The 144,179-nt window shown below is 37.7% G+C and overlaps 8 protein-coding genes and 2 non-coding genes across 10 annotated transcripts; 7 read left to right on the plus strand and 3 right to left on the minus strand.

The window, feature by feature from the left end:
• Window positions 1-23,590: 23,590 nt before the first annotated feature.
• Window positions 23,591-23,697, plus strand: LOC141589290 (small nucleolar RNA R71). The gene has a single exon (XR_012520236.1). It is a non-coding gene; the product is annotated as a small nucleolar RNA R71 (small nucleolar RNA).
• A 5,919-nt stretch (window positions 23,698-29,616) lies between these two features.
• LOC141588628 (uncharacterized) lies at window positions 29,617-30,162 on the plus strand. Its single transcript, XM_074410060.1, has 2 exons — window positions 29,617-29,725; window positions 29,822-30,162. Exons 1-2 carry the CDS (start codon window positions 29,617-29,619, stop codon window positions 30,160-30,162), a joined length of 450 nt encoding a protein of 149 aa, XP_074266161.1.
• An 860-nt stretch (window positions 30,163-31,022) lies between these two features.
• On the minus strand, window positions 31,023-31,640 carry LOC141588629 (uncharacterized). The gene has a single exon (XM_074410061.1). It carries the CDS (start codon window positions 31,638-31,640, stop codon window positions 31,023-31,025), a length of 618 nt encoding a protein of 205 aa, XP_074266162.1.
• Window positions 31,641-35,210: 3,570 nt separating this feature from the next.
• LOC141658968 (WAT1-related protein At5g47470-like) lies at window positions 35,211-64,249 on the plus strand. The gene is made up of 7 exons (XM_074465679.1): window positions 35,211-35,410; window positions 35,562-35,627; window positions 43,262-43,378; window positions 43,727-43,970; window positions 44,690-44,851; window positions 63,509-63,660; window positions 63,759-64,249. Exons 1-7 carry the CDS (start codon window positions 35,211-35,213, stop codon window positions 63,892-63,894), a joined length of 1,077 nt encoding a protein of 358 aa, XP_074321780.1. The 3' UTR covers window positions 63,895-64,249.
• An 850-nt stretch (window positions 64,250-65,099) lies between these two features.
• On the plus strand, window positions 65,100-69,836 carry LOC141587226 (dolichol-phosphate mannosyltransferase subunit 1). Its single transcript, XM_074408678.1, has 8 exons — window positions 65,100-65,294; window positions 66,078-66,177; window positions 66,269-66,302; window positions 66,389-66,465; window positions 67,705-67,730; window positions 67,826-67,990; window positions 68,471-68,585; window positions 69,447-69,836. Exons 1-8 carry the CDS (start codon window positions 65,185-65,187, stop codon window positions 69,549-69,551), a joined length of 732 nt encoding a protein of 243 aa, XP_074264779.1. The 5' UTR covers window positions 65,100-65,184; the 3' UTR covers window positions 69,552-69,836.
• Window positions 69,837-77,031: 7,195 nt separating this feature from the next.
• LOC141587227 (uncharacterized) lies at window positions 77,032-80,081 on the plus strand. Its single transcript, XM_074408679.1, has one exon. It carries the CDS (start codon window positions 77,066-77,068, stop codon window positions 79,028-79,030), a length of 1,965 nt encoding a protein of 654 aa, XP_074264780.1. The 5' UTR covers window positions 77,032-77,065; the 3' UTR covers window positions 79,031-80,081.
• LOC141587230 (uncharacterized) lies at window positions 79,707-84,389 on the plus strand. The gene is made up of 4 exons (XM_074408681.1): window positions 79,707-79,794; window positions 80,370-80,592; window positions 82,433-82,646; window positions 84,060-84,389. Exons 3-4 carry the CDS (start codon window positions 82,449-82,451, stop codon window positions 84,366-84,368), a joined length of 507 nt encoding a protein of 168 aa, XP_074264782.1. The 5' UTR covers window positions 79,707-79,794; window positions 80,370-80,592; window positions 82,433-82,448; the 3' UTR covers window positions 84,369-84,389.
• A 332-nt stretch (window positions 84,390-84,721) lies between these two features.
• LOC141587229 (putative pectinesterase 68) lies at window positions 84,722-88,810 on the minus strand. The gene is made up of 5 exons (XM_074408680.1): window positions 88,199-88,810; window positions 87,071-87,260; window positions 86,332-86,538; window positions 85,305-85,543; window positions 84,722-85,088 (listed from the first exon to the last, which is right to left on the minus strand). Exons 1-5 carry the CDS (start codon window positions 88,522-88,524, stop codon window positions 84,932-84,934), a joined length of 1,119 nt encoding a protein of 372 aa, XP_074264781.1. The 5' UTR covers window positions 88,525-88,810; the 3' UTR covers window positions 84,722-84,931.
• Window positions 88,811-97,914: 9,104 nt separating this feature from the next.
• On the plus strand, window positions 97,915-97,988 carry TRNAI-AAU (transfer RNA isoleucine (anticodon AAU)). Its single transcript has one exon. It is a non-coding gene; the product is annotated as a tRNA-Ile (tRNA).
• A 611-nt stretch (window positions 97,989-98,599) lies between these two features.
• LOC141587231 (putative glucuronosyltransferase PGSIP8) lies at window positions 98,600-105,693 on the minus strand. The gene is made up of 5 exons (XM_074408682.1): window positions 105,297-105,693; window positions 100,391-100,646; window positions 100,061-100,262; window positions 99,822-99,969; window positions 98,600-99,465 (listed from the first exon to the last, which is right to left on the minus strand). Exons 1-5 carry the CDS (start codon window positions 105,548-105,550, stop codon window positions 98,919-98,921), a joined length of 1,407 nt encoding a protein of 468 aa, XP_074264783.1. The 5' UTR covers window positions 105,551-105,693; the 3' UTR covers window positions 98,600-98,918.
• Between the last annotated feature and the right edge of the window lie 38,486 nt (window positions 105,694-144,179).

Here is a 144,179-nt window from a genome sequence, read left to right on the forward strand (position 1 = left end):
AATCTTTCTTACCATGGATCTTCTCTCATCATGTTATCACTCACAAACCAGAACTCGTTTCATACCGTTAATTGCCCAAGAAAGCAAACACTAGTTTTACCTCTTAATAAACCAAATCTTCCAAACTCACTCACTATCTACAAATCCACGTCGCGTCATGTCTCCATCTAAGTTCACTATATACCACTCTTCTCCATCTTCCTACAACGACCTTTCATTACATATATTCTTAACCAACACAATCTAACCATCTCCCTCCATAATTCCTTACACATCTCAAGTTGCTACTACCCACATCCTTCCTTTCAACCTTTTCATTCTCACGTTCCTTACACTTACATCACTCAAAATCGCAATTATATCACTCACCACGTCTCACAAAACTTGCACCATGCCTCAATTAGCTCATCATAGTTCCTTTTCTTTTTCCACTATCCATCACAGCCACATATTACTCATGTCCTCCCCACCGAACTCATACCCACCATAAGGTGCCACTCACTACACCATAAGATTGGGTAACTTACGCATCAAGACCAACACACATGTAAAACAATTAATAAAGAAGTAAAATAACACCTTTGAATTAAACATAATATGCAACGAAGTCAAAAGATAAGCATATGACCCAAAACAGGGGTCACTAGATCGAGTACAACCTACTCGATCGAGTAGATGAACGTTAGAAGCACGTATAATAAATTACCAGGGCTACTCGATCGAGTAAGGGGTACTCGATCGAGTAACAAGAGGTGCACGCGATCGAGTAAGGGCTATTCGATCGAGTACCGTACGAATTTCTCAGCACTGTCCAATTTTCGTAAAATGGTCATATCTCACTCGTTTCTTGGTCATTTTGGGCGTGTGAACTATCGTTGGAATTGTAACAGAACAAGCTATCACCTTCAATTGGAATCACATAAAAATCATATATACATCTCAAGTTATAATAGTTTAAAAACAACCTCTCTATAATCGAACAACACAACTATTTGATTTTCTCTTTCAAACAACTTAAACATCAACAAAGTGAACAAAAGCGACTCGATAATTATAAAACCACTATAAATAATCACATGTTACTATCTACCAAAATCCAAACGATTACTTTTATTATGCTCCTATAACATTCAACTTATCAATCATGTACTACCCGCATGCTTTAACTTTATAACATTTCGTAAAACAACACATATTCATACATTACAAATCTTATTTCCATGTTACTAATACAACAATACTACAAATCCACTTCGTCACCTAAACATGTTCTTAATCACAAAATTCATATTCTCATGCAATTGTCACTCCATCTTTTCCAATCAATTCATCCATTCCAACCACGTTCTTCATCTAACAAGTGCATATGATACAACAGTAACCAAGTATATGAACTTATTATATAACTTTACGCAAACAAGATTATGTATAATTGTAGATACCCAGTATCTGCACCTTCCAAAAACCACCAGATGATGATCGGACTATAACGTGTTTTTGATATGCGTAAGTGAATTGGCTACATGAGACGGTTTAATGCACTATTAGGATATGGAAAATGATTTCAAAAATGGTTTTCTAACTTCATTTCCATTAAAATGACCCTAATTAGAGTCAAAACCGACATCAGGCCAAAACCCGACTCGAAATTCAAATCCCGACTCATGCGGGTCAAACCCGAGTCAAGGACACAAAATACCTACCCCAAATAACATCCAAGAGTAAGCTTACACGGCTAAGCAACCATCAAAGATCACAAATCACAACCAACAAAACATTGGTTAGAACAAATGCAAAATCCAAATTTTTGAAAGGGACAGTACACCCCTTTCAGTCACTAGGTGGCTCGCGCCTCTTTAGGCATGCCCTTTGAAGCAAAGTTTGTGACCTCCTTCACATTGAGGACAATGTGAAATTTAAGTGTGGGGGAGGAATATGAATTGTAATATATGTAAACTTCTTGTTGTTTAATGCTAAAAAAAAAAAATTGGGGGAAAATTTCTGATTTTTGGGTGGAATTAAAGGTGTTTTGTGTTTGTGAGGGGAATATGGTGGCCTAAATATTGAAGGATTGAAGATTTGATGAAAGTTGGGAAGGATTTTGGGTGATTTGGGTGGAAATAGGATGATTGAAGGGAGATGGGGTGTTTGAGGTGCTCGAAAATTCTGAAATGAGGAACAAAGGGGAGTCTTGTGGGTAAGTTTAGAACAATCCCGTACTGTAGCAAAACCGGCAGACTGCCGTGGTTTTGGCAGACTGACGTGGCAGACTGCCGATGGGTATGGCAGTCTGCCAAAATCCCCTGATGTCGCATTTTTTTTTGTTAGCTAAATTTTGGTATAAAACCAAAATTTAGCTACTTAAGCTTCACCTCTTCCTTGCTCTTTCCCTTAACAAACTTCTATTCAACCTCCCATCCACATTTTCGTCACTTCACCGATGACACGCTTCCCGAGGTGGTGTAAAAATCAACTTCAAACTTCATAGAAGGATTAGTAACTTCATGAATGTTAATGCAAGTATTATTAACAAGAATGTAAATGACGGAATGATAAATGACGCGAATTTAAATTCTACCTATAAAAACGGGAAATTCTATACTAAAAAGAGAATATTTACAAATTTGTGCCGTATTTTTAACGTCGATGGCTCGACTTAGTCAATGTTGGAGAATCAATCTTTGTAAATTGGATCTTCTAAAAGAAGATCCTCTTCGCCTTGTAGCTCGATTCCTTTGTAGTAATGCTTCAACCTTTGCCCATTTACCTTTATAACTTTTCCCGAGGTCGGGTCTTCTACCTCCACCACTCCGTGGGGAAAGACGTTATTCACTTTGTAAGGCCCATACCACTTCGACCTTAGCTTGCCGGGAAAATTCTTAAGACGACTTTGAAAAACCAACACATCTTCTCCCTCTTTGAAAACCCTTCTTGTGACCATCTTGTCATGCCAAGACCGAGCCTTTTCCTTGTAGATGCTAGCATTGTCATAGGCATTGTGCCTAAGCTCTTCCAATTCTTGGATTTGAAGCTTCCGGTGCAATCCCGCCTCATCGACATTTTGATTAAAAGCTTTGATTGCCCAATAGGCTTTGTGCTCCACTTCTACGGGAAGGTGGCATCCCTTCCCATAAATTAGCCTATATGGGGACATGTCGATTGGGGTCTTATAAGCCGTTCTACAAGCCCAAAGAGCATCTTCAAGCCTCTTGCTCCAATCCTTTCGGTCGGGATTGACCGTTCTTTCCAAGATGTGTTTAACCTCCCGGTTAGAGACTTCCGCTTGGCCATTCGTTTGGGGGTGATATGCCGTAGAAACTTTGTGAAGCACACCATATTTTTGAAGCAAGGTTGAGATCACCTTGTTGCAAAAATGAGTGCCCCTATCACTCACAATGGCCTTTGGGAAGCCGAACCTTGAAAATATATTGCTTTTGACAAATGCTTGCACCGTCTTTGCATCATCACATTTCGTGGGAATGGCTTCCACCCACTTAGACACGTAATCGACCGCCAAGAGGATGTAGATGTATCCATAGGAATTAGGGAATGGCCCCATGAAGTCTATTCCCCAAACATCAAAAATTTCTAAGTAAAACATCGGTTGTTGGGGCATTTCGTTCCTACGTGATATGTTGCCAAAACGTTGGCATCTATCACAAGTAGTAACGAAAATATGAGCATCTTTAAACAACTTGGGCCAATAGAACTCGCACTCAAGGATTTTACGTGCCGTTCTATGAGGCCCAAAGTGACCCCCACAAGCGTACTCATGGCAATGCTTTAGGATGTATGGGATTTCTACATCCGGTACACAACGTCGGATGACTTGGTCTTGACACATTTTCCATAAATATGGCTCATCCCATATATAGAATCTAGAATCGGACTTGATCTTGTTCCTTTGACTAGATGAAAGTGAGGTGGGAAACTTCTTGGTGACCATGTAATTGACAAGGTTGTCATACCAAGGCTCAACGGCCTTCATGGAATAAAGAGATTCATGTGGTAAGCTACCGTCAACTACTCCCATAGTCTTCACGAGATCCTCATTGATGTGAAGCCTACTCAAATGGTCGGCCACCACATTAGCACTCCCTTGCTTGTCCTTAATCTCTATGTCAAACTCGCTCAACAAAAGCACCCATCTCATGAGCCTTGCCTTGGTGTCTTTCTTGTCTACAAGTTGCCTTATAGACTTGTGATCGGTATAGATGATGACCTTTGAACCCAAGAGATAAGCCCGGAATTTTTCAATGGCATACACCACCGCTAAAAATTCCTTTTCCGTGACGGTGTAGTTCCGTTGAGCATCATTCAAGAGTGAAGAAGCATATTGGATCACATATGAAGCTTTGTCATCTTTTTGTCCCAATACGGCTCCAATGGCAAAATCGCTTGCATCGGTCATGATCTCAAAAGGCCGATCCCACTTGGGTGCTTGAATGATTGGGGCCGATATAAGTCTCTCCTTCAACAAGTCAAATGCTTCCCTACAATGATCATCAAACACGAACTCCACATCCTTGTACAAAATTTTGCACAAGGGGTTAGCTATTTTGGAGAAATCCTTAATAAACCTTCGATAAAAACCCGCGCGTCCTAAGAACGACCTCACGTCTCGAGTATTAGATGGATACGGTAAGGTTTTAATCACATCCACCTTTGCCATATCCACCTCAATCCCTCTTTTCGACACTATGTGCCCTAACACGATTCCGCTACTCACCAATAAGTGACACTTTTCAGAATTTAAAACGAGGTGAGAGTCTATGCACCGTGATAGGACCATAGCGAGATGGTCTAGACACGAGTCAAATGAGTCCCCATGGATGGTGAAGTCATCCATGAAGACTTCCAAAATGCGCTCCACATAGTCCGAAAAAATGCTCATCATGCATCGTTGGAAAGTGCCAGGGGCATTGCACAATCCAAAGGGCATGCGGCGGTAAGCATAAGTATCAAATGGGCAAGTGAAGGTTGTTTTGGATTGATCCTCCGGGTGAATGGGGATTTGAAAATACCTGGAATACCCATCCAAAAAACAATAGTACTCTTTCCCACCTAACCTCTCTAGCATTTGATCTAGAAAGGGTAGGGGAAATGGTCCTTCCAAGTGACTTGGTTGAGGCGGCGATAATCAATACACACCCTCCTTCCCGTTTGTAAACGGGTGGGGATCAATGTCCCTTGAGTGTTTTTGACTACCGTCACCCCTCCCTTCTTTGGCACAACTTGAGTAGGACTTACCCATTGGGAGTCATTAATTGGAAAGATAATACCCATTTGGAGAAGTTTGATAACTTCTTCCTTGACAACTTCCATCATAGGTGGATTAAGCCTCCGTTGTGGTTGCCGGACGGGTTTTGCATCCTTTTCTAATCGAATTTTGTGCATGCAAGTGCTTGGACTTATCCCCTTGATATCCGCGATGCTCCATCCAAATGCTTCTTTGTACTTATGCAAAACATCCACCAAACTCCTCTCTTGATCACCCTCAAGTTGGTTTGAAATTATGAGGGATAGAGTGTTATTTGCCCCAAGAAAGACGTATTTCAAGTGGTCGGGGAGTGGTTTTAGATTGGGGGTGGGTGGCTTAATGATGGATGGAAGTGGTCTTTCAAGGGAGGCTTCTAGGGGAAGGAAATTGGGGTAGCTAGGATTTGTCTTTAAGCAAAACAAGTACTTGGGGAAAAGGAGATTTGGCAGACTGCCGTGGGGCTGGCAGACTGCCATGGCAGACTGCGGTTTGTCCGGCAGACTGTCGTGGCAGACTGCGGAGGGTATGGCAGACTGCCGAAATTCCCTGATTCCGACCTCTATCTTTTCCATTTGATCGTCTTCAAGGGTTATTTCCTCCTCTAACTTGTTGACATAATCCTGCACATAATTAGACAACAAAAACCGCAACCCTTCTTTCTCGACATTGTTAGTGAGGGCCACTTCAAGTGGATCCCTACGACTCAATTGGTAAACATGATTTGCCAAAGGCTCAATTTTGTCAAGAAAGTAGCAAAAACTCAAGTCATCATTCTTCTTCATTGTTTCATACACATTATACTTCAAAGTTTTTCCTTCAAATTCCATGGTCAAATTTCCATCATACATGTCAAGCTTGGTTTTGGAGGTTCTCATAAAAGGCCTCCCTAGCAAGAGGGGTGTAGCCTTGGAGTCCGGATCCATGTCCAAAACATAAAAGTCGGCCGGGAAAATGAATTTATCAACCTCTACCAACACATCTTCTACAAGACCTTTGGGGTGAATTGTAGAGCGATCCGCTAATTGGATCACAACATTGGTCTTAGACAAGGGAGGCAATTCTAAGGTCTCATAAATGGAATAAGGCATGACATTAATAGAGGACCCCGAGTCTAGCATAGCTCTAGCAAAAGCTTTGCCTCCAATTGAGCACGGTATAGTTAGCATGCCCGAATCATCGCACTTTTTGGGAAGATTTTGTTTGAAAATTGCCGAGACATGCCTACTAACCGTGACTCTTTCAACTCCTTTCCTTGGCTTCCGTTTAGGGGTGCAAAGTTCTTTGAGGAACTTTGCATACCTAGGAACGGTGTTAATGATAGTAAAAAGAGGGATGTTGACCTCACATTTCCTAAAAGTCTCATAAAGATCAGTGTCTTTATCAAACTTCTTGGGACTTGTGAGGGCACTAGGAAATGGTACCTCCGGTTCATACTCTTGTTCAATCTCCTTGAGTTGATCCTTTGTGTTGGTGCTTCCCTCCTTTCCTTTGTCAATGCTCAAAGGACTCCTCTCTTTTTCCTCATTAGCTTTTGAAGATGATCCTTTCTCTTGTTCAACCACAAGCTCTTCTTCAATTTGCTCTTCAATGTCAATAACCCTTTCTTGTGACTTGCCCCTTCTCTTCTTCTTGGGAGGGGATTCTAAAGTTCTCCCCTTCCTCAATGTCATAGCACTAGCATTCTCTCTAGAAGGAAATGTAGTGGAGGGAATAGAAGTTGAGGTTCTTTGATTTTTCTTGGCAAGTTCTTGGGCAATTTGGCCAAGTTGGACTTCAAGGTTGGCAACCTTGGCATCACTAACATTCTTGTCGGCATCAATCTTGTCAAGCCTCTTGTTCGTTTTGACTTGCTCTTGCAAAATGTTTTTAAGCAAGTCTTGAACACTTGGTTCCTTTTGAGAATTGTTGTTACCTTGATTGCCAAATTGGGATGATTGACCTTGGCTTTGGTTTCTACCTTGGTTGTTGAAATTCCCATTCCTATTTCCTTCTTGATTGAAATTCCCATTCCTATTTCCTTGAGAGTTTGAACCTTGACCTTGTCGGGAATTTTGGTCCCACAAGTGGTTGAATTGACCATTCACAAAGCTCTTTGAGGTGTCACCACTCCAACCAAGTCTAGTATTGTCTCTACTCCCAACATTGTAATTGTTGCCACTAGGGTCATAATTGTAGTATCCTCCTCCGGAAGGATTCCTAGCATTGTAATTCCCATACCCCATTGCACTTACATTCTCCACTCCAATTCCTTCTTCAATCATGATGGGACAATTTTCCTCTAAATGAGGACCTTGACAATAGTTGCATTCCACTTTATTCCCCCTTCCCCCATCCTTGTTTGGATTGTTCACTATCATATTCTTCACTAAGTGAGTCAAATCATTCACACTTTGCTCAAGGTTTTGATTGGATGAAGAAGAAGAGGTTCCCATTGAAGAAGTATTCCTTGTTCCCCTTTGAGTTCTTCCATAATTCCTCGTGGTAGAAGCAAGTCTCTCAATGATTTCCTTGGCATCCACTATGGAAAAATTTTCCAACCCTCCTCCGGTAGCGGAATTGACCATTCTTTGATCATCTTAGCTTAGCCCTTCATAGAAGTTCACAAGAAGATCATCATCGCTCAACCCGTGGTAAGGGCATTGAGCTACCAACTTTTTGAACCTCTCCCAATACTCATACATGGTTTCACCATTGAGGTCTTGTTCTATGGTAGTAATGGCCTTCTTGGCACGGTTGTGATGGGCATCGGGGTAGTACTTATCAAGAAAAGCCGCCTTCATTTCCTTCCAAGTTGTTATAGATCCCGCATCAAGATAAAAGAGCCAATCTTTGGCCGAATCCAACAAAGAGAATGGAAAAGCCCGTAATTTGAATTGATCCTCCGTCACCCCATTCGGAATAGCACCTTCACACATCATGTGAAATTCCGAAAGGTGACGGTTTGGGTCATTCCCCGCATGGCCAGGGAACTTAGGCAAGTTATGGATAAAGAAGCCTTTGAGTTCGAAATTTTCATTGGCTCCTAGAGGGGGATAGGTGATACACAAGGGTTGCTCATCATAATTCCTTGCTCGTATCTCCCGGATGGTTCTTGTGGCATTCGCCATAGGGGGATACTCTACTTCAATCGGATTGACTTCAATAGGTTCTTCTAAAGGTGCTTCTTCTACTCTATGTTCTCTTTGTGCTCTTTGGTACCAAGGATTAGTAAATAACCACGAATATGCTCCAAAAGCGTCCTCTTCCACGGGGGTTGATTCACCGTGTTGTGGAGAACTAAACATAAACCTTCGCACTACACACACAAGTTAAAACTTCCACTTACTTATCCAAAACAAAGAGAAGAGAAATAAAAACTAACATGTAATTTAACAATCAAGCCTTTAGCTATGTTGCCCTTCCCCGGCAACGGCGCCAAAATTTGGTAGAGAATAACTAGGTGTCGTAAAAAGCTAGAATTAAGCTACCAAATTAACAATTTATAAACCAAACTATACTCTAGATTACTCCAAATGATAAAGCAATATAGTGCAAGCAAGGGTCGATCCCAAGAGAAGGTCTTTTAAGCTAAAAACTTGAATTGTAAACTATTGAATACTAATGACAAGTGTATAAACAAACAATGGTTATCAACAATGACAAACAATAGATGAACATAGATAAAGGGGGGGTTTTGAGTTGATTGGTAACATGAAAACAAAGTAAAGTTGCAATCTTTTTCTAACAAGCAATATGACAAACACTTGGTGAGCAAGAAAATTCAATATAAAGGGGTAAACTTGATGCAATTCTCTCTTAGTAACCCAACAATGATAAAGTTTGACTCTTTTATTTCTCTCTTACTATTTTCTACCCAATACTATCACCTCAAGATGTTGATACATGTAAATTAAACCATCCACATATACCCTTCAAGCTTAAGCAACAAATCATTAAACCATGAAAAGAGACTAAGCATGAGCATTAAGAAATTGCCAAAAGATGAAGTTAGGATCAATTCCTCATAAGATTAAACCATACAAATGAGTAAAAGACATGGACTTTTCTATTTGTTGTAAGAATCCTTTAAACCAATTCAACAAACAACAAACTTGCTTCAACAATCCCAACTAAATTAAACAATTTCCTTAGGATTTTCACTAGTCAAGTAAATAAGATGCAAGAGTGATCAATTCATACATACATCTACTCAACATAAGAAATAAAGCACAAGAAAAGAGCATTAGAGAAACTAAGAGAGATTTAAGAGTCTTACAATACCAAAGTTGGGTACTTTGATCAAATTACATCAAGCAAAGGGAAGATTAGCCTTCCATCTTCTTAGAAAAACCCAAGAATTGAAGAAAGATTAACATCCAAAGCTAAAAGATTACAACTTTCACCCAAAATAAAGCGTTCTTCCTACTACAAGTTTCTAGAGATTCTTCAATAATTAGATGCTCCCTAGGTCTTCAAACATGAGGGGTATTTATAGGGCTGCACGAAATTCTGGGGTAATACAGAAATTTTGGGCTTCCATTTAAGCCAACGGGCTAAATAAAAGTCACGAGTACAGCACAATGGCAGACTGCTGGATGAGAGGCAGACTGCTGTCTGAATGGCAGACTGCTGTGGATGGTGGCAGTCTGCCAAAAGTGCCTGGGACGAATTATTTCTTCACTTCTTCAACACGAGCTCTTCACTACTTAGCCTTCATGCTTCCTATCAAGGAGTGTCGGCTCCGCAACTGGTTCATGTAAGGTCATCTCCGCGTGATTGCTTGTCTACTAGTGTGGCTAGAGGCTCGATCTTGGGATTCCGGGTTCTATCCTCATACGAAGCTCCACACATGAATCAAAACGCATTAGTTGTGACAATCATCGGGACGGGAAGATTAACTCTTGATTCCGACAAAAGGATCCTTAATTAAAAGCATACTTGGCCTAAGAAGGCCCTAGTGACTCGACACTTCTTGACTCTATCAAATACCTACCCCAAATAACATCCAAGAGTAAGCTTACACGGCTAAGCAACCATCAAAGATCACAAATCACAACCAACAAAACATTGGTTAGAACAAATGCAAAATCCAAATTTTTGAAAGGGACAGTACACCCCTTTCAGTCACAAGGTGGCTCGCGTCTCTTTAGGCATGCCCTTTGCCAGCAAGCAAATTTAACCGACTGGTTACCAACCCCATTTCTCTATAAATACCAACCTTCACACACCACAAAACTGATGCGAGCATCCGCCCCTTCACCTCTCTCTTAAACTTCTAGACTCGACTTCCTAAGTCACAAAATCGACACGTGTTTTCGACCTACCGATCGAAAACACAAGCCTTACACATTTTGTTTGGTACCGTCGCCGTGCATTCGACCGACCCATTCGACCAACTCAATTCATCAATCAACATGTTTTAATTAACATATTTTCAATATATTTTCAAAACAAAATCCTTTTTTAAGGCACTCTTTTAAAACTTCTTTGATCTCGATTAGTCACAACGAGAAAACCGTCTCTAAAGTCGTCTACTTCACAAACATCAATACACGTAAGTTTGAGGGTGTAAATATCTCACTTATTTCATGTCTCTACTGTTTTTATGAGATTATGAGCATGAACAATGCATAACACGATTCAAATATAGGTTAGACGAGCCAAAACCGAGTTTTGGCCTGAGATAGAAGCTCCTTGCTATGCAGGGAGGATCGCGCCTCTTGTGGGTGTCCAGGTCAGACTCAAATGTGTTTGAGTTTGTCTTTCCTTCAACACTTTCTTTTATTTTTTACTTCTTTCCTTTTACGGTTTTTACCATTTTAATTCATTTTTATGACAAATATTTTGACCATTACAAAAATCATCCTTGGTTCCTTATAACATGACGGTTTATTCCGTGACTCGATGATATTATTGGTTAATTACATTTTAATGGGTATTTTAACACCCTTTTCTTTTATTTACCATTTTTCTCATTTATTTACACTTGTAAATATATTTGATGGGGCATATTCTGCACCCGCTGACCAGTCAACATATTGAGCAAGGTCAAAGATATCCACAATTTAACCTAAGAATCACTATTCATCTGGTAATATCTTCCTTATCTCTCTACAATACATACTTCGCCAAGTAACAACAGCCTATCTCTCTAAGTTTACTGACTTGGGCGTCGGAGTGAGTTCGCTCGGTCCAAAGCCGAGCCCTCAGTTTGTTCATCGTTTCAGGAGACCGCAAGGAGGATTCAACTAAAGACGTCATCCTACAAGCACGGGTGGTAACGTATAACTGCTCTGGAATTACACCCGGAACAATATTAGTCATAATTCATAATCATCCTTGGTTCTTTATACCATGTCGGTTTAATCCGAGTACAATGACAAACTTGACTAATTACAAAGAAATAAACTTAACATATTTAGTTCAAATCAAACATTTTACATTTTTATTTGTAAACTATGCTTTTCAAACTTGCAAATCCGACAACGAATATTACTAACACAATAATAATTATTCTGAGTCATGCAAATCATATTTGCAATCATTTATCACAAATACGGTTTTAAATAACCTTTTCAACAATGTTTTAAACAACCTTTTTACAACCAGGAGATGCCCCTTGGGTCGTCGTCTGACTCGCGCCCCAAGAGGCCGTCTGCTTTCTTATTTAAAAACCTGGGCAGAGCCCTTCCCTCGCCAATAGGCTCGCGCCCCAATGGGGCTGCCTGGCACTAGGGCTGAGCAAAAAATCCGATTATCCAAACTGATCCGATATCCGATCCGAATCCGATCCGAATTTTTGGATATCCGATCCGAACGTTAAGTTTGGTTTGGATATCTGATCCGAAATTTTTCGTTTTGGTTTGGATATGGATATTAGAATTAAAACATTTGAATATCCAATCCGATCCGAAACTATATTTTTCTAGTATAATTTCGAGAAAATAAAATTTTATTTGATACAACAACTTAATTAATGTTTAAAATATTAGAGAAATAACTAAGTGGTACTTAAATTTTATGTCGAGAACATTGGAGTAAGAATACTAAAGAAAATCATCATGTAAGACTATGAATATAATCGTGTTTCAAACTTAATTTTAAAGTAAATTAAAAAGTATGGATATCCGCATCCGATCTGATTATTTTGGATACCCAAACATTGGATATCCGAAACATTTGGTTTGGATCTTGGATATCTAATTTCAGGATTTTTAATATGGATATCCGATCCGAACTAGTACTTTGGATCGGATACCCGATCCGTACTCTGCCCTACCTGGCACTATTCTGTCTCATTTTGATATTTGTCTAGGACGATCCCGATTACGGTTAATCCGAATACATGACGGATCAGATTGACAAGCTTAAGTTTTTATACTTTGTCTTTTAAACACACTTTTTCAAATAAATGGATCGTGTTAAGCATCATAATCCGAATTTGGTAAATGGATGTTTAGTTTCCGTTTTCACATGCAAATCAATCTAAATCCAACTTGGACATCAATTTCATGCTATGTGGATAAACAAACCGACTTAGTAAACTTTTACATGTTAGGTTAAACTTTTGGATGCGCATTCATGCATTTAAACCGTTTATCAACTCTTGCACTTAAACAACCACGATCGATCAGTAGAGGCCGCTAACGCGGGCGGGATTGGGTGTCCGATTAAAGGGCTTCCCAATACGTACCCTCACCCCTTACTCAGAACCTTTGGATAGTGGATGGCCTTATCCAGGGCGTACGAGAGTCATTTTAGGCATAGAATGCTAAAAGGGGGACGAGTCCTTATCTTTAGTACCTATGTCAAACACCGCTTTTTGGCTTGATTGACCTAGGTATAAAGTGGATTCGAACGGGTTCATAGCATCCCACAAATGCTTGGTGGCAATTCCGAAAATCTCAATATCGTTTCGAGACCTTTGCTGAGACGAAACCGACCGATCCAAAGCGATCCAGTCGAAAGCATTTTTACGTCATCGAGCATGGCTTTCAGACCGCTGCATGTCCACAATTTGGCTTGGCATGCAGGTGGTCTGTGACTACGGACCGGTAGGCGGCATCGCGCCCGTAGGCCGGCTTGTGGCCCATGTCCACAATAATCATATCACATCCCCTAATCACATGTTACTAGTATAGACACATTATAAATCATCCATCCTGCAACATCATTATTCATCACATATTATCATATATGAACTACTTCTCTTTTCTAGCACATCATTCATCTTCTCATGTACTTTTCCAACAATTCCAAACATCATTGTAAACCAACTATCATGCAACATGTTTATTTACAACACTTTTCCATTCCACCACAATCATTTTCTAATATTTCTATACAACACATCATCTAACATACGCAATAGAACATTAATAAACACATAGCAATCCCATGACATCCCATAGTGACCGGTTTAAAGTTATAGGGCGAGTTCGCGACTTTAGGACGTCTCCTAAATATTTGCATTAGCTCCTAACAACTCCTACCCGGGTTCATTTTATTTTGACTCTCTAGATTCATTGGGTTCATTAGTTACAGGTTCCAAAATCGTCGCTCTGATACCACTTTGTGACACCCCCATACTCCAAGTGCCTTACCAGGACCACTTAAGGCATGGAAGTGCTACCATCTCGGTTACCCGAGGCAATGTATATCAAATTGACCATAAAAGAATATACTTTAGATAATTAAGTTTAGCGATTATATAACCAAAACTGTAAAGTGAAATACAATAGTTCTCAAACTATAAACCAACTAAGTGAAACTGTCTTAACAAACACAGCGGAAGACTAAAGACTCTGATATATGATGACTCCATCCCCAGCTAGATCCCGCACGTATCCAAGATATACCTGTCAAACAACTGCTCACCACCCCCGAATGGATCACCACAGTTTTTAAAACATTTAAACGGGGTCAGAACTGATTACACAAAACAAACAGCTGCAATAAAACAATACCACAACCAATTCAATCAACCCAAACTCCATCTCATCACCACACACTTGACTACACACTAAAGTGTGTAGCCCTGCCAGAATACTTATCGCAACAAGTATTCCACACCGCCAGTGGGGGACCGCAGTCGTTCCCACTTAAGCCCCGCTCATCTCATCCGAGGGATAAACCCATGTTCATTAATGTGCACATCCCTTCTATGGAGGGTTTCACAGAAGGCGAATCAAGGGCGTGACGCCACTCCCGCAAGTGACTTCACTCAACCAGGGACGCACCCCGAAGATCAGAGACAGATATACAACAATCACCTTACACAATCAACAATTATCAAAAACCAATTCCAATAAGATAATCAAACAATAACAATGACAATCACAAACAACACGATGTAACCAATACTGAGTAGGGAAACCCTACCTGGAATAGTAGCCACAAGACCGTCACAGCAGCTAAACAGTAATTTCCCTCTACGAATCCTCCTCCTATAACACATATTCACATAATTATCACCCAATCCATACAATACACCCAAAACCCCCAAATCTACCCAATTAGGGTTTTAACCAAACTCAAAGAAACAACATAAAAACTATACAAGGATCTTACTCTCGACACGACAAACTCAACGGCGTAAAGAACAAGACGATCCGACCACCGTAGCCTTTGGGATTTGTTAATAACGTGACGAATGTGAACTACGTAACTCTTTTCTCTTCTCTTGAAAGGTTTTAAGAAGTAAAAATGATTAAGAACAATGACGGAAGCCTTTTATATTAATCTCGCGTTATTAACAAAACTCGGCTAAAATAACCCGTAAAACACACTTACTCGATCACGTAAGTAACTTACTCGATCGAGTGACCCTTACTCGATCGAGTCCCCAACTTACTCGATCGAGTACTGGTCGGACTATGTCTTTTCAATAACTTGTCGTTAGGAGCACCTAGACCAAAACACAATTTATAACTTCACCAACAACTCTACAATTAGTAAAGAGGCAAGTAAAGGTCGGATTCCAAGGGACGGGAATTGAGATGAGATTTCTATTGTAACTAGTGGTGTCTTAGGGGGTGTCACAATTGGGGTTGATGTAGAAGATCACTAAACTAAATAGCAATGAAAGTAAAAAAGCAAGATGAATTAAAAGGGTTGTAAACAATTGATGAAAAGCACTAGGGTGTCATGGGGTCATAGGGGATTCATGGGAATTGATCATATAAACATGTTCTCAAATTATAAGCAAGCAATTATTGTTGTGATGGTTCGAGTTGGTTTATATCTTACAATCCTAGGAAAGTTTGGGTCCCAGAGCCGAATTGATTAGATTGTACAACACCTACAAGTCGACTTAGTCTTCCCTACTCAACAACATGCATGGTCTAATGAGACTCGAGTTGGTTTATGTCTTACAAGTCTCATTGAAAAGATAGGTGATGGGTAAAAAATGCAAGGATTCATAGGCTCACATTTCATCAAACATAACATGTGCATGAGTTGATATCACAACAAGCAAGCAAATAAACTATGAAAGCATATTAATTTAAGCATGAATCATTCCCCATGTTGGTTTCCCCTAATTACCCATTAACCCTAGCTAAGGAACTACTCACTCATTATCATGTTGAACATGCTAGCAAGGTTGTCAATCATACCAACAAAGTGAAACATGATGAATAAATGAAAGTAATTAACAATAATTAAAAAGGGATTAAGAGAATTATACCTACTAATGATTCCAATAATAAAGCAAAGAATAAAAGAAGTACTTGATGCTTGATTGGAAGGTTGTCAATCTCCCAATAATAACCCAAATAATCTTCAATTACCCAAAATAAAGGATGAACAAGAGAGAGATTAAGGAAATAAAACTTGTATTAAAACTTGATTAATTGTTGATTACAAGATTAAAGAGAGATTTGATTGCTATTAACTACACTAAAGATTGCTAAGAAGAACATGCTCTTCTAATTAGACTAATGGGGTATTTATAGTGGGGATTAGGTGGATGAATTAGGGTTAACTAAGGGCTTAAATGACGATTAAGTCCCTACTTAAGGAAACGCCGGTCTTTTTGGAAAGACTCCATTCTCTAGGGAGACTCCGGTCTCTAGAAAAAGATGTGCATCCTTCCTTGAAGCTTGAAGAAGACGAAATGGGACTGCCTGAGAATCCGGGCGTCTTTAGCACGGAACGGGCGGATTCGGTGGTCTCTGTCTGGGCGTCTTGTGGAGAAGACGGGCGTCTTCTGGGGCTGCTGCCCAGGTGTCTTGGAGTGAAGACGCACGGATTGTGATGGTGGAGGACGGGCGTCTTCAGGACAATCTGCACGGATTGCTGGACAGTCTCGTTTCTTCTTCTTTTCTTCCTTTTTCTTCATAAGATCCTTGGGGATTTCCTCGGGGATGCAAGGATCTTTTCTTATCATTGCCCATCTACTATAGTATGTACAAAGGCCTTCTAATCTTGTCTCTCCTTGATGCCTGGTCATTGAATTCAATCAATTTAGTCTCGTTTTGCCATGAAAATGCAAGGTTTGCACTCCTTTCCTACCAAGGGATCAAAACCTCAAAGAATATGCAAAACAAAGAACTAAAGACAATAAATGACCCAAATATGCACTAAAAAGCATGGGAACAAGGCTAATTCAGGGACTAAGTGTGCTCTAATTATGGTCACATCAAATATCCCCAAACCGAACCTTTGCTCGTCCCGAGTAAAGAGGTGACAAAGACTAGGACCATTATTTAAACTAACCTAATAACATAGCCGATATGAGACAATTAGCGGGTCTCACTCCGCCCCTTCAACTCACAACAAGACAACCATGAGGTAGGATGCCTTCTTGCAAGGCAAGGTGGGTCTTGCCAAAATGGCGACACATCTATACATTAAGCACACAAAATCAAATAATGGATGCATCTACAAAAGAATAGCCACTTTTCTCATCTAAGTGGCGGAAATTATCTACAAGGGAAGCAATTCAAGGGTACATACTCCTTCATAGATGCAATTTCTTCAAACTACTAAGCCTAAAAGGATACCAATAAATCACCTTCAAGTTGTGTCAAGTTAGGGTACCTTTGTCCTCAATCGTTAAATGCTTTTGTCAAGAATAGACTCCCTATGGTGTTAGAAACACTGGAGGATCACGGAATTCCCCCTCTTGCCTAGACAAGTAGAAGGGTCGTCCCCTCTCTACCATGAACAAAAATGGATACGATGGATAAAGGGATCGATAGATATTTGAGTTTCACTTTGGGAGTTTGCTTTTGTTTTTGTTTTTCCCCCCAATTTCTTGTGGCATATAACATTTGAGAACACTTTCTTGCCATTTCTTTTTGATTTTTGGCATTTTAACACTTGACAACTTTCAAATTTTCTTTGCATTTCTCATTGAACATTTTCAAAGTCACCCCATATGTAGTGAGGGTGGCTTATATTTGAAGCTTTAGGAGTTCTATTTTTGCTCCTCTTTTCATTTGATGCATTTTGCAAACTTTCTTTCACTTTTCATTTCATTGAACTCAAATTGATTTCTTTTTGTGCCAATTCCCTTTGATGACAAAAATGTGGTAGAACATGGATGATGGATGGATGCATGGTTTTAAGGGTCACCTTGGAATAAACGGTACCAAGGAGTTATCACACCACAAGGTACTCTTGACTAGGCCTTAATCCATGGGTCAAAGGATACTAGCATGACACATCCTAGGGTGTTTTATGAGTATTTTAACAAGCAAAGTCTTAAGAAAAAAAATCATCTACTAGGGCCTATATACACTTGTCAAACTTCCCAAGTAGACGGTTTCGCAAAAATTTTCTCACATACAAACTACATGCCATGATGTAACTAGCATATAAACATCCTAATGCAAATGATTCTACCAACTAATATGACATATACACTAAATGAAAGTCCTAAGTTCACATTGTTATACCGCATCAATCAAAATAAAGCCACATAGTCATTAACATAAAGAGGAAAAAGGAGATTGGAAAGATCATACCATGTTGTCTTCAATATCCTCATGTCTCGGATGTGGCGTAGTCGATCAATGTGAACAAGGATAAAACAAACACAATATATACAACAATATATACATGACTACACTACAAAGGAAATGAACTTGTTTTTGGTTTTTCAAATTTTTCAAATTTTTATGTTTTTTCGAATTTTTCAATTTTTTTGGATTTTTGAATAAAATTTAAGTTAGAATTCCCCATCCCCACACTAATATGGGCATTGTCCTCAATGGCCAAAATGATGGGAAATCATGCAAACATGATGCATGAATTCTACTCTAAATGCAAGCTACACTAATCTACACTACATGATGCATGGTTTTTTGTTTATGACGGAGAGCGTAATTTAGATTACCTCCCGTTGCGTATGCATGTACTTTCCCAAATCGAGTTAGACATTATTTCTAATGTCCTAAGGTTGGGTGTAGTTCATGCACACAAGATGCAATGCATGAAACTAAATTTGTCTTTTTGGATTTTCAAAAGTGGGAACAATGAAATAAGAACACCTCAATGGGACCGAGATGTTAGTCCTCTATGTTGCTAGGACTACTCCAACCATGATCAAGATAAATAAATAAAACAAAGAAAGAAGTAGACAAACCTCAAGAGGGTAGGAGCCTCCAAAGCTTGCTAGTCTTCCATCATATCATCATTATCATCATCTTCCTCAATAGAAGTGGACTCATCACCACTTCCTTCTTCACTTTCTTGTTCACTTTGTTCATCATCCTCTTCTTCTTCTTCACTAGCCTCTTCATCAATGCTATCAACAACCGCATCACCGACAAACTCATCGTCACCCGGAATCTCACCCCTAGATGCACTCGGAAAGAAGACTTCCCTATCCGCCCAACTAGGCAAAGGACATGAAATATCAAGTAGTCCTTGCCTAGCTAAATGAAGGAGGGGTGGATATTGGGCTAAGTAAGCATCTTCCCGATCCTTAAAAGCTTACTTGTGCATCTCTTGCATAAGAAGAGTCATGTAATCTTTGCTTGCTTCAACACCTTAGGGTTTGAACTCTTGGTACTTGAAAGGATAGGGTGGTGTGACAATGGAAGAGGAGGGCATTTCAACTTCATCCCTTTGTTGTCGGATAATGTATTCGGTTTCTTTTGAGAGGGGAAGGAGGTAGTTGGTCCGATGGACACTCAAACGACAAATATTAGAAGGCAAAGTAAAAGATCTAGCCTCATTGGTGAGCCACCCATACTTGGTGTCAAGAGGGTTATGAGTAACCCACTTGTATTTGTTAATCATAGCATCCATATCAATGAGATGACCCCCCTTTTTCGCCACATACTTGCTATCCTTGTTGAAGTTCGGATCAAAGTATTTAGCTAAAAGAGTGACTAGACCTCCATTCACAATAACGGTGGTGCCTTGCTTCCCATAATCAACATTTAGCCATCTATCCACCAAAAGCCTTAGAGAATTAAAAGGCTTGGTGAATTCCCTTCCAATGTTTAAGGCCGACTCAATAAGAACACAATCGAGCTTGGTAAAGTGGTTGGTGTCTTTTCTTGCAATGATGGTATTCCCTATGACCTTATGCCACACTCTAATGCCCGGATGGTGGACTAATAGAGCGCGACTAGCATGATAGTTCTCAAATTTCCTTTCGGAAATCACCTCCCAAAGAAGAGCGGGGTCATACTTTCCGGGATTCTTGAAATAACTATGTGAATAACTAAGACCCAATGCTTTACCCAATTCCTCAAAGGTGATGCGCCTACTCACATTAGCTAGGCGGAACTCGATGTTTTCCATAGTCTCTACCTTTGTAACTTTCAAAGAACTCAAATATTCTAAGGTAAGGGAGGGGTATGTCAATTCTTTTGTTGCAAACAATTTTCCCAACCCCATGGCTTCAAAGAAGGCTTTAGTTTTCTCAAGGACACCCAACTTATCTAAGGCATCTTCACAAATAAACTTGGTGGATAGAAAGGATTTTCTAGCATACTTGGTAAATATTTCCCTATGGGAGTTAGAGATGAAAATTACCTCCGGATAGTTCGAAAGTTAAGCGATTTCCGGAGTTGTTGAAGTTGTTGCTTCCAAGGGAGGTTGTTGTTGTTGCACTTCCAAGTTTGAGCTAGCTATCACCATAGCCAATGAGGCTTTCTTTGCTTGAAGACTCTTTTGTCTTGTTGAGAGTGTATTTGCCTTAGGTGCCTTTGTTGCTCCTTTTGTCCTTGCCATTGATGATTTAACCAAGAAAAGAGTGAAAATCTTCAATTTCCAAGTGTACCTAAATCGATTTTAAGATGAAAGGCTTTGCCTTTATAATTTTAAAAATCGACTCAAAGGTTGAAAATTTTGGTGCTTGGTTTGATTTTTGTTGAAAGAGGAGTGATTAATTTTTGTTAGAAGGATGTTTTGATTTGATTTTGATGAATGTGGTTGAGGAAATCTTGTTTTGGTGATGGAGAGGATGAGGGTTTTGAGTTTTGGGGTTTATGGGTAGTGTTTTGAATGAAGGAATGAAGAAATGAATGGGGGATGGAGTTTATAAAAGACCCGAAAAAATTTGAATTGCAGGGGGAAGACGGGCGTCTTTCCTTCGGGACGCTCGGATTCTGCCTGTTTTGGCTTCAGAGTTCTCGCCTAAAGACGCGCGTCTTTCAGCAAAGACGCTCGGATTGTTCAAGCAAGGACGGCGTCTTTCATCAAGACGGGCGGATTCCTTTCCAGTGATTTTTCTTGTTTTTCTCAGCCAAAAAGACGGGCGTCTTTCCTTTCAGGACGGGCGTCTTTCTGAGGACGGGCGTCTTCTCTTGCAGGACGCTCGGATTTATCAACAGTCCCAAAATTTCAAATTCTCAGCTCAGAAGGACGGGCGTCTTTTAACAAATACGCCCGGGTTGCCTGAAGACGGGCGGAATCCCTAGAAAACGCTCGGATTCTTCCCTTTTTACCCGGATTCAGTTCCATCCGTGTACTTGCATATCCCGTGTCATTTTTCATTCTTCAAAATCCCGTGTTCTTCATTGTGGGGGCACTACTAAGGCATGAATAGCCTAGGCAATTGTTATCCCCACACTAAGCTAAAGCACTACACATTAATTAAAATCATTAGTCCCTCCCTCACTTCTCTCAAAAATGATAATTATCTTGATCAAAGTATAAAAATCCAAGAATGACAAAAATGCAATGTAAGAATTAAAATGCGAGTTAGGGAGTTAGAAATATTTACAAATGGTGGTTTAGGGAGGACTCCACCAAACTCTCATCCTTAGTGAGATATCATGAGGGCATGTCCAAGGTGTTGTTGATGTTGCTCAACACCTTGAAGAAGTAATCAAAAGCTTGTTCATTATCATGATAAAGATCTTCAATAGATCTTTGCCCTTGTTGTCGGTCTTGATCGATAGCATTACCAATACAAGGATTGAAAATCCCTTCAAACTCATCGTCCCAAAGACCACAAACTTCATCTACTTGATCACTAAAGATCTCTTAAGTTGATAGAGAAACTCTCCCACTTTCTTGTCTTGGCCAATGAGGTCATCCTCTTCATTGCTTGACTTTGGTGAGCTTTTCAAGCTCTCTTTGTCACAATTCACTTGCTCTTTGAATGGAGCATCTTCAATTTTCTTCTTCCATTGAAATTCCGACTTCTTCCTATCATCCTTCCAGCTATAATGATCAACCATGAAACATGGTTCATGCAAACGGGGAGCTCTCATGGTCTTGTCAAGATTGAAAGTTATGCTCTCATCTCCTACTTCTAGAGTGAGCTCTCCATGCTTCACATCAATCACCGCACCCACGGTGTGTAAGAAAGGTCTTCCTAGAATGATTGGAATGTTGGAGTCTTCTTCCATGTCAACAATGACAAAGTCCACCGGGATGAAAAATTTCCCAATTCGTACGGGAACATCTTCCCATATCCCTAATGGTGTCTTCGTCGATCTATCGGCCATTTGGAATGTGATATTGGTGCATTTAAGCTCTCCTATCCCCAACCTTTTACTCACCGAGTACGGCATAACACTCACACTAGCCCCTAGATCACATAAGGCTTTGTTGATCGTGGTGTCGCCAATGGTACACGGTATTGAGAAGCTTCCCGGATCTTTAAGTTTAGGAGGTGAACTCCCTTGAAGTATTGCACTACTCACCTTAGTGAAGGCGATAGTCTCAAGCTTCCAGATCGACTTCTTCTTTCTGAGGATGTCTTTCATGTATTTCGCATAGGCCGGCACGTGATTGATTAATTCCGTGAAAGGAATTGAGACTTCCAAATTCTTCACAATTTCCATAAATTTTCCAAGTTGGTCATCAAATTAGAGCTTGTCTTGGCGACTTGGAAAAGGAAGTCTAATCACAATGGGCTCCTTCTCCTTGACCTTGTCTTCATTTTTCTTTGAAATTTCTTCTTTTGATGGTTCTCCATCCTTGGAGTTTTGCACAATTTCTTCTTTATCACTAGCTTCTACAACTTCATCCTCAACTTGCTTCTTCGGTGCTTCATACCTTGTACCACTCCTCAAGTGAATGACACTAACCGTTTCATGTCTTGGCGGATTACTTTGAGGTGGTAATTGCCCCTTTTGTTTTTGTGAGCTTGAAGATGCTAGTTGAGTCAATTGGGTTTCTAACATTTTGGTGTGAGCTAGGATGTTGTTGATGGTGGTTTCCTTTGCTTGACTATCTTTTTGCATTTGAGTGAAAAACTCTTGTTGATTTTTTTGCATTTGAAGGACCGCTTTTTGAACATCAAAACCTTGGTCATTTTGTTGATTGTATGGAGATTAATTTTGGTAACCTTGGTTTTGGTTGTAAAAGGGTCTTTGATTTTGGTTTCTCATGGGAGGTGGGGTGTATGTTGTTTGAGGGTTTTGAACATTTTGGCTTTTGTATGAGAGATTTGGATGGAATTTGGTGTTTTCATTGTAATAGTTGGAATAAGGGGTACCACTCTTGTATGCTTGGAAAGCATTCACTTGTTCATTTTTTCCCCTACATTCACTTTGGTCATGTCCCAAAGTTCCACAATTCTCACATATCCCACTTGGGATTGATGAAGATGCCGTCATGGCATTAACATGATGCTTTGGTGATTTTGAGGCTTCTTCAAGTCTAGCCATAGCTTTTTCAAACTTCAAATTGATGGTATCAATGTGAGCACTAAGTTGAGCACCCAATTGAGTAATGGAGTCCATTTCATGCTTTCCTCCTCTAGTAGCCTTGCAAGGTCTACTATATTGTGAGTTATGGACCGCCATTTCCTCAATTTTGTTCCAAGTTTGATTGTCATCAACTTCGGTGAACATTCCATTTAATCCCATGTTGAGAATGTTCCTTGAATCTTCATAAAGACCGTTCCAAAATTGTTGTACCAAGAACCACTCTCTAAGTCCATGGTGAGGACATGAGCGACAAATTCCCTTAAACTGCTCCCAAGCTTCATACAAAGATTCTTCATCCCTTTGCTTAAAGCCCGTGATTTGAGCTCTTAGCATGTTAGTCTTTTCCGGTGGATAGAACTTTTTGTAGAAAGCTAGAGCCAACTTTTTCCAAGAATCAATTCTGAGAGTAGCCTTATCAAGGCCTTTCAACCATTGTTTCGCGGTGCCAATTAGAGAAAAAGGAAATAAGACCCATCGAATTTGGTCTTGAGTTACACCGGTTTGAGAAATCGCATCACAATAGTCACAAAAAGTCTTCATATGAGAATGAGGGTCTTCACTAGGCATCCCCCCAAATTGGCTTCTTTCGACTAATTGGATAAATGCGGATTTGGCAATAAAATTTCCGGTTAGATGTTGTGGTGTGGGAGTACCATTGGGTAGGTTCTCCTCGGTGGGTACGGAATGTGATGAAAACTTAGGCATTGTGGGTTGATTTTGTGTTGGATTTTGTGTTGGGTTCTCCTCACCTTCTCTTGCAAAAGGGTTGATGAACTCAATAGTATTTGGTTGAATATCGACAACCTCACCAATACCTCTCAAATTTCTCCTAGCAAGTCTTCTATTGGTTGTCAAAGTTCTTTCAATTTCACGATCAAAGGGTAACAAGTCACCTTGTGACCTTCTAGACATGCAAAATATCAAACAACTCGAAAACAATTAGAACAAACCTTGAGGAGTTTTACTTCCCCAAGGCAAAGAAAGACACAACTAATAACAATGTAAGAAAATCTAAATCAAGTTAACACCGTCCCCGGCAACGGCGCCATTTTTGGTCGGACTATGTCTTTTCGGTAACTTGTCGTTAGGAGCACCTAGACCAAAACACAATTTATAACTTCACCAACAACTCTACAATTAGTAAAGAGGCAAGTAAAGGTCGGATCCCAAGGGACGGGAATTGAGATGAGATTTCTATTGCAACTAGTGGTGTCTTAGGGGGTGTCACAATTGGGGTTGATGTATAAGATCACTAAACTAAATAGGAATGAAAGTAAACAAGCAAGATGAATTAAAAGGGTTGTAAACAATTGATGAAAAGCACTAGGGTGTCATGGGGTCATAGGGGATTCATGGGAATTGATCATACAAACATGTTCTCAAATTATAAGCAAGCAATTATTGTTGTGATGGATCGAGTTGGTTTATATCTTACAATCCTAGGAAAGTTTGGGTCCCGGAGACAAATCAATTAGATTGTACAACACCTACAAGTCGACTTAGTCTTCCATACTCAACAACATGCATGGTCTAATAAGATTCGAGTTGGTTTATGTCTTACAAGTCTCATTGAAAAGATAGGTGATGGGTAAAAAATACAAGGATTCATAGGCTCACATTTCATCAAACATAACATGTGCATGAGTTGAGATCACAACAAGCAAGCAAATAAACTATGAAAGCATATTAATTTAAGCATGAATCATTCCTCATGTTGGTTTCCCCTAATTACCCATTAACCCTAGCTAAGGAACTACTCATTCATTATCATGTTGAACATGCTAGCAAGGTTGTCAATCATACCAACAAAGTGAAACATGATGAATAAATGAAAGTAATTAACAATAATTAAAAAGGGATTAAGAGAATTATACCTACTAATGATTCCAATAATAAAGCAAAGAATAAAAGAAGTACTTGATGCTTGATTGGAAGGTTGTCAATCTCCCAATAATAACCCAAATAATCTTCAATTACCCAAAATAAAGGATGAACAAGAGAGAGATTAAGGAAATAAAACTTGTATTAAAACTTGATTAATTGTTGATTACAAGATTAAAGAGAGATTTGATTGATATTAACTACACTAAAGATTGCTAAGAAGAACATGCTCTTCTAATTAGACTAATGGGGTATTTATAGTGGGGATTAGGTGGATGAATTAGGGTTAACTAAGGGCTTAAATGACGATTAAGTCCCTAGTTAAGGAAACGCCGGTCTTTTTGGAAAGACTCCGGTCTCTAGGGAGACTCCGGTCTCTAGAAAAAAATGTGCATCCTTCCTTGAAGCTTGAAGAAGACGAAATGGGACTGCCTGAGAATCCGGGCGTCTTTAGCACGGAACGGGCGGATTCGGTGGTCTCTGCCCGGGCGTCTTGTGGAGAAGACGGACGTCTTCTGGGGCTGCTGCCCGGGCGTCTTGGAGTGAAGACGCACGGATTGTGGTGGTGGAGGACGGGCGTCTTCGGGACAATCCGCACGGATTGCTGGACATTCTCGTTTCTTCTTCTTTTCTTCGTTTTTCTTCATAAGATCCTTGGGGATTTCCTCGGGGATGCAAGGATCTTTTCTCATCATTGCCCATCTACTATAGTATGTACAAAGGCCTTCTAATCTTGTCTCTCCTTGATGCTTGGTCATTGAATTCAATCAATTTAGTCTCGTTTTGCCATGAAAATGCAAGGTTTGCACTCCTTTCCTACCAAGGGATCAAAACCTCAAAGAATATGCAAAACAAAGAACTAAAGACAATAAATGACCCAAATATGCACTAAAAAGCATGGGAACAAGGCTAATTCGGGGACTAAGTGTGCTCTAATTATGGTCACATCAAGTACCCAACAGGCAGACTACTGTTTTGCGTAAAAAGCTACTTACTCGACAGAGTAAGTCCTACTCGATAAAGTACCCATAGACATAGAAAACCGTAGTATTACAAAATCAATCACAGATTACCCCAAAATTTTGAGAGGAAGAAGTTTTAATAGGGTTTGAGGTTTTGGAAAGATAGTAAATAAAGAAAAGAATGAAGAGAAAGGGGGTATAAGTCCCGAAAAATCCCGTGTACTGTAGCGTACTTACTCGATCGAGTATCTGTGGTACTCGATCGAGTAGCCTCTACTCAATCGAGTTAGGGTTACTCGATCGAGTTTTCGTTGGGCAGAATAGACAACGATTCTGCTTTTCGGCAAATTCGATCAAGTAATCCACCTACTAGATCAATTAAGGCCTACTCGGTCGTGTAGGCACTCGTACTCGGTCGAGTAAGATTAAAACAAGCGACAAAAGATTACAAACTCGATTAATCGTTCCTGCAAAATAACAATTCCTATATGCACTTAGTACACTACACACACATACACACACACAAATCCTGACTCAATATTCCCATTCGGAGTGGCTGGCTTAAGCATATTGGGGCCAAGATTTTGGAATGAGGGCGCCTTCTAACCCAAAATCAAGCAATTCAAAGGGCTCTCAACACACATACACCAGGTTCATTTTATTAGACTCACCACGTTCATTAGATTCATTGGTTACGGGTTCCAAAGTCGCTGCTCTGATACCACTTTATAATACCCCCATCTACTAAGGAGCCTTAACAAGACCTTCCCCAGCAGATAAGGGCGTTACCATCTCGGTTGCCCGAGGAATAGTAAATATCATAACATCAATAAAAGAAAAATTATGTTTATTACAAGTTTAACTCGACAAAAGAAAAGATACAACTAATAACAAACACTATCAGCTACGGTGATACTATCCATGCCATGGCTCAGTGATAGACTCGTCCCTTCAAAGAACCCAGCTAAGCTCCACATATCAACATCTGCTAAGACTGACTGCTCACCATAATGGTTCACGGCAGACACAACACAGAAGAAATACAGACAACACCACACAAGGTCAGTAGCCGAAGAAATACAAAACACAAAGTACGGCATACACAAACCCAAGTCCACCTCCAATCACCCATCAATCATCTGACTACCCTAGGGTAAAGTCCTACCGGAATATCCGTCGCAACAGATATTCCACACCGCCAGTTGGGGACCGCAGCTATTCCCACCTAAGCCTCGCTCATCTCTATTGAGTATATAACCCATGTCCATTAATGTGCACATCCCTCATGTGACGGGAACCACAAGGCGCGAATCAAGGGCGTGGAGCCATTCCCGAGATGACTCCACTCAGCCGAGTATGCACCTCACAAACCACAGACAATCAACAACAACCAATCACAATAGCAATGTAAACATAACCAATACCAACCAGTCAAAACAACCAACATACCAAACAATCAACAACACTGAGTAGGAAAACCTACCTTTAGCAATCAGCAGCAACACTGCATACGACCATATGACGACAAGCAATCACCATTACCACCTATTACAAACAATATGGCAAACCCTATTACTACCAATCACAACCACAACCAAAACTAAGGAAGACGATGATGATGATGATGATGATGATGATGATGATGATGATGATGATGATGATGATGATGATGATGATGATGATGATGATGATGATGATGACGACTTACCTACGCTCAGTGTCCCGGCAATAACACCGCTACCCGACTCATGCCTCCCATCGGCATGGTGTCTCAAAGCACAAAGGGTTCCAAGGGATGAAGGTTGGTGAAGGAGAGATATACCGACGATTAGGTTTAGGAAGAAATGAAAATGAACACTGATTTTGGGTTCACGACTTCACAATTTATATTTTACCGCAGGGCTCGACTTACTCGATCGAGTGTGGAACTTTGTAACATCCCACGTTAATTGAAGAGGTCTAGTTATAGGCTTAAATGACAACTGCTTAAAAGGTTTGGAAGTAATACTCATAACAACAAAGTGCACTTTCTTTTATGGTCATCCATGCAAAAGAACTCCACAGTTAAGCGTGCTTGGCTGGGAATAGTCTTAGGATGGGTGACCTCCTGCGAAGGTTCCCGGGATGCGCATGGGTGAAGACAAAATGCGCTATAAAGCACCCGTGTTGATCTGTGGGCCATGTACACAGCCTGGTGAGCTATCATAAGTAACCGCTCCCGACCCGGTTTGGGCCGGGGTGTTACAACTCGATTGAGTGGCCTCTACTCGATCGAGTCACTGAGCTACTCGATCGAGTAGCCTATGCTAGATTGAGATTCCTAAACCCAAGGGTTATTATAACGTAAGATCGAACCAACAAAGGTCTCAAGAGGTCTAGACATGTGTCTAAGGTCAGTCAACGACGGTCAAGTGGTCCTTAACGGGGCGGGTATTACATCTACGGTGACTCAAAGGTGGTGATCAACCAATTCCTTGGTGAATACGAAGTGAAAAAGGAAGACTTAATCCATTACCATCAACGGGCCTTAGAACCGCTTAATCAACTTGACTCTATCAAAATCGGTCATGTACCAAGGAGTGCCAATAAGTTGGCTTATGCGCTTGCTAACCTTGCAGCCACTTTGGCACTGGGGGCAAAAGAATCTACGCAAGTCCCAATATGCAATCGTTGGGCGGTGTCATTGCTTGAAGGAGAATAAAATGTAGATATGACCAACATGATATGCGTATACACGGCTGATGAAGATGATTGGCGTCAACTTATCATTTACTTCTTGGACCACCAAAAATTACCCGACGATCCCGGACACAAGGTATAAATACGTCGGCGTGCTCCTAAGTTTATTCACTATAAAGGGACGCTCTACAGAATTTATTTCTCAGGGCAATGGTTGAGGTGTCTAAGCAAGGACGAAGCTGCTGAAGCAATGCATGAAGCTCACTCTAGTATTTGTGGCGCTCATCAATCTGGGCCTAAACTTTATGATCGCGTAAAGAGAATGAGGTATTATAGGTCAACCGTTGTGCCAGATTATATGGACTTCGCGAAAAGTGTGAACCTTGTCAGTTCTACGCAAACTTCAAACACCAACCGCCAGAGCCCTTACACCCTACTGTCTCTTTATGGCCCTTTGAAGCTTGGGGACTTGACGTTGTGGGACCTCTTACTCCGAAGGCCTCAAATGGGCATGAGTATATTCTCGCTGGCACAGACTACTTCTCAAAATGGGCAGAAGCTGTCATACTACTGAAAGTGAAAAAAGAAAATGTTGTGGATTTATTCGAACCCAGATCATCTACAGATATGGCGTACTTTGCGTATCACAACTGACAACGGGAAACAGTTCTTCAACCATCTAATGACAAGTCTGGAAGAGAAATTTAAATTCAAACAATACAAGTCATCAATGTACTACGCTTTTGCAAATGGTTTGGCTGAAGCCTTCAATAAAACCCTTTGCAACTTGCTGAAGAAAGTACTAGCAAAGTCAAAGCGAGACTGGCATGAAATAATTGGTGGGACATTGTGGGCGTATCGTACCACATACAAAACACCTACTTAAGCAACCCTGTATGCGTTGGTGTATGGAGTGGAGGTCGTGTTGCCTTTAGAGCTGCAGATCCCTTCTTTATGCATCGCTATCCAAGAGGGACTTACAGAAGATGAAAATGACAAATTGCGTTTAGTAGAGTTAGAGGTTGTCGATGAAAAAAGATTAGAGGCTCAACAAAAGCTCCAGTGCTACCAAGCAAGGTTGTCACGCGCATTCAACGAAAAGTTGCACCCTCGCTCTTTCGAAGCAGGAGACCTGGTACTTGCGGTAAGAACGCCAATCATCACTTCTCACAAACCAGTTGGCAAATTCACCTCTAAGTGGGATGGCCCATATGTGGTGCAGGAGGTCTACACAAATGGTGCTTACAAATTGTGGATAAAGATGGCGTTTGTGTAGGCCCAATCAATGGAAACTTTCTGAAGCGCTACTATTCTTAAACCCAGCGGTGAAAGCTCCTAAGCAAGAGGTTAAATTGCACACACACACACACACAAAAAAAAAATCTCACAAAAAAATATCTTTCCATCTTTTATGAACTACGTTGGCTTGATCTTGTAAAGTACTTCGTGTTTTATAGGTACGTAGGCAGCTTGGGTGAACATGTAGCTCAAGTGCAGCCACACCACCAAACAAACACCAAATTCCCTTTTTATGAACTACGTAAACTTGATCTTGTAGAGTACTTCATGCTTTACAGGTATGTAGGCGGCAGCTTGGGTGAACATGTACCTCAAGTGCAGCCACACCACCAAACAAACCCCATCCATCCTTGAACTACTTTGGCTTGATCTTGCAAGATTGTTGATAACTTTGCGAGTACCTAGGCAGTTTGACCAAACACTTTGTTCAAATGCAGCCACACCAAAAAAAAAAAAAAAAAAAAAAAAAAAAAAAAAAAAAAACTTACAAATTGGCACGCTGGGTGGGACAATTTTCGCACTTCATCTCCGTTCTTTTTTTTTTTTTTGCTAAAATGTAAGATATTATAGAAAAGGGTAAAAACCGTCACCAATTACAAGAAAAAGGCCCAAGCACATACCTTCTCCCTACAAACAAGCCAAGCCCATATCGGGTCAGCACAACAATCATAAAACAGAACAACAAAAGAAGATAAAGCAACCATATCTTCAGACAACAAAAACCCCCAATTCACACGTCCCCGGAATCACAAAATCAAACTAACTCCTGATGATTCTCTCAATCCATCTCTTATCTTCATCTCTCACCTTACTCAAAGAAAACCCCATAAGATGGATTCAGAGCTCAGCTATGATGAAGGAAGCAATTTTAGAAGGTCGGAGAATCTGAAGCTCAAATCTGCTCGTATTCCTCTGTCTCCAGATATTGTACATACATGCATTGATGATGGCACTCAAGATCCCAATCTTGTTCTTTGAGCCACTGCAACTCAGGCGCCATTGAAGCAATTGCTGTGTAGGTAACCGGATGTTGAGTCTAGTTCCCACGGCCTCTATAACCTTCATACTGTACTCGCATCTAAAGAAGAGATGTTCATTGGTCTCTAATGCAAGCCCGCAAATACAACAGGTATCCTCCTCAATAATCCCCAATCTATGCAATTTTTCTTTTAGATTTAAGCAGTTGTGATGATAAATCCATGCTAGGATGCTAAGCTTAGGAGTAGACCATTTGTGCCAGACCAACTCATACCACTGAACGTTATCGCCTCTGTTTCTAAGGTAGTCATAACCCTTCGCTACTGTATGATCAAGGCCTTTCTGATTTTTCCAAACCTGTTGATGATAAGCAATCTCAAAAATGCCCTTGGTTTGACATATTTTCCTCCAATACCAACTGGAGTCAGACGGAGGAGAATATTCAATCCAAGTGTCAAGTTTAGTAGCAAGTTTCATGACAAAGTTGAAGCCAACATCATAGTCTCTACAACCAGTCTCGAGGGGGCATTTGTAGACACTAAAATTTTATATTTAGCATCTACTTAATATATGGTATTTTTACTCTTAGGAGATCATTATCAAAAATGATTGTTATAATATCTTAAGATACAATAGAATATTTATTTCATGTCTTGCCCTCTAAGCTACTAGACTATAAATACAGACTTCATCTTTAGGCTTAGAGGAGATCATGGATTAAGTCTCAAGTAAACGACCTCGTCTTCCTACTGTCGAATTGTAGGTAAGATGGAATAAGTCACACAAAAGACCCCATCATCTCCCTACGAGATTAAGTCGATAAGACCCTGGTAGTACTATCAAAACCCTAAATCCCTTAGAGGTGGAATCAAGAGGTCTACGGAAATTGTAACCTTCGATCTTTCGATAATAAAATAAAACTCTTGTTTCCGTATGATTTTGTTCCTTTTTATTGTTTATCGCAGGCATGAATTTTTATGGTTTACGTGTGGATTTGCAATACTAGTATGCAACCAACATCAATTTCCCAATAAAGCATGTTATAATGCAATTATAACATTTACAAATGTAAATAACTATATTTCTAAGACTGAGTAGGTAAACCATACCTCTTGCAAATCTTCAACAACCAAGCACACACACTAGAAGGGCTCCTCTAAGAAGTCTCCTCCTACATTTAATTAAGGAAATACTATCAGAAATGTATTTTACAACAATAATAATACTAATAAACCCTTAAATAAACTTTTTAATTACCAAATACCCTAATTAAATTCCCATAAGAGAAAACCCCCAAATATCCAGGGTTACTAATAAGAAGAAGAAGAAGAAGAAGAGAAAAAGAGTGAACAATAACTTACAAAGGTAAAGAAATGAAAAAGTGTGAAGCTTGAGTGTAAATCTCACACAATAAGGGGGAAATCTCTAATGGATAATGGTTTGGGAGTGTTTGAGAGGTTTTAGGGTGGTTTAGATAGATTAGTTGGTGTTTATGGTTTCAAAAGTGAAGAAGAAAGCTGAAAAGAGAGTATATATAACAAGGTCTAACACACAGAGCCCCAACACGCGAAAACAGGGTATGTGCCCGTACACTCGATCAAGTGCGCCACACTCGGTTGAGTGCACCAGCCACTCGGCCGAGTGACACACAACCAGAATCTGGGCTTAGGCGTAGAAGGCACTCGGTCAAAGGACTCGGTCGAGTACTCTGCCGTACTCGGCCGAGTGCACAGCTATACAATCTGGGGTATTATAGAAACAGACTTTAAAAAAAATTACTCCTAAAGAATGACTTATAAGTTATAATATTTCACTTAAAATAAGCAGGTATGAATTGATGACCAGCCTTCTTTAAAAAGCATAGTATATCTTAATTGAGCTACCCTAAGTGATTTATTTGTAGACGTAGTCACTCTTGGGTTGGGTGGATACTTCAAAATAATCCAAAAGTATAGGGCGAGTAGGACCATGCCAACTGTCCGGTTCTACTTAAAAAGTTTAATGACCGTAAGATAGAAGATTGAAATATAAAAAATGTTATTAAGATGGAAGATCTAGATAATTTCATGAAAAAAAATGTGTGCCCTCTCCATCTCAAACGCCATCCACAACTTAAGTAAGGGTAGTTTAGTCAAACTTAGTTAGGAATAATAACAAATTAAATAAGGTAGGAGTAGTTTTTTGGTCAATTTGTCACATTCCACTATTTTTCTTACCAATTTGTCATAATTCGTAGATTGTTTTACCAATGTGGCAAACATCTTCCACTTTTTTTACAAAGGTTGTTTGGTCGTATCCTACATGTTGGAGATGTCGTATGACAGTAGAAATGAGTTTACACATTCTAATTCATTGCCCACATGCGCAGATGAATTGGAAATTGTAAGGGTTGACGTGGAGGAGTATGACATCGCGTTAAGTGTATTGAGGACTAGGTAAAGCTATGGTTGAAGGTGCAAAAAACAATGAGGGGCTAGAGTAACTATAATGGCATAGACACTGTGAAATGATCAAAACTCGGTTTTACATGGGGCTTAAATTAGCAATCCAAGATTGATGATGAAGATTGTGAATTGGTACATAAAAGCTTTCATAGAGACTTCACAAAAGACAAATGATGATAAATTAAATAATCAGATTTTGACTTCATTTAGTCTTTATGTAGAGGAACAATGAAAGTTTTATACTGATGAAACAATATTTAACGAAAAAGGGTGCGGACTGGGTGTCGTTATTTGAGACCATAAGAGTAATGTATGTAGGTCGAGCTTCGAAACGTCTAAGTGTGTTGGCAGTGGAATGTGGACATAGCAGAGGCAAATGCGGTAATTGGAATAGAAATGACATGGCAAATGGGGCTCAAATGTATCACTCTTGAGTCTCACTCCTTGTCTTTAATAAAGTCTATGCAAATAAAGAATGGTTCGTGCACTTATTACATGGAAAATGTTATAGAGGAAAAATGGGATTTAGACCGTAAGTTTGATTGTGTTGATTTTAGTTATGTAAAACGAAATGGAAATGACGCTTCACATTCTATGGCGCACAATGCGCCTCCGGACTTTTCTACCCCCAATATGGGTGGACTCTTTCCCATAAGCTATAGTGGACGTCGTGCCTACCGATCTTGTCACGGCTGTTAATTGATTATTGAAAGATTTTCCCTCAAAAAAGATTTTTTTTGCTTTTAATTCGGTGAACTATTAAGAAAATGAATAGGTGATCGAGTAGTTGGAATGGTAAATATACAATTTTATAGATCAACTAAGAAACAAAGTTAGCACAGACCCTCAATAAAGTCATGGTATAGACTAATGTATAGAGTTCAAGAGTACATCAAAGAATTTAAAAATATAGGGTCATAATATAGAAAACCAAAAACTTCGGAGATACAATGTAAAATTTCCGAAAAAAAAAATTATAATATAATGCATAATATTGATGTAATCGTTTCCAAGTTCAAGGAGTTGCGATTTAGGTCTATATAATGCAAGCATTTATGTTTCAACATTTCTCACTTAATTTAGTTATTTGGATTTTTTTTAACTGAAGTTATTTGAATTGGATTTTAACTTGTGGTTATGATTCTTTATTAATCATTATCACTATCTTTGAGAAACTTCCCTAAAAATTAACACCCATATGTATACCTCCACGGCTTACTTTATCATCATTTTTCCCTGAAATTTTTTTATTCTATTGCTATTATGATCTAAAGGAATTAAAATTTAGCACAGAAAAATTGAAGAATATCTCAAAAATAATTTTCTAAAAAATCAAATTCAAAGGCATAAAAAGATAAAATTTTACAAGAGAAAGTACATTACAAAATCACATATTTTCATTTCCGTACGAATCGGTTTAGATGTATACAAGTTTTGCACTTGAATAAAAGAGTGCAGCGGGAGATAAAAAGAGAAGAAAACTACAATCAGGGAAATTCCTTGAGATTTAATTTAACATAAGTAAAATTAGAAGAAAAATATAATATAGCATGCATGGTGAATGTATAAAAAAAAAGTGGAGGAAGAACATAAATAAGCAAAAATGTCAGAGCATTCAAAAAAGGACGTAGTGGAAGATGTAATAATAATAGGAGGGTTGATTGGTGTGCAATTTGTATTTGCAGGGAATTCTGTGTTATCAAGTTATTTGTTATCTTTGGGTATTAATCCCCTTTCTCTTGTCACATTTTCAGCCTTTGCCACCTTCATTGTTCTTTCTCCCGTTTCCTTTGTCTTTGAAAGGTAACAATTCTAACTTATAATTAATGTGTTATTATTTCCTTTTGATTGGGGCATGCTTCGACAAGAATTTAGGCAAATGTTGTGTGTGACTTCTTTTTTCTTTTTTTTTTTACCTTTGTTTCTTTTGATTGTTTGAAATGATGATTTGCAGAAAGCAATGGCCAAAAGAATTCAGCTTGAAGCTTTTAATTCAGCTTGTTCTTATTTCTTTTAGCGGGTAAACATTTCATTCACGCACTCGAGTTACTTACAAGGAAAAAAATAAATTTTTTTTTTATCAAAACTGGTTTATTTTCAATCCTAAATTTTGAAACAGTCTTACATAACAATATTTGTTTTTTTTCGTAATTTGTTATATAAATGTTACTAAAGTAGGATATAAAATTAACTTATTTTTACCATAAAATAAACTATTTCCTTTCAAATAGTGAAAAGCTAAAAATTACGCAACAGGAAATATGAGGGAGCATCTATTATTTAACTATTCAACAAGTATTATTCTACGAATATACCGTGTTTATGTTTTAATACATGAACTTATGGTCGGCAGTAAAATTATCATGCAACTGATTTTATTAAGAATTGGTGTATTTTTCTCCAATGGTTAAGCGAGACCTATGCTTGGTTGTAAATGTTTTTGAAAGTTTTTCCTTTTTTTTCAAAGCGATTGAAAAAGTGTTAATTGGACTCAAATGTTTATAGATAATTAATGGATTGCCGTCAAATTATCTCTCGTGATATAATATGATAACACTATTAAATTCATGAAAAGAGTTTACACCACACTTCTAAGGAAGAGAAGACAGTTAACTGTATAAGTTAAGAATATAGAGCAATGAACTATCTTCTCATTATGTCAATGTGAAGAACATTTACTTATGGATAGCTCGAATAATAAGGATTCATTTTTGTGGTCTATAGGGAGCCACAAGGGCAATTTGATGTTAACGGGGTTTGAACGCATGTTATGAGCACCACCTCTTATAACTTTACCAAGTAAAATAGTTGACATCTGCACATTATAGGAATTTGACAGTACTCTCTTCTCACATGTGAGTCTCTTAGAAAGCAAAAATTGGACCAAATAAAGAGAAGCCAACAAATTTAGCCTCATTTAGTTACCAAATATAGGGCCAGATTCAATCACCATACGTAGGTCATAGCCATAAGCTCTCATACCATGTTAAATACTACTCCCTCCACACATCTATCTTCACCTCATTTCATTAAAATACTCCTCACATATATTAGATAAATGAGGTGAACACTTAAATGCGGAGGGAGTATAATTCATGAAAAAAGTCTTGGTAACAACTATAATTTAACAAAGAGTTCACTTCATAAGTTTAATAAGGTTTCATCCTAAAACTAATTGGTTATAAAAGATTTCATACGCCTAAGAAGGTTCCTTCTTAACTACCATATAAAACACTCATGAGTGAGCAAACTATATAATAGAAGCTCTTAATAGAGACTAATCAGGTTAAGTAAAATCACTTCACACCTTAACATAGTAGAATTTTGAGTTTTTCTATGTGAAACCCTCCCGTTTCTTTGAATTTTACGTGGTATCCTTTATTTTATTTTTTAAACATTAATTGTACTTCTAAACTTCATGAAAACTTCTTAAAATACACTAAATGCTCTAATCTACCCTTTTAAATGTTTAGTTATGCACTTTCTATTGATTTTTGACGGTAATTTGTCAAGCCATTATCACAAATACCATTACTCAATCTTAAACATATTTTTCTTATTAAAATTAGCTAATAAAAAATTGACATTTACTATTTTTGGGTATTTTAGGAACAATTAACAAAATTTAGGAGCACCATACTACCAGTAAAATTTGTAAAAAAACAAGGGGTATCACGTAAAAATCGAAAAAAATGAGGATACACTAATAAAAATTATAGTCAGCTATTTTATGGGTAATCTCATGATAACTTAAGACCGCCCATCTCATAAGACAACTAATGTAACAAATTTTTTTTTTTTTATATTACATAATAAAGAGAGTGTTTTGATATTAATGTACAAAAGACGTTAATAATGCTAAAATTTCAATAAAGACATGAAGGAGTATTTATACGAACTCCACTAAATATTTTGGGGAAGTACAACTAAAAAAGATACATTAGAATAATAATTAGTAAAGGTAAATTCATGACATTTCTTTAAAGGTAAAATAATATCTTGCAATTTACTCGTTTTCTTTTATTAATTAACCATACTCATTCTTCCTTTCCAAGCCTAAAATTCATTCACTAGTCGCAGTCACCCACTTTACTATCACCTCACCACCATTACTAGCTAACCATCACCACCACCACCATGAGCCGACTGCCACAACCATGTATTAATCATAATCACTACCACCACCACCACCTAACTACCCCACCACCAACTCGATGTCGATACAAAACCTTCATATTTGACCACAAAACCCCTTCAAAATCACCTACCACCATATGGTTGGCGACCACCCACTCCTTCCGTGTGAAGTTATCTCATCTCTACTATAAGGATCTCCTCATTCGGACTCCAGGACACCACGCCATCCTCCACTTCGATAACCCTACTCCACCAATGGGTTTGTTGGAGAGCAAAGGTTTTTGATAGAGAAGGACTTAACAAGCTAAGATGGTTGAAGTGGGTAAGAATCACTGGTGGTGGTGGTGGTGGTGGTGGTGATGGGCGGCTCAAATTTACTTATCAATGTCTTAGTATATTTTCTTCCTCAATTAATGTACTTAAGATACATGAACCGCACTACTATACCACTTATAAATAGATAAAGCTCTGGAAGATTTTTCATTTACAGCAATCACAAAAACTCCGGAGAGACGGTCTCTCAATAGCGTTATTGAGATACCTCTCACATGATGGGTTGAGGGACCCACTGAATTTCTTTTTTCTCTATTATATCTCCCACTAAATTAGTCGGAGACGGTCTCTCATGAGACCTACTGGACAACAATTCATTTATTTCACAACTACAAATTAACGAAAGGTCTTATGAGAGAGAAATGGAGGAATACCAAATTAGTGAGGGATAACCATGTTACTAGGGTGGCATAACTTTGTAATACTACTATCATATTAGAGTATAAGAATTGAACACCTACTTCCACGATTTACCTCGCTTATTTAGGTTTTGTCCAATTTATGTTAATCCGTGAAGCAAGAGAAGCGATAATAAAAGTTCTCCTGTGTTCTTTTCATCTTTCGTTGTAATACTTTTTATCTCCCTTCTGACTACAGAAAGAGAGAAATTCTAAACTTCTCTGACAGTGGTGTCAGAGTCATGGTTAGTAGTCTCGTTATATTCTTATGCATATTATAATAGACTATATTTACTCATAAAAGTGACATGCTCAAACTCTGCGCATACACTTTTTCATATTAGAAACTTATGATAGAGGATAACTTGTACTATAAGGATTTTATGAGCACATTAGTTTAGATAAATTTGAAAGCAAGTTAGACAAAGTTTGAGAATTAATAAATTAAAAATTTATCTCTATCATTTGAAAGTATATCGATCAAAAGTTCATTATAGCAGGCTACTACTTTCAATTTTTCTTTGACAAAAATTGAACATATGATTCAAAGAAAACTCTTCGATATGAAGCTTTCTTAGTAAGACGATTGATGGAATTTGAGTGAAAAGATGGTTAATATATGATTGCACTTGAACAATTTCAAGGCCTTTTATATCACTAAACCAAGGTGGATATGGAGATTGAAGATGAGCTGCATGAACATTATTGCTGATAAGATATCTCCCTCAGAGTGGGACATTTTACTTGTTTCTCCATTAACTCATATCTTGGAATAAATAGCGCCATGCATATCATCTCTGATAACCTACTAAACAAAGAAAACAGGGGACAAAAGTATGGTGCCTCATCACAATTCGACGTTAGGAAATGTGGCTGAGAATTAAGGGAGAAGTGAAAGTCGTGATTGGCACAAAAATAGAGGACATTATAAATCAAAAGGATGATCCAAGTCTTGTTTTAGAGGTAAAGACACTAGTCACTAGCGTGGAAATAAGATCTTAAGAAACTTGAATGTCAAAACCTTAAGAGAAATAAAAAAAAGAATCGTCAAGCAAGATAAAATTGACCTAAACAAAAAGAAGAGTTGAGCACTCGAGCACCAATGTCGATACTGAGGCAAAAGTCGATATATTTATAATGGGAGAAGGTAATTACCTCCGGTTAGCTTCTAATGAAATTTTATGGACTGTCATAAGAAAGTTGATTATATCATAATGAGGAATTAAGTCACTCATCACAAGCAAGATTGTTAGTTTTAGAGATATTTGATTGATAACTAGTGTTGGTTGTAAGATCATGTTAAAAGACATGAGGATGTTAATAGACATGAGGCATGTACCCATGCTATAACTAATCATCGCTCGAGACAAGAAATAAAGAAGATACCATGTATAAGGATGTCTTTCACCCACATCCAATCAAATTCAATCCACCCAATCCTAAAAGATGGATGAAAACCCGATTTAAATATATGATAGATGGATGACAGATGAAATGGATGACGGATGGATGGTGGGTTAGATGAATAAATCTCACCCGTCATCCATCCACCACCCGAGATTAATATTTTTTTTTAAAGAAAAACATATATTTAGTACTCCCTCTCAGTCACTATATTGTTCCCATTTGATATGGGCACAATACTTAAGGAAAAGTATTAAAATAGGAGTAAAAGAGTTGTGTGGGGTTGGTAATAAGAGAGATGATGAATTATATTGTGGGGCCAAAACATAAAGGAAAGTAATAAAATAGGAGTAAAAGAGTTGTGTGAGGTTTGGTGATAGGAGAGAGGAATGAATAAAATAAGAGTAAGAGTTACCAAAAAAGGAAATGGGAACATTAGTTGAATAATCCGTTTCGGGAAAATGGGAACATTATAATGACTGGGAGGGAGTATATTATTAAGATATAAAATATTCACTTTTGTCTAGTTTTTCTGTCTCAGACTATTATTTAGTGAGCATACACACTAAAACCTGAAAACAAACTACTTATCGAACTTTTTTTTGTAAATTAAAACTCGTCGATTTTTTTAGCTATAACGTATTTATATTTAATCGTCGATATTCACCCAATCCACCCGTTTCAACCATGGATGACGGATGGATTGATGATGGATGATAAGTTTCAAGGATGGCGGATAGGTTGGATGAGATTTTAAAGTGACGGGTGGATGATGGATGAGATTTTAAAGTGACGGATGATAACTCAATTCATTGTCATCCATTTCATTTTAAGAAATGGAGAGGATCCTTACTCGTGTTTCTCATGATAGTTCAACTCATGTGTTACTACACAAAAGATTAGTGGCATATAAATGAGAAAAGCTTATAAATTCTATTTTTCAAAACACGTCTTATTCAAGGTGAAAGGTAAATATATTTAATTCTACACACATTATTTAGTAGGGAAGTGACAAAAGGTCTCACTTCATATATCTAGTTCATCAATTAGAGGAAGATAAATCCTAAATCTGGTTCATACAATGCTTTATCTTCGAAAATAAATTCTATGGAGATGAACTATAGTCGTACAGTTTTATTATTGACCATTTCATAAGTGTTTGGCAATATTAGTTGACAATCAGAGACTAGGTATATTAGCTCTGCATTATTGTTCGTAATGACTCTTCATCGTCTCATATGACCAAATGAAACAGAGAGAAAAGAAATAAAATTTAATCATGATGACAAAATTAATCAAATAATGAATATATGGACGATAACTAAGATTCCTTAATTTGTCAATGAATAATGTCGCAGTACAACTTGAGCCACACCTTGTTGATAGAAAACGTCCATCCAATAGATGTTTTTATAAAAAGTATGAACTCATTAATGATAAGAGAAGATACATTATATAGAACTCAAAACCAGTTAATCATAAAGAAGAATAAGAGAAACCAAGGGAAAAAATGTAATCTTTACATGAGAACTAGACTGATGATCTAGTGGAGTTGCTCAAGGGAAAGCGGTGCGGGAAACGCACATAAGTGTTCAAGCTCAAAACTGAATAGAATAATCCTAGTCGGGTAGTATAAACCTTACGAGACAAATAAAGTCGAGGAAGATGTAAAGTCCGAAAAGTGAGAAAGAAAGGGTAGATGTGTTGATGAATATTGCATATTCTTATGTTGTTATTAATCTCGTGTATCTCATATATCTCATGATATGTACAAGACGCAACATTGCTTATGTACTTAAAATAGTCAGACGTCATTTGTCGAATCACGGAAATGAACATTAATCCCTCATGAAGTGGGTATTAGATATCTATGAGGTACAAACACGATTTACTTATATTTTGGGAAATATGAACATTTGCTAAAGGGTTACAATGATATCGATGCACATACAGTTGGTCATGTCGACTCAAGAAATCGACATTTGGATATTTGACTACTTTTGTAAAGGGAGTTATGTCTTTCATTGGCAGTCTAAAAATTTCATAAATGTGTTATTGCGAACCATCGAGGCTGATATTTTTAAGCCATTGAAGTATACAAAGAGATATCCTGACTGAAGATTTTCTTGCTAGAATATGGCCAAAAGTAAGCTAAGAGAAGTATGACCTGCTTGGTCTTTGTTAGAATGGTACTCACTTAGATTACGGTCTATTATTCGAATCAAAATACATTGATGTTTGTTATTATTGGGTTCGAGACGTGTTAGAATATAAGAAACTTTAGCTTGGTAAAGTTCACGATAATGATAATTGGACCGACATGATGACCAGTATTATTTCAACGAGTTACAGTGGCGCTAATGTGTTGTAACACCACATGCATGCTTTTCAAGAAGAGGGGGATTATTTGATGAAATTTCTCAAAAAAGGGATTTATCACATTAAACAAGGTCAAGTATTCACACTTGAAAAGTCTCTCATTCGTGGATCATTGTCTATGTACATTTTCACCATGAAAATAATGTACTTGATATTTCATAGAAGAACATGATTCTCACTACTTTGTAACCTATAAATAAAGAAGGCTTTGAGAGGTTTGTCATTCACAGAAAAATCATTCCCTCTCACAACTACAAATCTACAAGTCTGATAAAAGAGAAATCGTATTAGAGAGGGTCACGATGAAATAAGTGAGAGTCTTACAGATATCCATGCAACTTGGATGAATATTTGTGTAATCTTACTATCATATTGTAGTGGAAGGATTGGATATCTAATCTTACATATTTTGGTTTTCCATGTAAAAGAAAGCTCTCTTATGTTACTTGTTTACTTTTATTAGAGAAAATTGTTGATTACAGCCTTTTAAAAAGCACTTTTTGAAAATTACAGCCTTATATAATATTTTTTGAAAATTACATCCAAAATATTACTTTTGTTCTAAAATTGCACCAACTTGAGGTTTTCGGTGAATTTTGATGATGTTTTTATGATGTTTGGGGTGATTAATTGGTTTGTGTTAAGGAGAGGTAAGAAATCTGGGTAAGTAGGCTCTCAAATAATAAAGGGTACATCATAAAAACATCATCAAAATTCACCAAAAACCTCAAGTTGGTGCAATTTTAGAAGAAAAGTAATATTTTGGATGTAATTTTCAAAAAAAATTATATAAGGCTGTAATTTTCAAAAAGTGATTTTTAAAAGGCTGTAATCAACAATTTTCTCCTTTTATTACAATATTTTTATTATCTTCATCGTGGTTATACAAAGAGAGATGTTCAAATATTTCCCAACAAAAAGTCATTAAAAAATTAGAGTACTATTTATGTAATCTTATCAATCAATTAAGTGTTTCTATTTAAGTCATGCATTCATATTTCAGGGTAACTTTATTCCAATCACTTCTACTAAAGGGAATTAGTTTAACATCACCAACAATGGCAACAGCCATGCCCAATCTCGCTCCCGGCCTCATATTTCTAATCGCATGGGCTTGCAGGCTTGTTCTTTAATCTCATTTCCATAATATAGTAGAATTTAATGTTGAATTGTAAAAATACATGGTGTACTTTAAATACATGGACTGCTTTGGTTGACATAAAACAAATAAAGTGAAAATTCACAATTACAAATTCCCCCAAAAGTACACTAGGACCTTCTATGTAATTAGAAACTGACGAGTAACCTATTTTCATAGTTGTACCAAACTTTTTTGTGAATTTTCGTAAAATAGAAAATTATGGGAAAATTTATTTACTACACGTAAAAATTACCATTGTAAACCAAACGACATTTTATATTATTGTACTTCTCACAGAGTCTACTTGTGTCATTTAATTATATGCAGGTTAGAGCAAGTCACATTGAGTTGCACTTATAGTAGAGTAAAAATAGTGGGCACATCATTATGTGTAATTGGTGCAATTACTATGAGCATTTTCCAAGGGTCCCACCCTACTAAAGGCACTGATGGAGGGGCTCCTACTGCCACTAATCTACCACCTTATGACATAGCAGACACCCAACAGATCATTGGTTGCTTATACCTTACGGCTGCCGTTTTTGTATTGTCTAGCAATGTCGTCCTTCAGGTATTTAAAATAATAATATTCATTGAGTTAAATAATAATATTCATTGAGCTACATTATACTGTAGGTATTTTTTTAGTGATGTTTTGATTTTGATAGTCTAAGATAGGTATTTGTGATATTGAAGGCTTTTGAGGTTTAGTTAACATCGAACTTGTAAAAATCCTCCTAGAATTTTAAATCTAAGTTGTATAGGGATAATCAATTTTAGCCTCATTCATATGATTAGACAAACTATGCATACAGATTATTAGGTTTTATGTTGGTTGATTTGGATCATTACCAATGTAATAAATACCTTGGGGCGGGTTAGACGGGATCATTTGTGCACTAGTGTTCTATTATTGCATTTATCGAGTAAAAGTCCAATAGAGTTAGGTAAATGGTTGAAGAGTCGGTCAATCGATTTTGATTTGGATCATCTTAAGTCATGTCCATTCTTTCTTTACTTTGGTGTAATTTAATTTTTTCCAACATCATTTTTGAATTGGATTTTATTTTGGTGGCATCTTGTGTTCAGCCATCTAAAACCTTATTAATATTGAGTTTAATAACTCCACTAATGGTCAATTCAAGCTTAGTCGTTTATATTATATCCAGATTCTAACTAGGATTCAAACACATCGTTCTTGGGAATATCTTCGAATATAATACGAAAAAAATGAATTAGTAAAGTGAGTTGTCTATAGTCACTAAATGAAAGGGTTTGACTATTATACAGGCTCAAACGTTGGGTGACTTTCCGGCTCCAATGACTTTATGTGCAGTGACCTCATTGATTGGTGTACTTATAACTATACTTGTACAGCTTCTCCAAGAGCACCAGGTTACAGTGAGTTGTCCTCTCGTCAGTCTCGGCGAGTTGCTAGTTTACTCTCTTTTGGTAAATCATGATCCTTTTTCCCATTTATGTTGTCATATTTTCTTTTTTTATTTATCACAAATCAGGTATTTCCTTTATAAAGTTTCTAAGGTGAAAAGGTTGAAATCAAATATTGTACCTCGTACCTACTCATAACTACTACTCGCTTAATCACAACTAATTAAATTGCCCTCATTTTCTTTAAAATCAATGGTTACAACTGTTATTTTCTCATTTTTTTTCTTAATCTTAATCATTTAAAAATGAAAAGTTGTATTGCATTCTCCCATACTTCAATTATGAAGAGTATGCATCCAAGTACATAAGACGAAAAGGGAGTGAATTAGGTATCCTTTTAAAAATTTACTTCGACTTTATCAATTAAAGTAAGTTAATTAAATAATGTAAGGACAAAGTAATACAACTTTTAAATTAAGGATTAAAAGAGTACTGATTTATCAATTTAGAATAATAGTAGATTCAATGAAATAGTAGTGCGGACTTTAACCTGTTCGTGTTCGCGAGGTGATATAAAGACACCAAAACGAAACTTAAAGGTATTTGAGATAGATATATTTGTTGAGCAGAATTAAAGTGAGAAAGAAATTGCAGCTAAAAATAAAACAAAGTAAAAGCTATAATCAATACAACGATTTGAATTGGTTTTTTCTACACTCTATAGGCCTATATTATCTTATATTCATTTTATTGATATATTTTTATCCACTCCGAGTACATAAAAATCTCTTATAATAAAATGACCCGCAACCTACTCCGGTTTTGCGACTTCAGATTTGAAACAACTCCGTCTCAAACTCGACTCTTTAAATCTTAGAAGTTACATGATTAATTCTGTTGAGTTCTCCGGAGCGGGCTTATACAAATAGGTGTATGAGACCGGCCCAAAAGTAAGTGAGGTTTCATCCTAAAGCCAATTGGTTATAGCAGGAGTAGCCCACTTACTTATAAGTCAGTCCCTCCACTATATTTCTGCCAATGTGGGGACTATGCCTCCCACACATTGTCGGATTTAGGGGGGTCTGGTGGGCACGTGCCCACCCTGGGTTTTAAAATATTAATATGTATAGGTCTCACAATTAAGCAAGAAAAGATGGGAGCTTAGTTGGTAGGAACGTTGTCATGCAACTAGATAGTCACATGTTCTATTCCTAGTGCCAACTTTTTCGTTAAAAACATTTTTTTTTGTTGACTAGGCCCATATCTGAATATCTGATTGCGTAGTCTCTTTTTTCATAGTCTAAAATTGTTTGGCACAAGAATTGAACCCTTGATCTCCAAATAACATAGTGATGTCTTATTAATAAACCTAGTGTCAACCATTGAAACACTTGTGATAGTTTTTCTAACAGACATTATCTTATGTTTTATCTTATGACAAGAGAAATTATTTACGATGACATTTATTTATAAAGTGTTTTAGAGAATATTCAACGAAAAAAAGTTTAGTAAGCAAAAAATTTCATAAAATACCCAATTATTTTTCCACTTTATTACTTTATACAACATTAGTTTATGGATGTAAAAATTGTGAAATAAATATTGTTTTTTAAAATGAAGATAATGCATTAAAAAAAATTGAGCCCCCCTTTACGTGAAATCCTAGATCCGCCTCTGCTCCACACACATATGGAAAAAAAAACTCAAAAAATTCTCCTTCTTTGTTCACGAGTGAAATGATGAGAAGTTTAAGATCTACCTAATGAGATAAGAGGACATGTAACTGAGCAATAGTAAGTCTCTGATCACTTGAAGACTTTGAAATAATTTGCAAGAACTAATAGGAAGGCTCTTTTAAAAGCACTTTGCAAATGATTTTTATGCTCTGAAAGTCTTGGTGTTCGAATGAGGTGATGGTCTCCTTTTATAAAGGTAAGGATTGGTTAAGAAGGAATTAAATAAAATATTTTAGCCAAAACCACTTTAGCACATGAGCATGGAGTTTAGCTTTCAATTTTTGCACAAAATGGGACAATCCACCAAAATGGCAAAGTCGAAAGAAAGTTTTGGAGTTTCCTAAAACATGATATACTAGATGGTTTTTTTTTTTTTAAAAAAAAAAAGGAGACTTAAAGGAGTATTTTGGACTAAAACAATATATTCTTTCAAAGCTTTGTAAAACACATTTTGTTAATCTAGGTTAAAGCATTTTTGAAATCTTTTTTCAAACATTCTAAAGTGTGAGTCAAAGATAGTTTAACATCACAACTTATATTCCAAAAGAGATTTCGGATTTTATAAAGTCAATTGAAATTTTGAATTATCACACTCAAGCAACAATGATACTCGTTGTTTGTCATACAGACATGGGAATGTATTACTTTCGTAAAACTAGTTGCTAGGTGCAAGATCAATTACCCCTACATCATTACTACAACAATTGACTCAGTTTTTCATGAGAGGCTTCTATTATCAATGGATCATTCTTGCTTGATGGATTAGTAGAAGACTCATGTGAGACATAGAAACTAGGATAGAAACACATTAGATAAGTATAAACTTGTCATCATCAACGCAAAAGCTAACCAATTATAAGACGGGTTTTTAGTTTTATAAAAATCTTTGGATATTTTTGTTTGGTTGCTACGTGGAAATAATTTATTTGTGTTCCAAAATACATTACTAATCGGGACTTCTACATTGCCAATCGCCGTGGGTGAATACACATTTGAGGCTTTAAAATAGACCCACCAACGTGGTCATTTATCTAGAGATCAAGTATGAGAAAGGCTTAAACATATTCATTGAGAAAAAATAGCATCTAAGACAATGAGTACAATTGAGGCCTACCTCTACAATATTATACACAATTGGTAATCCTAAGCATAAAGAACAATTTATAAGAATATATCAATTAGAAGATATACTACAAATAATATGTTAAACATTTATATAATTAGGAGATATTTTCCTTAGTGTGCTCAATGTGCCCTATAAGACATATGATCGGGACAAGAGGCCAATTTCGATTACCAATGTAAGCGATTGTGGTTTAGAAACTAGCTTTGTTAGAGCGTCCGTGAGTGGTCATCATTGACAACAATCACTACGTGGAGAGACCTTGGTTGAAAACTTCTCACATATGAAATGACAGGCGGTTTAAGGGTTTCATTTTGGAGTGAAAGGCTGCATTGACACCAAGGAATGTATCAACAACAATGTCGTAGTAAATAAAATGGATTTTGGGTAAGGGTATCAGAGATTAATCAAAAAATTGACAAGCTAAGTGGATTAAGTTGTGACATTAAAAATGGAGCAGTATTTAGCTTCGAACAGGAAGAAACGAGTGTTAATAACACCACAAAAGATTGTCAGGTTATCGTGAAGGACAATGGTGAGAAAAAACTTATTAAAGAACATAAGGAGTTTTAGGGCGATGTGGCCTCATCATCATCATCTCCATCACCAACTACCTTGCTTTGGAAAATCGGAAAAATGGCTACAGTTTCAATTAAGGTCTCAGTCCACGAAACTCCTCTTCTATGTAACACTCTTAAGAGCATCCTTATTAAGGGTCTTCACCATGTCATAGATATCTGTTGCAGCCTAAGAGTCCACCTCAAGTGCTTGAGCTCAGTATACCAAATGTGATATAACGATCAGCCACAACTTTCATTAACACTTTAGACGGATTTCCCTTTTCATCTTGTAACGCATTCTCAGGGCACCAACACTTGTTTTGAAGCAACAACCATCTCTTCCTTAGCACTAAGGATATCCACATACCATAAGCAGGGATTGGGGTGCGTTATAGTGATGGTATACAACCTTTTTGTATATCATTCAAAGTATTAAAAGATAATGGATGAGATATTTTTGGGCTTATGTGTATTGAGATGGTAGAGGAGATAGATGTCAGCAATAGCCAATAGAGCATTTGCTATGGTCACTAGAGGGGATAATGATGCGACAAAGCATGTTAAACAGAATATGATGCTCAAAGAGGAATTTAGTGGAAGATGCAGGCACGCACTTTATGGAGGTGGGTAAGATGTATTTTGTGAGGTCGAGGGCAGTAACATAAGGAAAAGGTGGCCATTTATTCACTAGATGTAAGCAATACCATGTACTTGGCACACCCAAAAGTTTTTCAAACTCTGATTGAGAGAGTTTAAAGGGTTGGCCATTAATGGTGGCGGTGAGTTTTTTTAGGAAGGACTTTTTTAAAAGGTGGCATAAAATTGGATCACTTGACTATATAAATAGGGTTTGGAAAATCTAAGAGGTTAGTCTATTTTTGTGCCTCAATGGCTTCTTTCGTTGAAAAACGAAAAAGTAGGAGAAGAATTGTACCAAGTGGGATCATAATGACAGCTTGTTTGAGCTGAGCAATGCTCAAGAAGATCCTTACATCTGCCCAGCACATTAGGAGAAAGAGAAAATCTTGAATTAGTTGAAGTACAATCGCATCATCATATTTCACCATGGCCGTAACAGAAAGGTCTCTCTCTCTCTCTTGTGTATGCCCTTAATTTTTTCCGTTTTCCTTTCCCCGGTGGTCTTTATCTCTATCTCCCAGAGAATCCTTTACTGGTGCGGCAGTTTTCTAAATAGTTAAATTATCAGTTTGAGTTTGAGTGTTAGATAATGTGCCATCGAGTTTAGGAGGGAATGTTCTAAGTCTCTGATGGAGGCTTCTAAAATTCCATACCTTTGATATTTGGCAGAGGATCAATCATGGTAGCTTTTTTCTTTGAGGTTCTTACATACGGTTTCCTCATAACCGAGTCAACTTCCTTTTAGGTTCCTCGGGATTTACGAGCCGCAACCTTGACCCAAGAGGGTCCCTTTTTGGAGGTGGTATCATCCTTGGTGGAGATGTCAAAATCAGCCTCAGTTCCATTAGGGTTTGATCGATTTTTCATGGTGATTTTCGAGGAAGGAGATTCCTTATATAAGATGAAGAAAATGACTAAAATATTCGGTTCAGAATCTTCATTAGCTCTATTCAGTAGGTTTAATAACGCCATAGGTTCTCGAAGCGATATTATATGTAATACTTCAATGAACCAAAGACGTTATTCGGGTCGAGTATCCCCTTAAAGATGTCCATTGATACGCTTAAATAACTGGTGTTTGAAGGGATTGAAAATATTACTCATATCAACAAAGTAAACTTTATTTTCCGGTTATCCATGCGAAAGAACTCCATAGTTAAGCGTTCTTGGCTGACAGTAGTCTTAGGATGGATGACCTCTTGGGAAAGTTCCCGGGATGCGCATGAGTGAGGGCAAAAGGAGCTGGAAAGGACCCGTGTTGATCTTTGGGCCATGTACACAGCCTGGCGAGCTACCGTGAGTGACCGCTCTCGACCTAGGGTTTTGGCTGGCGTGTTACAAGTGGTATCAGAGCAACCCTGGGACCGTGTGGTAAACGTATGGTCAGGATTACCCTGGTCACCCACCTAGTGAGTACCCTGGTCACCCACCTAGTGGGGGAGAATTCTGGGCTTGGCTGTGGTCAGATATTGTCAGCCGCAATGAGGATGTTGCATTCTTCAAGACAGGTGTGTAGGATTCCACTAAACCGAAGATGCTAATCACGTGGAGTACCCCCTTGGAGAGGTCCATTGATAGGTTTAAATGACTAGTGCTTAAAGAGATTAAAAGTACTACTCATATAAACAAAGTGCACTTTCTTTTCCGGTTATCTATGCAAAAGAACTCCACAGTTAAGCGTGCTTGGCTGGGAGTAGTCTTATGACGGGTGACCTCCTGGGAAGGTTTCTGGGATGCGCATGAATGATGACAAAATGCGCTGAAAAGGACTCATGTTGGTATGTGAGACATGTACACAACCCGACAAGTTAGTGACCGCTCCCGACCCAGAGTTTGGGACCGGGTGTTACGTTGTACCTTTTCTGCTTGGATTTGTTGAGAGTGGGTTTGAGAGATGGTGGATTAGACACTGACAAGGAAGATTCAGAAGGCAACGGTTCAGATGGAGTACTGGTGCTCATTATTTTGAATAAAGATTTTATTATTGTTGTATTTAGATTAGTTTTTACCATTTGAGGTAAATATTTAAGGAGAGTGAGGGGAAGGAAGATAGGAGGTTAGAAGGAAAAAAATGGTTTTGTACGTGGATCTCTTGACAAAATATTGTTCATAAAGTTACGGTGTGCTGGACTGTTTGTTGTCCAAGTATATATTGATGACATTATATTTAGGAGCAACAGATGAACTCCTTTATGTATATTTTCTTTTGTGAAAAAAGTAAGCATATATTAATAAAAAAATATCATTCATGAATACATTCAAGCGCACTGGCTAACAAACCCCGCACATATCAACCACAGATTACATTCCAATAAGAAATAAATTTTAACACCCCCATACACCAAGGTGTCTTACCAAGGACCACCTTAGCATATCAAGGTCCTACCATCTCGGTTGCCCGAGGTAGAGTATATCAAATTGACCATCAAAGAATAGTTATTATAAAAATACCAAAATTGTTTAAAGTATAAATACAACTGAAGTTTAACTCAAAACTTTTACAACCCAAAAACTGTCAAAGGAACTAAAGCATAAACTGTCAACGGAAGCTAGATAAAGACTGGTGACGACTCGACCCCCATCCAAACCCGCGAGCTATCCACAGCTATACCTGCTCAATCAACTGCTCACCATCCTCGAATGGATCACCACAGTTTTGAAAACAATAACGGGGTCAGTCAACTGTATAATCAAGATAAGAATTCATAATACAACAATACAACCAATTCAATCGAACTATTAATCCCCAAACTCCATTAGCAATCAATAACCGACTACACACTTAAGTGTGTAGTCCTGCCAGATTACCCATCGCAACAGGTAATCCTCACTGCCATTGGGGGACCGCAGCCGTTCCCACCTAAGCCCCACTCATTGCAATGAGCGCACCCAGATCACTAATGTGCACATCCCCCTTGTGACGGAAGCCACAAGACGCGAACATGGGGTTGGAAACCATCTCCCGAACATGGTCCTATCACAACAATACCAATAACAATATTACTCAACCAATATCAATCCAATACAGCATATTAATCAATCAATCAATCACAACAATCTCAAATTAATTACACAACCGACTGAGTAGGAAAACCCTACCTTATCGCAATTCGTTATACCACAGCCAATAATACAAATGCACAATGAGTAACACATCGTCACCTACAACAACGATAATCAACAGCACATACAATGACCAAACACCCTAAACCCCCAAATTAACCCAATCTAGGGTTTGCATAAACCCCTAATGACAACCATAAACCAATTAAAAAACGCTAGAGACTTACTAATAGAATCGACACGGAAAACGAGATACTAGAATTAACGTCCGATCAACCCTTGCTTGGAGATGATGAAGATGATTAGAGAATGTATATGTCTTTTAGGTTTAAAGTAAAAAGGTGATTTAGAAAACTGAAGAAAGCCTTTTATGCTCTTCAATCATTTTAATCAAAACCGCGAAAAACTAACCCGTCAGACCGGGTACTCGGTCGAGTACCTAAGGTACTCGGCCGAGTACGACCTACTCGACCGAGTTCCTCACAACTCGGCCGAGTGCACTAAAACAGTAGCCTGTTTAAAAGCACTCGACAACTTACTCGATCGAGTATGGACTACTCGACCTTGTAAGCTTGGAGCAGAAAACCGTAGTATCACATAAACATTAAAAGAACTGTAATCTAAGTATAAATTAGAAGCCTAAAGGTCTGTTTGGATTGAGGGATTTGTAGGTAAAAGAAAGGGAGGAAGAGTAGGGATTTAAAATCCCTTATTTGGATAGCAAATAAGGATGGAGGGGGAGGGATTTGGATGGATCTATTTTCCTTCCTCCAAGGCAAATCAAAATCACTCTATAATAGGCAAGATTTGGAAGAAATTGTATCCAAACACTCACACTCCATTTGCCCTTCCCTTCCTTTACCTCTCTTTCTCTTCCCTCATTCCCTCTCCCATCCCTTTCCCTCCATTTTTGTTACCCAAACACACCCTAAAAGCTTCCTCTCCTTCTCAATAACTCTGACTAGAGATCCTGGCCGTTGAAGGACCTATTGTAGTCAGCATAAATTCCGTGCCCACCATAAAGCATACATCAAGGCTAAGGTATAAACAGAAACCTGAGTTTTGAGCCTGGCAGTAGAGAATGGGAATTGAGATCACTAGCTGCTGACGTGAAGACTGAGAACCTGACAACCAAGACTGGCAGAAAGAAGATCCAAGCATTTTCTACTGTAAATGCAATTGAAGAACAAATGCTCATATGTCTCATATGCACCCTCGCATAGCAGACAAACATCATTAGTGACAATCCCTATATTTTTTAATCTATCTCTAGTTAAAAGCCTTTCCTTTTCCACCAACCAACCAATGAAACTATGTCTAGGGACAACCTTCTTCACCCAGATAAAAGAGTACCAGTTTACTTTGTCAAGGGATGGATTGAACCACTAATAGCCACTCCTGATAGTATAAGGATTCTGATCTTGTAGCCACAAATTGTAACACCCCCATTCATTAGGAAGCCTTTGGCAAGACATTTCATAACAAATGGGAGGGCCATCATCTCGGTTTCCGAGGAAGTGAACATCCAAACAACCATAATGAAACATCTTCATTATAATTAAGTTTACCTTTAGCGACGGAAGTAAGTTTAGCAAAACTGTATGAACGGTGAACCAAAACTATACAACTCCAAAACTGTGTGAATAAAACTATAATCCAAAACTACGACAAGTATCAAAACTGAATAATAACGTCAAGAACTCTAGCCAAGACGACTTATCCCCAAGCCTCCCTACGGCTACATATTATCACTGCTACCTGCCAGGCTCAACTGCCACCATTGGTCGAAAATATTCAATGGATCACAACAGAGTTGAAAACAGTAAGAGGGTCAGTCTCAATAATACAAATGCTCACAATACAATATAAATGCAATGCAATATAAATGCAATGCAATATAAATGCAATGCAAATGAATGAGACACATACATCATACCTCATCCTCCAATCCCAACTCCAACTTTACCTCAACCCGGTGACGGTATCGCAATATCGCCACCAATAGTCGAATCGCAGCTCGAAAGGTATCTGCATCGCAACACGGTATACCGAGCCCGGTTGGCTACCCGGACCTCCACAAGATACGCATTGCAACACGAATTTTAATAATCTCATACCAGTATCGTGTATGTCCCCCTTGAAGTGGGAAACTTCAAGGAGCAATCCAGGCGTGATGACGGTCACCTGCACCACCTCACTAACAACACCACTCCGCACCACCACAACTTCACAACCATACACATATAACACAATCCACAATCAATATGCCACAACTCCATGTATTAACAATTAGCACAACTATTATGCCACAATTATCAAATCTCCACAATATAATGCAAACTTCCACAATTATCATGAAACTAATAACAAGAATCACGTATTCAAGCATTCATACTATCAAGAACCAAGTAGAGAAACCCTACCTCAAAGAAATACTCCAAGCACAAGCAAAACACTAAAATTCCTCCTCTATGAAGTCTCCTCCTACAATTAGTCAAGTAATTCTATCACAATATGGTTTTACAACATTATAATTGATAGATTTCACTAGTTTAATCATCCAATTACTCAAATCTCTAACCATAACATTCTAATCAACAATTTCCTTAATTTCCCCCAAATTCTTGGGTTTGAACAACAATAAATTGAATTAAGAGCATAATTAGTGACTTACAATGGGAAATTAGTAAAGGTAGATTAGACTTGAAGTAAAATCTCCAAATCCTAGATTCGTCTCCTTAATTAGGGTTTAGGAAAGTTCTAGAGAGAATTTTGAGAGTGTTTAGGCTCCAGTGAACTAGAGTACTCGGTCGAGTACACCAGCTACTCGGCCAAGTCCACCCGAGGCAGAATCAGGCAGAACCTAAACTAATCCCAAAAACCCGTACTCGGTCGAGTATGCCACACTCGATCAAATATGGTCCTATACTCGGCCGAGTGGCCGATCAAAACTCTCGAGTATTACAATCTTCCCCCCTTAAAACAAACTTCGTCCTCGAAGTTCACACTAAACCTGCACCAAACGCCTCCAACCCTACCCTCCATAACACAACAACACCACAACATAAGGGGTCTCTACCGAAACAAGGCACTTACACACAAGGTAAACAAGAATTGAGTTCACTAATGACAAGGTAGGCTCCAACTATCCACTAAAATGGCAAAATAAGCCCAAACTAAACCAATTGGACTCAACTAATGACAAAATGACTTGCAGTTCGCACGCTTTACCCTCTAAAAACAAAGTTAAGACCCCGTAAATGAACTCACACCTGTTCGAAAAGATCTGGATAGCGCTTCTTCATGGCCTCATTGGCTTCCTATGTTGCTTCCTCCACCTTATGGTTAGACCAAAGTACCCTCACCAACACCGTTTCCGCATGTCTTGTTTTCCTCACTTTACGGTTTAAGATCTCCTTAGGAGTCTCCACGTAGGTCAAAGCATCATCCAGCTCAAAATTCTTCGCCTCAAGCAAATAAGTCGGATCACTCACATATTTTCTTAATTGTGACAAATAAAACACATTATGGACACGGTCAAGTGCCGGTGGAAGGGGTAAACGGTAAGTTACTTCCCTGAATCTATCTAAGATTTCAAAAGGACCAATAAACTTTTGACTCAAATTGTGCTGCTTGCCAAACCTCATCACTCCAAGAATAGGTGACACCATTAACAAAACCTTATCACCCACCTCAAACTCAACATCCCGACGATGTAAATCCGCATAACTCTTTTGCTAATCTTGTGCCGCTTTCATTCTTTGCCGATTGACATGCACTTAGTTTGGATTGTCCTCTCTGTTTGTCCATCCGTCGCTGGGTGGAACGCGGTATCATCTGTAATTTAGTCTCCAATGAGTTTTGCAACTTTTGCCAAAACCTTGATATGAATCTTGCATCTCTATCGGACACAATGTCCTTAGATACTCCATGCAACTTCACCACATGCTTCCTATAACCATTGGCCAACTCAACATTACTTCAAGTATCCTTCATTGGTATAAAATAAGCCGATTTAGTAAGCCGGTCTATAATCACTCATATCATATTTTTACCCTTTTATGTTTTTGGCAATCCCACAATGAAGTCCACGGATATCGATTCCACCTTCTATTCCGGTACTTCCAAAGATTTCACCTTGCCTTGTGGCCTCATATGTTTCCCTTTAACTCTTTGACACGTCAAACACCTTGCCACAAATTCCGCCACCTCTTTCTTCATACTCGGCCACCAAAATGTCTTCTTTAGGTCCTTATACAACTTGTCACCACCCAGATGCACCGAGTAAGGTGTGCAATGAGCCTCATTCATAATATTATTCTTAAGCTCATCATCATTAGGAACACACCACATACCCTCAAATCTAAGGATACCATCTGAATGCAACCCAAATCTTGATGTCTCATTCCTTCCCAAAGCCATCTTCCACTCTCGGATCTTAGTATTGGCCATTTGCTTCTCCCGAATTTTATCGTACAACCCGGGCTCTAAGGTCAAGTCACTAATAGCATCTCCCTTTCAGATCACATGAATGCTCATCCTCCCCACTTTCTCTTTCAACTTCATTATTGACAAAGCGGTACTCAAGAAATGCACCGATTTTCTACTCAAAGCATCTGCAACTACATTTACCTTTCCTTCATGATACACAATCTCCATTTCATAGTCACCAATTAACTCGATCCACCTTCTTTGCCCCATATTCAACTCCTTTTGTGAATAGATGTACTTTAAACTTTTATGATCGAAAAACATCTTAAATTTGCTCCATAAAGATAATGCCTCCAAATCTTCAAGGCAAATACCACGGCGCCCAACTCCAAGTCGTGAGTCGGGTAGTTCTCTTCATAAGGTTTCAATTGCCGCAAAGCATACACAATGACCTTGCCATTTTGCATTAGTACACACCCTAATTCGTTCTTAGATGCATCGGTGTATACTTCAAAGGTTTCACTTCCTTCGACAGAGGCCGTGGTCAGGCGCTCCTTCAAGGTTAGAAATGTTATCTCACAACTCCCGTCCCACTTAAATCGATTCTCTTTCATCATTAACGAAGTCAAAGGCCTAGATATCTTAGAGAAATCTTTGACAAATCTCCTATAGTAGCCGACAAAACCAAGGAAACTTCTCACTTCCGCAACATTCTTTGGTGGCTCCTACTTAGACACCGCTTCAATTTTACTTGGATCGACGGACACACTCTCCTTAGACACCACATGCTCCAAGAATGTAACCCTCTCTAGCTAAAACTCACACCTGCTTAGTTTAGTATAAAGTTGGTTATCTCTCAATGTTTGCAAAATAATCCTCAAGTGCTCCTCTTGCTCTTATTTTGTCTTAGAGTAGACCAAAATGTCATCTATGAACACCACCACATACCTATCCAAGTATGGACTAATAAAGACATGGTTAATCAAGTACATAAACACGGCCATGTCATTAGTTAACCCAAACTACATCACAATGAACTCATAATTCCCGTACCTTGATCAGAATGCAGTCTTAGGATTATCCGCATCCCTAACCCTCAATTGATGGTAACCCAACCTCAAGTAGATCTTAGAAAATACTCCAGCTTCACTCAATTGATCGAATAAATCATCAATCCTTGGCAACTTGTACTTATTCTTGATAGTAACATTATTCAATTCCCGATAATTAATGAATAATCTCATGCTACCGTCCTTGTTTTTCACAAATGGAATTGGGGCTCCCCGCGGTAAACACTTGGTCTAATGTAGCCCTTGTCCAACAACTCACTCAATTGCTTATTCAACTCTTCTAATTCTTTTGGACCCATCCGATAAGGGGCCTTAGAAATCGGTCCCGTTCTCGGCTTCAATTCAACACTAAAGTCAACCGCTCTTTTAGAAGGTAATCCGGGTATTTCCTCCAGAAACACATCCACAAACTCATTAACCACGGGTATATCTAGAGCTTTAGTCTCCTCTACCCTAGTATCCCTCACATGACACAAGATCATAGGACAACCATTCCTCAAACATGACTTTAGAGTTATTACGGTAATAAGTTTGACCACAAAACCTCTATAGGACACTCTAATTCCCTTTAGACCCCTCAAAGACACTTTCTTTTGATAGCAATCTATATTGGCCTTATATTTCCCCAGCCAATCCATGTAACACCCCGACCCAAACCCTGGGTCGAGAGCGATCACTCACGGTAGCTCGCCAGGCTGTGTACATGGCCCACATATCAACACGGGTCCTTTCCAGTGCATTTTGTCCTCACTCATGCGCATCCCGGAAACCTTCCCAGGAGGTCACCCATCCTAAGACTATTGTCAGCCAAGCAGGCTTAATTGTGGAGTTCTTTCGCATGGATAACCAGAAAAGAAAGTATACTTTGTTGATATGAGTAGTACTTTTAATCCCTTTAAGCACGAGTTAGATTTGAAGCCTATCAATGGACCTCTTCAAGGGGGTACCCCACCCGAATAACGTCTTCCGTTCAGTGGAGTATTATACACCCCCACTTGAAGAACGCAACGTCCTCATTGCGCCTGACAGCATCTTACTGCAGCAGAGCCAAACCTAGAATCTTCCCCCGCTAGGTTGGTGACCCGGGTACTCCAGACCACAGGCTCACCAGACGGTCACAGGGTTGCTCTGATACCACTTTTAACACGCGGGCCAAAACCCTAGGTCGAGAACGGTCACTCACGGTAGCTCGTGAGGTTGTGTACATGGCCCACAAATCAACATGGGTCCTTTTCAGCGCATTTTATCCTCACTCATGCACATCCCAGGAACTTTCCCAGGAGGTCACCCATCCTAAGAATACTATCAGCCAAGCACGCTTAACTGAGGAGTTCTTTCCCATGGATAACCGGAAAAGAAAGTGTACTTTGTTGATATGAGTAGTACTTTTAATCCCTTTAAGCACTAGTAAGATTTGAAGCCTATCAATAGACCTCTTCAAGGGGTATCCCACCTGAATAACGTGTTCGGTTCAGTGGAGTATTACAATCCATCCCTAAGATTACCTCAAATCCCTCCAAAGGAAACTTAAATAAATCAGCCAGGAAGTTTACCTCTCCCACAATTACCGACACATATTTGAACAATTTAGAACATAAGATAGACTCTCACGACGGTAACAATACTTCATCCCTTACCACCTCACATTACCCCAACTCTAAAGTCGACACATAACTCTTAGACACAAAGGAACGAGTGCCTCTCGAGTCAAACAGAATAAAAGTAGGTTTAGAGTTAACTAGAAATGTATTCGAAACGACATGAGCGTCCTCCTCCTTGGCTTGTTTATCCATAACGTACAACTTCCCACTATTCTTCGGTCCTCCTTACATAGTACTAGTCAAAGTAGTCAGCCTAATGTCCATACCTTGTTGCCCTCCGGTGTTTTGCCTTTGAGATGAAGCACCGCCACGATTGAAACCACTACGAGTGAAACCATCATTGTTGAAGTTTGGATTCCTAGGAGTACTCATGAACATGTGGTACGATTATTAGCCATGTTGTGTGATGGGGCTTGGTAAGAACTCCCTTAGACAGACCTCCGGTACGAACCTCCTCTGGTACTCATGCACTCATACCTCTTGTGACCCACTCCACCGCAATTATAACATCATGGTCCTCCACCCTCACTAGCGGCTCTACTAAGACTCCCACCATGCCTTGCACTCCCACCAAAATGAGAACCTCCCAAGTATGACCTAATTTGAGTAAATTTAGGCCTCCTATGATGTGGTGGTCCACTACTCCCTCCCTCCGCTTTTATATTCTCTCCTACTTTCTCTCTTGCCTTCATGGCCATGTTCACTAGCATCTTTGCATGACGGGCCCTAACATAAACTTCCTTCAAGTCGGTTAGAACTCCCGCCGACAACTTCTCTAGAATCTTCAAAGTTAACCCCTCCTGAAAGCGATTGGCCAAGATTTGTTGACTCAATTGTAAGTCCTTCACATAAGTAAACAATTCATTAAATTTCACATAGTACTCTTGGACGGTCATGTCCTAATTTATGACAAAGATATTAAATTCCACTCTCAACTTGCTCCTAATGTGTTCGGGAATGAACTCATCTTGCATCTCACCCTTAAAGCTTGCCCAAGGTATAGCGGCCTCCCCAACTTTCTTGTAATACTCCTTCATAGCTTTTCTCTCCCTATACCACCATAATCCCGCTTGGCCACTCAATTAGAATGAGGCTTGGTTAACCTTCAACTCTTCCGGGCAATTCACAACCTCAAACACATTCTCCATATCTCTTATCCAATTGTCTAGCAAGCTAGGTGCTCCGATACCCTCATACTTGGTAGGTCGGTGTCTAGCTATGGTCGTACTCACGATAGATGCATCAACCACCACCTCTCTCCCTATTCTTACACTCTTTAAAACCTCCGTCAGTGCTTTATTTTGCTCTACCAACCTCTCTATCTCCGCATCCGGCATATTAGCAACCCTTGATGACGTAGTAGCTCTCTTTGGCGGCATCTCAACTTCAAATAACAAAATAAACATTAATACATGGCCCACTATTCGAATTAAATAAACTTGGATGCCTTCAGGGTATACTCGGTCGAGTACCAGGGAGTACTTGGTCGAGCACCAGCCACTCGGTCGAGCATGTAATCATACTCGGCCGAGTATGCCACTTCTAGAAACCACTCTAATCTGCACAGTGCCCCCACTCGATCGAGTGCATTAGGACACTCGGTCGAGTAGCTAACACTCGATCGAGTATGCTACCGTACTCGATTGAGTGTGCCACTTCCAAAGAGCACCCAAATTTGCATAGTGTCAGAGGAGACTCGGTCGAGTACCCGTTACTCGGCCGAGTTTCCTATCCTCACTTGACCGAGTACAACTTCTAAGCCTCCAAACATACCCCAACTCCACGAAGACTCATATACAACCCTATATGTTTCTACTCACAAATTTACGATAAAATGGCTTACCTACGGCATATAATAACATTTAAAACGGTAACTATCAAATTCACGACACTCTTTACTTTATTATAAGCTCATTTACTGCTTCAATATTCACATATATACATCAAGCATGATTAGCCTTATCAATTATCATCCACATAAATTCATTTTCCATGTACAACTATCATGCATATGCAATAACCACATGGCACATCAAATGGCATCCAACCTACCCCACTCTCTTTCTATTCTCACCTCGTCGTGTCCAACTTGATATTGAGAAGGCTAAGGTGCAACTTTAGGACGTCTCCAAAGCCTTGCAATGAGTTCCTAACAAACTCTCACTGAGTTCATTTTATTAGACACACCTAAGTTCATTAGGTTCATTGGTTTAAGTTTCTAAATCGTTGCTCTGATACCACTTTGTAACACCCTCTTTCATTAGGAAGTCTTTGGCAAGACCTTTCCTAGGAAATGGGAGGGTCACCATCTCGATTTCCCAAGGAAGTGAACATCCAAACAACCATAATGAAACATCTTTATTATAATTAAGTTTAACTTTAGAGACGGAAGCTAGTTTAATTTAGCAAAACTGTATGAACAGTAAACCAAAACTCTACAACTCCAAAACTGTGTGAATAAAATTATAATCCAAAACTAGGACAAGTATCAAAACTGAATAGTAACGTCAAGAACTCTAGCGAAGACGACTCGTCCCCAAGCCTCCCAGCTGCTATATGCTATCACGATTACCTTCCAGACTCAACTGCTCACCATTGGCCGAAAATATAAATGCAATGCAAATGAATGAGACACACACATCACACCTCCTCCTCTAATCCCGACTCCAACTCCACCTCAACCCGGTGACGGTATCGCAACACCGCCACCAACAACCGGACCGCAACCCGAAAGGTATCCGCATCGCAACACGGTATACCGAGCCCGGTTCGCGACCTGGACCCCTGCCAGATTCGCATCGCCAACACGAATCCAAATAACCTCAGACCATTAACGTGCACGTCCTTCTTGAAGTGGGAAACTTCAAGGAGCAATCTGGACGCGAGGACAGTCTCCCGCAACGCCTCACTCACAACACCACTTCGCACCGCCACAACTCCACAACCATAGACATCTAACACAATCCACAATACAATATGCCACAACTCCATGTATAACAATTACCACAACTAGTATGCCACAATGATCAAATATCCATAATATAATGCAAACTTCCACAATTAACATGAAACTAATAACAATAATCACATATGAAAGCATTCATACTATCAAGAACCGAATAGGGAAACCCTACCTCAAAGCAATACTCCAGCACAAGCAAAACACTAGAATTCCTCCTATATGAAGTCTCCTCCTACAATTAATCAAGTAATTCTATCACAATAAGGTTCTACAACATTCTAATTGATAGATTTCACTAATTTAATCATCTAATTAATCACATCCCCAACACTAACATTCTAATAAACAATTCCCCCATATTCTAGGGTTAGAACAACAATAAACTAAATTAAGAGCATAATTAGTGACTTACAATGGAAAATTGGCAAAGGAAGATTAGACTTGATGCAAAATCCCAAATCCTAGATTAGTCTCCTTAATTAGGGTTTAGGAAAGTTCTAAAGAGAGTTTTTTAAGAGTGTTTAGAGTGATAAGTGTCGAATAAAGACTAATGATGGGGTATATATATCCCTAGGTCAAGTCCCGGAATCCTAAACCGAAAATAAATGCTCAGACGGGAGTAATCGGTCCCAAAACCCGTACTCGGTCGAGTATGCCACACTCGGTTGAATATGGTCCTATACTCGGCTGAGTGGCCTATCAAAACTCTCAAATATTACACCAATCCTCTGCATACCCATTAGCCATATGATCCTTGAGTCTACATAATTTTCACCATGCCTAACTAACGTTAAAGTTAGGTTTATAGTCCTTTATGTATATTTAAACTAGTCTAATTATAAAAATCTCTAAATCCTCTTCCCCTCTATTCTTAAATATTTATTACCCTCAAATAGAAAAAACTAGTCTAAATAGTTTAACTCCTTTGCGAGTGAAGTCGAGCAACATCAAGCTCAATTTGAAAAGATTGCGAGCAGCATAACATATTTTCAACATTATAATTTATTTTTAAGAAAAAATAAATGAATTTACTTTATATTTAATTCATGAAAGTAAAACAATCTAAGAAAAAACTTGAGTATATGATCCAATGGCATAACTAAGTTTAATATGATGGGGTCTTGGCCTAATTCAATAAGATAATTAATATTTAATAACAAAATTATCAACATGTTAAAATAGTAGAGTTGGTTCTAACTTCATATTTCAAGCAAATAACCGGAGTTAAAACCCTATTATAAGCATTTTTTAATTATAGGCTTGGGTTGTATAAGGGTAAGGTGGAGGTGTTTTGGTGTCTTAGGTAAAAGTGGAAAGAGATGGACGAAAAGGAGGGGTGTTGCAGAAGATTGACCTAGGGTCTAGGCAATAGAGGTGGTTCTAAGGTTACGAGCGTCAATTCCAGAACATGAAAATTCGTGTTTGGTCGATCAATTGAGTTATATGTTACATTTCTGTTCTATTGATTAGGTAAGGTTAGTTTTTTCAAGACTACATTGAAGTTAACATTGCTGCATTGACCTGTTGATTTGTAGGCAGGCACAGTAAGCGGCATTTGTGTGAGTTTCAATGGATGGGCAATGAAGAAAAGAGGTCCAGTGGTCGTATCGGTGTTCAATCCAATTTCGACAGTCATCTCAGCCATTCTCTCAGCAGTCATCTTACAAACAACGATCTCTCTCGGAAGGTTACTTTTTTTTTTTATCCATGTTAACCATTATTTGTTTATGGTTGGATTCTAGCTAAGTAATACTCTTAACAAGGTTTGTTATAATTTTCTGGCAGTTTGGCCGGAATGTGTCTTATGTTCATTGGACTTTACTTTGTGTTATGGGCGAAAGGTAAAGAAGGATTTCCCACTCTCGTCGAAGAAATTTTGGATCATGATTACGATCCAAAGAAGCCTCTATTAGCCGCATAATTTGCATATTTTCACACTATGTTGTGTGTTTCCATCCAGCCCCTTTATTGGACCTTGATCAACCAACCCCAAAGATTGAGCAAAGTGAACAGTTAACACGCCCGAAAAAACATCATGCATGTTTTCTCTAACCATAGTGTTTTTCCTGTTTTTCTTTGTATACGTTGTCCATGTAACTCATACCCTTCTATCTTCTACATATGTCTTTGAGCATTTGTGCACAATGATTTAGCATAATTGTGTTTGTGCTTACAAGCCAAAAGTTATAACAAATATGTTCAGTACATTGTGTGCATAATTGTAGTTTCAAAATTATGTAGAATTCGATTATAAAACTTAGATGACTACCAGGAAACTATTCTACCAATATATCTGTAAGATGCCTTTATACTAGAAAACTCAGATGACTACCAGAAAACTATTCTCACCACGTAACCATACTGATAATTTGTTATGATAATTTGATCAATATCCAAATAACTTTTATAACTGAAGAAGATGTGTTCAACTATTTTCTCTATGCGAATCGTCGACCTTTCATAGATATAACGTATTTACTTTATACTGATTACTGCAAATGTTAGTTAGCTCAGTTGATAAAGTCGCCTATATTCAAATCTCATTAGCATCAAATTTCCCTTTGTGGTTCTATTTAAACAAAAAAAAAATATTGTTACAATTATTACTTCCAATACACATAAAAACAATACTTACTAGACACAAATATTGGGAAAAGTCTATAGAATACGACTTAGATAATACGGTTTTTTTTTACATGTGCTCTTAGAATATATCATAAACATCAATTTGTTAAATTGAAACAAATGATTGTCCATTCAAATATCCAATTGGTTGTTAATTTGGCAATAGTCAATAACTTTTGTTTCGTTGTATCCTTAAGATAAATAGTCTGTATCGCAACATCTAGTGTAGTGATTACAACGAGAGTATAACCAAGAATAAAATCTGGGTCTTGTTTTAATCTTAGGGACATAAGCCCAAACCACATTTAGAAATTACAACTATGTAGAGGTCGTACTCGGGTAAGTCGGGTCGGTTTAAGCCAGGTCATATTGGGTCCATCAATCTCAGCATACCTTTCTGGGTCGAGTCGAGTCGGGCGGTTTCGGGTTGTTATATTTTGGGTTTATCGGGTCGAGTCCAGTCTAACTATATGGGACCAACATGACCAATATTCTCTACTTGCATCAACAACAAATTTAAATTGGTAAGAAACTCCTTTATACGATCAACATTTTACAATTCTAGGGTTTTCATGATCATCGAGAAATGGGGGAAGAACACGAGATTAAAGCAAATAAATACAGTGTAATCGTGCCCACTTACAACGAGCGTCTTAATATCGCCCTCATTGTTTACCTCATCTTCAAACATCTCAGGTTAATTTCTCTTTTTCTTTGTTTTGGTTGATTTCTGCGATTTTTGTAACCTAATTATGTAATTGGTACCCGAATATTAGTCGATCTTGATCCCTATTATGTAATTATGTATGTAATTGCAATAGTTACATTGATGCGGAAGCCTAGGTTTAAATTTTGATATTTATTGATGATGTGATCATAGCTGGGGTTTGGATCGATTGGTTGGCCTGCAATGAGTTGGAAATATGTGCATTATTCGATTGATTCGATGGATTTCATATAATTCGGGAATATTATGTGTTGTGACAACCATATGAAAGCGTTAATACGAGAATGATTGGGGTCGGCTGTCATGAATTATCGTATGGAACTGTCAATGTGAAGTGGAAAACAATGATTAAGTGTGTATGAATGAAAATATGGTCGAAAAATAAAACCTAGATAGTGAAAAATTGTGAAGAGATGAAAAGGAATGACAAAATAAGTTGAGGAACTTTTTTGGAGTGACAGTCCATATGAAATTTGAACTGTAGAATGAAGTGTCAATTCTGTTCTTTCATGAATCACGACGCTTAAATCCTCCTCAGTCCTCCCAGGTGCATCATTCGTCTAAATTTCGCGTGGTCAAATGTCTCGAACCACTTCTGCCTATTCACAATCGTCTAATCTTTAATATCTCAACCACTTTTTTGGTTTGGTGACACATACCCAGTAGTATAGGCATTTCCGTCACTGCCCATTTGCGTATTTTTAACACTACATTTATGTAAACAATGTTTTAGTGTTAGTTTGTTTATGTAGGGATGTGGATTTTGAAATTATAGTAGTTGATGATGGAAGTCCAGATGGTACTCAAGAGATTGTTAAACAATTGCAGAAATTGTATGGAGAAGATCGCATAGTAAGATTCACTCAACCTTTCACCAGTCTCTATTTGTACAATTTATAAGTGGCGTGCCTTAATGCTTGTGTTGACTTAATTTTCTTTTCAGCTATTGAGGGCTAGACCTAAGAAGCTTGGGCTTGGTATGCTTTATACATTATTGAGTTTGAAGTAAACGAGAGTTAGTGATTCATGTATACGTTATTGTTGTTGTTGGTTTTTTTTTCAGGAACGGCTTATGCCCATGGCCTGAAGCATGCATCTGGTAATTTCGTAGTAATTATGGATGCCGACCTGTCACATCATGTAAGTGTGCTATTTCAAATGTTGACCCTTGACGGAGATAGATGTTGTTTGCACTAGATATTCCTGTCTACAAAAATGGATGTTTTACATTCCGGAGTATGGTGTTATCATTCCAAACTGTTAGAAGCTCAGCTAGTGTTAAGGCAAAGACTGAGTAATTTGGTGTGGGAGTACAAAAAAGTCTACCTCATCATGCATCAAAATGATGGCACAATTAATGCAGTTTTGGTGTTTTTTCTAAAGGATTAGTCTCACATAAAAGCTTTTCTGCTTGTCAATGCTTTTTTCCATTACTAATCAAGCTTGTTATCCGAGTCCAGCTTCATTTGTTGATTCAGCTGCCATATTTTGGTGGCTGGGTGTGAGGTCTTATTTTAAAGCCTGCTTTATGACATTAACTACATTGTTGTTGATCTTTAATTAGTGGCTAGGATAGATATGTATACTAGCGTAATTGTACAAGGATGGCTAAATTGAGCTCGCTTAACTGGATCGATATGCCAAATTGAGATCTCCTTGTCACGCCGTTTGAAATGTACTTGTCTATAATAGATCACCTTCGTGAGCTGCCAGCTTTCTTAGTCTATGATGAACTATGGAGTAGATTGAAAAATAAAAGGTCGAACACGCCTAGTTTTATAGGAGCGGCTGTATACAAATTTAACAGACATGTCCACCATTTAAATGCAGTGTGTTCTGTGCATCTCCATTAATCCTTTGGTATTAGTGACCTCTTATGCACGAGATCTTAGTTTTAAAGCAACTGCTGTTGCAGCAACAACTTGATGTTTTTGTGTTCTTGTGCATTGGACGGGTAAAGTTAAAAGTGCAACATTAGTGAGTTGTAGAGCTAGAGTTTGATATCAGTTTTGTAAAGACAATGTGGTACTCTTCTATTCACGTAATTGCTGTAAATATAGTAAAGAAGATTGATTTGAGTGCTTCTTTGGATGTTGAAACTTAAGGTTTGGTGCAGAATGATGTAGATAATGGACTCATTTGTGAGGGTGACTTTGCTCCACTCATTGATTGTGGCAAGACAGTCACAAAAGAGAATATGTTTAAATTAAGATAGCGAGAAGAGTTGTTTATGAGTCTGCAACTGGCTTTATTGCCTGTTTAATTTATTTTAATTAAAAAATGAATTTTGAATGTGAAGAAGCATATTCACCTAACTTGTTCCATGTGCTTTATTGTAACGCTTGAATCTATCTTAAAGTTTTTCCTCTTGTCCTGCAGCCGAAGTATTTACCAAGCTTCATCGAGTAAGTAACTTCGTGTGTGTTTATTACTTGTGATTGGGATGTATCTACTTGTTTCTTCTTGAATATCAAATCCTATTTTGTGTTTTTCTTTGAAGGAAACAGATGGACACAGGGGCTAGTATAGTTACTGGTACTCGCTATGTTAAAGGTGGGGGTGTGCATGGATGGAACCTTATGCGCAAACTGACAAGCAGAGGAGCTAACGTACTTGCACATACACTTCTTTGGCCTGGTGTTTCAGACTTGACTGGATCTTTTCGGTATTTCCTTGCTCAGTTGCTCTTATCTATCCTTTTTTTGTTACTGTAAAGGAAGTGGATCTGGCATAACCAAGTAGGAACACTGTTTTATTTTCATTTTTTGGGTATGGGGGGTTTAACAGATCCAGATTTTACTGCTGGATTTATTCTTAGTTTTCATTTTCAATGGAGTCAAGGACTCACTATTCTTAGGTTCTGGATTATGATAGAATGGAACAAATTGACTCAATAACTGATTGCACTTATTTTTACTGTGAAGTAACTATAAGTTATTGGTTGAATTCCATAACAATTTTCAGTATGAGTCATCCAAAAAACAGCCTCCATGTATTGTTAGCATAGGCTAAGGCTGTGTGCATTCAACCCTTCTTACCCAATCATTGGTATGAACCTTTGAGGTGCTAGGGGTAATGTTGTTGTTGTTGGTGGTGGTGGTGGTGTGTTATTGAATTTATGTTGACTTTGGATTTCTTTTTATAGGCTTTATAAGAAATCTGTTCTTGAAGATCTCATAAACTCGTGCGTCAGTAAAGGATATGTTTTTCAAATGGAAATGATTGTTAGAGCTTCCAGAAAAGGCCACCATATTGAAGAGGTAAAAGGATCCTTTTATTAGTACGAATGATGTAGGTCAAGTTTATTTTAATGGCTATGGAATAGTGAACTACCTTTTCATGAGCCGTTTCAGTAAATGGCTTGAAATATCTAAAGCTTTAGAGTTCTGAGATGCTTCTTTATGAACTATTTCACTCCTGTTATTAAAAATTTATGTTAATAACATGGACATAAGAGCCTACCAAGGTGCTGGGGGTGCCCTCCAGCTTCAAGAAGTGGTTTGTTTTTTATTCATTCAAGGTGTTTGGATGTTGTGAGCTGGCTTTGACACATTTTAAATGCCCCCAGGTTCCTTTATCATTGAAAATTCTGGTGCCATTATTCCTATCTCTCATGATCTCCTAGTAATTGAAATCATTTCTTTGATTTTGTTTCTGTTGTATATCCATCTGTAACTATATTTAAGATGCTCGTTGTTTAGAAATTGTTTAGTTGAGGGTTTTGGGATGGATTGGAATGGGGTTGAGTCATTCAGTGTTTGGTTGGGATATTTCGAAATGGATTTTAAATCCGTTCGAACCCCTTAGAATTTCATACCTTACTCTCACTTCCAGTTTCTTACTCTGTTCCCATTAAAGTGTGTAAAACAATTTCGTACTGGTATGGGATTCTGAATTCATTCCTTCGGGGTATCACATTCCAATCCATTCTATTCCAGCATCTTGAACCAAACAACCCCCGAGTGGATGATACACCCTCCCTTGCCTTACATTGCTACTGTTAAACGCATATGAGGTCATTATAATACCAGAGTGAATTGTCTTGACGATTATAATTATTAAAGCTTGCTCTACTGAATTGTCCTTCTATCCTCTTAATTTGTTGACTTTCATGTGTGTAGGTACCTATTACATTTGTTGACAGAGTGTATGGAAGCTCGAAACTTGGAGGATCTGAAATTGTTGAATACTTGAAAGGCCTTGTATATCTACTTTTTGCAACATAAATGTAGATCCGGAGGGTAAATTAAAACAAGAAGGGTTTGTTAAATTGACAAAGAGGGGTATAGACCGTCTCACTAACATCGGCTCTGTGATGTTGAATCTCACTTACATTGGCTCTGTGATTTTGAATTTTCATTTATTTTGAAGATTTAGGTGTAATTGAAACTTTGTTAGGCATATACTAGAATTGATACTCTTGTTGAGTTACTCCATGTTAGAAATCAGAGAAAGACATGGGTGTATACATACACACACCCGGTTCCAAGTGTTTTGATGTTTGTTAAAAATTCTCCATTACAAATGAATCTGATTGAGTCACTATGACGCGGAAATAAAAGGAAGTTCCAATATACTGGATTTGAACGGGTATCAAGGCCACTTCAACGAATAAGATGTGCGATTTCAAATTTAGACTAATGGAGCTGGCAGGCGAGATGATTTGGGAAATGAGTTGTGTATTGCTGAAAATAGAAAAACATAGGGCTATCACTTGTTTGTCGGAAAATTTAAATGCAGCAAGAAAAGGAACACACACTCAGGCTGCGAGCCAAGCCAGACATTAGTAAGGCACGAGGGATTATTCTTACAGTAAGCAAGTGTTGAGCAAAGTCAAGAAGGAAAAACAATGTCCCAAATTAATTAACAAACATCACAATTGTAATTTATAAACCACAACTGTATTATGCAACCGTTATCAGTAAAACCCAACCTTAAAACTATACATAGCAAGTACAGTAGCAGCAAGAGATGAACAAGCGTAAAACAAGATCGTAGGCACAGTCGGAAATTGGCTCTAAAGAAAGTTATATGCAGTTTACGAGTATCACCTCCCAGGCTCCCTTGCTGTCAAAAAAAAAAAAAAAAAAACCTCCCAGGCTCCCACTAAGTATTTGAATGATTAAAAAATCCTATTTTGTACGTGGTGTGCATGTTATCACGTCTACCCGGGGTTTACCCAGAGCGCACCAAAGGTAGCGGCTGAGGTCCCCGCGTTACCCAAATTTTTTTTAAAAAAAAAAAAAAAGAATCCTACTTGTAAAAATCTTCATTGGTAAGGAACAAATATCCAGAAAGCGGTTGAATGACCATGTACAGAGGTGGAGGGTGATAGATGAACCATCTCAAGATTCTCAACCAAAACCTTAAGGTAATGGTTGAGACCCAACTATTATAATTATTCATATTACGCTCCCTCACTCAAATGCCCATTGGGCTTGAAGAGTGATTAGTTGTGCACCGGCTCCCCCGTACCGTGTGCTGGGGTTCCACTTCGAGTTTTTGAGGGGTTTTGAGGTTGCCAGGATTCGAACCCGTGACCTACGGTCACACTGGCTCTGATACCATGATAGATGAACGAGGTCCAACTATTATAATTATTCATATTAGGGGGGGGGGGGTGCGCTAGTAGGGGCGGTCGCCCCCGCTGAAGTTTGAAATTTCGAAATTTTTAGTTAAAATTTTCGAATTTGTTTGAGTTCCCCTTATAATATTTCCCTTTCGCCCCGCTGAAAATTTTCACCCCGCTGCCTTAAAATCCTGGCTCCGCCACTGACCATGTACACTATTTGTGCAAAAATGAAATGCATAAGAATGAATGGAAAGGAGGGAGTGTTGGTTTAGAGGGAGTCGATAAGAAATTTTGATGTTGATATGTTTCGAGTCCAGATATTAATTACCTCACTTCATGGCAACATAGAGGATTAAAAGACCACAACAGTTACTACAGTATGCAACCAGAAAGGTCTGTTGTAAAAGATTTGATGCCTGCATGCATGCCCTCTATCTTTTATGTCCATGTATGGAACAGTTTAACAAATGCGACTGAAGCCGCTGAATAGCGGGCAGTTAACAATGAAATAACAAAGAGCAATAAATCACCAACAACATACACGAATTGGATAACTTGTCAAGTTCAGCATTGTCGATCTAAACCTTATTCGATAATCTCAAACATAAGAACTGAAGAAAAGTTATTAAGACAACAACAAACATAGCCTCAGCAGCCTCAAAGACATTGTTTCCGAATGACCCATGATGAAATTACGACAAGAAAAGTAGACAAACAACATACTTAAAACAGGGAGAACTGAGAAGAGGTTTCGGAGGATCTTCAGACTGCTAAGGAATTGATTGGTATCTTCAGCCGATCCGGACACCAAACAGCATTACTGGCCTGGCTGCCTCAGCCTCAGGTGCAGGAGCATTTCCAGTATCCTCCAAAATCTGCTGTTCACTCGTAAAACAAACATTATCAACATCAAAAGTTGACAGATTAATAAAATATGGTATGGCTTTATTAGTATACGCGCTTAGCAGTCGAAACTCAAGGATATCTCTTCTAGTGAAGCCTGGGGTCTGAAGCCTAAGATAGATTCTGACATAAACAGCTTTAGCCTCCTCCTCCGTATCATGTACTCCGACCCATAGAGGTCTTCCAAATTGCCTTACTTGAGCAACCCATTTTCCATCTTGCAATTGATAGACGCCACTTAAACTAAAAGGGTCGACTATTACCATGTTTACGGATTCCTCAGCTGTCGACCAAATGTGAATTGTGTGAAGGAGTAACACCAAATAGAAAAAAGAAAGAGGAAGAGATCTGTGATATATTGTGATTATACGGGGTTAGGTAAGAAAAATTAGCCGAGAGCCAGCCTAGACTTGTTCGATATTTCCTAATGCAGCGACATATCAGAAAGGATTTAAAACGACTTACGTCTCTTCTCAATCTACTTACCTCACTGGCTCACAAGGATCAGTTCTACGCGTTTTCGACAATAAAAGGAACCAAATAATGACGCTATCCAAAAAGATCTGCCATATTAGATGGATTACTCAAACTTTGAATGAATTTTCAAACACACTTATGCCAAATGTTATACTGCTATCATAAAAAACCAGTTTTAGTCCTAAACCCGATATCAATCACCTAATCTTGGCTATTTCATTAAATGTGTGCGACTCCACACATCAAAGATACAGCGCCAGACCGGATATTTAATATCAAGCATGCAATTATGCAAATATCTTACAAATCCAATCATCCAAAGGTCAAAATACATGTAAAACGATAATAAATTCCAGAATGCAGGAAGCGGAATCAAGAACCTAATAGTCCGAATAAAAAACATCATTAGTAAAAACTTAAGTTTTAGTTATGAGAGTCGATCACACATGATATATGTTCAATCTCATGAAATTCAAAGCACATAAGTTCAAACTAACCACACAGAAATTACTAAGAAAAACTGAATAACAAGAAGTCAGCAACAAGTTTATTGCCTCAAAGGCACCCGGAAATTGTGGAGTAAAGGATGTTGAATGTACGCTACCTTACCCATGTGTAGAGAGATTGTTTCCAAACGACCCAAAATGAAAATTGCGTCGAGAATTCAATTGCAGACGGCTATTTCACAATAAAAAAGAACTACAATCAGTTTAGTGAGTCATATTTGCTTTATTCAATCGTAAAATTAAAAATCGAACAATTGTGTACTACTGACTCCACAGGAAATAGAAAACAATACCACAAAATCACATATATCTGAGTAATTGCTGAAATTACATAATACACGAGATGAACACGAGGAATATGCTCAGAAAGCAAGAGACTAACCTCAACACCTGACAAGATGGATTTCATCGAACTGGTAGAAGCATTCCTTTTCCTCTTTCGGCGTAAAATAAATCTTCAAGAATAGCACATGATAATAGTACAAAATAGATGACAAACGAGGATTAGAGCAAACAAGAATCTGCAATCTTACTAACAGTAGAGGAATATCAACAGAACAATTACGACAGCAACATCCTTCATCAGAAAACTCTCTTCTTCCTATAAGATTCATTCATGATTAAAACACGACGTGCTCATTGCAATACTAAAATAATAAGAGAAATCTGAAGATTAAATAATCTGAATCACCAACAATTATCATCCTGTTTCATCGAGTATGATTGAATTATTAGCTTCAATCTGAAGCAGCACAGCAAGTAATGCCAGTAGCTACTTGTTTTTTCAGATAATTGTTATTTACACCCTACGTTTTGTAATAAATGGCCAACAAGTCAGATTCCAAATGTTTACATGGTTTCCTCTGCCAAGATCCTTCCCTTAGACCCTTATTAGTCTCTCAGCCAGCCCCAAAAGCCTCACTCACAGCATCCTGATCAGCCATGATAGTAACCTATTGCCAATTCCTCTGAACCCTCTAATCTATTCTTCTGGTCAGACTCGAAGATTGGTCAAGACTTGCTCATTTCCAATACCTATCGCAGAAAACCCAATTCCTCAATTCCACCACAGGCAAAGACAGAGACAATGAGGGCGGTGTTGTTAACGTTTTTATAGGCCTAGATTATGAGTCGTACAATATCATCGCCTACTACATCCAAGTGAACAACAATGCCCTAAGGCCCTGAGGGGTTCCAAGAATGATGGGGTACGGTCTACGGATGACAGGAATCACACAATTTTACTCTTGTGTTCGCAACACAAACCCAAGATGAAAATTCCATCGAGAAAAGTCAAAAGCAATGTATAGTTTCTACATAATGATAATTCACTGAAAATGAAGAAGTACTAAAAGAACTAATAAGTAATAACTTGAACACGGAAAAACGAAGAAGACACATATAAAATCAAACAGTAGAGAAGAAAGTCATTGTATTCATTCAGTGAAACACATCGAAACACCATCAGATTTTTTTCAGCCATTCCATAACCTAGGAGACCCACAATATTAACCTACCACCCTAAAATTAGACTAACACATTCTCCAAGTTCAACATAGTACTAAAGACAAGGCTAAGTCAAGCAACAATTAGCTAAACAGACAACAATCACAAACGCTCAACACCTTAACCAAGTCGGCGCTTATACTCAGTCCAATTAACAACAGGCTGTCCAGCAATTCGACTCATCCTAAACTCGTAAACCAAATTCCCTTGAGGCCCTCTCTTCTCAACAGTTTCACTAACCTCATACAACCCATCATAAACATACACAATCTTCGCATTCCCACTTCCATACCTAAGCCCTCTAACAACCCTAACCGGCTTTTTCCTCAGTCTACTATTATTCAAGGCCAAATTCCCGGCTGTCAACACCTGATCAGGAGGAACCCCCACCTGATCACGCTTAAGGTTTCCGCCTTCCCCAATATAAGTTAGTACATTGGGATCACTCATCATATCCAAATGTCCTTCATTGGCAACAATACAAGTAGCGAACCTCGTACCGCCTTCTTCTATAGTATCAATCCCACCCTGGAACAACCTATGCAAACCCGCAATCACTAATTCGACTCGATAATAGAATTTATCACCAACTTCCACACCAGGAACAGAGCCAAACTTATGTTGAGCTTTTATAATCTTTCCTTCTCTAGTAAGTTCCTTATTCGCCTCGATATCAACCCTTTTCACTCCTTTCTTCGACAGTTGATCGCACCTCTCCCTAAACAGCCTCAACATCTCACGAACCGGACTTGAACCCGAACCCGAACCCGAACTCGGCTGTCTGCCTGTGGGGGGCAAGGGAGGTTTGTCACCCAACCCAGAAGTCTGCAGCCGACCCGGTTCCTTTAACACCTCATTTGACTCATTCCACTTTCGTGAACCCGAACCCGGATGTTTCCCTGTGGTTCCCAAAGGGGGTTTGTGACCCGACCCGGAATTCTGCATCCGACCCGGTTTATGTTCGGAGCTAAGAGGGGCGATTATGGGCGCATTTGGGCCGCATTGAGGTGGGTAATCTCTGGTATAACAGTAAAAATGTTTGCATGGTAAATTTAGGGACAGTAAATTACCACAGCCAGGTGGGAATTCTCTGGTAAAAGTAACAACATCTTTCATGTTTGTGAAACAGAGTATGAGTTAAAAAGTTGGGGAAAAAGTAGAAGAAATTAGGGTTTTAAAGTTGGAAAATTGGTAGGAGAAAGAAATGGAGAAATTTGGGTGGAGTTGTAAGAATGACAGTTGGTAAACAGTAGTTGGGGTTTGAGGAGGAGGAGGAGGAAATAAAGAGAAGGTGTCAAGGTGGTGACACTCTATTTTCTGAAATAAACCCCAATTAATAGCAACACTAGAGTAGCGGGTGTGGAGTCATTTTGCAAATTTGGGAAACTATTGCTTTCGAATAAATGTAGTGACTCGAATAAATGTAGTGACTCATTCACACATTTTCTCTCTTTCGTCTCATTTATTTTTACGCGGTTTTAAAACAAACTAATAACAGTTTAATACATTTATAATGTACTTTATTCATTTCAATTATTTATTTACATTTTGTCAAATACTCCCTCCGTTCCAGTGTTATATTCAGACTTGCTTTATTTCCCCATTACAAAATAAAGCAAATGTAAACATATCACTGGAATAGAGGGAGTATATAATTAAGTTGAAAGATAATTTTGATAAGTGTAATGTTCTATTTGTTTTGGTAATACAAAGACAACGCGATGGTAGGATTTGAACAAAATACATAGTTTAGATATGGTTAGAAGTTAGAAGTTCGATAAACAAACAATATGACACTAAGTGAGCTACTTTGCGTTTAGCCAAACTTCAATCAGGTCACGAACAACTGTACAACTCGCTACCACTTACTCTGGCCCATTACAATCTCATAAACGCAATTAAGTGTTCTTCCGCGTGATCAACATAGAGGACGACAAACCCCGAGAAAAGATAACCCCAAAAGGAAAGATGAACTAATCCACTAAGCGTCGTGTACGGACACCACCAAGACATCAACAAGGACACCACCAAGACATCAACAAATTTTCCTTCATTCTATAGTTTACTCTAAGCAACCAGCCCAATTGACAGTAACTTCGAACTAATATAAATATATAAGGTTTTGTTGGAACGTTCATGAAAGCACACAATTATAAATTATTTTAATTGCAACAATAGTAGATTGTTTGGTGATGATAATTCACACTATCTTCCTAAAACAATGTAGTTATATGCGAATTTCAATGAATTAGAATTTTTTCCATTTTCTTAAGAGGAAGTAGAATTTTTATTACTCCGTGCTTAAAAAACGCTCTATAATGGATGAGAATGAAGGCTCAACACCGACATTGAATGGTTTATTCACCAACACGATATCCTATAACTCGTCATGTCTAGCTGTCCAATCACCTTACTCTATGAAAAACCTCATAAATCATCGTTAACAAATCATTACACTATAAAACATTATTTATAAAACATGTTTAGAAACTCCTGATAATAGAGATTTCATGAAGCGTTGGGAAGATTGATATACTATTGGGTGAACATAAATTTTCATTTGTGACGGACAAAATCTGTCACAAATTTGTGACGTATGACAAAAAAGCAAATGAGAGCGGCAAGTGGGAGAGAGTTATGAGAGATCACACGCTTGTCACCGCAAGACGGACTAGTGGGTAAATACATAAGATAATCCAGAATGAATTAAAAGGCGAAGAATTTAAAAAGTTGATTATAGAGCAAGAAAATCAGAAATTGATCTAAAACCCTGAAAATGAGAAAAACCCTTGTTCTCAGACCCCTCTACCTTCTCTCTTCCTCCACCTTCTTCACACCTTCAACCTTCATCAATGGCGGAACTCTCCACCATTTCCTCTCTCTTCCAACCCCTAAATCCCACACTACAAAACCCACATATCTATTTTCCACCACTTCACTCCTCCCCCCACCTGAGTGGATTGAACCCTACATTGATCTATCCGACGTCGTTTCACCTCATAAGAAGAATCTCCAACCCTCCATCTGGGTTTCTCGAATTGTCGAAATTCTCGATGATACGCCGAATATGGAGGCTAATTTAACTGAGTTTTGCGACAAGTATTTGATCAAATTAACACCCAATTTTGTTTCTTTTGTTTTGAGTTCAACCCAGGTGAAAGGAATGCCGGATACCGCTTTTCGGTTCTTCAATTGGGCTAGTAAGCAAAAGAAATATACGCATAAGTTAGAATGTTATGCTAATTTGATTGATGTTTTGAGTGTTTCTAGTGATGTGGGTAGGATTAAGATTGTGTTTAATGATTTGAAAAGATTAGATTTTGTGATGAATGTGAATTGTTGTAATTGTTTGATTAAGAGTTTTGGGAATTTGGGTTTGGTTGAGGAATTGTTGTGGGTGTGGAAGGAAATGAAGGGGAGTGGGATTGAACCTAGCTTATATACTTTTAATTTTTTGATGAATGGGTTGGTGAATTCGTCATTTATTGACTCGGCCGAGCAAGTATTTGATGTGATGTTAAATGGGAGGACACGGCCGGATATTGTTACTTATAATACTTTGATTAAAGGGTATTGTAAGGTGGGGAAGTTGGCCAAGGCGATGGAGAAGTTGAAGGAGATGGAAGTTACCCGTGTGGAGCCGGATAAGATTACTTACATGACTTTGATTCAACTTTGCTATCAGGAGAGTGATTTTGATGCGTGTTTGTCGCTTTTCCATGAGATGGTGGAGAAGGGTTTGGAGATACCACCTCATGCTTATAGTTTGGTGATATGTGGGCTTTGTAAGGGCAGGAAGTATGCTGAGGGTTGTACTGTTTTTGAGGAGATGGGTAGGAGAGGGTGTAAGGCCAATGTGGCAATCTATACGGCTTTAGTTGATGCGCGTGTTAAGAGTGGTAATGTGGAGGAAGCAATCCGTCTTATCAGTAGGATGAAGAGTGATGGGCTTGAACCTGATGAAGTTACATATGGGGCTATTATTGACGGTTTGTGTAAGAATGGAAGAGTGGATGAGGCAATGGATTATTTCAATGTATTCAAACAAAGTGGTGCTAGTACTAATTCTACTATATATTGTTCTCTTGTTGACGGCTTGGGGAAGGGGGGGAGAGTTGATGAAGCCCAAAAGCTTTTCGATGAGATGTATGTGAATGGTTGCACACGTGATTCGTATTGCTATAATGCCATGATTGACGCTCTTGTGAAATCCGGGAAGATTGATGAGGCTTTGGCTCTCTTTCACCAGATGGAAGATGAAGGATGTGGTCAAACAGTTTATACATACACCATACTCATGGATGGATTGTTTAAACATCGCAAAAATGAAGAGGCATTGAAACTATGGAATATGATGATTGACAAAGGTATTGCACCAACATCTGCTTCTTTCCGAGTCCTAGCCATAGGTCTTTGTCTTTGTGGTAAGGTGGCCCGTGCCTGTAAGGTTTTGGATGATTTGGCGCCTATGGGAGTTATACCTGAAAATGCTTTTGAAAACATGATTAATGCATTATGTAAAGCAGGACGCATTGAACAGGCTTGCAAATTGGCTGATGGGATTGTTGATAGAGGTCGAGAGATACCTGGGACTGTTCGTACTATTCTGCTTAATTCTCTCAGAAAGGCAGGAAAATATGATCTAGCTATGAAGTTGTTGCACAGTAAAATTGGTATTGGCTATGATAGAAGGGGAAGCGTTAAAAAACGAGTAAAGTTTCGGACTCTTCTTCAACTTTAGATTTGGTCTTCCTAGGGCTGACTTTGCTTGCATAATGCATAGTCTTCCTGTGTGTGAATGTTCTTGAATCCACAGCGTGTGCAGCTAGCTGCTACATTCTCTGGCAAATTTTTTGTTACTGTATTGCATAACAAGCCCTCGTCTATCGAAAAAGTGGTCAGTATAATTCGGATTTTTTTTACCAAAGAAGAGGTTGGTAGAACCAGGGGAAAAACACTTCGATTCTAATGTTGCTGATTCATGTGCAACTGAAGTCTGACACATCCTATGAAGAGCTAGCACGACCTAGAGTTTTGATGCTCAGCTAATGTGGGTAAATTGACCCACCTGCTCTGTATTTGGCTTGTAATCAGGCCTTGTACGTCAGGGTTTTAAACTGAGATGAGGATAGAGATTGCAAAGGATACAGGTTGTAGAACTTGGTTGGACCTCACGGTTAAATTCAGATCCGCCTCAATGCCATCCCTGTATGATCAAAGGCTCTGGTATGACAGACTAGATGATCAAAGTGAGTAGAAGTGGTAAAATATAGTGGAGCTTCGAGGTGGATATACGGCATATACCAAATACTCTAGAAATGAAGAACTAAGCGAACATAGATGGAGTCGTTTGAGCTAAACCTTTTACTACTCAAGCAATGGCCTGCAATGATGTACAAGTGCTATGCTTGTGAAGAGCAACAGAATGGTTTAAAATCTGCTTACATAATCACATTAAGATCATCCACAGGCGATGCCGATGGTCTGCATCTATTCGGAAGACAGGTTTAAGAAAATGTTTTCTGTATTATGCAAAAAAGTGTAGCGAGCAGCTTTATTTCTAAGCTCATTCAGTGCATTATATAGGATTTGAAGAAAACCGTAATTTGCTATCTGGACCACCTTTCAATACCTAGGACACATGCTATTATGTTGGTTTATTTTTATTAATCTACTGAAAACCTCATTTAGCAACAATTTAACGAGATTTTGAGCGATAAGCTTGGTGTTTCTTACTGAATAATCATAGTGCGTCACCTTTTATTTTATGAATATAATCTTGTATGTGACCATGATGGTAGGCTGCTGCCCTGTTTATTTCTTGTTATTTGATGGTTTTCTACGTGTTGTTTGTGGGATATAAAATGAATATATAATTCCTTGCCTATCCCTCAGGCCAAGTACTTTAAAAAATGACCAATTGTATATAAAATTAAAAGTGAAGTTTCTGTAAACTTGTCCTATAAACGGATTAATTCTTCCTTGTTGACGTGTATGTAAGTCCACACAGGTAAACTACAATATACTCCATAGTTTGTTTGACGTTTTCTTCAGAGTTTGACATTGTTGGATTTTGTAAGGTCAAAATTCAGGCTTATTGAAACTCCGAACGGAGGTAGTGTCCAAAAAGAAAGAAGGAAGAGGCAAGCACTACAGGAAGTATTAGAGCAGTGCCGGAAAACACTTGAATGAGTTGAATCTCTCAGTGCCTTCGATAATTACAATGACGACAATGATGAAAAAACAGCTGAAAGGGAAGAGAATCGTCCTGTATCTTCTTGCCTGAATTGTGTGCTTGAAGAGGTTAACTATTTCTGTTTCTCACTTTTTCTTCTCCTTTTTTCTCTCTTTCTGAATTTCAACTCAATGTTCATCCACTGCTTAAGAAACTAGTTTTCGTAGCTGGTTAGAGATGGTTTGACAATAGTTAACTGACTTGTTAAATACTATCTTTGATACTTCTATATTCCACTCAACTTGTGTGAACTGACAACTATAAGGAAAATGAGATTGTGCTCAATGGCAGATCCATGATCGTTTAGGGTGTGTTTTATCATCATCGTTTAACTTGTGATTTGTTTTTTTTGGGTGTCTATAACCTATTCCGACATTTTTATTAGATAAATTGATACCCAAAATGTACTTTTGTCATCTCTTAAATTAATTTTCGGCTTGTTTTGCACACAACATTCATCTTAAATTAATGAAGATGCATAACTTGCTGTACGAGATTGTTCTTGAATCCGCGGTGTGAAACCAACGCCTACATTCTCGTTTTGTGAAAAGTCCTTGTCTATCGAAAAAGTTGTCAGTATTATTTGGAGATTTTTTTTTCCAAAGAAGAGGTGGTTGTAATTGAACCTCCTGCTCTGTCTTTGGCTTAGAATCAAGCCTTGTCCTTCAGGGTTCTAAGCATCTTTGCGCTTATCAAAGCAAGTGCTTAGAAGAAGTTGGTGAAGAATAAACTGAGATGTGCATAGGCACTGCAACGGAACCAGGTTATAGATCTTGACAGGACTTTACTCGTCTGGATTTAGATCAACAGGATTCAATCCTTATCCGGTTCATTGCCACCCCTAGATGAGCAGGCTAGAAGCTCAAAGTCTCTAGTGTGAATAGAATCAGGCAAGAGTATAGTGGAGCTTTGAGTTGAGGACTAAAATATTGCCTAGTACAGAATGAAGAACTAAACGAACATAAATGGAGTAATTCGAGCCAAACCAACTACTACTCAAGCAATGCTCTCTTATGGTGTAGAAGTTGTCCTTCGCTTATGTAGAGCATCAGAATGGTTTGAAGTCTGCTTACATAATCACAGTAAGATCATGCAGACGTGATATCTGCATCCATGGTTACCGAATTCGCTATGAATACGTCCTTACCAATTCGCGATTCGCTCCTACAGGATGTGTGTTATATGTATTTTTAGTAAGCAACATGATAGAATTCGCTTTTAGCAATTCGCGATTCGCAGGGCACCGAGCGAATTCGGTAACCATGTCTGCATCTATACAAAAGACAGCTCTGAGAAAATGATTTCAATAGGATGCAAAGTTAGCGGGCAGCATTATTTCCAAGCTCATTCAGAGCTTTATATGGAATAATTGGAATTCGAAGCGTGCCTTGACTTGCTATCTGGATCACAGTTCAGTACATAGGCCACATGCTATTCTGTCGATTTATTTTTATTAATCCACTGAAAACCTCATTTAGCAACAAAATGAGATTTTGAGCGATAAGCTTGATATTTCTTAGTGCATAATCATAGGGCGCCACGTCTTATTTTATGAATATAATCTTGCATGTGACTGTGTGAGCATGGTGGTAGCGCCCTGTCGTGGTGTTATTTTTCCGGCTTTTTGATGGTTGTCTGTGTTTTATGAGATATAAAATGAAATATGCTAGGCTACCTTCAGTTTTAATACATTAATTAGTAAATTTCTTCTTTGCCCATCTCTCAAACCTACTTTTAAAAATTACAATCTGTATATAAAATTACAAGTGAAGTTTCTGTGAACTTGTTCTATTAGCGGACCAGTTCTACCTTTATATTGACGTGGCGTGTATAAAGTCTACACAAGTAAACTACAGTATAGTTTGTTTGAAGTTTTCTTCAGAGTTTGACATTGTTGCGTTTTGTAAGGTCAAAATTCAGGCTTATGGAAACTCAGAATGGAGATAGTAGCCAAGAAGGAAGAAGGAAGAGGCAAACACTTCTGGAGGTATTAGAGCAGTGCCTGAAAACTCTAGAATCTCTCAGCGCCTTCAATGATTACGATGACGACAATGATCAGAAAACAGGCAATAGGGAAGAAAATCGGCCTGGATCTTCTTGCCGGAATTCGGTGGTTGAAGAGGTTACCTATTTCTATATCGCACTTTATTTCTTCTTCTCCTTTTTTCTCTCTTTCTGAATTTCAACTCAATGATCATCCGCTGCTTAAGAAACTAGCTTTCTGTAGCTGGTTAGAGAAGATGGATTGACAATAGTTGACTGACTTAAATTTCTTTGATAGTTCTCCTATATTCATTGCAACTTGTGACAAGTATATGGAAAATGAGATTGCGCCCAATGGCAAATCCATTAATAGTGAGTTAGTGACTAAACAAGGCAACCCAAATAACAAAACCTTGACCTGAAAATGACCTGACCTGGCCAGAAAATGACTCGATATGACCCAATCTCGAACTGACCTTGAGCCGATAACAGTGAACCCAAAAATGCCATACCTGAAGTGACCCTACCCAAACATGGCCAGAATGACTCATTTGTCAGGTATAGTAGTAACATCGCTGTGATGATCCGGGGAGGTGCTTCACAAACTTTTGTGCATTTTGCCTAATTTTGGAGTTGATTTTTTTCTTTTTTATATAATCTATAAATTTTTAGGATAATGAATAGTGACTCACATATCTTCAAGAGGAGACTGTTTATTGTTAAGGTGTGTTTCACCATCATCATGTAACTTGTGTTCACCATCATCGTTTAACTTGTAATTCGTTTTTCACAAAATCCCATTGAAGACGGGCTATATCCGTCACAAGCTTGTGACGGATACCGTTTCCTCTCACAAAATGCCCATTGAGAGGTGAGTGGTAAGCAAATGGGGGGTGCCCCACCTTGTCCTCTCTCCCTTTTTGTGAGAGGTCACAAGTTTGTGACGGGATTAGCCCGTCACAAGCAAGACGCTTTGGTCGTTTTTTGGATGAGCTTTTAGAGCAACCATCATCACCACAAAATGCCTTTTAAGCTTTTTTACATTATGAAAAATTGGTGTTTGTTAAGTACAATATTTTGTGCAATTTTACATTATGAAAAAGCTTTTCTCCCTACAGATTACAACCAAATACGGACTACAATTTTTACTACTTGTAAGCCTATAACCTATTTTGGCATTTTTATTATAAATTGATATCTAAAGTGTACTTTTGTAATCTCTTAAATTAATTTCCGGCTTGTTTTGCACACGGCATTCATCTCATTAACCAATCAAACTTAAAGCGGCCGGAAAATTACGTTAAAAAGGTTATGGGATTCATTTTAGGTGTCATTTACAAAAAGATTTATCAGGTAGTAACAAAAGCCCAAAGTGAATATAGCTGGTATAGTAAGTACCAATCTAGTTTTTACTTTAGTATAAAAGTGCATGATTTTAGTTTCATGTCATCCTAGTCCATAGCTAATCGAAAGAGAACAATGATAAAGTTCTCCTTAGCAGTACATGTTGAGTCGCTGCTATAAGCTCACGTCTCACTGAATATCCTTGAAGGGTAATCAACTTTCAACTAGAGGCGCGGCCGAGTTCTCTGACAGTGGAAAAGGCCTAGCTGTAGTATTCAAGTGTGACATTTGTGAGATCAAGTGTAGCAATCTACATAAACTGGAGCAGCACAAGAGCGGGAAGCGCCATAAAAAGAAAGAGCAGTATCTAGAAAAGGCAATAAAAGATGAGCAAGAATTGGCTGATACTTCACGTGTGGTCGGCTGTGAAACTTGTCAGATTCAGTGTCCAAATCTCCAATCGCTTAAGCAGCATATCAGTGGGAAGAACCATAAGAAAAAAGTTGCGAGTTCTTAACAAAGGCAATGGCGCCACAGGCCAAGGTAAGAAATTCGAAAATTGCTAGAATATCAGTAACAGTGAGTATTTGAAAAAATAAAAACATCAAGTGTATTTTATGTGGCGCCGCTTAATGTTTGAAACTGTCTTTTACCATGCTCACTCAATATAATGTTGAAAAAATCATGCTTAACTTAACGCTGTCCATGAATGTTTGTGTCATGTTCGTGTTGGTTCGTCTAATCTATCAATGCTTGGCTCTATTTTATCGTACCACATGGTGTTTTTGCCATTCTTTATCATCTTATATAATAAAGCCTTGATCTTGGAATACCATTATATGCAATGAAAATGACATGGGACATTAGGAGTTTAAAACAGTAAATAAAAGTTGTATCACATTAATTGAATGAAAGAATATATTACAGATCATTTACTTGAATGAATTTTGTGTTCCATTTTATTCACAGTAAAAAATCATTGCATCTACTTGTTATGGGAAATCAAATGAAAGAATCTCTGTATGCTGCAGTATGTACTAGTTTTTTCAAAGTTGCAGACAATGCTTAATTGCTTATTGCTCAGGCATCAGAAGGCAAAATCCAGTGCCTGCCATTCACAAAGCTCTTAACAAGGAACGGATGGGCCTCTTCAAATTCTAGCTCTCTCGCCCATGATACTCCACGCACAGCTGCTGCCCCTGGACCAAAACACTTGTATACTCCGAAGAATGCTGTCCTGCATAAACCACAGTTTTTGTGCCAGCCAGGGTGTTAGTCATTTATTATTCCAGTTTACAAACCCTTCAATTCAGGGTATACGCCCATCTGGAGGTCGGATGTAAGCAATCTTAACCCATAGAGACGCCATGCAAAGCATGTATTTATTTGAAAACGACAACTCAAAAACCGTATGTAGGTAAATTAATTCAATAGGTAAAAGAATTTCGCTTACTTGTTTTTACCGCTGGTATGGTCCCAATCATCCCAACCACCATGGGCAATGAGATTATCAAAGTAAGTGTAAGAGTATACAATTCTGGAGTATTGGCCCATTGCTCGGCCCACATAAAGTGGTCCATTTCCTGTAACTCTGCAATTTACAAATGCAAATCCTGTCTTTTCTTCTGGCTTTCTCCTGTCTTGTGCTGCTATTGACCCAAACCTTGTGGCTATTGAATGTATATCACACCCCTGTTTTTTTCATTCAATTACTTTGCTTGGTAAAACCGTCTCACATTAATGTAATTCGAAATAAATCAATTAACCATTAGCTTTAACTACCAATAAATGTAACTAATGAAAATTTGTGTTATTTATTATCCTCTCAGCCTCTCTTGCGTATTTCGTTTATTGCGTTTTTCTGGTGTCAAACGATCCTTAAGGGTCGTACAATACAAGTAATTCGATTTTAGAACCTATTATTTATCATACCTTTATTTTAATGACTCGACTAAGACTTTTTGGATAAAATATGTATGTGTAGAAATATGTATAATTGTATATAGTTGATCATCATTAAACCATAATAAGTCCATAAGATAGAATTCTTAGAATGTGCATGCAATTTCCTCGAAAACAAAACTTAATCTGGTTTGGGTTAGTGGGGAGCAAAAAAGTAGCATGATAATATTGAAAATTAAGTAATTCGTAGCAGTAAAACATTTAAAAGTTGGGATGCTGTAATTTTATGCTGAGAGTTGAAGATGAGACAAATATAAGAAAAGAGTGAGCTTTATGAGATGCACATGTTCCCGTTATCCACAAGTAAAAGAGATGCCACTTATAACGTCTTGTAACTTTCTAACTTGTGAGCATTACCCAGCTTCTTCCACATTCCATTAAGGTACAATAACTTTATAATATTCGTATACTTTAATTATTTTATACTCATAATTAAATGCAGTGTAGAATGATTAATGACATGCATTGGTAAAAAAAAAAAAAGGTTGTGGGCTAATAAATAATAATATAGTCCGTACCTTGTACATGGAACGACCATTGCCAAAGATGAAATCAATGGAGCCTTCAATGTAGCAATCCTTAAAGTAATGGCGACCGGCGTCGTCGCATAAAGTATCCTGGTGTCCATAAAACCCACAGCTTGCAAAATATGCCCTGTCTCCTGATATCCTAAAAGCCGCTGCTTGCCATCCTTGCATCCCCGGTAATGGTGCCGGTGCTGTGTTCTATTCATCAACCATTATACAAATTCTCATTATAAGATTATCAACAGCCTTTCTAATGAGTAACTGAGCGCACTTTGCTGATTTTACTTCTTTTTATGATGAAATAAAAGTTTAATGCGTACATTACTGAGACCGTCTCATATTAAATTGTCCAACAACAGACTAACTGCATGCATAGAACAATTTTTGTTTTGGTTGTACACCATGAAGTACCCAAATTATTTTCCTAGGTTAACTAATACAGTCTCCAAGACACCACTTTAACTCAATTTTTCACCTTTTCTGTAAATGTTTCTTCAGTCAAAAAATATTTTTGTTTATGATGAATGTAAATTTGTATTTATTATATTATACGAGTAAATTTTACCATTTTAACATTTATAACGGTCAAAGTTATCAAATTTTGTTTTCAAAAGTCAAATTAAAAAGATTATTTTGAGTTAAATGTATTGTGGAGTCAACGACTCAACGTGGTTGCGGGTGTGCAGAATGGTTTATGGAATAAAGAAGGAATATATATATGTTGTCGAACCTTGAAGCTGATATTCCGAGCTGAGAAATAATTAGCGAAAACAGTGACAGAGGCGGTCCGATAGGTGCGAAGTTGTTCACCGTCAGGGCCGGGATCGCTTGCTCTATCATGCCACTCAATAACGGTGAATTCCTTTCCAGCACCTTGAAATGTAATGTAGGGTTTTGTAGATGGTACCACTACTTTTTCTCTGTTCAATCAATACATATTACATACAATGTCAATATATCATACCCGTGACTTTCTAATTTCATGCATATATCTTACAAATATAACTCATTGCTCCATGACTTACTATAGTACGTTTACATCTTGGATTTATACGTTTCAAAATTCAACTCCTAGCTAGTCACACCATGCATGCTAATAGGAAAATAAGCTAGCACAAGTTTCTCCGAAAAAAAAAAAAAAAAAAAAAAAAAAAGATACTCGGTTTTCTCTTTGTACGTCTTGGCCGTTTATTTACCGATTTTATTTTGACTTATCGACCATTATTAATTGTGACAACTTGGAATCAATTATTTTAATATAGAACAAGGGTTTAAGCGTGTATGGTTGAAATTATGCTTGTTATCCGTAATTTTTTTTTTCTTTTTTTCTTTTTACAAATTTACCCCCACGCGCTCTAATTAATAAAGTTACAATTGCATTCTCATCAATTGTTCCAGCCTCTACTATCCGTAAAATTCATGCAAGAAATAACGAGGAATGCTTTTGTTTCTCATTATATTTTAAAACTATACATAACAATTTCTTATTTTAGAAAATTTTAAGTTAAGACATACTAACAATCAATTTAAATAACGTTAATATTAGTGTGAATATGATTATATGTAAATTAGTTATGTAAATACATAACTAATTTACATATAATCATATTCACACTAATAGTTAACATGAAAAGGGGACTATGAAATGTCTTAACTTAAAACCGTCCTAACTATCACTCTTAAACAAGACCTATTGAAAGAAATTGAGCAGAATTTGATAAACCTAAACACTTAAACAGTAATGTAATTACGTGTTCTCAAGATCAATAATCAAGTGACAAAAAATGTGTGTAAACACTGTAAAGTATGCATGCATGACTTATTAATGAAAAAAATAAATTAGAAGAAAATTACGTACATGTAGTAACCAGGACCAATGTGAATGATAACATTAACCAAATTATTGTTTGGAACAGCATCTATCGCCGCTTGTACGGATACAAAATCCCCAAGCCCTTGTTTATCGACGGTGATATGACGGTACTCAGCTGGCCTCGACCAATTCCGGTGGTGCCCTTTCGGCATCTCCATAATTGGTGACGGTAATGGTGATGGTGACGGAGATTGGTTATTTACGTGACGAATGCACGTGACCTGCAAGATTACATGAGATAATAGTAAGTACAACGACAGTTTAAGGCTGTAATGCAAGAAATTATATGAACTTTTAGAAGTCATAATCATAATTATAATAATTGTAATAATTTAAAAATAGTAATAATATAAAAAAGAAGGGTAGAATGTTGGTGATGATATGATAGTCTGCTGCTTCCTCGGGCTAAGATGAGATGACGAGAGGAGAAAAAGTGAGGAAGAGAGACTGACAAATGGGGACAATGTATGTAATTATCTAGTGAACATGTGTGAGTATTTATATCAAGGTTCTTGTGATTCTATTGCTTATTGTCTCAACGGTCATTTTTTACTTTCTTGGACATATTGTATTTCTTGTTCATTGAAAGAGAATTTGTTAATAGTGTTTTTTATTTGTGGAATTTGCAATAGGGTTTGTAATATCATGAAATAAAGAATATGACAATCTGTATGTATACAATTATTTAAAGAAGAAATTATCAATAACTCCCTTTTAAAATACACTTTTTAAAATTTACTCCCTTTTAAAAAAAAATTTAAAAATAACACCCAAAATATTGCAAAAATTTTAAAATTGCTACCAAACCACTACTTTTGCATTTTTATGACAAAAATGCCCTTGAAAGTTTATTTTAAAAGGGTATTTTTGTCATAAAAATCCAATTTTTGGGGTGTGGTAGCAATTTTTAAATTTTTGCAATATTTTGGGTATAATTTTTAAACTTTTTTTTTAAAAGGGAGTAAATTTTAAAAAGTTTATTTTAAAAGGGAGTTATTGATAATTTACTCTTATTTAAACTATCTATAATCTATAATTTTAGATATATTATTAGTAGAAATTAATTGATTCAGTGCTTGATGCAACTTTTTATAGATCATAAACGATAGTGTGTTTATATTCATAACACTAACATACTATATTCAATAACTTGATCTTGTCATAGACTGAAACTACGGTTATGCAAACCAATCTGATATCCGATTTCATTTTCTGGATATTCGAAATATTTGATTTGGATATGTATATCTGAATTCAGAAATTTCTAATATGGATATCTGATCTGAACTAACACTTTGGATCGGATATCTGATCCGTGCCCTGCCGTAACTGAAATGTCTTTAATTTTTTTGGCATAAATACCAAGTAAATAAGAGATATGCTTTTAAGAACGGGTTATTTCATAACAATAATCCATCCTATGTGTGGTCTGCAATAATTACTCCATCCTATCAATAATCACAATTAAATCCAACCTACACATCATACCTTCTAATAACGAACCAGCTAATATTATATAATGTTTATGTATATCAAATAAACCAAGTTCTTGATTCATCACTTGAAAATATTACACATAAACTTCACATATACCAGCTAAGTTGTCTAAAAACTATCAAATATTCCAACATAAATTTCAAAAAATATCAGTTGGTTTGTTATTAGAAGGTATGATGCTTATGTTGAATTTAATTGGGATTATTGATAGGATGAGGTGATTATTGCAGAGCACCAATAAGATATATTATTATTATGAAATAACCCTTTGAGAAATGCAAAAGTTGAAAAAGCAACGAACATGCATTTGAGAAGAAAAAAAAACCTTTTATATACCTATAACTAAAACCTAAAGAATTAATTAGACACTTAAATAAAGAAAACGTAAAGATTGACCTGGACTAGGGGTGTTAACGAGTCGAGTCGAGCCCGAGCTTGGTCTTGCTCGGTTTATGCTCAAGAACCAAAACTCGAGCTCGAGCCGATCTCGAGCTTACCCGAGCTTGAAAAAAATGTGCTCGTTATAATGCTTGCCAGCTTTAACGCGAGCTCGAGCCAAACTCGAGCCCAAATCGAGCCTATATAATATTCCCTCCTATTCTAGATAAACCTCCCTATTCATGGGGGCACTAGAATTAAGGAGAGAGATTAAAATATGGTAAAGTATTGTAGTGGATTTGGTAATTGGAGAGAGAGAAGGTATTGTGGGGTATTATTGTGGTTGAGGTGATTAAAATAAGTATTGTTGTTGGGTAAGTTGATTAAAATAAGTATTGTTGTGGGGGTGAGGTGGGGTATTGTTGTGGGGGAAAGTGATTAAAATAAGTATAAAACTTGACTAAATAAGAAAATCGGAAAGGTATTGTGAATAGATGAAAAAAGAAAGAGGAAAGTTTATGTAGAATAGGAGGGAGTACTATTTATTTTTATTTATTTTTTTTTCGATATTTTCAATAACAAGGCTCAAAGGTTATAGGTAAAAATATTTGGCAAATGAGCGAGACATATGATATGTATGACACAAAAATATAATCATGATAAAATATGATCAATATCTTATCTAATCACACAAGTCCGAGCCGGTCGGGAGATTTTCGAGTCGAGTCAGCCTTTGCTAGGCTTGTCTCGTTAAGCTCTCAAGCCGAGCTCGCACAAGCTGAGCTTTGATCGAGCCGATCTCGAGTAGCTCGCGAGCTGTCTCGTCTCATTAACACCCCTAACCTGGTCAGAGAGAATAAAATACATTTATATTTATAGTTGTATGAGATTATTATATACCTATACACATACAAAAATCAAGATGCCCTATTCGTAATATGTATGTGGATTATCGACCTTGTTATGATACTTCATAGTATTAAGTTTTATAATTAAATTAGATATACGAGTAATATTTTTGTTATGTTATGGTTGGACGTATAACGTTCATTCCCTCTATCCAACATTACATTTGAATCAGTGTTTGGTATTTCCCTCTAACTACTCGTTTGGCGATCTCTCCTTTCTTTGCAAACAATTTTTAATCTTATCTGTCTAATTAAAACAAGAATCGTTATATTGAGCTTAGAGACAAATATATGACTGTGTATTTCTTGGCACGTAATGGTGAGCATTATACATACTATTGGATCGAGCGGGAAACTTTTGCAAAGAATAAAAATGAACTACCTACTGTTGAAATTGCCAATATGCCTAGCTAGCTAGAGATCAAACTTGACACAAGACGGGACGTACACTTAAAATGCATGATTGCATTTGACTTTGAGCAAATGTTAAATTTTCGCACGATTCATCTCTATGCCAACTATTTTGCAAATTGAGTCAGTCGGATGACTTGGGTCGTTTATAAGTAGACGGATGACTCAGTTCGTTTGACAATTGGGCTAGTCGGATGACTCGAATCGTTTATAAGTAATCGGTTTTATATATAGGCCAGACTAAATGGAATAGGTCATCAGGTAATATTGAATTTGCTTTTTGTTGGGTTGATTACACTTTGGGTGGAGTCGAGTTCATGTGGGATCAATATAAATGTAGTCATCATCATCCAAGTTAATTAGGTTGGTTTCAATTTGGTCATTATCTAACAAGGTTCGATTTAAATCTAATTTAATATTTTCAAATTTCGACCCATAGTTTCATGTTGACGCTATGTTAAGGTGAACTTATCTTTTTTTTAATTAATTTAAAACAACGGAGTAGATGTTAAGTTAATCTTACTTGAATTGTACCGGTTATTTATAAATTTGAGTTTGTTCATTTCACGCGAAGGAAATGCTATATAATTCCTACTTTTTGATAGTGTTCGAAACTCAATCATTTATTGCTTTGAGTTTGAGTTGAAACTATTTATCTGTCAATGAATATATGTAGAATTTGACGCTAAGTTCGTTATTTGGCGCAACTACCTTCCTCCTATCCTACGTAAAACATTATTAGTAATACTTTATTTATCTTAATTATTTGTTTGCCTTTATTATTTCTTTACGAAAATTATCTTAATTAAAGGCAAATAAATAAACAAGATGGAGAAAACACATGATTTCAACTCAAATTGTAAACAGAAACAATAAACAATTTAATTTAGAGCATTCAGAGAAAATCATCATACAAGTTCGTGTCAAAAAACAGAATTTTCTAGCGCACAACATTAGGGCAACTTGCTTATTTTTATACAAGTAATAATATATGCAACACCACGCTAAGGATTAAAGATAAACCAAGCTGACAACTTTCTTACTGGCAGAATGCAGCATACCTACCATGCATGCTTTGATTAGTGGACTGCATAACCAATAGAAATTTATGGTCTAAGTATGGTCTAATTATTTAATTACCTATTTAATCCGATTAACAACTTATAGATTATTACTACTAAAACCCCATTTGTGAGTTGGTCTCCCTTTTGATGGACTATTTTGGTATGAAACAATAAGAGGAAATTTTGAAACTATTTTACAACTAAATATGATAGCAAACAAGTTATCATAAACTATAACACTAATTGAACCATTGTAATTACATTTGAGCAAAAAAATAGTCACAAAATCTCGTCCTATTTATTTGAGACAGAATTCACCGTCTTAACCAAGAATTGGCGAACCCATTTAGCAACAACCCTAGTGAAAGGGCCCACTTAAATTTGAAAATCAGGTGGTTTATGAACGTTGGGACTGCTGTTGGCTGTTGGTGGGTTTCCACTTTGACACTACTCAACATATTGAAAAGATTGATGCCTTTATGCACAAAAATGATTGGAATTATTAGTGTGTGTGGAGGCCCATTTTGTCACGGACTTTTTCTACCAAAATTTTATTTTGGAGATATTATTACATGTAATAACATCTACTGTAATTTGTTTTGTTTTACTCCGTAATAGTTAGACAAAACTTTCCCCAACGAATGCCGTTTGTTTTTGAATTATTATGCCTTCGTGCGTTTGTGAGGAATGAACATGTTTGCATGACCATGTTCGACGTTTCTACTTTCCACTATGAGTACTCAGATGTTCGACCACGATTAACATTCTCACTACCTAAACTTTTTTTTTTATTATTAATCTATATAACATTATTAAAAAGGCTAGTCTAAAAAGCCACGTAGACAATGCAACATGGGATGAAAAAAAGACACGTATGCAATAAAAATATGACTTGGCAAACTAATATGACATGGATTATCAATTTATTATTATATTGTATTAATTTAATTCACTTATTTCCTTTACAAATCAATCCATATTCCATTAGCTTTAAACTTAATTAACTAAAAAAAATTACAATAAAAAAATATGCATTAATTATAAGTTAATAATTTCAAGATATTTCATATGGAGTAGTATTATATGTATTTGAAATAAAAAAAAAATGAACACATGAAATTAAGAATGAAGAAGAACAAACGAAGTTGAAAACAAAAAAAAATTGTACCTATACAATATAGTTAAAAAGCTACTTAAAACATTTAATTTTAATCCACATGTCGATTTTTTACTGGTAAATATTAATTCGTCTATATTGATTACTTGATTATTTATTTATATAATATTATAAAAGTCTATATTATGTATTAAAAAGTTATCTTTAAAACTGTCACATGCTTATAAGTAAAAAAAATTAAAAACAATATTAATTGCAAACACAAAAAATAAATTAATACAAACTCTTTATTTTCCTCTCATAAATTTGGTTATTAATCTACTTATTTATTTAACCTTTAATTTTTTTTATTTAATAGGATGGTTTTTTGGTTTTCTCTCACTATCATTATAATTTGTAGTTATCATAATTTTTTTTATCTCCCTTTTAATTCACAAAATCATTCCTCTTCCCTCGAATAAATTGAATAAATTGTTGAATTTAATCAATAATTAATAACAAAAAGTTTCCTATATAACTATTATAACAATCTCAATTTTCATTTTTATTCAAAAAGTTGGAAGGTAAAGTATACATACATAGATAATTAAATGGATTCTTTCGCTTTTTATCCTTATTATGTTTTAAATTTATTAATATTAAGAATGTTATTTAGTTATTGTTTTTGTGTTTGTATTGAAATTTCAGGAAGATGACATACTCAATTATCAATAACATTGCATGAAATCTATACTATCTAATTAAAAGGGCAGCTTAGAACATTCAATTTCATTTCACATGACATTTTCACAACCCATTAATTCTTATTCATTTTTATTGATTATTTAATTATATTGACAATATAACATGCATGGTATATTATTTGAATTTATAAAACTATAATCTATAATTAAAAAGTAAGTCAAACTATCTACCATCATCTGAATGTCATATTTTAAATTTCATAAGATAATTTCTAAACCACTCTTATGCAAAGTAGATTTTGTAAAAAAAATAAATAAGAATATGAATAAAGCAAATCTTTTACATTTTATTTCTCCTTTCCTCCATATTTATGTCTATATTAAATTTCATAATAATGAGACAAATCTATAACTCAATAATCTAAATATAAAATATATAAATCTAATTAAAAAAACTAGCAAAACTAACTATCATCATTTATATGTCATATTTTAATTACATAATAAGACAAAATCTTAAATAATTCTCCTGTAAAGTGGATCTTGTAAAAATATAAATTATAACAATAATAATAATCAAGCAAAACTTATATATTTCATTTCTCTTTATTCCTTATTAATGTTTATATTAAATTTCATAATAATGTAAAATGATGCTCAAAAGTCGTGAACCTTGATTGATATTTATGCGTATATTAATTTTGATAATAATGAAAAAAGGATGCTCAAAAGTCATAAAATGCATCCTCAATTCTTTATATATTTTTGATGGAAGACAAAGTTTATAAGCCAAAATTTTTCTTATCTCTATCGTCAGTAGAGCTAAATGTATCATTAAACTTTCCTATTATTCTATTAACATCAAGCCAAGTGTATTAAGGTTTTAAAATTATTAACTAATTTATTTACTTTTTATGTAAGTTCCATTGGGTTATGAAATGTTCATCGTTTGTGTTTTTTTTGTTCTCATTTAGGGGATATCAAGATTTGTGGTGTTGAGCTATTTAAAGGTAATACTTATTCTCTACGACTTCATTCTCATTCCCTTTTTCTTTCATTATTTAAGAGGAAACTTAAGTAAACAAATTTCACTATTTTGTCGGTTAATTCAGACTAATTATTGAGTTACTTTTTTTATTATATGGTCGATTCGTTAAAAAAAGAAGACTATATGAAGAAGTAAAATACTAGGATAGCTTAAATAACTATATATTGGAGATTAACTACAAGATTGACGACATCAACGTGAATGACTAATATTTTTTTTTCTTTTTTTTTTCAAATGTATATTTTTATTTTGGTATTTGTTTGTTTTTTTTTTCCATAATTTTACCTTCGAAAAAATAGCAATATTCACCTACTTTGGCTTATTTAATTTATCGATTTTGATCTTTATGTTAACATGAAAATGCCCGTAATCTTAGTACGCAATCAATGATGAATTATTCATAAGGTGAGTTTACTATACGTTTTGATATTTTATAAAATTTCAATTAATAAAAACACAAGAAACATCACACTCAAAACAAAACATCCCGTGAATTTCACGGGCCACAAAACTAGTTTAATGTAATTAGGCTTCTCATTCTTGTGTTTTCAGTCACCAAAAAAAGATGCGCAACCGAAAAGATTTAGATAGGTTAATGAATTTAGGAAAATATGGGTCATCCAATCAATAACAAGTTATAACTTTGGTGACTATATGAAAGTGAGGAGTAAGGATCTCCTCCAGTCCATTACCTCCTTAACGGTCCACATTTGATTATGGATCAATCAGACGTTCATAGTTTCGCAAGAAAAGAAGAGGATTAATGAGTAAGTTGGAAATATATGATACTTCGTATAATATTACTTGTGAGAGGAAATAGACCAAAAAATTAGTACGACTCTGCCCGGTGCGACATGCCATGGGCAACACGCTCCAACATAACTCATGGCCTCTTGAGTCGGGACCAGGGCACCACGCTCCAACATAGCTCACGGCCTATTGAGTCGGGACCAGAATACGAGTAAAAAATAGTTTCGGATAACTTTTTTATAAATTAGTTTTTTTATTTGGTAGAGGAGCACTTCCACGGTCACGGAGGTGAGGAGTTGCTACGGAGGCAGGAGTCGTACGAGCGTTTCCTCAAGACGAGGATGCCCTAGTTTCCGTTATTCCGTAACATTTTTATCTTATGTAACGCTTAGAGTACTTATATTGAAACAAATATAAATATTATGTTATTTTAGTAATTTTTTTTAAAACAATTCATATATATGATATTAGATTTATATTTAATCAACTACTCCCTCCGTCCCTGTCAATTGTTATCCTTTGATTTTGGCACAAAGAACAAGAAAAGAGGAGGGATCCAATTACTAAATGACAAGTGGACCAAATTGAGTGTGAATTGTCAAATTGCTTATATAAGCTTATTCTTAAAATAGAAAGAACAATAATTAACTAAGACACCAAAAAATATAATAGGACAACAAATAACCGGAACATAGGGTCAGAGTACCGATTATGTAATCAAGATGCGGATCCTACATGTAAGCGGTGCTTTCGTTATGTTGAGAGCGACTCACATGCTTTGTTTAGCTGTGCTTTTGCCCAGAATTTGTGGGATTGTGCGGGTTTGGGAGAGGAGGAGTGGGAGCAGCAGACTGGCAGTGTGGCGGATTAGGTGGATGGACTGATGGTGAGGTTTAAAGGGGATGATTTGGGGAAGAGGTTAGTGGTGCTTTGGGCTTGTTGGAATGGAAGAAATGAGGACTATTACGGAGAGGAGCGATTGTCTGGGTGTAGTGTGTCTGACAAAGCACGAGGTATTGTGAATAAGGCGGTGTGCTATTGGGAGGCGTGGAAGAAAGTTCAAGAAAGTCGTGACAGGTGGTCGTGTAGTTAGGGAGGAGATGGTGAAGTGAAAGCGCGACTAGGGGTGTTTGGAAGATTAACGTGGATCTTTCTTTGTCTTGGGTGATATGGGGGAGCGGATTCGGCTGGTTATTCGGGATGCGATGGTAAGGTTGAAAGAATGGGAGTCTTTGCAAGTGCTTGAGGCATGGAGTCAGGAAATTGCAGAAGCTAAGGCGGCGGAATTTGGGCTACTTACAGCGAGGCAAATGGGACTTGAGAATGTCGTGTTGGAATCGGATTCCTTGCTCTTGATCACGATGTTAAAGTCCAAATCCTTTCCTTTGAATTACTTTGGTAGAGTTGGAAAAGTCGTTTATGATCTTGCTAGTCATTTTAATTGCTTTCAGTTTAGTTTTACTCGACGAGAGGGGAATGCCGTGGCTCATGGTTTGGCTCACCTATTACCGTTAACTTACTCGACTCGGTTTTGGGTTGGGTCAGTACCTGAGGCTATTGCTCCCCTTGTACTTGTAGACAACTTTGGTTTACATTCCTAATATCAATGTTATGGTGTTTGCTTCAAAAAAAAAAAATCACTCCTTCTAAAAGCTTGCCTTGATGAACTCTCACTAATAGAAAGCCATTGTATTTGCTCTAGATGGCATGGGCCGCCCAACTCTCACTAATAGAAAGCCATTGTAGCACGCGTGCGGCCTGTGGCCCAGCCCGCTATGTTTAGTAAATGGTTATGCTGGGATAACTACTTGTAAAATATTGTGCTCCAAGTACTTTTAACAACGAGGCCTATTAGCTCAGTTGGTTAGAGCGTCGTGCTAATAACGCGAAGGTCGCAGGTTCGAGACCTGCATAGGCCATTTTTAAATTTTTTTGGTGAAAAAGTTGGTCTTGTCAAGAGTGCGGCTACCTGGGTATTTGCTCAGAATATGTTGGGAGTTATTGAATTTTGATCAGTGGCCTTTTGAGGCACTGTTTATACTCCTACGTAATTATCTAATGGGTTTTTCCCTTTTGGATGCGGTTACAATTTGTAAGTTTAGATCCAATTTTTAGGACAAATTGATGAACTTGGAAGTTTTCAGTTGGACACAAATTACTCGCCATCGCTAGCTTTGCAGTATTGATGAGACATTGAGACTGTTTGCGGTAAGCTGATTAAGATGACCAGCTAAATTTGCAACGAAATCTTTGAAATCTTCCAAAGTACTCCGTACTAGCATTCTAACCTGAACTCGGTCAATTTAGTGTCAGCGGGGAAAGTAGACTGCATCAAACAGAAACTGACCTTCAAGTTCAATAAAACCGTAAGTTGTGACATGACCCGACAAAAGTGACTCACAGTAGAGGTGATCCTCAAAACTCTTCATAAATCGACCACATTTTGGCGTCCACCTTTCATTTTATACAATGCTTGAAATGTGACCCGAAATAACTAAAACTTTCGTAAAAACAGATGAAACACAGCTCAAAAACAACAGTCGATGATTAATTCAATGTCAATAGAATTTCTGTACATAAAGCCAACTTTTTTGGCCAGCATTAGCATTTGACAACCAAACTCAACGGCTAACTCAAGTGCAGAACAATTGCTCTGTGCGCCCACTACTATCCACATGCTACCAATAATAACTGATACGCGGGAAGATAATCTGTATGTTCTTTTTCGTCTCAGAGACATGGAAGAATTTGCTCAATTCAATTATACCATCCAAGTAGGCGAAGCTTCATGCCCAAAACAAGCTTCCATTTCTCTCAATTCCACTGATATCATTTGGAACACCCATCATTTAGTAGATCTTGTTAAACCCGGAAGGAGGAGGGGATTCGTTCATTCTACTTGGCAAGAAAGCTTCCCTTTCAAGAGAAACTTGAAGGCTTGACATGACTTTGCTGTAAGAAATCCACAGTATAGGGGAAGCACAAAAGGCATAGGCAAACACGACAAGTGCCCTTACAACCCCGTCTTTGTACCAAGGGTAAGCCATCACTAGAAGCACCCCGAATATCCCAAGACCTGGGGTTATCACAGGTAATGTGGGTAACATGAAGGTGTTAATGGTTATGGAAGAAAGGGCAAAAGAGCCTAATAAGTAAAGGGCCCACCCCACCAAAGGGTGAATAGTGTGAGGGACAATACAAAAGGGAATGACGTAGGCTGCTATAACTGACGCCAATGCTATGAATTTCAGACCCACGTGGTATGCAGTCACGCTCTTGCTGTCAAAACGCCGGTAGCAAAGCTTGGAAACGTTTGGTCGAGCCAACCGAGTTATGGCAATTATTCCTAGGTAAAGAACTATCTCGATCAACACCATAGGAATCTCAGCTTGATACCTACAAATTAAAATAGGTTATCAGAGAATGTAATTTGTTCTTTCGAGTTAATTGCATTGTTTTCATGGTCACAAATTGATGTACTCGCTTAGACCTAGCAAACATGACACTCTATTGGATTTCGGGTACTGCTGGTGGGCGCGTGTCAAATTGGGTTCTAGTCATTTTGAGAACATTGCTTGCCTAGTGCATTTCGCTATATCAGTATATTCTTTACATGTGCATGTCAATTTGGGTCAGATCATTCAGATGGAGTCAATTTCGTCAAGTCCTTCCTAGCTACTCCTTGCTCTTTTAACGTCCATGGGTATCACCCTAACCTAACTAGCTAATCAAGATGAGTGTTTGACACATACCCAAGAGTTTTGCGGCGTTGTTCGTGCCATGAGAATCCAAGAGGGAGAGCAGGATATGACCACCAATACCATGGCTTCATCCATACTGCTCCAGGAAAGGTGATCACGCTGTTTGGTCCACAAGGCACATTCCAGCGTAGTTTGAGGTCTGTAACATTATAAAGTTAACAAGTATTAGAAAAAGACAATCCAAATGAAACAACGATGACATTAACTGTGATATGATCGATTATACTTACAGAAGTAAGAAGCATCCATTTGATAACCCAAAGGAAGCCTATAGTTCCCATCAAGCTTGGTGCCATTAGCCGGAGGATGAAACATAGGCATATCAAGCAAGTCTGCAAAATAGCCACCGATAAAACCCTGGTCTGCTCCGTCTGGATTAGGCGTTCCTATCTCCAGTTCATGAAGCATGTCCTTGAAAACCTTCTTAGACGGCTATAATCCACAACAGAAAATCTTAGAATGAATGTAAGCAGTGAAGATATAAAAACCAAAAAAAAAACAGGTCCGAGATTTTGAATCTCTAGCCCAAGAACATTAGACCAGCTTATGCGGTTAATTACCTGTAGGACAAAGAGACCGGTGTGGAAGATGCAGGGATTGATAAAGGCTGCACAAAACTGGCCACACTGAAACAACTCATCGGTCTTCTGGAGGAATAGATTGTCAGCATCAAGCATGACCACTCTATCGTACTCCACAAGGTTCCAAGCATAGAGTTTGTTAAGAGTTAACTTGAATCTGTCATGATCGTTGCTAGCAATATAAGGGTTGAACACATTCTCTACTCTCACTACCTTAAGTCCATCTTCTACTTCCCTGAAAACAATCACTTTTGATCAGCCAAATTGGATGACTTGTTTCATTTTTATTTATTTATTTTTGCATCATATAGACCGGATCTATTATGCAATGACCGTGCTACAGATGCAATTAATCAATTCCGCAATCAAACAATACTTGTTACTACCTCCATCCAATTTACTCCGTATTTGATATTAACTTCCATTACTAGACATTTTCAGATACATAGATTTAAAAGTCATAATTGTCATGTTGCATTTTATAAAATAAAATAAAATAAAAGTTAATAATTAACATTCTGCAACAAACTATAAAAATTGTGCAAAGTATTTTTATGAATATTAAATTCTTGGATCATAAAAGTCAAATGGAAACAACACAAATAGGAACAATTGTACATATGCTTTACAAGTTTACATCATCTATAATATGTACAATTGTATTCCTCTGTTCCAATCATTAGTTTACCTTTGATTAAAATACTTCTCACAAAGAATATAAACGATATATAAATGATTATGAAGTAAGGAGTAAGTATATATAGTATTCCATATATAGTTTATATACTACTCTACAAGTATAGTTGAATAATACTCCATATATGGTAGATAAAAATTGAACAAATAAAATATTTATGTTAACTAATATGGTTAAAATAAATGACATCATGAGTGTACGCAAGCTAATGCAGAAATTATGCCAAAGTTCAAATCATTTGTACACTTATAGGTAGACCTGGCCAACTGAAAAGGACAGCCCAACCCGATCCAGCCTCGAGAGTTGTCAATCCCAAGGCCCTCCTGGCCCAACCCTGACCTTGCACCAGATCGGGCCTTCCCAACCCAACGCATCTACGCCCATTAAAAATAATAAAAACATGGCAGCATGAGTCTGTTCATGGCTAGACATGAGTTAGGCCGACCCAGTAAGACCCTTACGGCCTTACCACAGGCCGGTTGACGATCTAGGTTGCTTGACCTGGGCCGTTGCCAAGTCTAGTTATATAGAAATTAGACAATCAATGTGATATTTAAGTGATGTTTAATCACACATTTTAGTCTCGAAAGATTGCTGGCAAAAAAAAGTCTTCAGAAACAAGGACTACTGAAAATGAAAGGCCATGACACCCAATGTTATCCGTACAGCTCTAGGTCGGCAATATTGTAGTAGTAGTAGACTAGTAGTTCAACTAACCAGTAACATTATCTATGTCTGACCAAACAGCTAGTCTGTCTTAATAATAAAACGGGTTAAATATTATTCCATATGTGCATATAAGACAAATCTTTTGTTTTTCACACTATATTCTGCAAAGCTTAAGAGAAATATACCGGTCTTAAATGAGAAGTTGCCATGACCAAATTAATGTGTATAGCTCAAGGAATAGATGCACAAGTAAGTATTTGCCTATTTGGTGCCCATAAGGCCATAACTCATTTCGCCTTCTAATATAATATTCCTACATATTTTTGTTCCTTGCATATATAAGTAGATAAAATGATGATCAGACGCCCAAAAGGCCATATATAAAAGAGAAATTTATAAAAATAATCAGATTTAGCTAATAAAATTTCCTACATTAGCCTTTAGTTTTTTGAGTACGAATGAAACCCTGAGTTCCCATTCTTTTACAAAGATATGTAGTCGTTCAACCCCACGATGTGATGAGTCGAGCTGTCGAGATCGAGGTGTCAACGACTCCGTCAAGATATACTCTTTGGTAATAACAAAAACATCACGTATAACCAATAAACCCAAAAACTGAATAGAGCAAGTCTAATAAAAAAGATGATGCAATGAATTTATGAACACCTTTTTACAACTAAAGTAAAAAAGCATGAATAAAAGAATTGGTTATCAATCAAGTAAAAAAATGTGTACACTTATTATGAAAATACGTTTGGATCACGATAAACAAATCACAAAGAAAACATAAGGCATAAAAGATTGATCTTTCAATAACTCAGTGAGAGGCCGGTTTTCTTAAACTTTTGTAAATTGAAAAATACCATATGGATGCTACTTAGTAGACAAGTAGTGCAAATTGTTGGGCTTGAGTGCTTGACTAGTTGAGCAACATTTTTAAGTTTCAACGAACCTTTGAATTTGTCGTACTTGAACTACCCGTTTGATTAAAGTAACCGTTGAGATTTTTGGTACTTCGTAGACTAATATAATAATGTTGTTTGACAATTAGCGCGTTTTTCCCGTAATCATCACATGCTTCTCCGTATGTTAGATCATTTTGATAACTGTTAGCTTTTTCTGTTCATGGATTTGTACAAATACTTCTTGATTGCAATTCAACTACATTAATACAATTACGTCAATTCCTACAAAAATCCTGTTTAAGTGGCGGGGTAAGGATTTGAGGTTAGGGAGGCGAGAAATTCCACTAAAGGCGAACAAGTAATGACATAAGATAAACTCGGAAAAATCGAAAATCTGAACTAAAACTTGCTAACATTTTTATTTTCCTGCACAAGCGTCCTCGCTAGCCCCACTAAATCCGCCACTCGGGCTATGACGAAGTAAGAATTATCGAACTTAGGCGTTGCTCATCCTTTTTATCTATTCTTTCATCAAATTATAGAGAGCACATTTTAAACGAGGCATAATTAAAATGTATCTTAAATTAGATCGATTGATGGCTTCACGGTGGAAGTCTAATAAACTAATCCACATTTAAAATACCATAAGACATCGCCAAAGATTGATTTTTTCTTATGTGATAATATGAATGAAAAGTTTAAAACTGGCCAAAAAAACGTCACCTAATAGTTGTCAAATTAATCATAGTATATACTTTATTAATTACAAAACAACAAAGATGAAAACAAATTTGTCATCAAAACTAATATAGAATAGTGCTTACTAAGCATGATAAGGATATATTAGAAAAAAACATATCCTGAGCTTATTAAATTGGAGTTGTAACTTGTAGCTATCACCAAACCACGCATGTTGATGTTACTATTGCCGTCGACATACATACCCTTACTTTATACTATGAACAAGTCTACTAATTTTTCTATCGAAAACTCAACTGGACAAAAACTAAAAGTCAAAAGTCTATTAATTCATTTAAACTTCGAAAAAATAACCAAAATATGAAAGGTTGAAAGGCAGCTAAAAATTAAAGGAAGATTGACTCAAAACTTTTAAGTTGGTGCATAACCCGATAACCCGATAATATCGAGTAAGGGTCATCTACATGACTACATCTAAAGATCCTTTTAAAATTCTGATTGTTAAGAACATTTAAAGATTGCAATCAGAGTGCTAACAAGAGTTAGAAAAGAAGTAAACGGAGAGGATCCTAATGTCATCATCCAATGTAATTAGGCACAAAATGTCACATCCCAGGGTGTGGATTAGTTTAGAAAAGCCGTGGCATTAGGATTCTCGTATACTAAAACGACTTGGACGACCGTAGCTGTCAATTCTATAATTAACAGACACATTAACACAAGTAGTAGACTCGTAGTGCACAGCAAACGAAGATATTTTGCTCCTCTGTTGTCTAATTGGGCCCTACACCCACCCAAGTAATCCATTAAGATTACGCCATGTGTCAATCTCAAATGTTAGAAGTAGTCTCTGGAGAAAGTCAATAAGTCACGTAATGAAACATTCAGATGATTGGAGGCCCACAAAGAACACCCTGTGCTCACCCACACCAGATCCCCATCAACTAATTAATTATTCAAATAAATTTAACATCAAATTCATGTCACTTTTGTAATATGATATGAACAAGTCACCATTCAACACATTAACTTAAGTTGCGGTACCAAAACACTTGCCATAGAATATCCTTTCTTTAGTACTATCCTTCCTTTTTTGTTGTTTACATTCATTTTTGGCTTTATTATCTTAAGAAGTTAATCTTTTACGTCTCTTTTAAAATAGGTATATTCGTCTTGAGATTAAAACGGGATCAATGACAAAGTCGGGATTTAAAGTCAGTCAAAGACGAAAAATTTCAACGGAAACAAAGAGAATAGTATAAAGTATCCTTGAAAAATTCGAAAATTTTAACTAAAAAATTCAAACATCAACAGAGCGAGTGTCCTTCTTAGCCCCTCGCCCCTCGCTCCACCACTGAACGGAACGGAAGTAACATCTAGTAATATGATAATTGAACATAATAAATTTTTATGAGTTTTGGTTTTATGATAGAAGTTTCATGAAACCGAAACGGTCGAGTCATCTTCCACTAAAATTGCAATTGAGATTCATTAAAATCCCATTTTGCAGAACACTAAAACCATACCTCATTTGCACCCGTGATTAAACAAATGAGTCATCCATCTACCTATCTATTTATAATGTTACCGTATGTCGAATAGTACCGTCTTAAATAAAAATCTGTGATAATGTTTAATAAAGACCATTTATATCATTTTTTTAATTAATCAAATAAAAAACTGTTTATATACAGACTCCGTATATAAGAGATTGTAAGACCGTCTTAGTCAATAATTATCAAATAAAGGGTCACTAGGCTGGCTACAAATGAAGCTATAAAGAAAACATAAAACAACACATGACACTTAATAATGACAGAGCTTAAGACCAATAATAAACGACTAATTTAATTAACAACTGTAATAAATAAATAATTAAAAGAAAGAAATGAAATAAAATAGAAGAAGAACATACATGGTGCGGACCCAACGAAGAGGAACGTCAAGGGAAGCAATAACAACACGATCAGCTTGAACATCAAGTTTGAGCAGAGATCTCATCATAACACGTGTAGCTACATAAAACTCATAATCCCTTGGTGTTCCCATATACATCATCGTCGCATACGCGTTTTTATACTTTAGTTCCGCTTCCCCCGCCGCTATCAAACCCACTAAAACCACCAGTAGCGCCACTAACGACGTCGTCCGCCGCCGTATGATACACATACTTACTTCTTGTTAAGGAAATGGGGTGTTTAATTAATTAATTAATTAATCAATGAATAAAGGTTTAAAAATTAATAATATGGTGTGAATGTGTGGGTTTAGTTTGTAGAATTAAAATGGTGTTTATTTATAAAAGGGAGGGAGGGAGGGGGAAATGGGGGTTTTGAAGAAAGAAGGGCGGAAAAGAGGGGGAAATGAACAAGGTTTGGAGTGAGTCTGACTTTTTTTTATGGATAGTGATAGGGCGCCACCGGGTGACGCCCAAATTGGGTGCCACCCTCTCACAACAATTGTTTATTGAAGAGGTCCCCACTCACCCCACGTGTGAGAGGCAAGACCTTTAAGTGGGTGTCACCCGTACGCTTTCATTTTCATTTTCCTTTTTTTATTTGGTATGTCCCGAGTTATTATAAATAAAGCTACGGCTAATTTTAAAGTATGCGTGTAATGTGTCATATGTAAACGTTTACTTGTGGGATATGAACTACTACTCCATAGTCCATACCATAGTAATCACCTTGTTTGTCTTAAACTTAAAATTTATATTAATAAACAATTAAACACCAAGTCTCCAAAGTTCCTTATTCGTCTCAAGCTTAAAATAGATCAAGTTTATACCACACGTATATAAAAATGTATAGGGAAAAGCAATGGATTTATCTAATACACCCAAATGGTATAAGGCATTAGCAATACAGGTTTGTCAATAGGTTTGTAAGATTATGTGTCAATTATTTTAGAGGTTTGTCAACAAACCCTCTATTGTTGGACATGAGTGTTGAGGTTCATGGATGAAATGGGTTACAATATAATATACAGGTTTGTAGAGAGGGAATGTGATAGGAGAAATAGTATAGTGGGCCATGTGATGAACCTTGAAGAGGTTTAATTATTGTTGAGATGAGGTTTGTAGGTAAATGAATTTGTATACTAACTTATGTGGCATGAAAACAAACCTATTGGAGTTTCATCTATTGCTAATGCCCTAATACTTGACCCACCTTAAATTTAAGAAGGATAATGTCATCATAAATGAATACTCATGGGCACGGTCAGACGTACTCACAACCACCGAACTCCAAATGTACTATAATTATTGTCAAAACGACCGTATCTGCGCGTAGATGACGATCAAGGGGTTGACACGACGACTGTTTGAGCTATCACTTGTCAGCGAACTTACGAAATGTCATAAAATCGCTCCGTATGTTAAACATGCGGCCCAATCATTACCGAATGTTTGGCGGGAGGTGCAGAAATGAGGTATCTACACACACCATTGCCTATCTTAAATGTAAACGCATTTTAGCCTTATGGTCGAGATTACATATCATAAAATAAAATGTTCAAGTCTCATTCGAGGCAAATGTTAAGCTAGTCCGCCTCAAAACAACCAAATCTAATTGGAGGACTTCCTCCTCTTACCAAGTCTTTTTGCCCACCGGACGAAGGGTCCTTCTTTGTTCACCGATGATTCCTCTCTTCGGGTGCTACGTTCTTCGCTCCTTGTCTCTCCCGAGGTGTCCATTGCCGCATCCTCAATCACCACATTAGCATAGCCGCCATCATGATCCATAGACCCCGATGCCATACCTGACGCTCCTCCTCCGCTTCCACTCCTTTGGTAAGCACTGCTTCCGCCTCCTTGGTAAGCATCGTAAGCACTGCTTCCGCCTCCTTGGTAAGCACCGCTTCCACCTCCTTGATAAGCGTCGCCAAAGAAACTTCCGGTGGCATAGTGAGGTATCGCCTAAGGACCAAGAAAGTGTCCCTCATTCAAAGGAATCTTATTGTTCCAATCCGATGGTTGGATCCCATAAGCCATGAAGACACCCAAGGTGTTCCCATTCCCGGACCAATAGCTAGGACGATGTGTGAGTCGCACACCTTGGTTATAGGCCATCTCATGCATGTCCCTTAGCACTAGGTTGGTGTTCACCCGATTGATAAGGTCCAACATATGATAGTTGTGGTCATAGGTCGGTTGAGGTTGGGTATATACCATGGCATGCAATGGCATGTGTATAGAATGCCTAGGAGAGCCCGAAGTGGTGATTTCATGGGCATGTAAGAAGATGACGGGGTATATGTATAATGTCTAGGGCGTTCGTCGGGCGGTGAAGGCATGGACATATATGAGGGTGATGGATCATGCATCGAGTGATAAAGAAGCTCATGCGGTAGTGTCGGTGTATGAGCCCGTTCTACTTCCTCATCACTAAGGGCATAGAAAATAAGCTCAACCGGAATAAGATAATTTTGGGCCGGAGGACGAGGTGGTGTCATCTCGGGTAGGTGAGAGGTTTCGGGCAATTTCCCGGGCGCGGGAAGTCTTATGTACAAGTTCGTGTTCACTTTCCACGAGTAGCCATTCTTGTCCTTCCTATCCGCAAGTCGGAACATGTTCTTCATATAAGCGATGTCAAAGTACGGCACCTCCACATTCATAGACCTAGTCACTAGAGCACCGCAATAAAAAGAGCACTTATCGGATTTGATCATCCTCTCAAAGGCTAGACTCAGCATGGTCACAAGGCTAAAATAGAAGCGTCTTTCATAGCATAGGTTGAGGTAGGAGCTTAAAAGTAGTACTTCCGTGGAGTTAAGTTTGCTAGGGTCCTTCATTCCATAAAGAATGTCGGTCATGAGGCGAAGGAAAATTTTCAAGATGGGGTGTTCCACATAATTTATCTTCATGACACTCACCTCGGTATGTTGGTTACCCGTATAAAGGTCAATGTATTTGGTGGCTTTCATATCCTTTCCCACTTTGTCGTGGGTAAAGTCGGTCCTCGTTCCTACACCTAATCATTCCACAAACAATCACTATATAGGTTGAAGGAGGTTTTCTTGAGTCGAACACTCACGGAATGGTCTCTCTTATTGTAGACAAAAGAGCTCAAGAATTCAAGGGTGAGGTTGCGGTAACTTATCTCCGCCAAGTTGAAAAGCCCCTCCACACCAAGTACCCTAAAAATGTCATGTACTTGCTCATCTATTCCCAAAATTTCCAAGGCACCCTCCGATACACACCTAGTAGCACTCATACGTCTCTGGACATAGGCTAGGAAGGCATTTTTGTGAGGTTTACTCTCAAAGTCTATTCCCGGATACCTTGAAAGAGTAATGGCGAGTGGTGCCTCCGGTTCGGGTTGGGGTTGGCGGTTGTTTCTTCCACGGATGCTTCTTGTGTTCCATGACATGCTACAAAATGAAATCACGCAACACGATATAGGATAGGAAAGGTAAGAATCGAAACCAACTTTAGAAATGATTTTTTTTCCCAACACGTTTAATTGATAAGTGGTAAATTAGAGGAAATTTTAGCATATTTCCCTTTGTATTTCAATGAAGCTGATGTTGGAGCTAGTGTCCTCCACAGTTAGTGTGATAACGTGTATAAATCTCAGGGTATACTTAGTATTTTATCAGTTGATTAACGTTTATTAATAACGGTTGGCTTGCTAGAAGTTTGACGTTATTATCGTACTGATGGCGGTGATCAACTGGTCCCTAAAAGTCACACCTAAAGGATGTGTTTGGGAGATGTGATTATATGAAAATATAATCACATTGATGCCTTATATGACTAAAAGGTTAGTCCATGTATTTGACTAAAAGGTTAGTCAATGTGATGATGAGACGATTATTTAATACAATTAAATAATATTAGCTGAGACGAATTAATTGTTAATTCGTAAATTGAATATAAACTGTTATATTTAATTAATGTATATAATGTTAGTTTAAACGAATTAAGATGTATTTCGTAATTAAATGTAAACGGTTATATTTAATTAGCAAATTATAAATATGCGATATTTATAGTTAATGTATATATTATACGAAATTGTCATAATAAATGTTGACAGACCGGTATTAGTAAATCGACTACAAACTGTTGTGTGTGGACTTATTAAATAGATGACGACATAAATGACATTTGATAAATATACACATTTTATACAATATAAAACCAACCTAAAATAAGAAGATATTTTCTCCTTATTTTTGGTGGGATTCTCGGTTTGGAATAAAAAAAGAGAAGAAAAAATCTTCCTCTCTTTTCTCCTCTTGTTACACGGTTATAAGGAGAGAGAGGGAGATTGTTTTTCTCACTTGATTTTTCCACAAAAACTCTCATCAAAACCCTAAAAATAATTAGTGAAATTAGGGTTCTTTTCTAGCAAAAGAAAGGTATTTCTTGGAGCATTTTGGGTGTAACAATTAGGAGAATATCGATCTCGATATTTATTCTTAGGCCTAATTGCTAGGACCGAAGGTTGATTCTAATCTCTATTCTTTTGTTTATGCAATTTCGTTTATGACTCGTAATTTCATAATTATAATTTCGTTATAATCCGAATTTCTTGATGAAGTATACTGATATTTCCTACAAGTAGTATCAGAGCATAGGCCACGAAATTATTTTATATGATTTTCATAAATGAATTAAAACAAAACAAAAATTTGAAAAAAAAAATTTCGGCCGAAACCAATTTTTTTTTGCCAAGAGTTTTTCTGTTTTTTTTTATGTTTTGTTTCCATTTGATTTATTGATATTGTTGTTTTAATATGTTAAGATGATAATATGATAAATTTGTAGATGTTTTGATTTAATAAGAATTAAATTAAAATGTAAATGGAAATCGTTTTGATTGGTGATGTTCATTTGTTTTTGCTATATAGTTTTGGCATACAAGTTAATTTAATAATGTTCAAATCAATTGTGATGATCGTTTTAATCATAATTTGGATATTCTTTTTAAGAGGTTAAATTGAATCATCTAGTTTGGATCTATGTTTAAATTAAACATTGATGATTATGCCAATCTTGTTATTATAGCAACATTAAACAAATTTGTTCACATTAATAAGTTTTTTTTCGTGAAAAGCAATAAAAAAAAAATTGTTTTTTTTGTTTTTAGGGCTAAATGCCGAGAGAAGAAAAAAAAAACTGTTTTTTTGTTTTTTAGGGCTAAATGCCGAGAAAAGAGAGAGAAAAAAAAAACTGTTTTTGTTTTTTAGGGCACAATGCCGAGAAAGAAAAAAAAATTTTGGTTTTTGTGTTTGTTTTTGGCCAATAATAATTGTACATTAAATTTATAATGTATGATTGTTTGTTGTGAAAAAGTTCACAAATTTTAGATACCCAAATTATTTTAAAGAGGTTTAAAATAATGTTAGATTAATTCATATTACAAGTTAATGTGTATTAAGATTGGAATGATTGTGAGTAATTGAGGAATTGTCACATAATTTTGATCATTTTAAAATAGGTGGTTTGGATAAATTACTCTACATATTTAAGGAATTATGTCTTGAATGATTAATTTATTGTTGATGCATTTTTATTTAGTTGTATGAATTGTTGAATGGTTTATTTACGTATTTTTGCAATCGGTTGTAATTTGTAATACCTAGTGTGTGTTGGAGCTTGTGTCCTCCACAAATTAGTGTGATAACATTTGTAAATCTCTTACAGATTCACAAGGGTATACTTCGTATATTTAATCAGTTGATTAACGTTTACCTAATAACGGTTGGCTTGCTAGAAAGTTTGACGTTATTATCATACAGATGGCGGTGATCAACTGGTCCCTAAAGGTCACACCTATAGGATGTGTTTGAGAAATGTGGTTATAGAAATATAATTATATTGATGCCCAATATGACTAAAAAGTTAGTCAATGTGTTGATGAGATAATTATTTAATGAAAATTAAATAATATTAGTTGAGACGAATTAACTGTCAATTCGTAAATTAAATATAATAAGTTATATTTAATTAAATATATATAATGTTAGCTTGGACGAATTAATCTGTTAATTCGTAATTAAATATAATCAGTTGTATTTAATATCAACAAGTTGAATGTGTCATAGTGGTAATAGTGAGGGTACACATACCAAGAGGTCATGGGTTCGATCCTCACTAGATGACAATTCAATACATATTATATATTTTTGGAAAGACCAAAAATAAGGATTATACACTCCTTATTTCGGTTTACTTGGCCGAAAATTAGGAGAGTTTTTACTTTCCTAATTGACTCCAAGTTTCGGTCTGTATAAAAAGAAAGGTAGAGAATTATTTCTACCCTAATGCTTTTTCTTGACCTTGCCTCCTCTCTCATCACAAAACACAAAAACAACTAAATTTTACAGAAAATTTTAGATTGATTTCTAGCATAATCAAAGGGCATATTTCATATCGTCTTGGGTGCAACTAATAGGCGAATATCAATTTTGATATTGTTCTTAGGCCATATTTGCTAGGAGCGAAGGTTAATTCTAAATCCTTATACTTCGTTTATGTATTTTGTTTATGACCTTTAATCATCATTGTTAAAATTCGTTATAATCCTTCTAGTTTAAGGGAAGTATACAGATTATTTCCCACAGTGTGGCCTTAGTTGATTATGTTTTCGTAATGATGGAAACATAATCTTGATGTAATTTTGAGATCTCGAATCTCCTTTGGTTTTCTTTAGTATTATGTTTTTGAAATTAGAATGTAAATAGGTTTATTTTTGTAATTTTATTAATTGTATTTTTGAGAAGACTAAAGATGGAGATTGGATTGCTCACTCCCGCTACATGGACCAAGATGGAACATCAAGACAAGCTTCTCGGGTCCAAGGATGGATTCCAAAGTTGTATTTATGTTCATTTTGGTAGATAGGCCACACTAGGACTTTGTTTTTGTTTTACGTTTTTCCATTCTCGTTGCTTTTCTATGCATGATAATTAGTGCATCATATTCCGCCTAAACCGAACCACCTACTTATATGCATGAAAATTGACTCATATAGATTGGATGTTAGTTATCATGGACATAAAGATGTCACACTATTTTAAGCCATCATCTTAGTTTATTCATTCTCACATGCTAGATATTAGTTCACTTAAAATAAATTAAAATAAAGTTGATGGGATCTTCCTCTAAAACTAAAATTGAGACTAGTCTTTATAAGGGCAAACAACTATGAATCCCTTCTTCGTCGGTAGGCATATATGACCTTACTCTCCATGTGACCCCTTCTACGTTGGGTAAGTAGTTTGTGTTGACTTATTTTACCTCAACATTATAATCCGAAGAGTTTCTCGTGATTATGATGGACCATAGATAGAATTTACAGAAATTTATCAACCAAGAATTCTAATAGTAGAATTAGCCAAGAGGTTGGTTTATCAATTTACAGATAATTGAGTCTTGGGATCATTTATATAATTCTTGAGGGAGGTCAATTGTATAAATGCTTGAGTCTTCGCTTATAACAGTTTTGCATTAAACTTAAATCATAACGATGAGTATGCTTATTATGTTTTTATTCTTCTTTTCGCAGTGTATAATTCGTTTTATATTGATATTACTGCTTACAACAAATGGCTGGAAATAACGAAATCCCTATGCCAAGTGCCACACTTGCACGCGAGTCCTGGCTCAAAACATTCATGGACCACATGAATCAGTCCACACGACTGAAGAATGATGGGTCCAACTTTGCGGACTGGGAGGCATCATTACGGAATGCTGTCATTGCTGACGGTAAGCTCAAGTACTTAACTGAGCTAATACCGCCAAACCCAGGCCCCAATGCAAGAGCTAACGAGTCACTTGCATATAGTGATTTCGTCATGGAAGCGGGTGCGATAAAGAACATACTCATTTTTGCAATGGAAACCAATTTGCAAAGACGCTTCATTGCCCAAAGTGCAAACAAGATTTTCACCACGCTCACTAATGAGTTCTCAAAAGCACCGAGAATCGTTACTTATGAGCATACCTGTCGCTTCTTTGATGCGAAACTCCATAAGGGCCAACCGGTTAGCCCACACATTCTTAACATGATTGAGAATGTCGAGAAAATGGAGGCACTTGATTGCAAAATCAGTGAGAGCATAGTCATTGACCGTATGCTTCATTCACTTCATGATGGTTTTGCCCTCTTCAGGGCAAATTACTACATGAATGACATGAAGAAAAGTCCTCATGAGCTACACTCACTTCTCGTACAGACCGAGAAGGATATGAAATTGAGTGGGAGCATGAAGCAAGATTTTCTCATGATTTCCAACAAGAATAAGGGTAAGGGCAAAGCTCACGGCGACCTAACTGTAGGAAAGCCAAAGTTTAAGAAGTCAGGAAACGGTAAGAGTGGGCCTGGTGAGACTAGTGGCTCACAAGGCAAGACAAAGAGCAAGGACAGTAACGTTGAGTGCCACCATTGTCACAAGACTGGGCATTGGAGGAGGAACTGTCCCGTGTACCGTGAGGACATAAAAGCAAGCCGCGTGACTCCTGTTGGTATGTCATCTTATATTCATATGATTGAGATTAACCATGTAAGTTTTGGAACTTGGGTACTTGATCTTTGGTTGTGGTTCTCATCGTGTAATCATTTGCAGGGCCTAAAAAACATCACACCCCTCGCAAAGGGTGATGTGGACCTGCGAGTCGGGAATGGAGCAAGAGTTGCTGCAGTCTCAAAGGGAACATACGTAATCCAGCTCCCGAGTGGTTTTGAGTTATATTTATATAACTGTTACTATGTACCCAGTTTATCTAAGAATATTATTTCTGTTTCCGTACTTGATAAATACGTCTTTTCATTTTCAATAAAGGACAATAGCTGTATTTTCTCTTTTAATGAAATGGTTTATGGCAAAGCAGTTTCCATGAATGGAATTTATATCTTAGATCAAACCACAGATATATTACATGTGAATAATAATAAATTAAAGGTTGGTGACAAAGATCAAACTTATCTATGGCATTGTCGAATGGGACACATAAATGAAAAACGTGTAAAGAAACTCATTGAAAGTGGAACTATCTCCACATTTGATTTCTCATCATTTGGCACGTGTGAATCATGTCTTATCGGCAAAATGACTCGAATTTCCTTCAAAGGTGTTGGAATGCGCGCTAATGACCTATTAGGACTCATACATACTGATGTATGTGGACCTATGCCAATCACCGCAAGAGATGGCTATAGATATTTTATCACTTTCACGGACGATTTGAGTAGATACGGATATGTCTACTTAATGAAGCATAAAAGTGAGTCTTTTGAAAAATTCAAGGAATACCAGAATAAGGTTGAGAACCAACTGGGTAGAAAGGTTAAAGCACTCCGTTCAGATCGTGGTGGCGAATATCTTTCAACTGAGTTTGATCAACACCTTAAAGACTGTGGAATAGTTTTGCAGTTAACTCCACCTGCAACACCTCAATTAAATGGTGTGTCCGAACGGAGAAATCGAACACTACTTGATATGGTTCGATCCATGATGAGTCACACGGTAGTACCTGATTCATTATGGGGTTTTTCTCTTTTGTCAGTTGCTCTTATACTTAACCGAAGTCCATCTAAAGCTGTCGACAAGACTCCGTATGAAATATGAAAGGGAACGGTCCCTAACTTGTCCTTTATTGGGGTTTGGGGCTGCGAGGCTTATGTCAAATGGAGACACGAGGATAAGCTCGGCCCACGATCGGTCAAGACATACTTTATTGGTTATCCAAAAGGAATGTTTGGTCATTACTTCTATTCGCCTACCGAACATCGAGTTTTTGTTGCGGCTAGTGCAAAGTTCTTAGAGAAAGAATTTCTCGAGAACAAGTCACGTAATAGAACCTTCGAGCTGTCGGAGATTCAAGAACCAACAACCGAGGAACAGATGGAGGAAGTTGTTCCTTCAACTAATGATACGGTTAATATTCCTCAGGAACCTAGGAGGTCGGGTAGAGTCTCTAATCCTCCAGACAGATACATTGGTATGGTCGAGGAAAATGACATTTTGCTCCTAGAGAGTAATGAACCCGCTACCTATAAAGGTGCCATGACCTGTTCTGACTCTAAGCTATGGCTTGAAGCCATGCGATCCGAGATGGACTCAATGTATGAGAATGACGTATGGGATCTTGTTTATTTACCTAACCAGGTACGACCTCTTCAGTGCAAATGGCTTTAGAAAATAAAGCATTCTATAGAGGGGCAACCAGATACCTATAAGGCACGACTAGTGGCAAAAGGTTTCACTCAAGTGCACGGATTGCATTATGATGAAATTTTTGCACCCGTAGTTATGCTGCGTTCCATTAGGATAATCTTAGCGATTGCCGCTTTTCATGACTATGAAATTTGGCAGATGGATGTGAAAACCGCCTTCTTAAACGGTTATTTGGAGGAGGAATTGTACATGGTACAACCCGAAGGTTTCATAGATCCTGAAAATCCTAAGAAAGTGTGCAAGCTTAAACGTTCCATTTATGGACTTAAGCAAGCTTCTCGGAGTTGGAATCATCGTTTCGACCAGGTGATAAAAGAGTATGGTTTCACTCGATCGGTCGAGGAACCATGCTTATATGTCAAGTCGAGTAGGAGCAAGATTGTTTTCTTAATATTGTATGTCGATGATATACTCTTGATTGGGAATGACATTCCTCTCTTATCTTCGGTAAAAGGATGGTTGAAGAACCATTTCCAGATGAAAGATCTGGGCGAGGCACAACGCATATTGGGAATCCGTATCTATCGAGATAGATCATGACGGATGTTATCACTGAGTCAGGAGTCTTATTTAGATAAGATTCTTGAAAGGTTCAGCATGACCAACTCCAAGAAGGGGAACCTTCCAATGACTTCTGGGATGCATTTGAGCAAGTCTCAGTCACCCACGACACCTGAAGGGGTTGAATGCATGAGTCGCGTTCCTTATGCATCAGCCATAGGATCAATCATGTATGCCATGATATGCACACGTCCAGACGTAGCATATGCATTGAGTATGACGTGTCGGTACCAAGGCAATCCAGGTGAAACACACTGGATGGCTGTCAAAAACATCCTTAAGTACCTACGGAGGACTAAGGATTGGGTATTGACTTATGGAGGAGATACTAAGCTATGTGCAATCGGTTACGCAGATGCTAGCTTACAAACGGATCGAGATGATTCGAAATCTCAATCTGGATTCGTCTTTACTCTTAATGGTGTTGCGGTCAGCTGGAAAAGTTCCAAACAGGAAGTTGTAGCAGATTCTACTACTGAATCTGAGTACTATGCCGCTTCAGAAGCAGCAAAGGAAGCTATATGGATGCGTCAATTCTTACAAGGACTAACCATAGTTCCTAGTTCGAATGACCCAATCACCATCTATTGTGATAATAGAGGTGCCATCTTCCAGGCCAAGGAGCCTAAGTCTAGCAACAAGTCTAGACATGTACATCGGAAGACTCACCTGATCCGTGATTACGTGGAGCAAGAGGAGATAGTGATTGACAAGATTGCTACAAAGGACAACATCGTGGATCCTCTCACTAAACCATTGAAATATGATAAGCATGAAGGGCACGTTATTTCCATGGGAATTAAACGTGTTCCTGAGTTATACTAGTTGCTTATGGATTCGATACATTTTCTTTTTCATATGCTATTTATAACTTCATCGTATTATTTCGTATTTTGTTTTTCATGTGGATTGTACGACAACATTGAACGCCACAAAGTGAACTGAATTACATTATGTTTGTTTTGGTCCGTAATCGCCTACATGAGCTGATAACTCTGGCTATTATATTGTGAAGTTGATTGATGGTGGGTTCAACGAGCCATAAGTCAAACGGTTGGCTGATCGATCACAGATGCGAGTTATAACGATACCTCGTAGGACATTGTGACAACGTAATGGAGTCCTAAATGTTTAACAACATTCGGTGCCAGATCGTGGATTGGACTTCCATTGTGTTCCTAGAGTCGATTCTTTTGACTATCGACTGTCTCTTGAGATCAAGGCAGTTTTTGGGTGACTTTGGTTTCTTTCTCATGGTCGACCGTAATAGGAGGCTAAGCAGATTTTTACTGGGTCATTTCATACTGTGCTTATATCTGCAGGATTCGAGTTAAAGAAAATATCCAACCTTTATCAGGTTTAGTCATTTCTCAGGGCCACTCGAGGAGTTGTAACTAAAATGCATAGCCATGCTCGAATGATGATTCGTTTATCAGTTAAGTTACTCTCTAGTCGGGAAAACCACTCTTGATATTGATCACTTGTAGAATACGACCTTTGTGAATACGGATTTTGCAAATTGTTTTACATTGAGTGAGAGAAATTTTAGGATATGAGAATCGGTTATCGCACATACACTTGTGAGGACAAGTGGGAGATTGTTGGAGCTAGTGTCCTCCACAGTTAGTGTGATAACGTGTATAAATCTCTTATAGGTTCACAGGGTATGCTTAGTATTTTATCAGTTGATTAACGTTTATTAATAACGGTTGGCTTGCTAGAAGTTTGACGTTATTATCATACTGATGGCGGTGATCAACTGGTCCCTAAAAGTCACACCTAAAGGATGTGTTTGAGAGATGTGATTATATGAAAATATAATCACATTGATGCCTTATTTGACTAAAAGGTTAGTCCATGTATTTGACTAAAAGGTTAGTCAATGTGATGATGAGACGATTATTTAATACAATTAAATAATATTAGCTGAGACGAATTAATTGTTAATTCGTAAATTGAATATAAACTGTTATATTTAATTAATGTATATAATGTTAGTTTAAACGAATTAAGATGTTATTTCGTAATTAAATGTAAACGGTTATATTTAATTAGCAAATTATAAATATGCGATATTTATAGTTAATGTATATATTATACGAAATTGTCATAATAAATGTTGACAGACCGGTATTAATAAATCGACTACAAACTGTTGTGTGTGGACTTATTAAATACATGACGACATAAATGACATTTGATAAATATACACATTTTATACAATATAAAACCAACCTAAAATAAGAAGATATTTTCTCCTTATTTTTGGTGGGATTCTCGGTTTGGAATAAAAAAAGAGAAGAAAAAATCTTCCTCTCTTTTCTCCTCTTGTTACACGGTTATAAGGAGAGAGAGGGAGATTATTTTTCTCACTTGATTTTTCCACAAAACTCTCATCAAAACCCTAAAAATAATTAGTGAAATTAGAGTTCTTTTCTAGCAAAAGAAAGGCATTTCTTGGAGCATTTTGGGTGCAACAATTAGGAGAATATCGATCTCGATATTTGTTCTTAGGCCTAATTGCTAGGACCGAAGGTTGATTCTAATCTCTATTCTTTTGTTTATGCAATTTCGTTTATGACTCGTAATTTCATAATTATAATTTCGTTATAATCCGAATTTCTTGATGAAGTAAACGGTTATTTCCTACAACTGATACTGTCGTTTCTGTACCAAAAATAAATATCTAAATATACTAACGGAAGCTAGTGATAAGTAGGGTCGATCTCCACAGGGAGGCAAGGTATCTATCTGAAGTCCGTCTATCTAAGTCACAAATGAGGGGTTTTAGTTTGGTTTCCTAAACTACTAAAGGTTTAAGGGCAAGAGAAATAAAGTAAGAGCAGCAAAGTGAGAAAATAAGATATAAGCGATCAGATAAAAGAGAGTATGTCAGGATTTCGGTTCACCATGGCAGCTTATCGACTCAGATGCAAATAGCCTAGACAATCTACTGTGAGAAGGGCATGGGAAAAGGTCCTTCCGGTCCGCTATCCACCCTAGAATTCCACTAACTTAACTTTCGTCCTCATTAGGGTAGTCTACTGTTCATAGCAGGTCTGTTTATTCCAATCTTCCGATCCAGGAACAAAGTTAACCAAATTAATATAATTTAGAAGCATGCATTCAACTAAATTGGTGTTACAGTTATATTGCTATGGGGACAGATTCTCACATGAAAGTCGTCTAGTCTATTCGCTACATCATCACAATCCTACCATGGATTCCCTAATCCTAACATAAGGAGATTAGCTACTCATGTTCTTGAAATCAATAACAATAAACATAATCATACCAAGAAAAGACATAATAGAGAGAATAAGATTAAGAATAAACTAAACAAATCAATAACAAAAGAATAATAGAACAAGGATTAAGAGAAATAAAGTATTAGATTAAGATTAAAAGAAGAGAAAGATTACAATAAAGCAAATCCGGCGTAAAGAACAAGTAGCAGTGATTAAGAGCAAAGTTCCAGAGATTAAGAGTAATTAAGAGTGTGTAGAGATGTAAAAAGTGTGTTTATGACCTTATCCCGACTTTCTTTATATAGGGAAGTCATTATTAACATAAAATAAACCTAACACGGAATAGAAATCCCGAGTATAAGCTATTCACTCGATCGAGTAACTTTATATCACTCGATCGAAAAAAACCAAGCTAAAACCTCTCGATCGAGTACTTTAGGTACTCGATCGAACACTTATCAAAAAGGCACTTTCGATCGAGTATAAAAAGGAGTCGATCGAACACTATAGTACTCGATCGAGTACTTTCCAGCGCACAATTCCTGCTTTGCGCACTGAACTTCAAATGGCTGCCATTTCTTTGTTACTTGGACAAACAGAGTGTTTCCGGTGGCTTTGGAAATCTAAGAGGACAAGCTTTCATCTTCAATTAGAATCACCTGAAAATCCGTTGTAGAACTCGAGATATGGCTCTTCAAATTAGGCACTAATAATTTGAAGTTCTTCCTTTGCTCGCCTAGCTATCTTACTTCTTTGCGCATCATAATTAGTAGTTTTCAAGATCCGACTCAACTCATCTCCTAAATGCATGCATAGGGACATGTTTTAGGCCTGATTACGCTTCTCTTCAGTTCATTCCTGCTAATAAGACAAGAGAAACCAAAGTAGACAATTCGGGGGACATTTGTAGCTTAATACTACGTAATATGCGTAGAAATGCGTGCAAATATGGTACAAAAATTCTATATAAAATGCACGCATCAAACTTCCCCAAACCAAACCTTTGCTTGTCCCCAAGCAAACTATATGCAAACTAATGGAACGGAAAAAGAAAGCTCAGAGCTAGCTACAAATGGCCACTTAAACCGATTTAATGCAGCCAACTAACACTTATAGCAAAAATGTCAAATGCAAACAACTTGTAGGATGTTTATAATAAAGCTGAACTATCGGCCTTGCAAGACCTTTAATGATGGACTCTTACGGGTCACTCTTCTCTCATGAATCAAAGGGTAAGCATATGAGTGTAAGAGAGAAAGAAATATAGTCGCTCACCTAAACTACGACCGACATAAACATGCATGCAACTAATATGATAGACAATTCTAACTACCGTACATACATTCCAACCAAACAAGGTCTGTCACAGCCGAGGGCTTACAAAATATGGTAAAGTGAGGCAATGGGTAAGAAAAGGCAAAACATTTTTTTGGAAATGTGAGGGTATAGGCGGCCAAGCTAGTACCTGAACAGAACCAAGTGGAACATACCCATTTCTAATCCATCAAAATTAAGCACAACGCCCATATTTGGCATTTAAACTCACCAAACCGAACTGAACATATTCCTCAATAGATATAAATAAAGCATAGGAGTGAAACCGTCTCATCAAGCAAGCCTTTTCTTTTTCTTTTTCTTTTTTTTTTCTCTTTTTCTTTTTTTTCGGTTTTCTGTCTTTTTTTTTCGAATTCTTTTTTTTCTTTTCATTTCATCCTCCTTCTCCTTCATAAATTACCAACTCCAAATCAATGCAATACAAACCAAAGTCGGCACGATAAATTATATACCGCAAAAACATACACTAAACTAGCTTGACAAGGTAGGCTAAATTTTGGATGTAGTTAAGGGTTATAAAAAGCAAATTTGGCTAATGTAGAGTTAAATGCGTAAAAATGAAAGAAAAGGGAAATGTAAGCACCTCCCTGCATGTGACACCAACCACTAACCCGAATGTATGTAGGCAAAAAGCAATTGAATTTCATATACGTGCAAATTAATGAACATGTTATGCAAGGACTATACTACTCACAATCCTACATGAACTGGTCACAAATGACACCAGTTATTAAGCTCTAATCCTTAGAAATTTAAGTACTTTGCCAAAATTTCAGGTCAAGTCTATTCGTTCAGCTAAATTAGAACAAAAACTCGTAGGTTATGGAAAAGACTATGCTAAAAGATGCTAATTAAGCAGGGCTTAGGCAAAAGGACAAATTATAGTGCAATTTCATCATCGAAATACACCGTTCCGATTCAACCTATATGCTAAAATAAACGTGAAATTTTTGAATTTTCCGAATATTTTTTATATTTTTATGGGATTTTGAATTTTATGAGATTTTTGAATTTTATAAAAAATGAACAACAATGCATACAGAAATTAAACGTGATAACAGAAATGCAATAAAAACAACATGCAGACACATATATGGATGCATAACCTCCCCAAACCAAACCGTACAATGCCCTCATTGTACTCAAAAATAGGGAAAGGAAATGCAAACTAAAAAGGAGAGTGAAGATGCAGAAAACTTACAAGATAACGCGAAGTAGGGACCTCCCCAAACCAGCCAGCAACAAGGGAGGTCACAAACAACGTCACAAGGCTCAAGTCACAGCAGCAGTATTTGATTGAGCTACAAAAGCACTCGATCGACTCAAATGGGCCGTGGAAGTTGCTCGATCGAGAACAAAAAGTACTCGATCGAGTGATCCTCATGAGTTACCTGCAAATACGCAATAAACGCCCAAAGAACTGACAAAGTAAGTCTAAGCGTTCCAGTCTATCGTCTGAAAACCAATTATTACATGTCCAACAAAAACTTAAATGTTTTACAAATCAACTAAAAAGAATTAAAACTCCGGGTTGCCACCCAGACAGCGCTAGTTGCAGATAGGTCCCAGCTCGACCTTCCTTTCTTCATCCGCCAACAAAAATTAATGGCCCACCACTAGGCTTCGATGGATGCGATCGCTTGAAGCGCCCATCGCTTTACTTCCGGCCTCCACAAAGACAACAACGAAAAAAAACGGCGGCTTTTACAAAGATCATAGACGTCACTATTAGCCTTCTCTCGCGCCTTCTTCTTATGCGGGATATATCCTTCAAATCCTCCTCCCGGGTCTTCTAACCTGTCAAGACCTGTATAAGAAGAAACACGACGATATTCCTCCAACTTGCTCCCAAACTGGGGCGGAGGCGTTAAATCAACAGCAATAAATGATTTAACGGAAGGAATAGAAAGAATCTTATCGGAATCAACTAAAGAAATAGCAATACCTCTAGTCGGATATGATTGGTCTTCATTTACCTTCTTAACATCGTACGGAATAGGCATGAATGACGAAGTAACACTGTCCATAGCTAATAAATTCGATCGAAAGCTTTCTTCACCCAAACTGCTCGATCGAACAGTCCCTGTGACTGTTCAATTGAGGTCTTCTTCCTCAGCAATGGTCGATCAAACAGTCTCTGTGGCTGTTCGATCGAGGTCTTCTTCCTCAGCAATGCTCGATCGAAAAGTCTCTGTAGCTGTTCGATCGAGGTCCTCCTCGAATAAACTGTTCGATCGAACAAAAGAATATGTTCGATCGAGCTCCTCCTCAAATAAGTCATTCGATCAAATACTGAAGCTAGCTTGATCGGATTTTTCATACGGAACAACATTGAAGTCTTCGTTTGATGCTTCATTTTCGACAATATCATCAATTTCTGAGTCATACATATCAGCATCTTGCTCGGCAGCTACTTGAGCCAAATGAAACTCAAGTCTTTTGATAGAAGCATCTCTAAATCTCTCAGATTCTTGCACAAGAAATGCAAGTGTATGTACTAACGACTTCAATTCAGCTAACTCTTCTTTGTTGATAGTAGAGGGAGGAACTTGCTGTTGCGGCGGTAAGGAATATGAAGGCTTTTGAAAGTCTCGTTGCTGATAAGGATGTGGCAGCACATAGTAATTCTGCGGGGAAACTGGAGAATAGTTTGGGTAACCTCCACTTTGATAAGCATAATGACCTTGCCTATATTGCCGATAGGCATAGAATCAGTCATTCTCCGCAAAACAAATAGCAGCATTGTGCCCCACAGCAAAATATCTCTAACAAAACACCACCTGCTGTGCCATGGGATGGAACATAGGTGGAGGATCAAAGGTACTCAAGCCTTCCCTTTGATGATCTTTTTCCAAAATCCTGTTTAGCTAGACCTGTAAGACCTATCAAAACAACACTAAAGGAAAAAGATAAGAACTGCCTCAAGGAATAAATTCCTGGAGGCTAAAGACAAACTTAAAATAAAACAAGTAAAAAGCGTCGCCTTCCCGGCAACGACGCCAAAATTTGATACTGTCGTTTCTGTACCAAAAATAAATACCTAAATATACTTACATTGGTGATTTCGGATTTATTGGGCACAAAATAAATCTCCTTTTCTTTTGTTCTTGAGCTTTCCTAAGATGGAAGAACAAGATCCAAGTATAGGATCTCTCCTTAGGATTAATACCCAAAGCTTTCTCTTAATTCAAATTAATATTATAAGTACTAGTATAATATTAATCTAGTAGAAAATTGAACCAAAAATATTTATAGAACACTTAAATATTTCGGTTTATAGAGAGAAGAAGAGGAGGATTTTTATTCTCTCTAGAAATTGTATTTTGGATGATAGGTTAGAATGAATGATGATACACACACTTGAAGTAATGTGTTAATCAAAAATCTAAGGCAAAACCCTTGCCTTTCCCTTGGTAAAACCGGGTAGGAGGGAAGAGGAGGGAAGAAAACTCACCCAATGCATGCCCTTGTTTGCCTTCACAATGCAAACTAGGGTTGCATGCCTACTCTTGTTAGTAATCATTGTGTTTTCTAATTATAATATACACACAATATGTAGCTAAATACTCCTCCAATTTTCGGCACTTTACTTAATATGGATTCCATATTATTTTTGTCAATTGTCAATATGTCACATGTCATATGTCACATAAATTTGTTATGTATTTTTAACATTTTAAAAATCAACGTATTATTAAAATACGTCACATACAAAATCGACTTAGTAATTTCATAATTACTTGTACCAAAATATTTTACCATTTATAAATCACAACAGATTGTATTTATAAAAATTCATTCAATTTCGATTGTTTCTTTAAACAATAATTTCATCCGAGTAATGAAACAATTCGATTACTCGGATCAGTATCTCATTTAATCGCATTTCAATATGATACGTAAATTTTACTTCCAAAATCGTCCGTCAATTTTCAAGTAATTTAATTAACTCGTAACGTTATACGATTAATTAAATAATCAATTAAGAGTGTTGCCCTATAGGTATGACCTAGGGGGTCAACTGATCACCACCGTCGCACGACAGTAATGTCAAACTCTAGTCAGCCAATCATTACCGATATATGTTGACCAGTTGACAGTAACAATATTACTTCCCAATTGTATTCTTTATAATGAGATTTAAACATGTGATCATCATGATCAACAGTCGTGATCGCATTATTGTCGGAGGACACATATTCCAACATGGGAGAGCTGAGAGGTTGGTGGAGATGGCTCAGGAGAGAGTGGGTGTTGAGAAAACAAAGGCTGAGAGTGAGGGTGGTGGCCAATCTAGTCACAAGAAAGGCAACCACAATCAAGCTAGAGGGTTTTCTGTTTGGTCGGGGGTTGATCTTTGGGGCTTCCTTTGGGCGTGGCCGTGTGAGTAGTAGTGGTAGTTGGGGGATGACTTGCTTTGGCTGTGGCGGTGTAGGCCACAAGAGACATGAGTGCACGAGTGCACCGGGAGCTTTTCAGGGATCGGCTCGGGGGAGCTATTCTCGGGGACCCGCACGAGTTATGCGAGCAATAGACCGTCTGGGGTCATGGTCAAACCGGGAAGTCGAGCTATCGGGGTGGAGGTAACCGCAATGGCGGTAATTCTTATCAGAAACCAGCTACGAACAACAACAACAATCGGGGTCGGGTGCTAAGCCGACCACATCGCCCAAGATCTTGTCGGGGAGGTGGACGGAAGACCAAATGGAAAGTTGTTCATGATGGACAAGAAAGCGGTGAGGATGATGCACATGTTATCACCGGTACTTTTCTTGTTAACGGTATTCATACCTTTGTTTTGTTTGATTCGGGGGCGTCTCAGTCGTTTGTATCTTCGAGTCATGTTAAACGGTTGGGTTTGAGGGTATATGAGTCTGTAAGTGAGAAAGTTTTTATACCTTCGGGTGAGTCTGTATCGTGTGGGAGGTTGTATAGAGATGTGCCTATGATAGTTGGGCAAGTTGATCTACCTGTAGGCTTGCTAGAGTTTCCTTTTGACGGTTTTGAGATGATAGTCGGATGGATTGGTTAGGAAAGTATAAAGCTAAGATAGACTGTCATCAAAAGAAAGTGTCTTTGAGAGGGCCTAAGGGTGTTAGTGTGTCTTATCGTGGATTTATGGTCAAACCCAAAGTTAAGTTGATTGCAGCTGTCACTTTGAAGTCTTATCTGAGGAAGGGATGCCCTTTGATCTTGTGCCATGTGAGAGATGACCGGATAGAGAGTCCTACAGTTGATCAGATACCAGTGGTGGGAGAGTTTGCAGATGTTTTTCCAGAGGAGATTCCGGGGTTGCCACCGAAGAGGGAGATAGATTTCACAGTTGAGTTGAAACCGGGGACGAGCCAATCTCTAAGGCGCCGTACCGGATGGGTCCTAAAGAGATGGAGGAGCTCAGGAAACAGTTAGATGATCTGATAGAGAAGGAATACATTAGACCTAGTGTATCGCCGTGGGGAACACCAGTTCTTTTCGTGAAGAAGAAAGATGGGAGTTTGAGGTTGTGCATAGACTACAGAGAGCTGAACCGAGTGACGGTGAAGAACAAGTATCCTTTGCCAAGGATAGATGACCTGTTTGATCAGTTGAGTGGTGCATCAGTCTTTTCTAAGATTGATTTGAGGTCGGGGTACCATCAGGTGAAGATTAGAGAGGTGGACATACCAAAGACAACTTTCACGTCGAGGTATGGCCATTATGAGTACGTGGTGATGCCGTTTGGGTTATCTAATGCACCGGCTGTGTTTATGAACTTGATTAACAGAATCTTCAGACAGTTTTTGGACAAGTTTGTGGTGGTGTTTATCGATGACATCTTAGTCTACTCCAAGACTAAGGAGGAGCATGAGGAGCATCTGAGGATTGTGTTGCAGACTTTGTGGGAGCATGAGTTATATGCTAAGCTGTCCAAGTGTGAGTTCTGGTTAGAGAAAGTTGCTTTTCTGGGGCATGTGATCTCTAAGGAGGGAGTAGCTGTGGATCCAGCAAAGATTGAGGCAATGACAAAGTGGGAAGCACCAAAGAATGTTGCTGAGATGAGGAGTTTCTTGGGTTTAGCTGGATACTACAGACGGTTCGTGAAAGATTTCTCCAAGATAGCTAGACCTATGACAGCTTTGATGAGGAAAGAGAACAGGTTTCGTTGGGATGAGAGTTGTGAGACGGCGTTCCAAACATTAAAGGAGCGTTTGACCACAGCTCCTATCTTAGCATTGCCTGAAGGGATCGATAACTTTAAGGTTTATACAGATGCCTCAAAGAATGGGTTGGGATGTGTGTTGATGCAGATAGGTAAGGTGATTGCCTATGCTTCTAGGCAATTGAAGCCGTATGAGGAGAACTACCCTACACATGATCTAGAGTTGGGTGCAGTGGTGTTTGCTCTCAAGATTTGGAGACATTACCTTTATGGGGCGACCTTTAAGGTATTTTCGGATCACAAGAGTCTCAAGTACATCTTCACTCAAAAGGAGTTGAACATGAGACAGATGAGGTGGATGGAGCTGATTGGCGATTATGACATGGATATTATCTTCCATGAAGGGAAAGCCAATGTTGTTGCAGATGCTTTGAGTAGGAAGAGTGTACATTCCCTGTGTACAACTCTATCTTTGATGAGGTTGAGAGATGAGGTGGGGATGTTTGAGATACATATGATGCAGAGAAGGGATGCTGTGGGAGATTTGACCTTACAGCCTGATCTTTATGATGATATTCGAGGTAAATAAGCTTTAGATCCTAAGATGGTTGAGTGGAGAGCTGGAGTAGAGAAAGGGACAGTGTCTCGATTCTCTATTCATACAGATGGTAGTTTGAGGTTCGATGGTAGGTGGTGTGTCCCTAATGATGAGGAGCTGAAAAAGACTATCATGACAGAGGCACATTGTACACCATATTAAGTACATCCAGGTGGTGACAAACTGTATAAGGACTTGAAGAACACGTTTTGGTGGCCTGGGATGAAGAAAGAAACAGCTGAGTTTGTGGCCCGTTGTTTGACATGCCAGAGAGTTAAAGGGGAACAGCGACGACCACAAGGTAAGATTTAGTCTTTAGAGGTACCTGAGTGGAAGTGGGAATCCATTTCTATGGATTTTATCGTGGGTTTGCCAAAGAGTCAACAGGGTAACAACATGATATGGGTAATAGTGGATCGACTGACCAAGTCAGCTCACTTTGTGCCAATGAAAGATACATGGACTAAAGCACAATTAGCTATGGCTTATCGGAAGAATGTGCTTAAGTTACATGGAGTCCCTAAGGACATAGTATCTGACAGAGATGCGAGGTTTATCTCAAGGTTTTGGAAAGAGTTGCAGGAATCTTTGGGAACAACTTTGAAGATGAGTACATCATTTCATCCTACGACAGACGGTCAGACTGAGAGAACAATCAAAACTCTTGAGGATATGTTACGAGCTTGTGTGATGGATTTTGGTGGTAGCTGGGAATAGAGGTTGGATTTGATAGAGTTTTCTTACAACAACAGCTATCACACTAGTATTGGCATGGCACCGTTCGAGGCTTTATATGGAAGGAGATGTAGGAGTCCGATTTGTTGGGACGATAGTGCTGAGACAGTGGTTCTAAGACCAGAGATGGTACATGAGATGGTTGAACAGATTAAGATGATCAGGGAACGGATGAGAGTAGCTCAGGATAGGCAAAAGAGTTATGCAGATCTACATCGCCGGGATATAGAGTTCCAGGTTGGGGATAAGGTTCTTCTGAAAGTGTCTCCTATGCGCGGGGTTATGAGATTTGGGAAGAAAGGCAAGCTAAGTCAGAAGTTCATCGGGCCTTATGAGATCTTAGTGCGGGTTGGAGAGGTTGCATATCGTCTGGCTTTACCAGCTGCGTTAGAGACAGTGCATAATGTTTTTCATATATCGCAGCTGCGGAAGTATGTGAGTGACCCATCACATGTGTTAGAGGCAGAGAGCTTAGAGCTAGATGAATCCTTATCATATCTTGAGGTACCTAAGCAGATTATTGACCGGAAGGTTAGGAAGACTAGGAGTGGTGAGACAGTTTTGCTTAAGATCTTTTGGTCTAACCACGAGACTGAGGAAGCTACATGGGAGGCAGATGAGGCCATGAGAGAGCGTTACCCTTTCCTTTTTAATCAGGTATGTATGGTTACGGGGACGTTACCTTGTTTCTTTTAGTGGGGTAGGAGATGATCGCAAAGAGTTTTTAAGAGTTTTATACCCTTTTTATGTTGTGTCGGTATGGTTGTTGTCGTTTAGTCGGGTTGAGTTTGGGTTAGTAACATGTTTTATGTTGAGTTTGTTTTGGTTGTTGAGTCGGGAGTGTTGTAGTGTGAGTCTTGGTTTTGTTGTGGTTTGAACTTCGGGGACGAAGTTCTTTTTAAGGAGGGAAGACTGTAATACTACGGATTTATGAGTCTATGGGTACTCTATCGAGTAGGCCTTACTCTGTCGAGTAAGGGTGAGTTGCAGTTTAAAATAGTTTCTTACCTGTTGGGTACTCGATCGAGTAACGCTGATACTCGATCGAGTAAGGGGGCACTCGATCGAGTACCTCAGCTACTCGATCGAGTAGCCGGTTTACGGGGGATGATTTGTCGGGTTTTGTTAATAATGCGATTAAGTATATAATAACTTCCGTCACTTTTCTTTAAACACTTTTAAAACTTAATTACTTTCAAAGAGAGAAATCAAACTAGTTCTTCGCATCAATCGCATTGTTGGCAAATCCCGGAGCTTGGAAGGTCGGATTTTACCTTTCTTTATACCGTTGTAATCCTTGCGTCGAGGGTAAGATCTATGTACCGTTTTTATAGTATTTCGTTGAAGTTGGTTAAACCCTAATATTGGGAATTGGGGGTTTTGTTATATTTTGTGATTGGTAGTGATTATATGTTTGTATGTTAGGAGGAGGATTCGTAGAGGAAGCGTTTTGATATCAGCTGTGAGATCGTCTGATTATGTTGTGCTTTTCAGGTAGGGTTTCCCTACTCAGTATTAGTCCCATGATGTGTTGATTGGTGTTTGTGATTGTTGAATATTATCATACTCGTATTGTGACAGTTGTTGGATTTGATTGCTGAGTAGTAGTTGTGATTGATTGTATCTGTCTGTGTTCTTCGGGGTGCGTCCATGGCTGAGTGGAGTCACTTGTGGGAGTGGCTTCACGCACATGATTCGTCTTCTGTGGAACCCGCCACAGAAGGGATGTGTACATTAATGGATTTGGGTTTATCGCTTGATGGAGATGAGCGGGGCTTAGGTGGGAACGGCTGCGGTCCCCCACTGGCGGCGAGGAGTGACCTGTTGCGATGGGCACTCTGGCAGGGCTATACACTTTAGTGTGTAGTCAGGTTTGTGGAGTTGGGTTTGGAGTTCGGAGGATATCTGTGATGATTGAGCTGTTTGTTTACTGTGTTATTGGTTTATATAAATTGTGTGATTAGTACTGACCCCGTTTAATGTTTTAAAAACTGTGGTGATCCATTCGGGGATGGTGAGCAGGTATGAGTCGAGTTACTGGGATAGCTGGGATGTGCCACCGTCTGATGATAGAAGTCTTCCACTGTAGCTTAGTAGTTTAATAAACATTTCAGTTAGTTGCTAGACAGTTGGTTTGAGAACTTGTATTCGTATTTTGGTTTTGGTTTTGGGTTGTAACCTTTCGCTAAAGTATTACTATTTAAATGTTGTTTCGTTATTGTCTATTTGATTATCATTGCCTCGGGTAACCAAGATGGTAGCATCCTTATACCTGAGTGGTCCTGGTAAGGCACTTGGAGTATGGGGGTGTTACATATATATAAATTGCAGGACGACTTGTTAGTCAGGAGTTTTGAGAAATTAAAGGAGTAGGGAAGTTGGTAGAGTATTTTCATGGTATGAGACTATGGTGGTGAGCTAGGTGACGATATAATCAAGGATAAAATTCGAATAGTTGTTGAGTTAAATTTTGTTGATGGATTTAATGTCCGTTATTTGGGACGATAACCAAAGAGAGGAAATGAATTGTTATATTTAGAGGTGATGGTAAGAGAGTAGTTATATTAAAAATGGTGGTGTCGTAGTGTTGTCACTGGTGGTTAAGGATGATGTTAAATAGGGAAGTTAGCCGTTCTAAAGAGGTTGATTTTGTGGAGGCCTGATTGGTATGTATGGTCGTGAGGGAGTATAAGATGTGGATATAGGAGGTGGTTGCTAGTAGTTGGGTACTTATGATATGGTTACGTTTGTCGGGTGGTGATAATTGTGCGGATGGGAGGATAATGTGTTATGTAGGGCATCTGAGTTAAGCTCGGGTGAGAGATATCTATTATCAAGTGGTAACTTACGTGATCAGGATTGACTAGTTAGATTTGTGATAAGGTTAAAGTAGTATCACCTTAATCAAAGTAAACCTAAATTACTACTAACTAATAGCTAGCGGTAAGATGGGTCGAATCCACGGAGAGGCGAGGTAATTAGTCTAGTTTGTTAATATTTAAGTCTTTCTTTAAGTAACCAATTTTGGGGGTTTGTTTGGTTTGATATCTAACAACGAAAAGCAAGTGTAATAAAAGATGAATAACAATAATATTAAAGAGTCTAGGGATCGGGTTCACTAGGTAGTCATCAAAGGGTAAGATTTAATTCATTGATTGAGCAATTTATATTGTTGAAAGTCATATGATCGGTCGATTCTAATATGTCTTTTTAGATCTAAACTTAACATGCAATCGCTATCATTAATTCGGTCTAATTCAATTATTGTGGCCTATACTAGTCTTAACCCTGTTGGTGATAATCCTAGTTTATGCAAGACTAGTTAATCAATTCTGATCAGTAATTAATCAATTAGATTTAAGACGATAATTAAACAACAATCAAAAGCAATTTAACAATTAATTCATAAGTAACCCCTTTTCTAACAACCTAGATCCCCTTTCACCCTAGATAGAAGATTTAGCTACTCATACTAATAACAATAACAACAATAGCAATAATAAGAAACATGATAAAAAGCATAAAAGATGAACAAGTAATTGAAATAATAATTATTGAAGAAAGCTTAGAACAATACCGTAATTAAAGGCAATAGATCCAATGCGAATAATAAATAATCTAAACTAAAAGTATTCTAAGAGATTTTTAGAGTAGCTATACGAAACTAGGTAGAATAAAGCGTAAATAACCTAGGGTACGATATTAGGTATTTATAATAAAACATAACCGACTTAAAGAAATTTGCGTAAACTACTGAAAACATTGGTTCCTCGATTGAGCCCCAACGTACTCGATCGAGTACACAAGTTCCTCGATCGAGCCCGACCATAGTCGATCGAGGCACCACTCTGTTTCAGCTCTTTTCTTCATGTTTTCTTCTTAACTTCTCTTCCTTCATTCTTATGGATTTCCGTGCCATGCTTTGTGTATTCCTTCATGCCTACTCCGCGATGCCCATTTCATTCCTTTGCTCCTCAAATGCATCATTCATGCATTAAACATCAAATAGCGGAAGTATCGACATTCTAACATAAAAGGCATGCAAATAATATAATTTAGCACGAAAACCGTATCAAAAACAATTAAGGGGAGGCTTAAACATGAATATAATTATGACTCATCAATTTAATTATGGGTCTATGATGTGTGTAAGTGATTGGGTGAGATTTTGACATCATGAGTAGTGGTATGGTATGATGTTCATAAAGTTGTTATCTAATTATTCTTTGTAATATGTTGTGTTTTGGTGATCTAATAAAGCGGTATTAAGGAAGTTTTATTTTATCAAGGAAGTTGTACGTAGTCAGTAATTATGAGATTGTATAAGTTGCGATGATTAGCGATGTGGTTGTGGTGTCTCGGGTTGCGATGCGATCACGGTACTCCGTGTGCGATGCGGGTACTTTCGCGCTGCGGTGCGGCTGTTGGTGACGGTGTTGCGATGCCATCTTCGGTTGTGGTGCCTTAGGCGGGATACTTATGAGACGAATTTTTGAAAGTGTATATCAGTTATATAGGTTGTTGTTTTGTTTACTGCTATTTCCTGTGAGTTTTGGTTTGGACATATAGATTGTTGTTTTGTTTATTGATGTTTCTTACCAGTTTTAACTTGTGGGTGAGACTAGAATATAATATAGGAGAGAGTTGCAAATGTGGTCGATGTTGTCATAGTTACAGTGATACCTTGTGGGAGAAACATAGTTGTGGGAAGTGGTTGGAACACTTTCGATCTTATGTTAGATAAGACTTTTGTTGACATAATTGTGGCAAGTAATTAGCAGAACATGTGGGTAATGAGCTGGAAGTTGCAGTTGGTTCATAGTCTTTTATCGGAACAGTAAGTATGAAATGTTTGGGAATTAGTATCTTGTTAAGTTATGGACGAGTTGGGTGACAATAAAAAAGGGAATTTGAGGATCAAGTGGATGTGTAACCATTTTGGGTCGTGAGTTAGGTGGTGGGGATAAGTACGTGAATAGAAAAGAATGTGGTTGTGCGGTTTTGTGGGAGAGTTGTGGTAGTGGTTATGTTGAGGATTTTGTGGTATATGTTAGGTGGTGTGCGAAATGATTAGGAGTTTGGAATTAGAGAGAGAGAGAGAGAGAGAGAGAGAGAGAGAGCCTTGGAACTGGAAATGGTTATCGGTGTTAAGGTTATAGTCGGTTATCAGTGACATGAGATGGTGATAAGGGGAAGGAAGAGCTAAAGACCTAGTACTACTTGGGTTACGAGGACATAACATTTATCTTAAGAGGAGTAGGATGCGACAAAGAGAGTTTGATGGTTATGCGTACGGTGGTATATTTCGAGTGTTGAGGCTTGATGTGGAATAAATGATGGACTTGTGGGGGATGTTATAAAAGGTAAAGGTTATGCTTGTATAGTATGTATTTTATGTGTATGGTTATGGAGTAAGGTTTTTGGTAAGTATGGTTACGATAGTGTCGACAATTTTGGTTGGTGACGATTATGAATGTGAGTAAACTTCGAGGACGAAGTTCATTTTAAGGGTGGTATAATGTAACAACTCGCTTGGTAGATGGTGGTGATATTGGAGTTGCAAGTGAGCGGTATAGAAATAAGACAAATTTAGCGGCACTTGTGTTGTTGGTATTCGATAGAGTTATAGAGTTAGGTGGGCTACTCTATGGTTGATGCTATGTTGTGAGTTGCGTTTTTAGGTAGGCGTTAGGCGTTGTTGGGTGCGTTAGTGTCGAGGATAGAGGATGAGAGTTATGTGGTGATGGTTGGAGGAGTGGTATGTGTACTTGCTATGTAGGTATGGGCGTGAACTTCGGGGACGAAGTTAGTTTTAAGGAGGGAAGACTGTAATATCACGGTTTTCTGAGTCCTGTTACTCGGCCGAATAGGGCTAACTCGGCAGAGTAATGTGTCATGTGTTTTCTGGTCAGGCTACTATCCAGGAACACTCGGCCGAGTAAGGGGTACTCGGCCGAGTACTCCAGGTATTCGACCGAGTAACCGGTCTGACGGGATTGATTTCCGCAGTTTGATTAAGGGTGATTAAAGATTATATAAACCACGTTTAACAATTTCTATTCATTTTTACCAAACCCTAAACTAAGTTCTGCACTCCTCTAATCACCCTTAATCACTCTCAAGTCAATTGATCGTTCGCGAGTCTTTCGTTCATCTCTTTCGCATCAATTTCGTCGGTAAGTCTCTAGTATTGTGTCTTTTGATTATATTTGTCTTTTAGGGTTTCGCCCTAATGATTAGAATTGGGGAAAAGATATATTGACATGTTTGTGATTGGAATTGTTGTGATTGTTATTAGATGAAGGATTCGTAGAGGAACAATTCTAGCTTCCGCTGTGTGTTTGTGATTCGGATCAGTGCTAAGGTAGAGTTTCCCTACTCAGTTGATTGTATAATTAATTTAAGATGTGGTGATTGTGATTGTATTGGCATGATTAGTATCGTTGTTGGCTTGTCTTTCTTCCGTGTTTGTTGGAGATGTGGTGAATTGATTATATTGGTGAGGTGCATCCTAGGCTGAGTGGAGTCACTTGCGGGAGTGGCTTCATGCCCTTGATTCGCCCCTTGTGAAACCCGCCACAAGGGGGATGTGCACATTAATGAACATGGGTTGTTCGCTTGTTGCGATGAGTAGGGCTTAGGTGGGCAAGGCTGCGGTCCCCCTATGGCGGTGCGGATTGTCTGTTGCGACAGTAATCTGGCAGGACTACACACTTAAAGTGTGTAGTCAGATATGAGGCATGTTGGAATTGGAGGATGGTTGTATAGTTGTTGTTGTGGTTGTGGTTGTTCTCGTATAATGTTTATCTTGATTATTTAGTGAACTGACCCCGTTGTAGTTTTGTAAAACTGTGGTGATCCATTCGGGGATGATGAGCAGATTGTGACAGGTGATGGTTATCTTTAGCTGCGGAAACGAGGATGGGATGTCATCAATTTGAGTCTAGCTTTCGCTGTCATGAGTTTAGATACTTTGTTTTAATGTATTGAGATTTATAATCTTTTACTTTGGTTTTCAGTTGAGACGATGTGTTCACTAAACTTTATACTTTAATAAATGTTTATGAATGATTACTTTTGATATACTAACCTCGAGCAACCGAGATGGTAGCAGCTTCACATGCTAGGATGGTCCTTGGTAAGGCATCTTGATATGTGGGGATGTTACAGGTGGGCTCGGGCTCAGCTCAAATTTTTTAGCTCTAGCTCGGGCTCGGCTTGAAACTCGACGAGTCTAAAAAATTGAAGCTCGAGCTCGAATCGAGCTCGTTTTGTCTTTATAATTTTCGCTTCTCACTTTTTTAATCTAACTAAATATAAATAGTTTTAAATAATAAATAAGATTATAAAATTCAAAAAAATGTATATTATAATATACTTATTAATGGCTAAATAACATACTCCCTCCTATTCATAATAGCTCTCCCCCTTTCCCTTTTCATCTATTCATATAACTCTCCCACTTTCCTTATTTAGTAAAGTTTTATACTTATTTTAATCACCCTACCCCACAACAATACCCCACAACAATACTCCACAATACTCATACTTTATCTTATTCTAATCACCTTACCCTACAACAATACTTATTTTAACAATCTTACCCCACAATAATACCTTCCCTCTCTCCAATTACCTTACACCACCACAATACTTTACAATAAAATAACCCTCCCCTTAATTTGCGTGCACTTTTGAAAGGGGAGAGTTATTATGAATAGGAGGGAGTATAATTTATAATAAAGTTAATATTAAAAATATAAAAATTATACAAAAAAAAAACTATAAACGAGCCTAAACGAGCTTCCGAGCCGAGGCATGCCGAGCTCGGGCTCGGCTATTATTCAACCAAGCTCGGCTCGAGCTCGAGTTCGATCTCGTTTTAACCGAGCTCGAGCCGAGCTTTGACCGAGCCGATTCCGAGGGCTTGTCGAGCCGGCTCAGATCATTTACAGTCCTACCCTAAACCACCGGTGTCAGGACCACACCCACGAAACCACACCTCACAAATAGGTACTCGGAACACGTCCGTGGTACCGGGCCCGAGAGCAACTCGGATCCCCTGCCAGACGTCGTGCCTCAACCACACGAGTCCCTCCTTAAATCAAGTCATTAATGTGCACATCTCTCTTAGAGTGGGAATCTCCAAGAGGCGACTCAAGCATAAGACGATCTCCTAGCCGTTTTAGGTCTTCTCAATCAACAACCATATCCTCAACATATACAACAACAACAATGACATACTATGAAACACAACACATTAAAGTAAGACTAATTATGAAATACACACTCTCCAACATGCCATGGATATCTATTACTCAATTATCCTGACTCCTTGAGTCATCATAAACCAATATTACGTTATAATGCAATTCCGACAATATGAGAGACTCACCAAGATCCTCAAACATTACCATGTGATACAAATACAACTCATAATATGCAAATGATGTAAAAGACACACATTATTGAAACTGAGTAGGATAGCCTACCTTTTAGCATATCTTCATAAGCTACTCGAATCTGATTCGTTTCCGTCTCACAAAACCGTCTCATCTTATATAAACCACACAATACTATCACAAATACATCCTACACTATCATACACTACAAAACCCCTTATTATCACCCACTAATTGCCATATTACATGTACTAACTACCAATTAATTACCCAAGACAAAACCCCTAAAAGTTAGGGTTCATACTAAATGGCAGAGGGGTAGATCATAACTTACAAGGTAAGAGGAATATGAACAATCAACCAAATCAAACTTCAATCCCATGAGAATGTGTTTGTGAGGGTTTTAGAGAAAATGGAGTGAGTTTAGAGTAAGAAGGAAGGATGATGAAATGATTTGGATAAGATAAGGTGAAATCCAGAAATTGGCGTTTATCGGGTGTTGTTGAGTAGCACTTGGTCGAATGCTCACCCACTCGACCGAGTATCAGCTACTCGATCAAGTAAACCCTTAACTCGGTCCACTACAACCCCACTAGGTCTAGTCTAGGTCACACTTGTTCTAGTATACGGTCATCCCTTGCTTCCAATTAGTTCCCCCACCAGTCCCGAAGTCTCCTCACGTATCCCAAGGTACTTTTGCGGGTCCCAAAGAATCCAGGTAATACAATCTTCCCCTCCTAAAAATAAACTTCGTCCCCAAAGTTCGCATCACTCCTCCCTGCGAAGTTCGCCTCATTCCTCATTCTCACCGTTCTCTCAATTTTCCTCTCTTTCCCAAGCTCTTACCATATTCACTCTCTTACATACAAATGATTCTCAACTCGAGGCTCCCTCGACATTGTCGCTCTCATAACGCTTGGTTTCTTTTCTTAACTTCACGATTGTTACATTCACACCCTCTAAAAAAGAGCTGCGGCCCGAAGTTTTTTTTCAACCCTCAAGAACATGGATATACCTGTAAACTACCTTTGAAACATACGACTCGATAAAATGATCATCATCCCGTAATAGATTTTGTATTCTAATGGAACTCAATTACTGTGATACTACGATTTTCTGGTCCTTAGTTACTCGGTAGAGTAGGTAGTACTCGACCGGGTAAGTCTCTGTGTGATTTCTGGTCAGGTTACTGTCCAGGAGCACTCGGCCAAGTAGTGAGATACTCGGCCGAGTACCCCAGGTACTCGACCGAGTACCCGTTCTGACGGGATTAATTTCCGCGGTTTTGTTAACAATAAGTGGAGAAGTATATAAATCGTTTCCTTAGTCTTTTATCATTTGATATTATTTCTAAAAACACTTTTCACAAAAAGACGAACGACGTTCTACCGTTTCTCCATTTTTGTAAGCAATTCCAAACTAGGATTCTTCATTCCTTGAACTTTTCGCATCTAGCCTCGTGTCAATGGTTGGTATGCTTTTTACCCTTGTTATTTTAGTATCTTGTTTAAGTTTTGGCAAACCCTAATTGGGTGATTTGGGGGGTTTTGGGTAGAAATCGGTTTATGATGTGTAGTTATTGTTTATTGTTGTAGGTGACGAAGTGGTACTCTTGTACATTTGTATGATTGGCTGCTGTTATAGCGGATTGCGAAAATGTAGGGTTTCCCTACTCAGTTGCCTGTTTAATTGGTTTAAGATGATAATGATTAATGTATTGGCATGATTAGTATTGTTATTGGAATTGTAATTCTTGGATGTTTGGCTTGGTTGTTTGCTTGTCTATGGTTCTCGAGGTCCGCCCTCGGCTGAGTGGAGTCATCATCGGGGGGATGTGCACATTAATGGACATGGGTTATTCGCTCGTTGCGATGAGCGGGGCTTAGGTGGGCAAGGCTGCGGTCCCCCACTGGCGGTGTGGGTTTTCCGTTGCGATGGGAACCCGACAGGGCTACACACTTCGGTGTGTAGTCGGTTACTGATTACTGGTGGAGTTTGGGGGAATGTGTATTGAGTGGCTTGTATGTTCTTTTGCTATCTTGATTATTCAGTAAACTGACTCCGTTTATGTTTTACAAAACTGTGCTGATCAATTCCGGGATGGTGAACAGTTATTGAGAGGTGATGATTTATGATATCCGGGGGATTGAGGAAGGGAGTGTCATCGCCTAGAGTCTTAGCTTCCACTTTCATGAGTCTTTTGATACTTTACGAGTTGTAGTCGGGTTACATTTCTTTACACTTTGGTTTTTGTCTTTGAGACATATAATAAGATTAACTTTACAATTTATTAATTGTTCTTTGATGGTCCATATTGATATACTTACCACGGGCAACCGGGATGGTAGCACCTTTATATGCTAGGGTGGTTCTTGGTAAGGCACACTGATATATGATGGTTTTACAATTACCATCCTCATGTCACGCATACATTGCGTTAAAAGAACCACATGATTGCACATGTATTTGTGTCTATTTTCAATCTATGCAAGTATCCCGTTTATAACCATCATAAGATTTGTTTGTGTATCAAGCAACTATCATGAAATTCACAAATGGTGCTTACTATAAAGTCATGGCCTCAAATTCCCACTTAGTTCATTATATAAATACAAATAATTCCCATGGTGACCACCACCATTGTCTATCTTAAATGTAAACACATTTTGGCCATATGGCCGAGATTACATATCAACCAAATAACATATGTCCTCTGTTTTTTTTATGTAGGAGTATGACTTTCTCACGTTTCGAGGCACTCATTCTATTTTCAATATCTCTAAAAATATATGTATACTCATATGAAAAAACTTTTCGTAAACATTTAATGGTAGAGTTTTTATAATTTTTGAACAAACATATTTTTGTAAATATTAAAGTCAAATGCTTAACTCGAAAATATAAAACGCCATATCTAAAAATGGAGGGAATGGTTAGTTTAACCTGCAAAAATCTTCAATATGCTAAAAATATTCAATAGGTCGTTCACCCAACAAGACCCTAAATCTATGTATTTATAATTTTTCGAGAAATGGGGTGGCGGGGCGGGGGAAGGAGGGGTTGATGACTTATGACCAATTTATGTGTGAACTGTCGGGTGTGACTTGTGGGGTTGTTTCGTTGGGAATATGGATGGTTGCAGTGCAGTGGGTCATTGATTGTAACGACAAGTTTAATAGGGTGGATGTTGGGTGAGTTTGGGGAGGGTGGTTGTTTTGACGAGAGTAATAATAACAAGTATAAAAATGAACTAATATCAAATTTAAACGACTTATTTTTAGAGAAAGAAAAGTTTATGTAAAATTGGGAAACAAGCCAATATCACGAAAAAAGAAAATTATTTGAATTACACAAATTTTTAAGAGAGATGGTAGAGACCTCTTTCATAAGAGATGGTTATTATTTCTTCTGTTTTTAGTTTTTATTTTTATTTAGTTTTTAGTATATTTATTAGTAGTCTTTCGTTAATGTAGTGAGCGACGGTCTCTTAGAGGACTTATTGTTTGAATTATTATTCTCGCTGTGACAGTGAATAACTTACACTTGCTTTATTTTGTAAAGGAAAAATAAAACAAGTGTAAATTATTGACTGAAACATATAGAATATATTTTATAAACTTAATTTAAATTTATAGCATGAGAAGTTTGATAATTATTCTATTAAGGATGGCGATAGGGTGGCACCGAATTTGAGTGCCACCCTAATTAAAATAATATGATAAACATAATGAAAGTTTCACCTTTAATTTTTGCGCCAAAATTACAAAGGCTAAAAGTGTAATTAAACTACGTACTTCTTGTTGAGTGTTTGAATCAATCGATGATTGTAAATTAAATCAAAATTTTGAGAATGAAATTGTTAAATCAATCAATAATTATTGAATGAATCCATAATAAGGTATGATCAGCACAAATAAAATCATTATTTAACAAGATGTTGCCTCATATTTCTATGTATATTTTCTGATCCTCACACATTCTGCCGAATTGAATCGTATGCACTTGTTCTTGATTTCGACCAGAATCTAATTAACACACGAAAATTAATACACGAGCCTTAGGATGATAAGGGGAAGACACAACATATTTACCAATTGTCAATCTCTCTTCCTTGTTAAAGAACTACTAACCACTTACTGCACAAGATACCAAAGCCACGACGCCATTGAAGATTACAAATAGATAGTGGACATGTTAAAATACGCTTGATGTTTCATTGCTAGAAGATCTATTTAATTACTCCGTGCAATTTAGTTCTAAAACATCAATTAATTAGATGTAGTGCTTGATATAAAGTTCCAAAAATATCCTTCACTATATAACTAATTTGAAATTTAAAATCTTGGAGAGAAAAACAAAAATGTTAAATAAATTACAATAATGCCATCGGTGGCGCTCAAATTGAGTACCACCGGGTGGCGTCATCTCATTTTCCTTCTATTAATAGTCGAACTTCGCACGAACAACCATCCTAGTCCTAATAAAGACGGCATTACATGACAAATTGACAATTTGAATGCATTGGTGGAGATAATGGATAAGACAAGGAGCAAGACTTGGTCATCGGAAGTAGAATTAAAGAGGACGACTGTAACGACTAACGAGTAAGCACGAGTTTGAAGAATGAGCTAAGTCTACGCGCTCTAAGGCTTGTAATGTACGATGGCGTACCATCAATTTGGCATCCGGAGTACTAGGAAAAATGAGGTCAAAGTTGTTATACTTGACTTTCTACTCCATCTTGCCACTAGTTTACCCACCAGATTTTGCCTTTTGGTTCGTATAATTAAAATGTGTGTACTTATCCAAATATTAATGACTTGGCCGACGCCTTTTGGACCTGTCTTAAGCCTTCAAATTGGGGCATATGTTTTAACTTTTAAGGATTGGTTTTACTCGAGTTACGATATCATATTGAGCAAATTTTAGTTATTAGGTTAACTAGTTATGTCATTAGCCAGTAGGCTAAGTTTAACCATATCTGAGCATGGGTCTTAGTTAAAGTCTGAGTATCAAATTAGTGGAAATTCATGCATAAAGCAAAAGTATTGCAGATAAATCTGGGAATGGGTGTAAAAGGTGTGTCCTATATATTGGACTTGAGATTTTAGTAGGTTTTGACGGATAAAGTTGAATAAATAAGAAAGTCTAAGTTGAATCTTAATGATAAAGTAGTAGTATTTTAATAATAATAATAATAATAATAATAATAATAATAATTGCAAACCTAAATGATGAGTCATAATTATATACATATTTATGCCTCCCCTTAATTGCTTTTGATACGGTTTTCGTGCTAGTTTATATCATTTACATGCCTTTTATGTTAGAATGTTGATACTTCCGCCTTTTGATGTTTAATGTAGGAATGATGCATTTGAGGAGCAAAGGAATGAAATCGGCATCGCGGAGTGAGCATGAAGGGATACATGAAGCATGGCACGAGAATCCATAAGAATGAAGGAAGAGAAGTTAAGAAGAAAACACGAAGAAAAGAGCTTCTTATTACAAGTGCCTACTTTGAAGAGCCATATCTCGAGTTCTACAATATACTTTCAAGTGATTCCAATTGGAGTTGAAAGCTTATCTTCTTAGCTTTCCAACTCCGCAAAAATCTCTTGATTCTGACAAGTAACGAAGAAATGGCGGCCGTTTGAAGTTCAGTGCGCGAAGCAGGAAATTGGTGCCTCGATCGAGTCAACCTTGGCTCGATCGAGGAACTTCATGCTCGATCGAGTCACCTTCGACTCGATCGAGGAACCAACCTAATCAAATAAATTTCGCAATGTCGAGAGTTGGGTGTTCTTGAACTTTGGTGCCTCGATCGAGTCACTCTCGACTCGATCGAGGAACCTTCCAGTTTTATAATTCCCGCAACTTTCCTTAAGTCGGTTATGTATTGCTATAAATACCAAAACTCGTACCCTAAGTTATTTTATGCTTTATTTTCAGTAGGTTTAATATAGCTACCTTAGAAAATTCTCTCAAATACTTAGTTTAGTTTATTTATTGTTCTTCCTTCCGGATCTAAACATTGCTATTTTACGGTATTGTTCTAGTCTTTCAATAATTACTATTTCAATTACTTGTACTTGTTCATCTTTATTATTTTTCATCATGCTTTCCATTACTATTATTGTTGTTATTGCTTTAGTTATGAGTAGCTAAATTCCTCATCTAGGATGAAAGGGGATCTAGGTTAATTAGAAAGGGGAAATTGATTAATTGCTAGTGAGATCGTTTAAGTTGCCGTTTGATTATTGTTCTTATTCTAGTTAATTAACTTAGGCCTGAGTTGTTAATTAGTGTAGCGAATTAATCCTTTCACCGACCGGGTTAGAATTAATATAGGCTGCGATAATCGAATAGATTGTATCTAATTATAGCGACCGCATGTTAGAATCGATCTAAAGGGCATAATAGAGTCGACCGATCTTATGACCTTAGACAACTTGGTAGATCTAGCAATTGATTAATAGATCCCATATAATTGACCTAGTGAACCCGAAACCCTAGACTCCTTAATATTATTGTTATTCATCTTTATTTAATTTGTTATTAGTTGTTAGAAATCAAACCAATCAAAACTCCATAACTTGTTACCTTTAAGACGGATTTAAATATAAACAAATTAGATAATCACCGCCTCCCTGTGGATTCGACCCTGACTTACCGCTAGCTATCTTGTTAGTAGTAGTTTAGGATTTACTTTGATTAAGGTGATACGACTTTAGCCTTATCAAATTTGGCGCCGTTGCCGGGGAGGCAACAATTGTTCTGTTTGTTTCTGTTTATTTTTGTCTTTTGTTTCAGGGAACTTCAGTTCCTTGAGACAGTTTTATCTTTTCTTGTTGTTTTCGTGTATGCCTAGGTCTAACAGGTTAGAGATTATACCTTTTGATTCCGAGCCAGAAAAGACTGTTTGGTACAGACGAAAATTTCAAAGAGAAGTAAGTCAAGTGGAAGACTTGAGTACACCTGACTACGAGCGGTATACTTTTGCAGAAGATCCATCCCTTGAAGAGGACACTCTTATTTCTGCAGCTGTGACTTCTACAATGCCAAAGATGCCGATATTGGCAAGTTACTTCGAACCCACAGTTCATTCTTGGAATTTACCTGACGCCCCTGCTGTTGCGTCATATCCATGGAGCAAGGAAGTGGATGAAATAGAAAAGTTGATTTATGGAGATGTTCCTCCTCCTGAGATGGTTTATAGCTGTGATGAGAATGTTGACATAGAAGCTGAATTGGATGCTTTGGATGCTGAAATTTTCAGAGAAGAGTGAGTTAGAGTTTTTGATGCAGCTTCTATGACGGACGAAGTGCCTTATCTCCTTTCTCAAGAGGATGACCTGAAGAACAATGACCATTGCTCTTATTTTACATTAGATTTTGAGTTTGATGAGCAAGAATTTTATTTGTCATCTATTTTCTCTTGGAATTTTTATTGGTGCTACTTATGTTTGTGTGTAGCACATGCGCTACTTTTTGATTTACTATTACGAGCTTTAACTTGTATTGATTATGATTCGTGTGCGCATTTGTTTTAAATGCAGATTTCTTGCTCGACAGTAGGTTCCTCGAT

The sequence above is a fragment of the Silene latifolia genome, chromosome 6 (genome assembly GCF_048544455.1).
Source record: "Silene latifolia isolate original U9 population chromosome 6, ASM4854445v1, whole genome shotgun sequence".
In the NCBI taxonomy this organism is placed as follows: Eukaryota; Viridiplantae; Streptophyta; class Magnoliopsida; order Caryophyllales; family Caryophyllaceae; genus Silene; species Silene latifolia.

Bases quoted from the DNA above. Each gene is read 5' to 3' on its own strand.
- LOC141587226 (XM_074408678.1), top strand. From the start codon at position 65,185: ATGGGGGAAGAACACGAGATTAAAGCAAATAAATACAGTGTAATCGTG. The intron at 66,466-67,704 runs GTAAGTGTGCTA...CTTGTCCTGCAG, and splicing joins ATGCCGACCTGTCACATCAT to CCGAAGTATTTACCAAGCTT. The intron at 67,991-68,470 runs GTATTTCCTTGC...TTCTTTTTATAG, and splicing joins GACTTGACTGGATCTTTTCG to GCTTTATAAGAAATCTGTTC.
- LOC141588629 (XM_074410061.1), bottom strand. From the start codon at position 31,640: ATGAAACTTGCTACTAAACTTGACACTTGGATTGAATATTCTCCTCCG.
- LOC141587227 (XM_074408679.1), top strand. From the start codon at position 77,066: ATGAGAAAAACCCTTGTTCTCAGACCCCTCTACCTTCTCTCTTCCTCC.
- LOC141587231 (XM_074408682.1), bottom strand. From the start codon at position 105,550: ATGTGTATCATACGGCGGCGGACGACGTCGTTAGTGGCGCTACTGGTG. The intron at 100,263-100,390 runs GTAATTAACCGC...TGTGGATTATAG, and splicing joins CCGGTCTCTTTGTCCTACAG to CCGTCTAAGAAGGTTTTCAA. The intron at 99,970-100,060 runs GTAAGTATAATC...ATAATGTTACAG, and splicing joins AATGGATGCTTCTTACTTCT to ACCTCAAACTACGCTGGAAT.
- LOC141587230 (XM_074408681.1), top strand. From the start codon at position 82,449: ATGGAAACTCAGAATGGAGATAGTAGCCAAGAAGGAAGAAGGAAGAGG. The intron at 82,647-84,059 runs GTTACCTATTTC...ATATCCTTGAAG, and splicing joins GGAATTCGGTGGTTGAAGAG to GGTAATCAACTTTCAACTAG.
- LOC141587229 (XM_074408680.1), bottom strand. From the start codon at position 88,524: ATGATTATGACTTCTAAAAGTTCATATAATTTCTTGCATTACAGCCTT. The intron at 86,539-87,070 runs GTTCGACAACAT...GTTGATGAATAG, and splicing joins CTCGGAATATCAGCTTCAAG to AACACAGCACCGGCACCATT. The intron at 85,544-86,331 runs GTACGGACTATA...TGAAAAAAACAG, and splicing joins ATGGTCGTTCCATGTACAAG to GGGTGTGATATACATTCAAT.
- LOC141658968 (XM_074465679.1), top strand. From the start codon at position 35,211: ATGTCAGAGCATTCAAAAAAGGACGTAGTGGAAGATGTAATAATAATA. The intron at 35,411-35,561 runs GTAACAATTCTA...GATGATTTGCAG, and splicing joins GTTTCCTTTGTCTTTGAAAG to AAAGCAATGGCCAAAAGAAT. The intron at 43,379-43,726 runs GCTTGTTCTTTA...AATTATATGCAG, and splicing joins CTAATCGCATGGGCTTGCAG to GTTAGAGCAAGTCACATTGA.
- LOC141588628 (XM_074410060.1), top strand. From the start codon at position 29,617: ATGTACTACGCTTTTGCAAATGGTTTGGCTGAAGCCTTCAATAAAACC. The intron at 29,726-29,821 runs GTGGGACATTGT...TGTTGCCTTTAG, and splicing joins AGACTGGCATGAAATAATTG to AGCTGCAGATCCCTTCTTTA.